General features: G+C 49.1%; 6 protein-coding genes, 2 long non-coding RNA genes and 1 other non-coding gene across 37 annotated transcripts; 4 read left to right on the top strand and 5 right to left on the bottom strand.

Annotated features, from left to right (window-relative positions):
• Window positions 1-3,784: 3,784 nt before the first annotated feature.
• Pdlim7 (PDZ and LIM domain 7) lies at window positions 3,785-19,771 on the bottom strand. 10 transcript variants are annotated; one of them, XM_006517345.3, is made up of 14 exons: window positions 19,665-19,718; window positions 18,610-18,716; window positions 15,190-15,341; window positions 15,078-15,108; window positions 14,506-14,624; window positions 14,162-14,178; window positions 13,786-13,922; window positions 13,628-13,664; window positions 12,604-12,665; window positions 12,232-12,466; window positions 10,956-11,136; window positions 5,399-5,519; window positions 5,192-5,307; window positions 4,710-5,032 (listed from the first exon to the last, which is right to left on the bottom strand). In XM_006517345.3, the coding sequence occupies exons 7-14, from the start codon at window positions 13,874-13,876 to the stop codon at window positions 4,946-4,948; spliced, it is 930 nt and encodes a 309-aa protein (XP_006517408.1). In that variant the 5' UTR covers window positions 13,877-13,922; window positions 14,162-14,178; window positions 14,506-14,624; window positions 15,078-15,108; window positions 15,190-15,341; window positions 18,610-18,716; window positions 19,665-19,718; the 3' UTR covers window positions 4,710-4,945. The 10 variants fall into 10 exon arrangements, 9 of the variants coding, with proteins under 9 accessions (NP_001107560.1, XP_006517408.1, XP_006517407.1 ...); NM_001114088.2 differs by lacking the exon at window positions 14,162-14,178 and having other exon boundaries at window positions 3,785-5,032; window positions 19,665-19,744; XM_006517344.3 differs by lacking the exon at window positions 14,506-14,624 and having other exon boundaries at window positions 19,665-19,771.
• On the bottom strand, window positions 13,923-13,990 carry Mir6945 (microRNA 6945). Its single transcript, NR_105910.1, has one exon. It is a non-coding gene; the product is annotated as a microRNA 6945 (primary transcript).
• Window positions 19,772-29,528: 9,757 nt separating the features above from the next.
• Dok3 (docking protein 3) lies at window positions 29,529-36,643 on the bottom strand. 2 transcript variants are annotated; one of them, XM_017315524.1, is made up of 6 exons: window positions 35,017-36,643; window positions 34,747-34,852; window positions 33,630-33,935; window positions 30,779-30,878; window positions 30,517-30,689; window positions 29,529-30,409 (listed from the first exon to the last, which is right to left on the bottom strand). In XM_017315524.1, the coding sequence occupies exons 2-6, from the start codon at window positions 34,810-34,812 to the stop codon at window positions 29,720-29,722; spliced, it is 1,335 nt and encodes a 444-aa protein (XP_017171013.1). In that variant the 5' UTR covers window positions 34,813-34,852; window positions 35,017-36,643; the 3' UTR covers window positions 29,529-29,719. The 2 variants fall into 2 exon arrangements, with proteins under 2 accessions (XP_017171013.1, NP_038767.1); NM_013739.2 differs by lacking the exon at window positions 35,017-36,643 and having other exon boundaries at window positions 29,533-30,409; window positions 34,747-34,836.
• A 64-nt stretch (window positions 36,644-36,707) lies between these two features.
• Window positions 36,708-42,956, bottom strand: Ddx41 (DEAD box helicase 41). 3 transcript variants are annotated; one of them, NM_134059.2, is made up of 17 exons: window positions 42,779-42,956; window positions 42,594-42,704; window positions 42,184-42,343; window positions 42,028-42,102; window positions 41,857-41,917; window positions 41,587-41,723; window positions 40,714-40,786; window positions 40,461-40,614; window positions 40,250-40,386; window positions 39,297-39,459; window positions 38,646-38,777; window positions 38,336-38,407; window positions 38,130-38,226; window positions 37,833-37,982; window positions 37,676-37,747; window positions 37,479-37,589; window positions 36,708-37,029 (listed from the first exon to the last, which is right to left on the bottom strand). In NM_134059.2, exons 1-17 carry the CDS (start codon window positions 42,803-42,805, stop codon window positions 36,893-36,895), a joined length of 1,869 nt encoding a protein of 622 aa, NP_598820.2. In that variant the 5' UTR covers window positions 42,806-42,956; the 3' UTR covers window positions 36,708-36,892. The 3 variants fall into 3 exon arrangements, 2 of the variants coding, with proteins under 2 accessions (NP_598820.2, XP_030103292.1); XM_030247432.1 differs by having other exon boundaries at window positions 36,714-37,029; window positions 41,844-41,917; window positions 42,779-42,828; XR_003950486.1 differs by having other exon boundaries at window positions 36,720-37,029; window positions 37,833-38,009; window positions 42,779-42,952.
• On the top strand, window positions 42,293-55,157 carry Gm46416. Of its 2 annotated transcripts, XR_003950651.1 has the most exons (5): window positions 42,293-42,390; window positions 42,498-43,185; window positions 52,272-52,468; window positions 53,755-53,932; window positions 54,715-55,157. It is a non-coding gene; the product is annotated as a predicted gene, 46416 (long non-coding RNA). The 2 variants fall into 2 exon arrangements; XR_001780952.2 differs by having other exon boundaries at window positions 53,755-55,157.
• On the bottom strand, window positions 45,614-77,418 carry Fam193b (family with sequence similarity 193, member B). 14 transcript variants are annotated; one of them, XR_382427.4, is made up of 11 exons: window positions 77,073-77,391; window positions 62,281-62,523; window positions 60,515-60,746; window positions 59,260-59,647; window positions 56,522-56,705; window positions 55,416-55,655; window positions 49,082-50,087; window positions 48,880-48,955; window positions 47,922-48,019; window positions 46,401-46,592; window positions 45,614-46,010 (listed from the first exon to the last, which is right to left on the bottom strand). XR_382427.4 is itself a non-coding variant. In NM_145382.4 (11 exons), the coding sequence occupies exons 3-10, from the start codon at window positions 62,392-62,394 to the stop codon at window positions 47,923-47,925; spliced, it is 2,337 nt and encodes a 778-aa protein (NP_663357.2). In that variant the 5' UTR covers window positions 62,395-62,523; window positions 70,818-70,878; window positions 76,003-77,418; the 3' UTR covers window positions 45,614-46,010; window position 47,922. The 14 variants fall into 14 exon arrangements, 12 of the variants coding, with proteins under 12 accessions (NP_663357.2, XP_011242807.1, XP_017170966.1 ...); XR_001780770.2 differs by lacking the exon at window positions 46,401-46,592 and adding an exon at window positions 56,260-56,305 and having other exon boundaries at window positions 77,073-77,390; NM_145382.4 differs by lacking the exon at window positions 46,401-46,592 and adding an exon at window positions 70,818-70,878 and having other exon boundaries at window positions 76,003-77,418.
• On the top strand, window positions 77,394-80,773 carry Gm31364. 2 transcript variants are annotated; one of them, XR_873486.2, is made up of 2 exons: window positions 77,394-77,723; window positions 80,034-80,773. It is a non-coding gene; the product is annotated as a predicted gene, 31364 (long non-coding RNA). The 2 variants fall into 2 exon arrangements; XR_382466.2 differs by lacking the exon at window positions 80,034-80,773 and adding an exon at window positions 78,126-78,816.
• An 18,659-nt stretch (window positions 80,774-99,432) lies between these two features.
• Window positions 99,433-103,995, top strand: Tmed9 (transmembrane p24 trafficking protein 9). Its single transcript, NM_026211.3, has 5 exons — window positions 99,433-99,655; window positions 99,799-99,899; window positions 101,003-101,128; window positions 101,766-101,912; window positions 103,139-103,995. Exons 1-5 carry the CDS (start codon window positions 99,472-99,474, stop codon window positions 103,286-103,288), a joined length of 708 nt encoding a protein of 235 aa, NP_080487.2. The 5' UTR covers window positions 99,433-99,471; the 3' UTR covers window positions 103,289-103,995.
• Window positions 103,996-106,193: 2,198 nt separating this feature from the next.
• Window positions 106,194-116,741, top strand: B4galt7 (xylosylprotein beta1,4-galactosyltransferase, polypeptide 7 (galactosyltransferase I)). Of its 2 annotated transcripts, NM_146045.2 has the most exons (6): window positions 106,194-106,490; window positions 110,318-110,680; window positions 113,495-113,720; window positions 114,640-114,723; window positions 114,996-115,100; window positions 115,517-116,741. In NM_146045.2, the coding sequence occupies exons 1-6, from the start codon at window positions 106,441-106,443 to the stop codon at window positions 115,670-115,672; spliced, it is 984 nt and encodes a 327-aa protein (NP_666157.1). In that variant the 5' UTR covers window positions 106,194-106,440; the 3' UTR covers window positions 115,673-116,741. The 2 variants fall into 2 exon arrangements, with proteins under 2 accessions (NP_666157.1, NP_001298066.1); NM_001311137.1 differs by lacking the exon at window positions 114,996-115,100.
• Window positions 116,742-128,553: the final 11,812 nt, after the last annotated feature.

The following is a 128,553-nucleotide window of genomic DNA, read 5'->3' on the forward strand; positions in this document are numbered from 1 at the left end:
CTCTTACACACACACACACACACACACACACACACACCAGCAGCACAGGAATTTCTTCGATTATGGACTCAACAGCCTAAACTTTGGTCACCCTTTCTGGAAGCTAGGCTGAGAGGTCTGGGCATGGAGTCCAGGAGCAGAGGCCCCACCGTGGAGGGCTGAACCACACTGGACATTTGTGCTCGATTATCCTCAGCCTTCCTGTTTGTATCTTCTGATTCTTCCTGTACCCTGTAATCCAGGCCTTGTGGGTCAAACCTGTGACATCACGGATGGACCTGTGTGTGACCCAAGTCAGTCCAATGGAGCGTCTTTTGGCCATAACAGGGTGTGCTCCTGGGATGGATCCCCATGAGGAGGCAAGGCTAAGGGAAAGAGGATACCTCTATCACCTCTATCCAGTGTTCCATGGCTGAAGCCACCTAGTACTTCTGGAAAATTATCCCCATTTCTCACTTAAAGGAGGTCTCCCAAGGTCTCCCCTGGCTCTGATCCAATAAGCATCTCTTCCCACTACAATGGCCAATGACCCTGGAATCTAGCTTAAGCCTCTTTCCTCACATTGGGAAGGGGTCCCTTCCAACATTCTCAAGGATGGCTCTGGGTCTCAGCTACCTGCTGCTCCCTGGTGGGCAGCCACCAGGGCCTTTAGCCTGCTGCCTCCACACTCCTTTCCTGTAGCAAGGCTTGGAGAGGCGGGTGTGCCTTCTGTGTGTACCCAGGCCACGTGGAGAGGTCTGAGGAGACCAGAGGAGGCAGCACAGAAGCCTCAGTTCTGGAGAAGTGGTCCCCTACCCTCCACCTCTCCCTGCTGACTACAAAGAAGTCCAAGCTGCTCAAAGCAGGAACAAGCCCCTCCCTCACCTGCTGCCCACACAGACCCCTACTAGGGACTCTGCCATGTTGGCTGGGGGCCCTGCAATCTCTCTAAGGGTGCTAATGGCCTCCCCTGCCTGGCATAAAGACATTCATTTCCAAGTGTGGGTTCCAGCCATAGAGCCTCACACTCCAGCTCCGGAACAGGGTGATCTTAGCAGCCCTAGGGGGTTGGGAGGGATTAGGCTGTGGAAGGATGGGGAGGGGCACAGCTCTGTTGGAAGTGCCTGATCCTTTCGTCCATACTTAGCGGTTTCTGGTCATTCCAGCTGGGTGGCTCTGGACAGGTCACCTTTGCTTCTCTGAGTCTAAGGTTCCTGTTTCTTTCTTTCTTTTTTCTTTTTTTCTTTTTTCTTTTCTTTTCTTTTTTTTAAAGCAGGTCTTAATGTGCAGCTCTGGCTTGCCTAGCGCTTATAGCAGTCTGCCATGAAACTCCCACCTTCCTCCTGCCTCAGCCTCCCAGAGTGTTGGGATTAGAGGCATCAGCCACCATGCCTGGCTTGAACCATCCCTCCTAACAGGTGGTAGGATAGCTAGCTCCGAGCACTTGCTCTCTAGCCGCCCTGGGATCCAGACAGGCGTGTGGTATCTCTCTCCTCCCACAGCCCTCAGTGATTTTCCTTGCCCCTATCTTGGACCCTCGAACTTCCCATTTTCAAGCCGCGCTCCGGCATGCCCCCTCCCCGCTCCCTAGCCATATCTGTGCTTAGCTGACTGTGCCCCCCCCCGCCCCGCCCCCAGCATGCCTCTCAAGGGCTGTCTGCACGCTCTTCACACATGCACCTGTTCACTCTTTAATCCTGGCAGTGGCCCAGCTCTCTGCTAAACTGATCTGGCAAATGTCACCTTGTTTTGAAATACCATGGGGACTCCTTGGCCTTATCTGCCTGGTTGACAGTGTTGGCAACTTCTGGAAATGCTCTTGGCCTGTGTGGAGAGCCCTGCCGGAGCACCCTGCAGGCTGTCTGTCATGCCGTCCCTGGCGGCTCCCTCTGCTTTCTGTGCCCAGCTCTACGGTACTGTTTCGGGTCCCGTCAGCTTTCTGTGCTGAGTCCCTAGCTATCCTCACACTGGATTTGGCCTGCATTTATTGTTTTTAAAGTGGGATTTAAAAAAAAAAAAAAAAAAGAATTGCAGCTGCCAATAAAAAAAACAAAAAAAAAACAAAAAAACAAAAACAAACCCCCAAAAAACAGCTGTCACACGAAACACATGAACCTGTACACACTGTTGCTAATCTGGCAAATCTGGCTGCACTGCCTGGGGGACATGGCAGCCTCTTAGTTCAGGACAAGGGGTGGCTACCCCCAGAAGGGCACCTGGCAGCAATTCCCACCCACCCTTCTGTTCTTGCTCTTTGGTCTCCATGGAAACCGAGGATGGACTGAGAGGGCTTCACAGTTCAACAGAAGCAGGAGAGAGTAAGTACGTTTCCCTGTGAACTAAAAGACATTGTGTTTAATACGCTCAGCAGTTCTATGTTGAAAGACAACCACATCCTACCTGCTTTTACTCCCAGTTTTACCTGCTGGGGCCTGCGCCTCAGCTCTCCCCAGGCGTTAATTACCAGCATTTATATTGAGTGTTCTGCCCCTGCCCCAAGTTCACTCCTGAACTGAAGCGAAGGTGAATCTAGACTTGAATCTTCTGCTGCTTCCTGAAACTGTCTTCTAAACACCATGAGCAATCCACTCATTCACTAAACAAACATTTACTCTTTCTATACAGCAGATGTTCTAGGTGCTGCAGGATAAAGACTGGCCCTCTGAGACCTTTTGTCACAAAAGGGATCACCCTGGAGGTACTTAAGACAGGATTCCCGAAGAACATATGGCCAGGAACATACTAGGTTGTTCTGACCCGGGGTTCTCTCTTCAGCCCCTCAGCTGTTCAGGCTTGAGACAGTTGGCAGAGCCTCTAGGGTGGTAGAGGGCACCAGTGGGGAATAGACACCCCTGGAGGAATGATGTGCCTCTCCTTAACTCACCAACCCACCAAATACAGCAGAAGGCTGCTCCTCCAGAGGACCAGGGTTTGACTTCCAGCCCCCACAGGGTGTTTGCAGCCATCTGTAACTTCAGGTCCAGGGATCCAATAATCTTTTGGCCTCCACAGGCACCAGGTATGAAAGTGGTGTGCATACATCTATGGTAGGCAAAACACCCATACACATAAACACCATAAACGGCCCTTGGTAGAAGCAGGCTTCCTGGAGGGTTACCGGCTTACAAACATAACTCAGTACCAGGCAGTCTTAGGGCAATACACCTGGCTTCGTGCCTGGCTCAGGCTGTATGACCTTGGCTACACGTCTTGACTTTTCTGAGGTTACTCATCTAGAAAACAAGCAAGCACGGCTGGAGATAGGGTGCGGTAGACAGAGTCTTGGCCTAGGAAGTAGAAAGCCCTGGGTTTGAGTCCCAGCACCCAAGAGAGAGACAAAAATTTGAAATTCAAGATTTTCCTTGGGCTACACAGTGAGTTAAGGCCAGCCTAGGATACATAAAACTTTGTTTCAAAAAAACAAAACACTCGGGAGGCAGAGGCAGGCGGATTTCTGAGTTCGAGGCCAGCCTGGTCTACAGAGTGAGTTCCAGGACAGCTGGGGCTATACAGAGAAACCCTATCTCGAACTACCCCCCCCCCAAAAAAAAAAAAAACAAAAACCCAATCCAACCAAACCAAACCAAACCAAACCCAAACCAAACCAAACCCAAACTTTCCCTAAACCACCAAACAGCCAAAGGTAAGCAAGAAGGGTTGTGAGGTCAACCCCCAACCTCAGCCCTGGGCAGACAAGACAGGAGAAAGCCCTTAAATTTGAAGCTAGACAGGTGACTGACTGAGTTCCAGGCCAGCCTGGGATACAAAATAACAACCTGTTTCAAAAACACAAACAAGACTAGGCTCGGTGTGCTGCAGGCCTTTAATCTCAGTACTCCAAAGGGAGAGGCAGGGGGGTCTCAGGGAGCTGGAGGCCATCTTAGTCTACAGACTGAGCCCTAGGACAGCCAGGACTACAGAGAGACACCCTGTCTCAAAAACAAACAACAAACAGCTGGCAAGAAGGCTCAGAGCTCAAGAGCCCTTGCCCTTGCCCTTGCAGAGGTCTGAGGTCTGGACTCCACCACGGTGGCTCACAACAATCTAGAGCTCCAGAGACTCTAATGACGACGACGATGGTCTCCTACCCTCCATGGGCACCAAGTATGCAAATGGTGTACATACATACATGCATATGGGCAAAACACTCATACATAAAAATACCTCTTAAAAAAAAAAAAAAAAGACTCGCAGCCACCTGGCGAGGTGGATGGGAACATGGCATGAGTAGGACGAGTAGGCAGCCTCTGGTTTGTAATAAGATACCTAGCAACATTGTCAAAGGATGCTGGGGCTCGTCCCTGGGTCCTCTCTCCAACACTGCCTTTCCTGGGCACCTCTCTGTGTCCACACTGTCCCAGGGACATTGCAGATCCCCATCTAGGGCTTGAGCCTAGCACTCCAGGCTCCCTCCCTCCCAGCTTGATCTTCCCTCCGTTCTAGTTCTCTAGGTGTGGATGGTGGAAGGCAGATGCCGCACAGATGATGCCGTGTCTCACCTGGCAGCCACATCCCACCTCCACCCCTAACTCCCACCAGTGGCTGCCTTCACATCTGTGGGCAGCAGTAAGCCCAGGACACAGGCTCCACACTGCACTTCATCTCAGGGATCCTGCAGCTTCCACATCCCCAGGAGGATGAAAAGGCTCGGCCCCAAGCACCATCTTAACCCTCATCCTCCTCCTGTCTCAAGTCCCACCATTCCGGATGCAAAGCGGGGAGGCACAGAGCACACAGCTAGATACAGGTTTATTGTGGCACCAGAGTGAACTGGGGCTAGGCCAGCACCAGTGAGTGAGTGATGGTGGAGGAAGTGTGGGAACGGGGACTGTGAAGAGGGAACCCCAGGACCGGGCCAGGAGCTGAGGCTGGGACAGCTACTGCCAGCCCTACCCAGGCAGGTCGAGGGTGATCTCTCTAGTTTTCCACCCTTTCGGCGGAGTAGGGTGGCAATCTCGTGAGGTACTCATACGTGAGAGAAGGCGTGGCTCTTGCAGAGGGGCTTGTCCTTCTTGGAGTAGAAGGTCTTTCCTTCCAAGTTGATCTGACATATCTGAGGGCAACAATGAAGGTCCAGTCACACAGGCCGGGCAGAATGGGAGAGACCCTTTCCCAAGCTCTCCCGCATCCCACAGGCGGCAGGAGCTGGGAGTGGGGTAGTAAGGAACAGAGGGCACTGGGGGAGGAGGGGAGAGGGGAGGGAGGTGCTTACTGCGCAAACAAAGCATGTGTCATGCCAGCTGAAGCCCAGCGCTTCCAGGAAGCGGTCTCCAGCATCAATCTTGAAGTCACAGCCTCGACATTTTGTGCCAAACATCTTCTCATAGTCTGGTAATGGGGACAGAAGAGAGGGTCTGTATCCTCACGTGACCTCCCCCCACCCCCAGCCCCTCCTTGCCTTCTCTGGGCAACCGCACACCTCGCTCGCAGTAGGGGGCCCCTTCTTCCATGTAAAAGGCTCTGTTGCGAATTGGCGTTTTGCAGGCAGCACAGGTGAAGCAATGGACGTGCCAGGTCATCTTCAGAGCATGCATGATCTCCTGGAATGGGCCAGAGTCACATCAGGCTCAGCCCATCCCCCAAAACACAGGAAGGCTGACGTGGCCCCTCCCACTGCTGTAAAATATTACATCTTCATAGGACAGCTCCCAGAGCCTCACCTGGAACTCCCAAGGTCCATCCCTAGCATCAGGTCTCAGACTTGAATGTTTCCAAGACCCCGCCCCCCCATCTCAAACGTCAAGTCCTTTGTATGCTCAGACCAAAACCTACCGCCTCCTCTTTTTTTTTTTTTTTTTTTTTTTTTTTTTTTTTTATAGGTAGCTTCTTGTAGCTCTGGCTGGCTTTGAACCCCTGAAGCTGATGCTCCTGTCTCCATTTGCTGTGTTTTTAGGTATGTGCTACCATGACTCCAAACTCCCCTTTCTCCCACACCCTTCATCAGTAAGTACTGAAGGGTCCTCCTTCAAGACACATCCAGCCGGGTGAGAGCTTACAGGCCTGCTGGGTACAGAGTTCAAACTTGGCCTATGTAACTTATGAAGAGGCGGACTTATAAACTAGCCCATGCAGGACCCAGCAGTCAGCAGACCTGTCCTGTCCCCCCCTCCCCTGGACACTCACATGTTGACTCTGTCACACCAAACACACCCGTGTTGGAGCTACAGCCCGGCTCTCTGTCAGCCCAGACAGCTCCTCTCCTCCCTGTCTTCCCAGCTGTGACTTAAGTTTCTGTGTAGCTGCCACTTTCTCCACAGGGCCCACTCTGACAGCAGTGAACACTTTAAGCCACTGCCCTCCCAGATCCCTGTCTCCCTACCCCCGCGATCCTTCCTAGATATAGAAGAGACATCAAGTGCTCTATAGATGAATCTGTTCCAATAGTGGGTCCCCAGTGGACTTGGCTCCACTGGAGGAAGCAGAGGCCCAGGAGATGAACTCTCCCTGGGGGAAAACTGGCCATTCCTGGAACAACCAAGTTCACCAGGGCCAGAGACTGTATGAGGCATGTGGCAACAGCTTTATCCTCTTGTAGAGCCTGGCTACCGATAATAGGAATTAAGTATCTGAACCCAATAGTTCAGGTTTGCAGTTAGGGACCCAGGTTCTTTTAAGTGCCAGGTGGGCTATTCAGTAGGCCCAAGTGGAGCCTGTCTCACTTGGCGATTACTTGTTCTGACAGGTTTTTTGTTTTTCTTGGTGCCAGAGACAAAAACCTAGGACCTCATAGATGCTAGGCAAGCACTGTACCACCCACCCACACCTAGGTCAGGTTTGTAAAGGATGCTAACCGACTCAGAAATACAAGCGTGGCTATGCCAAATATAATTCCAGGGGACATCTTAGCTCTAGGGATGATCCTGGCTATAGTTCCCCTCCCCCACAGCCCCAACAGCAGCTTTCTGAAGGTCATCTGACCTGCCTTCAGCTCCTAACTCCTCCGTCTTACCTCACACCTCCCTCAAGTGCTACCTGGGATGCAAACCACTCTTCTTTGGCGTTTATCCTTCTCTGAGGGAATTCCCACGTGCGTTTGCCTTCCTCTCAAGGCCACTTCCACACTTCTGTTCAAGTGTTTACTGACCACTCTCGACGCTGATGGACACAGCGCTTAAGTCAAACAGACCTGCCCTTGGCTCATGGCATCCATGCCCAGGGAAGCAAGGCAGGCCAGGGGATGAAGATACGGTGAGTGAACTGCAGTGAGGCCTGATGGGAAGGGTAGGGACTGAGAAGGTGTGGGGTGGTGGTGGTAGGGCACCGAGAGGCAGAGAGGGATCTCTGAGTTCGAGGCCAGCCTAGTCTACAGAGTGAGTTCCAGGAGAGCCAGGGCTACACAGAGAAATCCTGTCTCAACAAAAGTGAGTGATTGAATGAATGAATAGAATAGAATACAATAAAAAGGTATTGAATGAATGAATGAATGAATGAAATAGAAGGGAATTCCTGGGACTGGAAAGATGGATGTATTTTTTTGAAGGAGCTTGAAGTTCAGTATCTAGCATCCATTTTAGGCAACCTGTAACTCCAGCTCCGGGGTACCTGACACATTATCTGGCTTCCACGGATGCTTGCATTCATTCAAGTGTGCACAATTATAAAAAAAGAAAAAAAAAAGGGGGGGATGAAGAGGTTCTGAGGAGGTCCTTGAGGAAGTGACAGTTGAGTCTCAGTGGAGGCAGGGTGGTGGAAGCAATGCTAGGAGTACACAAAGTGCTGTGGTAAAGGGACCAGAGCTTACTGACAAAATGGAGCCAGAAGCAGGGCGTATTTTCAAGGGACTTCTGGGCAGAAAGGCCCCGTATGAGAACTCCTGAAAGACTGGTGAGAGCAGACTTTTATCCCTGGGGTGTGTGTTTTTTTCCTTTCAGATGAACCCCATCTCTGCGACCACCCAGAATAAAGGGGATACGTCCCAGCCTCCCTTGCAGCGAGGTGTGGCTAAAGAGTGGGTTCTGACCAGCAGGATGGAAGCAGAAGGGCTAAGTGACATCACCCTTGAAAGACGGGTGCCACCTGTCCCCTCTTCCCCTTATGACTTAGGGCTAGCTGGACTGTCGACATCTTGGCAGAGGCAACCCTGGACTACGAACACATATTGAAAATGTCTGGACAACAGATGAAGGAGCCTCAGTCTACTATCCAGTCCCAGGCCGTCCACTTCTCTATGGAGCTGTAGAAAGAGCTCTCTCTCCTTCTTACTAATCCGGGAGTCACACTGCGGACTCTGGCTACACCTAACAGCCTTGCCTCGGTAGCCAGAGAGCTCACGTTAGGAACAGACAGCGGGCCTGGGCTCGGCTGTATACTCTTGGTGTTTTGTTTTTGTTTTTTTTTTCGAGACAGGGTTTCTCTGTATAGCCCTGGCTGTCCTAGAACTTACTCTGTAGACCAGGCTGGCCTCGAAATCAGAAATCCACCTGTCTTTGCCTCCCAAGTGCTAGGATTAAAGGCGTGCGCCACCACTGCCCAGCTCAGCTTTATATTCTTAGCACGCACACACACACACATATTAGAAAGTTTCTTCCCCTTCCTGGGCCTGAGTGTCTACTGTATAGAATAGCAGCCCACTCAGGTTGTCAAACTGTTCAGTGTCCCCGTCCCTCCAAGCCTTTGACACCTGCAAAGTCTCTTTCCTACAGGGAGAGTACTTGGGAGCAGGGTCCTCTCAGGTCACAGGCTAGACCTGGCTACCAGGTTTGAACTTCCTGCTGCCTACCCAGATGCAGCCTCAAGGCCAGCTGTGCAGAGAAAATCCGGTGCTGGGCTGTGTTTAGCCTCTGAGGGAAGAGCAGTTTGCATCGGTGTTTTAGTTTGGATTTCTGCCTTTGCCACCCATGAGTCCTGTCAAGTGATCTGCAGTCTCGGCTTTGTACAGTGGAAGCAGTAGACACCGGGCCGGCTGCTTGTGGCTTTTCAGACAGCTTTCTATTTCCATGGGCAGCTGCAAGCTCAACTGTGGAGCACAAGAGGCCCTCAGAACCCTCGGGCCTGGCATCTGCGGCTTTGATCCACCATGAATCAACAAGTATTTGTGCCTGCACCAAACAGACGTAGACTTCCAGCTCTTGTCATTATTCCCTACACAATCCAGGGCACCAACTATCTATATCTGATTGGGGATTCTGAATGATCTAGAGACAGACTGAAGCACAGAGGATATGCACCGGTTACATGTGACTATAATGCCACTCTAGATACAGAACTCGAGCACCAGTATCCATGGGGCTCTGGAACCGACACCCCACCCCACCCCCGGCCAGCTAGAGTGATAAGAACACTGGGTTTTCCTGCTTCCCATATAGCCCGTGGTAAATGTATTGCAGTTTGAGACAATAATGGAAGCCAGTTTATATCTTTTGGGTTCAAATGAAAAACCTTACAATGTAAGGCCCTGCACTGGGTCCCTAGCACACATTACGCCTCTACGCTGTTTATCTCTTCCCTCCCCTGCTGGGCCTCAGTGGCCATCTGACAGGCATTACTTGCTATCGGGCACCCTGGAATACCATTCTAGCTCAGGAATTCTTTGGCCTGAAATAAATAAGCCCGTTTCTATTGGCCATGTCTCCACTGTTATGGCAGCCAAATGCAGTCCCAGTGGGCACAGCCCTCCATGACCACTTCCCTTCTTGAGGGTACTGCCATCCTGCTTTTATTTGAGGTCACCATTTGTCCATGGTCACTGGTTCAGCTGGAGCTCGAAGCTACCTGTCAATGTTTGACAGGACGGAGAGTCACCTTCCTGACAGCTACAGGGGAGGGCATACCCCAGCCCCATCCAATCAGCCACATGGTACTTCTCAGAGATGATTATGTGACTCAAGCTAAGCCAGTAAGCGTCAGTGCTGGGATCACCAGGTATGGAGTGGACTGAGGTGTTTTCGCTCCTAGGGAGCTAACCCGGTAAAACGGAACCTTGGAGGCACAGTGGTAATATTCTTGCCATTTTCCAGAGAAAAGCATGCTGGGAATGAAGGAAGTAGACAAAGGTGAAGACAGGCAAACCCAGGAGATCATGGTGCCAGGCTCAGTGGCACCTGGAGTCAGCACCTCCTGTCACTGGAGCCAGCTCAATTCCTCTACCTAAGCTTTTTTTTTAATAAGAGTTTGGTCTCGGGCAGGAGAGATGGCTCAGTGGTTAAGAAGGCCTGAGACTCACATGGTAAGTCACAACTGTCTGTGATTCCAATTCCAGGGGACACTGTCTTCTGACCTCAGAGTACCAGTTATGAGTGGGGTGCACATACATATGTGCAGGCAAGACACTCGATACACATAAACTAAATACACCCAAAGAGAGAAAGGAAGGGAGAGAGAGTGGGGGGTGGGGGTATCTTTTAAGAGTATACTGGCCAGTGGGGCAGTGGTGGTGCATGCCTTTAATCCCAGTACTTAAAAGGCAGAGGAAGGAGGATCTCTGTGAGTTCAAGTCCAGCCTGGTCTACAGAGCAAGTTCCAGGATAGCCAGGGCTACACAGAGAAACCCCATCTAGAAGAAGCAAAAAAAAAAAAAAGAGTATCCTGCCTGACTGCCTGATACAAAGTGAAGTCATTATAGAATGTTTTCGCTGGCCTGTCACTCACAATCCTCCTGCTCTCTGAGTGCTGAGATTAGAAGTCAAAGCCACCATGGCTGATGAGGCTGTTCAGAAACAGACCAGGGCCTTGTGCATGTTACACCAGTGCTCTGCCACTGAGCTAGAGTCTCCGCAGTTAGGCTGCTTAGGGTCCTGGAGATTCCTGCTGAGAGCTTCACATCTGACAGCTGCTCAACTGCTGAACACTACTGACGTTTCACTTTCTCCTATGGCCCTCTCCTCCCCCTCTGGCCAATCTGGCTCTCTTGCCCACCTGGCCGACCTGCCTCTCCTGCCCACCTGGTCCACCTGCCTATCTGGTCCACCTGCCCTCCTGCCCACCTGGTGGCCCACCTGTCCCTCCAGCCCTCCTGCCCACCTGCCAGCCCCACTCACTCCAGTGATCTTCTTCTTGCATTTGGCACAGTTGGGTGCATAGCGCACATCATAGCAGGAGGGGCAAAAGATAGCTCCCTTCTCCTCGAAGAAGCCACCCTCTTCCAGGACCTTTCCACACTGGCTGCACACAAACTCCTCGGGATGGTATGCGTGGCCCAGTGCTACCAGGTAGCGGCCGCTGCAAAGAGAGGGAATATATGCAAATGAGGCAGGGGATCCAGGAGGAAGACAGAAGTGGCATCTCCTGCCTTCGGGAGAAGACATTTGTTCTTATAAGACTTGCTTTTCATATAGCAAGATGGACCAATATGTTCTTGATGATGGAGGCACCCTGGTTTGGGTGGAAGTTGATAGCTTGAGTCTACCAAGACACCCCTGGGGGACTACTGCCCAATGTGAAAATAAAACAGCTGAAGAGACCCTGGTGAACTCTGTCCTGCTTGCCTGTTCCATTCGGCCTGAGCAGGAGTCTGTAGGTCCTAGATTAAACAGGGGTGTCAGAAGGGCATGTTCTACAAATCCTCTCTGCCTGAGAGCTGACTGGAGCCCAAAGCAGGCCAGGGCCAGGGCCAGGGCCAACAACTAGGAAGGTTCTAGAATCTGACTCTGAGGGGCTATGTGACTTGTCTGGGTTCCAGGAAGCAGTGCACAGAGGGAGGTACCTGTGGCCTATCGGCTCCGAGAGCAGAGGCTCAGCAGAGACTAGGCATGAGGAGGAAGCAGCAGAGAGGGAGGCCCTCCTTTACTCAGAGTGGCAAAGCGACAGACGCGGCGTCAGGGTGCTGCTGGCACCTTCCCGCTTTCCCTGCTATACATGGGTGTGAGTATGGTAGGCAGTGCAGGATTAAGAGCCTGAGGATGGGGGCTGCAGAGATGGCTGAGCAGCTGAGGAACACTGGCTGCTCTTCTACAGGACCCAGGTTTGATTCCTAGCACCCACATGAAGGCTCGCAGCCATCTAAATGCCATCCAACTCCAGGGGAATCCAACACCCTGTCTTGGTGTCTGTGGGCACCAGGCGTGCAAGTGGTGCAGATACACATCCAGAAGAAACACCCATGTACTATATATATATGTATATGTATTTGTATATACACACACACACACACATATATATATAAATTTAAAAAGATCTAAGGATCCAGGCTATATCCCTCCCTGCTTCAATCAAATCCTTAACTCTCAGAAAGCAGCGGAGGTAGGATAAGTATGTAAGACAGGCCAGGGCCAGGCTGCAAGGCAGGAAAGATCAGCACTAGAAGGGAACACTTACCGGATGATCTTGTGGCACTGGTGGCATACAGGAGTCTTGCCGTTGTTGCTGCCCCCTCCTGTGCCCCCTCCAGCTGCGGCCTGCACTATGGAGGTGCGGTTCTGCAGAGGCGTGGGTGTGGCTGGCTGGCTGTGCCGGGTCAGCACTGTGCTGGTTTTGTCTGGGGCATAGCGCTCAGCAAATGCAGGATCCACAGCCCAGGGTGGGCGGCTGGTGGGGCTGGGAGTGGTGGGGCCTGACAGCCAAAGAAAGTAGATCCAGAGGGGTACTCAGGGAGCCCAAAGGGTAGAGGGTAGAACCCAGGGTAGCCTTAAAAGCCCACCACCCTATGACCATGGAGGCTACCCACCCTTCTTCAGCCCCAAATCTTACCAGGCCAGGATTCCTGGGGTATAGTTGAGGCTGGGGCTGGGGCTTCTGTCCTGGGCACCTGGCTGTAAGATCTGCCATTCAAGGCCCTGCCTGGCTGAGGCTTTGGGCATGGTCCCACCCCGTAACTTCAGCTGTACTGTCCCCATGGGTGATGCGTGAGTGCACTGGGAGCTGCTGGGATGGATTCCAGGTCCCTCTGGGGTAGGGGTAGGAAGGGGTGCTTCCCCTAAGTAGGGTACAGCTATCTGGGCTGCTGTAGAGTGTAGTAGCAGAGTGTGCTCCGGCTCCTAGGGCAGACTTTGGGTCTCCTCTTATCCAAGAGAACCATGGGTAAGGCAGAGCCATCTTGGTTAGCTTCTCCCTCCCACTGAGAAACAAGCTGCGGGACCTATACCATGTCTAAACCATTTAGCATCCCAAACCCAAAACATAACCAGACCCAAAAGATGGGAGACAGAGGCAAAGGAAGCAGGGCCGAGAATGTTTATTTCCATGCTCAAAGGCAGTGCAGACCTGGCAGACAGTAGTACCACAGGGCCAAGAAGGAAGGCAGTGTCAGATGAAGCCAGGCCCTGTGCCAGGAGGGCTGCCAGGACCGGGCCGGTAGGAGGTTCAGGCCAGGGACATGAAAGTGGTAGGCAAGAGCTGGAGGCACCCGTGGGGTGCCCTGGAGTGAGTAACAGAGAAAGGAAGCAGAGGGCAGCAGGCTGGGAAGGCCAGGCTATGACTGCACGTTGAGCACGTGGGCAGAGCGCTGGTGGTGCCAGTCCCGGAGACGTGTATAGCGTGGGCTCTGTAGCTCCAGGACATACTTTTCCCTGAGGGGCAGAGAAAGAGAGAGAGGAGGAGGAGGAGGAAGTGGAAGGAAGGAGAGATGGAAGGGAGGCAGGGAGGATGGAGGGAAGGAAAGGAGGAAGGGACAGAAGAGAGCTCTGGCAGGGGATGGCCAGGAGCAGCCGAGGGCTGGTGGCTGGAAAGGAAGAAGTGGGAGGTTAGGGAGAGGGGTTAGCGCCCAAGCTTTTACCTTGACTTCTTCATGAATTCCTCATCCGGGTCTTGCACTGAGAGGACAGAGGCAGGCATTGACCAAGAGAAACAAGGGCCACCCCAGCCATGAGTCCTGGCAAAGTCAGGCCCAGGCTGAGGTCAGGAGAGTCTGCCCTGTCCTGGGCCAGCACTTACTGAACTCTGTGCCCGTGAGGTGGGCAAGGATGCGGAAGGAGCGGGACTGGCCTGTCCCCGGCCGCGGCCGCCAGTCTTCGGTATCCTCCATCAGCCGCTGCTTGCTGGCATCGGGGACCGGCTGTCTGAGCAACTGTCTATGGGAAGGGCAGAGCTCAGAACCTCTGGTTCTGTGGGCACCAGGGGCTGCCCCTCCCAGGACGTGATGTGCACGGGTTCTGGTGACAGCAGGGGGTTGGGGGGTAGGAGGGTGAGGCAAAGGGTTTGGCTGGGTAGGTGGGTAAATCAGAGGAGGTCAGGACAGGCAGGACAGGGAGGGGCCACCACCCAGAGTGCCAAAAGGGAGGAAAGTGACAGGAAGAGAGGGCTCACTAACTTGTCAGAGGTCTGCACCTGTGAAGGAAACAGACAGATAGACAGATAAAGGGACAGACACAGGAGAAGAATGACAGGGGGAATCAGAGTGGTGGAGAGGGAGGCGAGGTAGCAACGAGTTTGTGAGACTCAGCTGGCCCACAGCACAGGCTAACCCCAGGCTGCTCAGCAGGGCAGAGCCTGTGGAAGAGCAGTAGCCCCACCCGGCCGCCAGGGGTTGCTGCCACACGGTTAAGGGGCTGGGGTCCGGCACAGACTGAGCGGTAGCAGGCAGCTTGTGTGTGTGCTTGTGAAAGGACCAGACAGTGTGCAGAGGTTGGAGTGGATGGGCAGGGGCTGACATACCCATTCTGCCGCAGGGTGCTGTCAGTAGGTGGGGGTGCCCCGAAGGGCCGGGCCGTCTTGTTGAGGGAGGCGCTTGGTGCAAAAGTGTACCTCGGGGGGTCGGCGGGAGGGGTCAGGGCCTGGGCAGAGACAGAGCCGGGCAGGGTGGGTGGGTGGGTGGGAGTTGAGGCTGAGGTGGGAGCGGAGTCACCACCACCAAGAACAGTGACAGGTCCGGCCCACTCTTACACATCTGGCCAGAGGCTAGGATGAAGGGGTAGTAACTACGACTTCAAGGGGCCCATTGGGAAGTGATGAATTCAACCCGCTCTGGACCAAGGGTGACCAAGGGTGGGTAGGCACACACAGCACAGGCTTGTGGGAAGAAGCAGGCAGACAGATAGGCAGGCAGGCACGTGTGGCGCCCGGACCGTGCGGCAGCTCCTAGCTCCACTCTCATGTTCCCCAGACCCTGCCTGTTCTGGCGTCTGCCCTTAGCCAGAGAGAGGGTCCCAAGGCTGGGCCAGGGGTGGTAGGTTAGCCCAGGCTAAGCCCCTCCCTCTCTCAGCCAGGACATCTCCTGTATAACCTACCTTCTGTGGTTTGCTCTGAACAGGCTGGGCTCTGGAGAAGAAGAGAGACGCAGTCACAGCAGGTAAGAGACCAGAGGCTATCCACACCCCTTCTGCCTGTCAGCACCTGTACCTGCTAAGACCCAGGCTGAGGCGCTCCCCACAGGCGCGGATCTTGTTCTGGGCTTCGATGTGCGTGAGGCTGCCCGCGTTCTCACCGTCAATATTCAGTACCCAGTCTCCCACAGCCACACCGGCCTGTGCAGCTTTGCCTCCGGGCGTGAGCTGTAGAGAAGAATGGTCAGAGGTCCATGGGTGCATAACCAAGCTGCACACTCCCTCACAGTCCAGATGCTGTTGGTAAACAGCCACCTTCAGGTTAGAGCCCACACTCGCAGGCTAGGACCATAGCCTTTGACAGCTATGTTTTCTGAGGCCTCAATAGGCTGTTTTACCCACCAGCCTGCCCTCCCAAGACAGCCACCTACCCGTGTTGCTGAAACTGGGCTACGAATTGATCGGGGTCACCTATATCCTGTTAAATGTCTCCTATCTGAGAACCGCTACTGCCCCCCACCCCCATCAAGGCCAAGTCCTGGCTCCTCTCCCGGGCACTGAATGTCTTCACGAATGTACTCTCACTTTTATTTTTTTAGCTTTGGTGACCAAGGCTTACGGCTTACCAGGAATCAGCCAGTGCCGCTGGCTATCATTCCACCATTTGCCACACAAACCAGAAATTCCCAACTCAAAGCCAAAGGGATTGGGGGCATGGTGGTTCACCACAGGTCTGAAACCACAGGGCCACTCGACCATCTGATACCACACAAAGCATTTACACTTGACAGGTAGTAGGAAAAGCGGGGAGCAGGATGCCCAAGGTCCCAGAAGGCTCCTCAGGTGAGCTAATGCAATGTGTACTGAAGCAGACAGAGAAGATGAGGGCTTCTAGAGATGTCAGGGACAGAGGGACCTCATGCAGACACTGTCAACTCTGGTACAGAATGGGGAGCTGGACCTGACAGCTTTATTTTGTGCCTGAAAGGGAAGTTAGCAGAGGAGAGAGCTGGTGAGTCACAGCCTTCTTTACCTGATAACATACGGTAAGAATAGAATCTCACAGAACACCTAGGCTCGACACCAAATCTTCCAACACCCTTGCAGGAGTCTGGGGATACACCCTGTTCACACTCAGAAAAAAACTGAATTACAGATCACCTGAACTCGGTCTCCAGCTAGCAAGGGGTGCAGCCAGGATTTGGGCCTGACTGGAAGGCTCCACTACAATAGGGCACAAACGAGAGACCAACACACCCAGTAAAGACGCTGGGATAGCCAGATGTATGGCCTACACCCAGCACTGGGGAGGCAGAGGCAGGTGGATTTTTGTGAGTTCAAACCCAGCCTGGTCTGCGTAGTGAATTCCAGAGTGGTCAAGACTACACAGAGAGACCCTGCCTCAAAAAACTAGTAAAATTAATTAATTAGATAAAATCAGGGGAAGCAAAACAAGACTCTGGGGTGCCAGGCATGGTATACGTGTGATGCTAACACTCAGGCAGGCTAGGCAGAAGGACTGGCAGCTCAAGGCAAGATGCCCCCTCATTCCGTGGCTGTTTGGGGTCTGTATGTCCCCTCTCACCTTTGTTTCACTCCAAAGAGCCCCTAATAATGGGGACGGGGAAGTGACACTGTAAAAGGGAAATGACCTAGTCACAGGCATGGTGAGTCAGCACATGGAGACCTGGGTTAGCCACTCCTTCCTATACAGGCTGCTTCCTGAGAGGTGTGGGGCAAGACCAAGGTGGGGGGTCCTGGGAGGAGGAGCCACTGGCTCCCTGAAAAGGGGTGGAGACATGAGGGACCACTTCTCTCGTGGGGTACTCAAAATGTGAGGGCTAAGCTGGTGGTCAGAGCACCACAGGGAAAGAGAGGCTAGTGAGATTAAGGAGGGGAAAAGCCAGGGGACTGGACAGTGTTATGGGTGTGGGTGAGTCAGCCTGGGAGCTCCACTGAGCAGCCCAACCCCCAAATCCCAGACATTACCTCATCTTCCAGGCCTGGGCCCACAGCCAGCCCTAGCCCCTCCTTCCTCCCTCCACTCTGGGGTCAGGGGAGGGATAGCGGGCTGGCCCAATTTAGAAAAGACCACCCCACCCATCAGGGCCTAACTCACTCCAGGGCAGGACTCAGCGGGTGGCCCCACCCACAGGTTAAAGCTGCTGACAAAGGAGGCCAGGGGCCAGCAGGGGCCAGCAGAGTGCCCCCAAAAGGCAACATCTGCAGGGCCTTCCTTACCAATGAAGAAAACTTAAGACCTACACTACACTGGCCAGCACTTTCCCAGAGGGGAGGAAGAAACCCGTAGGATGTACGCGTGGGGGAAGGGTCTAGATAGCCCTTAGTCATCCTGCTGGTTGGAGCAGATTCCAAAGCAATTCCAGAGAAGGATTCTGGGAAGAACACAGCATGCATGCCTGCCTGCCCTGTCCACCATGTCTGGCTCCCACAGAGAGAACCAGCCTTGATACCCTACTCAGGCTGGGCAGTGCCTGGAAATTCTCAGGCCCCTTTGGGCTGGGCTTGCCCTGGGCTTCCTGCCAGCAGCTGCCTGCCTACACAGTGGCTGGGTGGGCCTCTCTAGGCAGGCGGATATCAGGGAAGGAAGTCCCTGCCCCCTTTTTGACCCCCTAGGCCAGTCAGAGATACCAAGCTGGAAGGCTGGGCACAAAGTTTGCTTTGAGTCCTACTGACACCAATGACTGAGGGCCAGGTAAGGGGCCTAGACTTAGGCCAGCCCTCTTGGGCTCTGTTGACTAGCCACTGCTGGCCATCCCAACTGGGGCCCGCATTCTTGGGCTTATAAGGTAATCCCCCTGCCTCAGGGAGGAGTCAGTTCCCAGCTCCACCCTCCTCACCAGGGTGGACTGAGGAATGGGAACAGGAATTCTACAGGCCAGCCTCACTACACCTAGGCTTGGGGTCAAAGGCCACACAGCCTGACTAGAGCCAGCTGACTGGGACTCAGTCCTCACACAGGGCGGGAAGAGTTCCCCGTTGGCCTTGACCGTACAGAGAGTACAAGCCGTTTTTGTGCCTCAGTTCAAACCCTTGCTCTGCAGTGGACTTACTGAATGGGCTCCTCCAGCCCACCAAGCTCTGTCACTTGGGGAAACAGGATGACAACTGCTATTCCTTGAATAACTGGAATTAAAGTTACATCCTGCTGGGGACCTGGCTCCACAGGCTGCTCTCCTAGCTAAGTAAGATACTTCTTGGAGACATCAGCCTCCAATACCGAAGGAACAGGCTCCCCCTTGTCACTCACAGATGGCTTGGTGGGAGAGCATCAAATACCATGTCAAAGTAGGGAAGTTGGGAGTGCCTCTCTACTCTCCACCTAGTTGGGAGTCCTGGTAGTTAAGTGTCCATTTGGACCTGGATACTCCTGCCTTATTGGTCCTGGCTTGCTCCTGCTGTTTCCTCCCATGATCCTCTGGAAACCTGAGCACCCAAGAACCCTTGGGGAGTTTGTTCCCCCACCTAGGCTCACCCGAGAGATAGAGAGGGGCACATTGAAGTCCTTGCCCCCTTGCAGACGGAAGCCCCAAGGGGCTGGCCCTTCCAGCACCACCTTGAAGGAATCCATCGTGCCTGCTCCTGTGAGGAAGAAGAGAAAGTGTCTGCAATGCAAATTGGCAGGCAGGTCCAGATCTGGGCACTAGCGTTGGCCAGGCACCAAGAAGGCACGGGCGGACGCTCAACACACACAGGCACTGGGAGGCAGGTATCTCAGCTGGCTTGGCTGGGCTCCTGGCAGGCCGACCTCTCACAGACAACAGACAAGGTGGTTCCCCACCCTGCCCCCTGCCACCGGGAGGGCCTGGAGAGGCCTCTCCGAGCTCAGGTGCTTTTCTCTTCCAGGGGTTGGCTGTGGGGCTAATTGGCACTGCTTTGCCCAAGCTAACCTGGAATCTCAGGAGGGTGGCGGGGTGAGTCAGGGGCCAGCTCCCCCTCCTTCCCCGGGTCCCGGCAGGCAGGCCGCCGCCGGAGCCTGCTCGGACTATATAAGGCGTGTAAGCTGACACTGTAGAGAGCCCGAGGAGGGAGCACGTTAGGGGCTCGGGATATGAGGGGGAGGGGTGGAGAAGGAGGACGCTGGAGCGGGTCCTAGCCATTTTGGGACAGGTCGAGGCTGCTGGTGGTCAGGGCGGGACCCCTGGTCTCTGAAAGGGGAAAAGAAAAACGGGGTACTGGTCCTGTAGAGAGCGACGGGGGCCGTGTCCCTTACGCACGGCCAGAGAGGGGATCCTTTCTGGAAGCCAGAGAAAGTGGTGCCACCCACGCACGATGCTCCCTTGCCAACATGACTCTGTTTCCCTTCGTCTCCCGCCCCAGCCCCGCGCTTGGCCGCGTCCCCACCGCACACAGTGGCGCAGGCGCCAATCAGCCCCACTTCGCCGCAGGAAGGCGGGGGCGGAGGCTGCGGCCGAAGCCAGCCGAGGGAATCTGGCACTCTTCACGACCACCCACGCCCTCCCCAGCGCCTCAGCGGGCCATAGGACCCCGTAGGGTGCAGGCCAGGAACCCCCTCGCGGACGCCGGTACCTGAGTGCCCGCCTGGGCCGCTGCCTGGCAGCCTCCGGGAGCAGCGATGGGATCCGCCGCTGCGCTCTGACCCCGCCTCCGCGGACGCCGCGCCTTTTGAGCCCGCGGAAGGGGGCGGAGCCCTAGGCCACGCCCTCCCCAGGCCAAACGAGTGGACATCCCGGGGTCGGTGGGAGGCCCCACCCAGTCAAAAAACCCTGAGTCTCCAGGAGAGGGAAGGTGAGATCGGGCACTTACCCTCGCCAGTCGGGTCGCTGCCCAGCCTGTGCCCCGCTTCAGGCTCTCGCCCAAGCCCCTTGCGCCTCCCACTGGCGGAGTGGAGGAAAGCATCCGTTTGAAACCCCAGAGTTGATTGATCTCTCACCGTATTCTCTTGTAGAGGAAAATGGCATGGTAACACTTTTCTGTTAGGGATACTGTTAGAGGTCAATATTGTCAGCATCATCAGATTTCAGATTCTCTAGGAACTGGAGAAGCGAGATAGGGTAGTTTCAAGTTAGGCTTCCTGGTGTTCGGGATGTAGCTTAGTGGTGGAGCTCAGTAGCTAAGCTCTCTGGAGGCCCTTGTTTCAGTCCTCAACACCAAACCCAACCAAAGGCTTGCAGGATATAACAAACAAGTAAATACATACATAGTAAGAGCCAACGGGGGCGGGCTTAGCGCCACTTGTTGTCTGACGGTGTAAGTAGAGTCCACAGCCATGGGACTTCCACCCAGAGCCCCCAGAACCACTATTGGAATGGATTGTTTCCCATTTAACCCCAGTCCAGAGTACACAGTTCTTCCAATGCGGTTGGGATGGAAGGGGCTGCCACGGAGTGTTCTCAGAGCCCCTGCTTTAGCCTCGGTCTTAGCCAAGGGTGGGCAGAAGGAAAAGCTGAGCTCTCCTGAATGTTTGAGTCAGTAGAGAGGTGCACAGCCTCCCCTTGCCCAGCCCCCCCATCATCACACCCCCTCTTCCCCATCATTGTCCCAAGTACATAAATTCTTATGGGAGTTGTCATCCTTGAAGAAATCCTCTTCAGGTGGGTCTCTGAGTTCAAGGCCAGACTGACTGATCTATGTAGTGAGTTCCAGGACAGCCAAGGCTACACAGAGAAACCGTGTCTCGAAAAACTGAAGAAAAAAAAAAACCAAAAAAACAAAACCACCCTCTTTAGCTATCTGCTATGCTTCTGTCTCCATCACGTTTCCCTCTTTGTCCCTCGTCCCCTATACTATTGACTCTTTCTCCAGGTCTTCTATGACCTCAATTAAGTCAGCTGCAGCCTTCAGGTTTCATCCTGTTCTGACAGGAATGCTGGTCTACACCAGGTTGATCAGGGGTTTTTTCTTTTTCCATTCCTTCATTTCTATCTTCTTCTTCCCACCCCCACCCCCCCAGATACAGCGCCTTCTTCTGACCTCTCTAGGCATCTGGTGCACACATAGCGCACATATGCATGCAGGGAAAACGCCCATACGCATAAAATAAGGTCTCCTTGGGTAGACTGGCTTGAACTTGCATGGGTTCCCAGATCTTCCAGCTCTTCCCTCCGGAGGGCTGAGATCATACCAAGCCCAGCAGCTTCCTCATCTAAAATCCCAATCTTTCTAGCTTCAAGGCTTCCTTCCCTCTATAACACTTCATCGGCCTCCAGTCTTTGGCCATTTGGTCATGAAACTCACACCTTAAGAGCCCTTACTCTCCTTTGGCTTTCAATAACACTGAAAATGGTCAGCCCGAGCTCTTTCCTCAAGAACTGCAGACACCAATAATGTATACCTTGTCTACGTGTCTGCCAGGAAGGTTTCTCAAACAATCCAAGTTTGTGCTTTCTTCTCACTCCTTCCTGGTCTCAGCCAATGACATCATTCACCTGGTTGGTTCCGCAGAACCTATGAAATTATATGTCTCTTCTCATCTACATCATCTCCCGATGTTCTCACAGCTAACCCTTGCTGCTGTTTCACCCATACACATAAAATAAGGTCTCCTTGTGTAGACTGGCTTGAACAGCAGCAGCTAACTCTTGCTGCTGTTTCACCTCCATCGAATGCTTCAACACCTACGAGCCTCCTTGCTGACCGCCCCGCTATCACCCTTGCCTCCCCCCACCCCACCCCCCAGTCTTCTTGCCGTTGCGGATGTGATATTCTTAAAACAGAGATCACACTTCATCTTTTTAGCATTCCAGTGGGCTCACACTCGATTTAAAATAAAACTAAAATCCTTAAGACCTACCCAAGACTAAGAAACTGGGTCAAGTGTTGGGCCTGGCAGCACAGGGCCTGTGTAATTCCAGCTACTGGGGAAAAGGGGGGTTACATGTTCAAGGCCAGCCTAGGCCATTTAATGAGACCCTGCTTCAAAATAAGTAAAAGGAGAAAAAAGAAAGAAAAGAAAAGAAATACAATAAAAATAAGGGAAAGGAGGAGGTTATGCTTAGCTTCTTGGGGAAGATGTTAAGTCTGACTCTCTAAGACATGAAAAAGAAATAAAACTGGCAGAGCTCTTTCACACTCGCCCACTCCACTTAGCCCACTCTGGCCCTGGTTCTACACCCCCAAGTATATTCTCGCCTTAGGGCCCCTTTGCATTTCACAATTTCTTTATCTTCAAACACTTTTTTTTTCTTTTTTAAAAAACATTTACTTGTTTATTTTCTATATATGAGTACACTGTCACTCTCTTCAGACACACCAGAGGAGGGCATCAGATTCCATTACAGATGGTTGTGAGCCATCATGGGGTTGCTGGGAGTTGAACTCAGGACCTTCAGAAGAGCAGTCAGTGCTCTTCTTCTTCTTTTTCTTCTTCTTCTTCTTCTTCTTCTTCTTCTTCTTCTTCTTCTTCTTCTTCTTCTTCTTCTTTTCTTTTTCTTCTTTTTCTTTTTCTTTTCTTTCTTTTTTCTTTTCTTTTCTTTTCTTTCTTTCTTTCTTTTTTTTTTTTTTTTGAGACACGGTTTCTCTGTGTATCCCTGGCTGTCCTGAAACTCACTCTGTAGACCAGGCTGGCCTCAAACTCAGAAATCCACCTGCCCCTGCCTCCCGAGTGCTGGGATTACAGGCATGTGCCACCACACCCCGCTGCAGTCAGTGCTCTTAACCACTGAGCCATCTCTCCAGCCCAACTATTTTTTTTTCTGTAGGGATCTAAAAGCCTTATTTTTTTTTTCTCTGTTTGAATACTGCCTCCTCCTGGGGTCTTCTCCGAGCACCCCATCTGGAACAGCAGTCCCCACTGGAGAGATGGCACAGCAGTTAAGAGCACCAGCGGATCTTTCAAAGGACCCAGGTTTGATTCTCAGAACCCACATGGTGGCTCACAACCATTTGTAATTCTAATTCCAGGGGGTTTCAGACACCCTCTGCTGGCTTCCCTGTGTACCAGGCATGTACATGGTGCGTAGATTATACATGCAGACAGACAAATAGAATAAACAAAGACATTTTAAATATTTAAAACAGCAGTTCCATGATACCATACCTGTATCATACCCTAGTCCTTTAACCTACTTTGTTTTCCCCATAGCACTTTCCACCCTGTGATATACTGTGCCCCTATTGTGCCTGCCCTCAGAACCTGCACGGAGTTGATATGATCAGATGAAGGAAGGCTTGCAAAGGTGCAATGAAGGAAAGAGAATGGCACTTCGACGGCTCCTGGCCATCTGCCGGCCGACAGGAAAGGCTTCCAAGGACCTTTCTTGCTCCACAGAAAGGCATGGGCCTGGGTGCATCTTTTTGGATCTTCTCAAGAACACACAGCCTCCAGGTTTGGAACAGGCAGGGACTAGGAAGGATACAGCGCCCTCTGGTGGCCAGGATCCCTGCAGCTCCATGGCCAGGTCTCTTAGTTCTGAAGGTCTTCTAAACTAGTTGGAAGAAGATGGAAATCCCCATGCAACTGAGACTTTGACTGTTTTTTGTTTTGTTTGTTTGTTTTTTGCTTTTTTTTTTTGAGACAGAGTCTTTTTTTAAAATATGTATTTATTTATTATATGGAAGTACACTGTAGCTGTCTTCAGACACTCCAGAAGAGGGAGTCAGATCTCCTTACAGATGGTTGTGAGCCACCATGTGGTTGCTGGCATTTGAACTCAGGACCTCTGGAAGAGCAGTCAGTGTGCTTAACCTTGTACATTCTGGAAAACTCTCTACCACTGAGTCATATCCCCAGCCCTGAAACTGGGATTTTTAATGAAGAAGAGGTTAACAGACCAAAGCCTCCAGAGTTCTGGATTCCAGTTTTGGTTATGACCAGGACTCCGGTGTGTCCTTGTTTTTGGTGAAGTAGCAAGGGCTGTGACTACCCACTGAGGGAGAAGGCCTCCATGCCGCAGCTGCTCAGGTGAGGTTTCCTGGCCTTGTGGCTCTACGATTGCTTGATTGGTTGTGGGCGATGCTGTTTTGCCAGGACTGTTTGTGCTAACCTGACTCTCAGCATCTAACATCCTTCTAGACTTTTCTTTTTGTTCTCAAACACGCCTTGGGAGAGTAATGCACTGAGTCCCAACTTCTAACTTCTCGTCCCACATTAAAGTTGGAGATATTTTTCTTTCAGCAGTATTGGTGGGCAAGGGTTTCACATCTATTAGATAAGTGTTATCACCCTTTAGCTACAGCCCTAGACCCAGGATTGTCTTTTAGATATCCAGATGTCCAGTGTGCAGTGGGATTCTTAGATCTGTAGTGAGCATGAAGTATGTGTGTGTGTGTGCATGTACAAGTGTGCCTACATGCATACGTTTGTGTGTATGTGCACATGCATGCATGTGAGTGTGTATTGCATGTGTGTTCATGCATGTGTGAGTGTGTATATCTGTGTGTAAGTGTGTATGTGTGTGCATGTTCAAAGATTTATAGCGAACAGGGGAGAGTTGTATTATTCCTAGGTATTGCAGGCATTTGTGAGCCACTTCATGTGGGTGCTGAGAAACAAACTCCTCCTCTGGTAGAACAGTAAGCACTTAACCACTAAGCCACTTCTCCATCCCCAGAAAGTCTATGTTGAAGGAAGACATGCCTTTGAAAACTACCAGTATTTAAATGGCCTTTAAAATGTAGTGATGTGTAAAGGCTGGAGAGATTTTGCAGTTAAGAACAATTTTGCTCTTGTAGAGTACCCAAGTTTGGTTCCTAGTACCCACATTGTGACTAATAATGGGTCTAAAACTCCAGAGGGTATCTAAGCACTCTGACCTCTTCTGGCTGCCATGGGCATGCCATACACTTCATGCACACAGACACACAAGTGACACACACATAAATATAAATAAATCACTGTGGTGGTGGTGGCACACACCTTTGATCCCAGAACATAGGAGGCAGAGGCAGATGGATCTCTGAGTTCGAGGCCAGCCTGGTCTATAGAGTTCCAGGATAGCCAGAGATATACAGAGAAACCCTGTCTCAGAAAAATAATAAACAAACAAACAAGCAAATCTTTTTTTTTCTTTTTTTTTTAAATGTACTGCATTATCCATGGTTGTTTTTTGTGTTTTGTTTTGTTTTTGTTTTTGTTTTTGAAACAAGTATTCATTGTATACCCTGGCTGGTATAGAACTCACTCCATAGACCAAGCTAGCCTCCAACTCACAGAGATCTACCTGCCTCTGGTTCCCAGGCACTGGGACCAAAGGCATGAGCCAAGATGCCTGGTGAGTTATCCACTTTTTTTTTTTAAAGATTTATTTATTATATGTAAGTACACTGTAGCTGTCTTCAGACACTCCAGAAGAGGGAGTCAGATCTCATTACGGATGGTTGTGAGCCACCATGTGGTTGCTGGGATTTGAACTGCGGACCTTCGGAAGAGCAGTCAGTGCTCTTACCCACTGAGCCATCTCACCAGCCCCCAAATAAGCAAATCTTAAGAAAATGAAGGCAGTGATTAGCTTACCTACACCAGTGGTGCTCAGCTCAGGACACATGTCAGAATAATCCCAGAATTTGAAAACCCAAACACCAATGCCAAAGTCCCTTGTCCCCAACTGATTTAAAAAACAAACAAACAAACAAACAAAAAACAAAAAACAAAAAAACCAGAGCTGTACGTGTGAGCCTAGCCATGGGCACTCTTCAGAGGCTTCCAGACGACTTGACAGGCTGATCTGCAAGAACTCTGAGAGGATCAGTAACAGAGAAGATAGCAGAAGAGCTGGGGCTGCTTCTGGAGGAACATTTGGCTAGCTGGACAATAGCTTTGGCTTCCATCCCTGAGCACTGGAAAAACGTGAGCCAATCTGGAGGAGACGCTGTAATTGTGCAGAAAAGACCACTGATGCTTTCAGGAAGGACAAGGAGTCCTGCCAAGGAGCAGAGGGGTCCCAGGGTCTCAATGTGTAGCTTGGTCTGGCAGGGAGTCCGTGACTTTGAAACATTATGTAATGGAAAAGTAGAAAAAGAGGAAACTGAAGTTAGGGAGAGAGGGGGCAAGAAACTGGAAATGAGAGTAATTCAATGGTTTCAAGGAGCTTCAGTGTGAGCAGAACCGAGAAGTGGGAGGAGGAGGCAGACAGGGAACGTGAGGGCCATGGAAGGTTGTTCTTCGTACTTGAAATCAGAGAGCATCTGTCATTTCTCTGGTATTGGAAATGGTGATGGTGGGCTGGAGAGATGGCTCAGTGGTGAAGAGCACTGACTGTTCTTCCAGAGGTCCTGAGTTCAATTCCCAGCAAGCACATGGTGGCTCACAACCATCTATAATTGGATCTTATGCCCTCTTCTGGTGTGCCTGAAGATAGCAACAATGTACTCATATACATAAAATAAATAAGTAAATCTTTAAAAAAATAAAGAAAGAAAGGAAGGAAGAAAATGGCAAGATGCTAATGTCAGTGAATGAATGAATGAATGAATGAATGAGGAAAAGTCCCACAAAGAAACTAACTGGACACTTCCCATGGGAGCACAATCTAGAGACAAACACTCCTTCTGTAGGGCCAGGAAGGAAAAGATGCATGAAGATGCTGGACCCTTTGTTAGTACAGCAGAGGAGGGCAGAAGTTCACGTCTGCTCACTGCTGAGTCCTGACAGCGTCTAGGAGGTGGGGGTAGGTGGAAGTGGAAGGCTTGAAGATGTCTTAGTTACTGCTCTGCTGCTGTGATAGGATGTCCTGACTAAGGCACTTTACACAAGAAAGCATTTACCTGGTGACTTGTTGACAGTTTCAGAGAATTACTGCGTGTTCATCCTGGTGGGGTGCGTGGCAGTATGAAAGTCAGGCATGGCACTGGAGCAGTAGCTGAGAGCTCACATCTGATCCACAAGCGGGAGACAGAAAGAGAGAGACTCTTCCTAGCATGGCTTTTTGAAACCTTAGAGCTTAACCCCAGTGACACACCCCCTTATCAAGGCCACACCTCCCAATCCTTCCCAAACAGTTCCACTAACTGGGGACCAAGCATTCGAACTTATGGGTCTATGGGTGTCATTCGCATTCAAACCTGCACAGCATGGCTCCTCTGGGACAGTAGCAGCGCAGGAAGCCTGCAGGACCTGCCTATGTGAGACAACAGTCAAGTCTTTGTAAGTGGATTTCTCCAGATGTGAGCAGATGTCAGTGGATTCGCCAGAGGCTGAGGGCTTGACCAGTCACATGAAGTAGGAGGGGAGGAGCAACTCCAAGTGCGAGGTGTGGGGGAAGTAGAGTGGAAGGTAAGAGGCAGCCGGAAGATGCTAGGAGCAAGGCTGATTGTCACTGTCTTGAGCACAGGGCTTGGGAGTGTCAACATGTGGGCAAGATGAACCTGGGTGTCTCTAAGCTCATTGTTGAGAGGCCAGGGCATGAGGTTAAGGCAAGTGGAAGTGCCAGAGATTCTGTCTCTAAAGGAGGTGCAGCTGAAGCAGGAAGTCCAAGGATTGAGAAGCCAGGTACTTGGTAGCCGGAGCAGCTTCTTACGCACAAGTGGAGCAGAGTCCAGAAGCAGCAGGGAGCAGAAAACAGGCACTGGTAAATTATCTCGCTCTGGAAGGCTGGCACCTGGAGAACACGGGCTGTTCCTCTCATCCCTGGAACAGCGTAGGCAACTGGTAAAACTCTCTGCATGTGCATGTGTATGGCATGTGTGCATGAGTGTGAGTTTCATATACATGTGTGTGTGTGTGTGTGTGTGTGCTGTGTTTAAGTCAAACGTTAACAATGAGCATCTTTCTTCACCGCCTTCTACTTTGCTCTGAGTCTCTGAAGCTGTGGCTCACTGATTCTAGCTAGTCCACCTAGCCAGTTTGCCATGGGGATCTTGTCTCTGCCTGCCAGGAGCTGAGGATACAGGTAGCATCTCACCATAGCTGTTTTGTGGGTTCACACATTCTTTATTTGGCAAGCTATCATCCCACCCACAATCTCAGCAGAACTTATAAAGAGAATAGTTGTTTCCTTTGTTCTTTATGTGTACAAATTTTTTTTTTCTGAGACAGGGTTTCTCTGTATAGCTCTGGCTGTCCTGGAACTCACTCTGTAGACCAGGCTGGCCTTGAACTCAGAAATCCACCTGCCTCTGCCTCCCAAGTGCTGGGATTAAAGGCATGCACCACCACTGCCCGGCTGTGTACAGATGTTTTAAGGGCACACTTGTCTGTGTACTGCATGCATGTACCCATGGAAGCCAAAAGAGGGCATTTGGTTTTGAACTCGGATCCTCTGGCAGAACAAGCAGTCAGTGCTCTTAAGTGCTGCGCCATCTCTCTAACCCCCTACCTCACCTCAGGTGAAAAATCTTAGTAGAGAATTAGGTCTAATACATAATCTAGTCTTTTTGGTGTTGTGGATGTTCTGGGGAAGGGTTTTTAAAATTTGTTTTGAGGTATGCTCTCATTTTGTATGCTCAGCTGACTTAGAACTTGCTATGAAGACCAGGCTGCCCTCAAACACAGAGTTCCATCTGCTTCTGCCTTCTGAGTAAGGCAGCCTGTGCTTTCTTCTCCATGTGTGTATGGCACTGAACACTGAACCCAGGGTCTACCTCATACCAGGTAGGTCCTATACCACTGAGTTCTGACTCCCTTCCCATATGTCTTTATCTTAGTTTTAGTTTCTTTTTTTTTTTTAAGATTTATTTATTTATTTATCTACTTATTATATATGAGTACACTGTAGCTGTCTTCAGACACACCAGAAGAGGGCGTCAGATCTCATTTCAGATGGTTGTGAACCACAATGTGGTTGCTGGGATTTGAACTGAGGACCTTTGGAAGAACAGTCAGTGCTCTTACCCACTGAGCCATCTTGCCAGCCCTTAGTTTTAGTTTCTTTCTAGTTGGTAAAACAGCCAGAGGTTCCCCAGATGTGTCTGCTGACTGCCTAAGTCCCATCAGCCATGAGTGTTTTGGATGTGAACAAGCGGTAGCCCTTCTGTCTGCCCCTCTCCCCGTTCCCCCTAGTGCTCGGCACCTTCGCCAGAGCTTGGCTGCTCGGCTATCCTGTTTCCTCAGATCCAGCCTTCCTATTGTTCTTGGCCAAGTCTAACTGGTAGCTTTTCCAAGGAGGAGAGCCAGTTTACTGCAGGACAAAAGGCCCTGACTGGTCTGTGAATGACTCTCCTGAGCCTGGAAAGGCCAGGTTCACAGTCCGCCTGGTTGGGCCATGCTCACCCTTCTGACTCAGGCCTGGAGCACTTCTCTCAACAGGCCTCACATCTCCTTCTGTTTGGCTGTCGTGCCTGCTGCACAGAGCCACACAGAGCCCAACCCACGTGCCTCGTGTTCATCTGCTCAAGTAGCTTTTAGCCCAGTGGTGGCTCAAGTCAGGCTCAGGACACTAGGCGCCTGGGGCCCAGCATCAAGCCTGGTGTTTGCTACATTGAACGCAAGGGTACCGTGTGCCAGTGGGGATCCCGGAGAAAGTGAGGCAGTGTGAATTGTGGGCCAGAGGCAGAACGGAGGGGAAGTTGATAGGCAAGCTTTATTACTGTTCAATCTGTACAGTCTGAGGGAGGAGGTAGGGCAGAGTGTGGCTCCTCCCCGGGCCACCTGGCTTGTCCCTGCAGGTCAGAGTAGACGGGTTATGTTCGAAGTTGTTCCTGGTCTTGGGTGATCACCTCTGTCCTGCAGTGGCTGGCCGCTCAGGCCTTCAGGGCCGGTCACAGGGGGCGGGGCCCTTCTTCCGTTCACGGGTCAGCAGGGTCACCAGCTTGGCCTTGATGCCTGCCTGCGCTCCAGAGCGGCCGGCGCTTCCGGCCTCATCCAGCTCCAGTTCCAGCAGCCTCCGGTACTGGGCTTCCAGATTGCTGTCCTGGGCCGAGCCCGGCCAACTCAGATCCTCAGTGTTATGGTAGATAGGGCTGCCCAGGGGGCTGCGGCCACCAGGGGGGCCCTCTTGGGCTTCAGGACCCCCATTGGTCAGCCCAGGGCTGGCCTCCAGCATGCACACGTTCTCATAGAGATGCTCCGCCGTGCCTGTGTGCTTGCTGGTCTGCTTGCACACGGACGCATAGAGACCGGATGCCGGTCCTTCTTGTGTGGGGCTGAGCAGCAGTGGTAGGCTTTGAGGCCCGGGATCAGTTAGAGGCAGCTTTCTGGGAGTGGGCAGCTCAAATCCTGGGGCCACCTCCCGAAGCTCTCCAGGGGGCTCTAGGGAGGGCAGGGAGAGGGCCCGAGGCAGGGGGCAGGGTGGGGACATGGCCAGCTCTGGAAGACGCTCCCGCTGGCGGGCAATGGCGGCAGCCACAACCCCACATATGTCTGGGGCACGCGGGCTACTGAAGGCAAAAAGGCCCTCACCTGAGTCACAGCGGCGGCCAGCCTCAAACGAGAACACACCCTGCACACAAGTGACACGGGCAGGGATCAGTGGCCACCAAGCAGCCAGGGCACTGACCACTTACCACCTTTCCAGACAGACCCCGGTCAGGGTGCCCGGCACCTCACCTTGTCAGAGCCGTACTTGCGCAGGAAACGGTAGGGCCAGCTAAAACAGGCCTGGGGCTTGGATGTCTCCCTCAGTTGGATGTCATCTTGGCCCAGCACCAGGAGGTAGGGTCCTTTCAGCTGGCAGCGGGAGGTGGCCTCTGTCCTCTGCACGATCACCGGAAACTCGGTCACTGTACTCAGGAAGAAGGGCATTTCATCAGTTCCCAGACACCACTACTGGGGTAGGGGCGAGGCTGCCCCAGGGTCTCCCCCGATTCACCTTCCTGCCAGGAGGAGTAGATAGAGTTTTCCTCCATGGGAACAAAGCCCCTTTTTGGACTCTCAGCCTGTCCTGATCCTGACGAACATTCTCCGGTACCCTGAGGAATAGATTTAAGTCGTCCGTTAGAGCCCACCCTGTTTTTTCCCCGTTCCCTTCCATGGGCTCAGCAGACAAAACTTCCACCGCCAGGTCCCACTCTGACCCACACTGCCGGGCTCTCCTGAGTCATTTCCTATCTGTACTATGGGGCAGCACTCCCCACTGGGCTCCACTGGCAGTGCTGGTCTTGGAGTAAGGCTATTCCTGGTGCCATAAGGCACTAAGCAACTGCAAGCACATGTGCTGGCTTGCATATAGCTCTGGGTGGCATGCAGCAGTATAGAGGCAGGGGTAGCACCAAGCAAATGTCCCGGCTTCTTCTATAGTCACTTACAGGTCTCCCTTGACCTCCCCTGACCTCCATCCTACATCCAGTCCTATCTGTCAGGAAATGGCCACCATGATCACCTTGACCCATGAGCACTGCCAAAGCCAAACCCCGCCTCCTCTTCCTTTACTTCGTCCTGTGCTTTTCTTTTTTCTATTTTACTCTCTCTCTCTTTCTTCTTTTGTTTTGTTTTTGTTTTTTGAGACAGGGTTTCTCTGTGTAGCCTTGGCTGTCCTGGAACTTACTCTGTAGAGCAGGCTGGCCTCAAACTCAGAAATCTGCCTGCCTCTGGCTCCCAAGTGCTAGGATTAAAGGTGTGTGCCACCACTGACCAGCTGTGCTTTTCTTTCTTTCCTTTTTTATTCTTATTTTTCAAGACAGGGTTTCTCTGTGTAGCCCTGGCTGTCCTGGAACTCACTTATTTCCTTGTACACCAGGCTGGCCTTGAACTCAGAGACTGACCAGACTCTGCCTCCCAAACACAGGGATTAAAGGAGTGTGCCACCACTGCCTGGCTCTGTGCATGTCTTAATTAAAAAAACAAAAGTGATAAACTGGGCAGTGGTATGGTAGTAGCTGTGCAAGCGGTGCATGCCTTTAATCTCAACATTTGGGAGGTAAGCAGGTGGATCAGAGCTAGCCTGGTCTACAGAGTAAGTTCTAGAAGAGCCAGGGCTACACGGAGAAACCTTTGTCTCAAAACAAACCAACAATACAAATCAATACTACTATTCTTTTTTATTTTTCCAATTTCATTTTATGAGTATTGGTGTGAGGGTGTCAGGTCCTCTGGAACTGGAGTTACAGACAGCTGTGAGCTGCCATGTGGGTGCTGGGAACTGAACTCAGCTACTCTGGGAGAGCAGTCAGTGCTCTTAACTACAGACTCATTCCCCCAGCCCTCAACATTGCTATTTTAAGGCGCCCAGTTTGGTGGATTTTGGTACATTCACAAGTTTGTACAGTTGTCAGCAGCACCTAATCCAGAACCTGTCATTGTGTCCAACGGAAGCGTGTCCCCATGAGGCAGCTGTCGGAACCCTCTCCCTGTGCACCACATGCACCTGCCGCCTGGCTATGCAGATAGCCTTATTCTGAGAGTCCTGTGAAGTTTAAACATTAGGAAATCGCACATGTTGCCCTTTGGTGTCTTATGTCATATTTCAGCATTAGCTGTTCTTTATCTTGGTTTTGAGACAGGGTCTCAAGTAGCCCAGGCTGGCCTGGGGCTGGCCACAGAACTGATCCTTCTCCCTCTGCCTTCCAAGTGCTGAGGTCATAGACTGTGGCACCTGGCCCAGCCCAAGGTCCTGTTTTTCTCTTCCTTGGGGGATGGTCACGTGATGTCTCAGTGTGGAGGATTACACAGTGCTGCCGTGAGCACTGGCCCACGTTCTGCCCACACCTTTCATTCTCTGGGCTATATGTCAAGTGGGAGAACGGCAGCCGTATAATGACGTCATGATGGATTTTTTTTTTTTTTTTTTTTTTGTTTTTGTTTTTTCGAGACAGGGTTTCTCTGTGTAGCCCTGGCTGTCCTGGAACTCACTTTGTAGAACAGGCTGGCCTTGAACTCAGAAATCCACCTGCCTCTGCCTCCGAGTGCTGGGATTAAAGGCGTGTGCCACCACGCCTGGCTGATGGATTTTTTTTTAAAGTGGTTACTACCTATTGTTATATGTAAGGATGCTGTGTCTGTGTGCCACATACGTACAGTGCCCATGGAGGTCAGAAAGGGGTGTCTGAACCCCTGGGACTTATAGTTGTGAGCTGCCATGTGAGTGCTGGGAATTGAACCCAGGCCCTCCACAGAGCAGCCAGTGCTCTTAACTACTGAGCCATCTCTCCAGCTGCTCTGCCTCCCAAGATCAACTTGCTGAGGAAGTCAGGCGTGTTTGTCTCTTCTGTCATGAACCCAGAGACTTTACCACCATTAGTCTCTGGCTTTAATACCCAAAGCCATCCCCTTTGGTCCATCAGAAAACCTCTCACCCACACGTGGCCCAAAGTGGATTCAATAGGCTCTCACTGAACATTCCAATGTCTTCACACTTGTGTGCCTAAGCCGCTGGTTGGCCTACTTCTGCTCCTTTACACACACCATGTTTTCCTGCCCCAGGGCCTTTGCTCATGATACCATTGTATTCCAGTACCTGTCCATTTGGCTCAGACACCTGTCTCAGACCACTGCCTTGGGGGCTTGCTCTTGTCATTCAGGGCTCAGGCCCACACATCCTCCTGACCTACGGTTTCATTTTCTCTATAACATGCATAGAATATAGGATCCTTCTATGGGTTTCTAAGCTGTTGCTCATATTCACAGGGTTTGGCAATGTTTACCATGTGGCAGGATCTGACTAAGCAAGGACATGGGTGAGCGGGGTGAGGTGGTCCCAGCAGGCTAGTTCATGTCATACTCACCGGGAAGGCCAGCTGACAGATGGGGTCCACCCAGGACTGGCGGTGCTGTGCAGCCAACAGGTGGCTTCGCTCAGTGGTGGTAATCAGGAAGGCACCAGTGTCCCTGGGACAGCTCTCGCCATCCGCAGGCAGGACAGATACACAGTCAGCCAAGCGTATGACCCGGCGTTCCCCTCGACGGCTGGGCCCTGTGGACCTGTCGCCTGCTGGTCCCAGGCCACCATCACGCACGTCCCAGCTTTCTAGCCGAGCTACCCCTGATGGGCCTCCCGCATACAGCAGAGCCCACACTTTGCGCCAGCATTTCTGTAAGAAAGGAGACCCTTGGGAAGAAAGCCACCCCTGCCCTTTGGCTCTGTGCAAGCTGCTTAGCAACTGGCTGGCTGACTTCTGCCTTCCTAAGACTTTGGGCTACAGAGGAAGGAGGAGGCCTTGCTGGGGCTGGGGTAGGCAAGGAGAAGTCCATACTTGGGGTTGGTCAGCCCTGAGTTCAAATCACACCTTGCCTTCATCTGGATGACCTGCACAGTTAATAGTATCTAGTGGTTGGAGCAGAGCAACTGACACTGTTGTTACACAACCCAAAAGGGCACTTGGGCCATGGGCTGGGTGGGGTGGGAAGCCGGCCTCTGCTTCATGCTGGTAAGGAAGGAAACATGCAAATGACATCTAGCGAAGGAAACAGACGGTTTATCTGCCCAGGCGCAGCTGTAGCTCAACTGTGGGTGTACAGTCTGATGCTCAAGGAGAAAAAAATAAAAAAACGAATCCTCACCCCATCTCCTCCCCAGTACCTGGAGAACCAGCCTTTGTCTGCTCCATCCTCGGAGGGCTCCTGCCATACAGGCCCTGGCCTTCTCCAGGAGCCTTGGAGCCATTATATACATAGGTTTTGATTCTTATAGTCCTCTCGTGGTCTGGGCATCTCTACCACTATATGAAGCAGTCTTACAAAGGATGCTTCATCCCTAACCTTCTTGGGCCAAGAGCCTCCACTCTCAAATTGCCGGGTTTCACCTCACCCAGACCCCGTCCCCAGTTCCCTCAGGTCTAGTTAAGCTGTGGCTAAGCAGGGGTTTCCCTCCTCTGCCCACGGCTGGCAGCCTGGGGTTCCCACCTTGCCAAACTTTACGTGCTGCTGGTAGAGGATGCCGTCTTTGACCGGGGGCTCCACAGACTCCATGGCCACCGCAGTTCTGAAGTTCCGGGGAGACTGGTACAGGCTGGACAGGAACTTCTCTTACTTCTCGTTTTTTGGCCACTTCCCCCTCCCTCTGTCCAGAGACAGCTGCAGGGCCAGGGGGAGGGGAGCCCGGGCTTCACTTAAGGGACAGTGCTCAGAACCAATCTCTCCCTTAGGGTTCTTGCTGCTCCAAGGAGACCATACCTGCCTATGGGGAGCTTGAGGCCAGTGGGGTCGGGGATGGGGTGCAGGGCAAGGACCTCCTCTTGCACATGCACCTGGATCAGCCGGATCTGAGTGTCTGACCACAGGGTGGACACCCTGAGTCATGAGCTCCGAACTCTCCCCCATTCCCAGCCAGCTGTGTACCGTGAGGAGGGGAGTGCACAGCCTTGGCCCCTTCTCTTTCCACATTGCTCAACTGGCTGCCATTCTGAGTGGCACATTTGCCTCTCTTGTAAAACTGGGATCAACCCAGGGCCTTGCGTGTGCTAAGGCAACTGCTGTTATCACTCAGAAATATTTCTAAAGCTCACTTTCTTCTCTCGATCTTCACACCGCCTGGACCCTCCCTGGCTGTGTCCACCAATTCTGTTGTTCCCTTGAGTCTAGTCTGGGCAACTCCACACCATTTGTTCTTGCTTGCCTTTAATCCCTGAAGTGCAGTTCTTCAGATGAGGCCCTTCTGGGCACCCCTTACCACTGCTCTGCCCTGCCACAGGTAGCTGCTTCCTCCTGGAGGCCTTCCCTGACTGCTCTCCAAGGCTGGAGAGTGAAGCCCCACACAACAGACATTTTAGGCAGCAGGCCACAAGGGCTCCATATCCAGTCTCACTGTTTGTCATGAGTGTAGGCGGCAGGCCCCCAGTATGCTCCCCAGGGAGGTCACATGCTTTAAAGGGTTGCTTCCTGCCCAGTGGCTTTGCCCTACCCCACCTGACCTGCCTTGTTGGAGGCCAGTATTGGGGCTTTGCATGAATACAAATTATGGAAGTATCTTGTCACCTGTGTAATGTCACCTTGGGTAAGAATGCTGTAACCCAGCTGAGGAATGCTGTTTGGGGGTGGGGGTGTCACACAGTACACATGGAAATACATCCACGAGACCTTTGGCACCTGGCTCCATGCCCACCGTGGTTGTGGCCCAGGCAGCTCTAAGCTCATACAGCCTGATTCTGCCCTCTTTTCTCATTGACAGTTCAGCGATGAGGAAATCAAGGCTGATAACTTGAGTAACTTGCCTGAGGCCACACACCGAGTGACAGCCAGCCTGAGCAACTGCTGCCTTTGCTGAGTCAGCACAAGCCTTGCAGAGTCCCCGTGCAGAAGGGCTACGAGGAGACACCTGCAACCTGCTGTACCTTTCCTTTGGCCTTCTTACTGCAAGATGACGTCCTGGTTGGTGGGCCAGCCAGTCTTGCAACATCTGCATGTACACATCTTACCTGTGGCTCCCCAGCTGTGGCAGCATCAGCCTGGCTGGTTTGTCTTTATAGCCCAGGGAAGAATGGGGCAGGACAGAGTTAGAGGGTGCCTGTGGCCAGAATGACAGTTCTGTGGCATCTGCCACTTCCTCAGCAGACAGAGCAGAGGACTTCTGGCTGGGAACTTGCACAGGCAGGGAGGGCAGCCATTACAGGAAGACTAAAGCTGATGGCAGTGTCAGACAGGAGGGAAACCAGGGACACAAACATTTCCCTGTGACCCCCTAACAGTGACTCCCAAGTTACAAGGCATTCCTGACCAGATACCCTGAGCCCAGATGGGGACACCAGCCAGCAAATCTGTTCTATAGGAGGCTGGCAACTCTGGAAGCTCCAGATGTCTTGCCTCAGGGTGGTACTGGAGGCAGAGGCTTGTGCAGGACCCAAGGGGCAGGTGGGTGAGAGAGGAAGAACTGGTCCAAGAAAAGGGATTGTGCTTTAATGCTGGGGAGGAGAACAAAAATAGTAATTCTGAGGGCACTGGGGCTGCCCAGGCCAGCTGGGCCGGGAGGCTGGCTTCTTGTCTTGAGTGCTGGTGTGCACATGGCCAGTGTCCTAGCATTGGACTCTTGGGGAGAAGAGAGAAGTCAGACGGCTCAGAAGTCCATGGAGCTGTGGGCCAGGTAGTCCTTGCGGCCAATGTTGCTGACCTGCTTGGTCTGCATAGCTTCAAGTTTGGGGCAGTCAGTGATCCGATGGCCAAGGCCTCCACAGAAGGCACAGCCCCGTTCTCCTGTGGGTGAAGAGAAGGGTCAGCAAGGTCACAGGACCAAGTTTCAGGTCCTGGGTCTTGACCAGCCAAGACTGGATTCCTGGTATTTCAATCTTTTTGCCTTACTAGCCCCAAGGAACCCAGCTGTAGACTGAAGACTAGAGCCCCTGCTCAACACTCACCTCCAATGTCCACTATGGACCACAGTCAACACTCACCTCCAATGTCCAGCACGGACCACAGTCAACACTCACCTCCAATGTCCAGCACGGACCACAGTCAACACTCACCTCCAATGTCCAGCACGGACCACAGTCAACACTCACCTCCAATGTCCAGCACGGACCACAGTCAACACTCACCTCCAATGTCCACCATGGACCACAGTCAACACTCACCTCCAATGTCCAGCATGGACCACAGTCAACACTCACCTCCAATGTCCACCATGGACCACAGTCAACACTCACCTCCAATGTCCAGCATGGACTCGTCCCCACAGTGCAGCACTTGCAGAACAGGTGGTACCTTCTGCTTGGCCTCCAGCAACAAGGCTTTGAGGTCCATGAGCACTGACTCATCTGAGGGAGAGACAATGAGCACCATTAGGGTCTATCCTGGCTTCAGAACCCAAGGTAGAGCCAGGCAGCTATGTGGAGGGCCTCACCGCAGGCCTTGTTGATGAAGGTGGTAGCGATGCCTGTGTTTCCTGAACGCCCAGTGCGGCCAATTCTGTGCACTGCAAGGAAAGGAACAGGCTCTGGTCGACTTCCCGGAGGCCTGGCCCTCCTCTTGTCCAGCCCACCAATACCCATGCGCCTTACCATAGTTTTCTATCTCTTCAGGCATGTCATAGTTGATGACATGCTGGATGGCAGGAAAGTCCAGGCCTTTAGAGGCCACATCTGTGGCCACTAAGACGTCCTTCTTGCCTTCCCGGAATGCCTCAATGGCCTTGGTCCGCTCTTCCTGGTCTGGGGTGGGTCAGGTAGGTGTCAGAACTAAAGTAGGAGTGTTGGAAGTAGCACAGGCTAGCCAGGCAGGGAAGGGGAAGGGGATAGAGAGGAAGGCAGGAAGCTGTCATGGCAGCAGGGCTATGCCAATGTGTTGACCATCCTGACCTTTGCCCCCATGAATGGCTACAGCCTCAACACCCTTGAGCAGGAGGTATTCGTGAATGGCATCCACATCTGCTTTCTTCTCTGCAAAGATGAGCACCTGCCCCGAAAAGGCCGCTCCAGTTAGAAAGTATCACACTGACTCCCACCTGGCATACATCCCTCCCATCCCATTTTATCATGGGAACTCTGGGCCCAGCTATACTCACAGGTGGGGGTGTCTTCTGCAGGCACTCAAGCAAGTACACCATCTTGGCTTCCTCCTTCACATACTCCACCTCCTGCCACCAGAAGGGCCAGGTCAGGGGACCCCAAGGTTCAGCTCACCAGTCATGGCCGACACTGGAGCTGGGCTCGCAGTCTGCACTAGGTGACCAGAAGCCCCTTGCTGTGAGGACTAGACAGCCTAAGGATGGCCTTGGCTAAAGGCCACAGGTGGACTCTTTGGTTAACTTCAAGGGAGCAAGGCAGCTTTAGCCTATACTAGTAAGACTCTGTCTATTAGGAGTGTGTGCCTACCTGGATGACATCAAGGCTGGCTGCTCCAGCACGACCCACATTGATGGTGACAGGCTTTACCAAGGCACTCTTGGCAAAGTTTTGAATCTTCTTCGGCATGGTGGCACTGAAGAGCAGAGTCTGCCGTTGGCCCTGAGAAAGGCAGTGGTTCTCAACCTGAGGGTCTCAACCCCTTTGGGGGGTCCCATATCAGAGAGCCTTCATATCAGATGTTTACAATTCATAATAGTAACAACATTACAGTTATGAAGTGGTGCTATAAATTAACTTTACGGTTGGGGTCACCGCCTCGCAAGGAGCTGTTGTGGTCTCATCATTAGGAAGGTTAAGAACCACTGAGCTATGTCGGGCATGGTGGTACACGCCTTTAATTCCAGCACTCGGGAGGCAGAGGCAGGCGGATTTCTGAGTTCGAGGCCAGCCTAGTCTACAAAGTGAATTCCAGGGCAGCCAAAGCTACACAGAGAAACCCTGTCTCAAAAAAAAAAAAAAAAAAAAAAAAAAAAAAAAAAAAAAGACCACACAGGGGATGCTGTCAGGGGATACCGAACAGCTGAGCCACAGAGCCTGAGAAGCAGAGGGCATGCAGTGCAGGGACCCTGCAGCTCAGCATGCAGTACATGAGTGTATTTACATGCAGGGGTCGGGCACCTTGAAGTAGGAGAAGATGGTACGAATGTCACCCTCAAAGCCCATGTCAATCATGCGGTCAGCTTCATCCAGGGCTAGGTAGCGGCAGATGTCTAGGCTGACCATTTTCTTCTGCAGCAAATCCATGAGGCGTCCAGGTGTGGCTACCATCATGTGCACACCACTGAGAACAAAGAAACCCTAAGTTTTGGGTTCCTGGGTATCTCTATGAGCTACCAAGAGGCTGTACACTGCCTTCTGCTTTCGCTGTCTCCTCCCCTGCCTCTCAGCACTTCCCCAGGCTATCTTCTGTATAACAAAAGCAGCTTATTAGTAAGGGCTAGACCTTTCTGGCTAGCACTTACTTTGTCATGCCTTCCCCACAAGAGCTATCCTGAGTCTCTAGAGGTTTTCTCCTGGTTCCTGCACCCCTTTACTGGCCTTGCTGGGCTCACATTTCTGATGAGCTATCTGTTATACACCTGCATCCTCCCTGAGCCTGGGAATACCTCAGACATAGGGGTGGGTTCTGGTATGACTATCATCTTGGGGCCTGGTCCAGAGTGCTAGAGATGTCTGCTAGGATTGCACTACCTGGAAAGGACCAAGCAGAGGTGCTACTGGGGTCCAGTCCACATCAGTACCTTAGTCTGGTTAACCACAGTAAATAGTTCTGATTTTTCTGGATACCCTAGACTTCAATCTCTGAGCTTTCTACCTGAACTGACCCCCAATTTCAAATGGCACCTTCCCTGCAATGCCTTTTCTGACTTCCAATATCCCAGAGAATGGGGCATTCCATCTGTTCTATTCCCACAATATCCAGCTACATCTTTCCATCCTACCCCAAACCATTTTCCCTCAAGGACTGGACTCCCAGAAGAACTGTGTGAGGCCCATGCAGTAGCCAATCTAAAGGCTTCTTCTACCTCTCTGGACACTCAGGGGATGCCACCGAGACCATCAGTACGTACTGTCGGATGGTCTCCATCTGCTCCTTCACCGACATGCCCCCGATGCAGAGGGCACAGCGCAGGAGGGGTGAGCTGTCCTCCTGCAGCAGACGGCAGTAATACTCCAGGATGCCGTGGGTCTGCCGAGCCAGCTCTCGCTACAGGCAGAGACAAGGCTGGTACCGGAAGCCAGCACAGTCCTTCTCCCGACCCCAGGATTAGCCTATCTTACCGAGGGGCAGATGATGAGCCCATAAGGCCCCTCTCGCTTGGAGAAAGGCAACCGCTTCTCCTGTTCCAGGCAGAACATGATGACTGGCAGAGTGAATACCAGTGTCTTGCCTGACCCCGTGAAGGCAATGCCGATCATGTCCCGACCGGACAGACTGTCGGGAGAGGACAGCTTCAGGACTGGCCCAGCAGGAGACAGCTGGATAAGTGGGCATGGCTTCTCTGTTGCAGTCATGCTCACAGCCCACACTTACATGGTAGGGATGCCCTGGATCTGAATGGGTGTTGGGTGGAGGATGCCCTTTTTTTTCAGGCCCCGAAGGATAGCTGTAGTAAAGAACAGGAGTTTAATTGGCATCCTGAGTCCGGTAGAATTAGTTCTTCCCTGTAAGTTGTAAATCGTGAAACAGAGGCTGGGGTGTCAGGAAACAGTAGGTCCAAGGCTCACTGGCTCACTGGGCCTAAGTTCTCATGGAAGCTCTGTTGAAGCAGAAGATAGCCGAGGCATCTGAAAATAAGTCCAAAGAAACCCTTCCTCGCCGGGCGGTGGTGGCGCACGCCTTTAATCCCAGCACTTGGGAGGCAGAGTCAGGCAGATTTCTGAGTTCGAGGTCAGCCTGGTCTACAGAGTGAGTACTAGGACAGCCAGGGCTACACAGAGAAACACTGTCTCAAACAAAACAAAACAAAACAAAAAACCCTTCCTCTAGTGAGGAGTGGTGGGACATGCCTATAAGCCCTGAACCTAGGAGGCACAGATAACTGGATCTTTGAGTGTGAGGAAAGCCTGGACATATTATGTTCGGGGACAATTGGGCCTCCAAAACGACACGTGGTTTCACAACTGCCCACAGGGTGTGGTGGTTATGCCTCCAGTGCTAGCTAGCACAAGCGTTCAGTAGGGATGCTGCAGGAGGACTGTTTTGGATTTGAGGTCAGTCTGGGCTGCCGAAAGAGATCCTGTCTCAAAAGAGCTCCTCCCCCCAAAACCAAGTACCACCAACAACCACAGAGAGACTTCCTATCTCCAACTCTCCATTCCCACGGCTGAGCGCAGTGGGTGCTGGGATACACAACCTCACAGGGGCAAGATGATAAAGCACGGTGTCTCCCTTCTCCTCGGGTACCTGCAGGAAACTTCATCTCCTTGAAGCTCTTGATGGGTGGCGGGATACCATCGCCCTCCACCAGGATGTGATACTTCTTCCGAACTCGCTCATGCCGCTCCTCAGACATGCTCAGGACATAACGCGGGGGTGTCCAACTATGGGTAGGTGGTGGGCAGGAGAGGGCAACACGGTAGAGTATGGTGGGGCAGCTCCCTCCCCAGTCCGCACAGCAGGGCGTCAGGGTACCACTGCCAGTCCCAACCTCATATACTTACTGGAAAGGCATACCTAGTTTTGATTGGATCGTCATAGGTGATGCCTTTGGCCATTTCCTTCACTGACATCAAGGCTGAGGAGACAGACATGGCTCAATGAGCAAGACCACCCAAGAGGTCTCGCCTTTGAAATCGGGAGGAGGTGGCTCAGTCCACCTCTGCTCTGAACCAACTATAATGGTACCTCGGCCTTCAGCCACACTCTCCAGAATCTTTTCTTCTTCCTTCAGTTGCTTTTCCTTGGCGGACTCCTTGCGTGCTGAGAAAAGAAGCCGAAGAGGTCAGAGAAGCAGGAGCACTGCGGCCTAGGCCCGTCCTCTCTCCTTCCTGCTAGGCCCACCTTCAGCCTTCTCTTTGAGGTGCTGGTGCTGATCCAGGAGGCTGACATTGGACTGAGGGCCCAGCGGGATGTCGTCCTCATCTCCTCGGGGCTCACTGCCACTGTCCTGCTGCTCTTCCTCCGTAGCGCCCTTGCGTCTTCGCTGCAGCAGCTTCTGGAGCTGAGGTCCCAGCAGTGTCCCTCAGAGCCAAGCCCAGGACCCAGCAGGTGAGGGGGCACAGCACCCGGGAGGGCTTTTTCCGGGAAGGGGATCGTGTGCACTGAGGCGCACGTCTGTCCGGAACTCAGGTTCACTAGTCCCTGGTCTTCCTCAGAACCACGACCCAAGGTAGGACTACAGCTCCCCAGATCCCCCCTCCCGCTGACGGCCGGGGACATGTCGCCGTTGCACCAGGGATGCGGCCCCTCACCAGTAGCTGCCGGCGCTGCCGCAACGGCACATAGGGTACGTAGTCCTCGTCGTCCTCATCCTCGTCCTCGGAGCGGCTCCCACCCGCGGTCGCCTCGTCCGCGCGTGCCCGCTGCGGAGACCCGAGTCAGCCGCGGCCCCTCCCCCTGCCCGCACCCCCTCGCGTGGACCAAACCTCAGTCCCACCTTCCGCTCCGGTTCCGAATCCTCCATCTTAGGCTGCACACATGCGCAATGCCAGGGCATCTGAGCTCCAATCAGATAGGAAAAACTGCTGTGGTCGCCTAGCAACGGCGTGAGCGCCGGATCGCGAACCGGGACAATCTTCTTCCAGCGCGTTTACGGACGCGCAGCGGAGCCAATTGGGTCTGGCGAAGCCTTGTGGGTAGCGGGAGGATTTGAAGCATGCGCAGAAGATCCAAGTCGTGGGTTAAAGGATGAATCTGTTGAACACGCCCTACCCTCCGCACGCTGTCCTTTCCCGCACGCTCCCGGGGAGCGTTGTGCCCTCTGGCGGCCAGGAGTTTCAGCCCTGCAAGCGGTGCTCGCAAAATATTATTCATTAACGTGAGATAACACCGCTGTTCCGACGGGTCAGAAGTAAAATAATGGTCAAGGTCTTTTTTAACCTTGTATGTTATGTGTGTAAATGATATACATCTCAGAGTGACCACCTGGGAAGCTAGAGATAGCACAGAAGAGATGCTGGATCTGGGTTTTCGAGTTAGTGGAGGGAGGAGTCACCATCAAGAGAGCAGGAAAGGGGCTGAGAGTGTAGAGCAAATAACCAGATTCCTTGGGGCATCTGCAGAGATCTCAGGGGCTGGTGTGAGGTAAGGAGACGGGCCCAGGTTGTTAGGAGTCCTACTTTAAGGAGGAAAGACAGAGCTAGTGCTGGCTGCTCCTTCCCAAGTCTTTATCTGTAATAGGTGCATCGATCACCATGGAGTGCCAAAGTGTTCTGAGATTGGGAGAAATAAAATGATTTTTTTTTAACCTAAGAGAGGGTCTTGCCATGTAGCCAAGGTTGGCTTCAAACTTGTGGTGATCCTCCTGCTTCAACCTCATGAGTGCTGGGATTGTGTATAATCACAATACCTAGCATGAAATCACAAAGGAAGTGCAAATCAATTTTCGTGATATTCATAGCAAGTAGCCTCTCTTGAAGAATAATTAAAATCCAAAAGCCAGGTGGTTGCATGCACCTTTAATCCCAGCACTCAGCAGGCAGATCTGAGTTTGAAGCCAGCTGGGGCTACACAGTAAGAACTCATGGTAAAGAAACAAACACCCGGAATTCATAATGGAAGAGTAATTGTGGAGGGGTGGGGAATGTGAAAGAAAGTCAGGAGTCACCTAGCTGGTGACCGTGTGCTGAAGGCCAAAGCTAGACTTTGTAGGTACTTGACCAGACTTTAACTCTTGCCACAACTGGAATTTTAAAGAGCAGTTTTAAGTGTGAAAAACAAAGCTAACCAATACAGAGAAAAGGCTACAACTGTTTTCCCTTTCCTAAAAATGAAACAGGCTGAGAAGCAGGAGCTGTGAGCCTGTGGTCTGGCTCCTGCTCCCTTGGGGGAGGAGAAGAGTATGGGTTAACTGCAGAGCCTAGCAGACGCTTGCTAAGAATGGCATTTAGCAGGGCTGGAGGGTGGCTCAGGCCAAGAGCATTGGTTCTTGCAGAGGACCCAGATTGGATTCTCAGCACCTATATGGTGCCTCACATTTCTAACTCCATTTCTGTGGAATCCAATGCTCTCTTCTGACCTTCAACACCAGGCTTACAGTGTGAGCAAAACACTCACACATAAAACAGATCTTTAAAAAGACTTAAGCCTGGACACGGCACATGTGAGACATTTTTAGTAAATCTACCACATTAAAATAGGATTTGGGAAGGTGAAGTGGATTCCTTGACTTTATAGATGTTTAGTATGTGTTTTGTTTTAAGGTTTACGAGTGTATACATAGCCCATTCCCACTGGACACGCAGATCTAATTCTAAAAGGTGTTTGTCCTTAACTGCTCCAATTGTGTTGGTATGGTGTGGGTAGCTCTCAACTGGCTAGGGCTGCAGGTGCATAGTTGTAAAGGCCTCAGGGCCTCTGGTCTCATGCATATGTAAAAGTCCATATCCAACCTAGGTCCACATGATCACATTGCAGAGGGGAAAACTAAGTGTAAAGGCTAAGCAAGGTGAACCTGTAAGGCCATTTCCGGGAAGGATTAACTAAGGGGTGAAGACACTACACTCAAATGTGCTGTACTTTTCTCAGTGGTATCCTGGACATAAGGAGATCCGAGGAAATGTTGCTTTTGCAACTACTCTGCTGACATCAGAGCTTAGCTTCTTCAGTTTTCCAATGTGGACTAAAGATTAGGGACACACACACACTCTCTCTCTCTTTTTGTTTTTTAGGTTTTTCAAGACAGGGTTTCTCTGTGTATCCCTGGCTGTCCTGGAACTCACTCTGTAGACCAGGCTGGCCTCGAACTCAGAAATCCCGAGTGCTGGGATTAAAGGCATGCATCACCATTGCCCGGTGGATTAGGGACTCTCTTGAGGGCTAGAAATGGCTTAGCAGTCAAGGGCACTGAGCTCTTCCAGAGGATCCAGGTTCAATTCCCAGCAACCCTGAAGCACTAGACTGAATCAGCCTCTCACTATGCAGAGGCGGCCATTGTCGAGCTACCCAGCCCATATAGTGTTCTAGGTTGATGTACTTGAGTCCTCCCAATAGGAGACAGGGCCTAGACAGTGACAACAGCCACAACCTTTGGGCCCAGCCAGACGGTTTAGCAGTCACTTTGTTGTCATAACCTTAGTCCCCCATCTCCATTATGTTGGGCTGTCAGCCCCACTCAGAATTGCTTGGGGACTCTAAGGGTTATATAAGAACGATGGCAGACTGCCTGAGCAGAATACTGCTGTAGATGGTGACTAAGACAGACCTCTATTTCTGAGTACATATACCTCTCTCCCACTCCCCATTCAGATCAGCAAATCACCATCATACTAACTCTGTGTCCAAATGTTGCTTTATCTCTCCCCATGAAAGATATTCACAGTATCAAAAGTAAAGAATTAAAAAAACAAAACAGAAACCAAACACAAAGAGAGCAGGTTTGGGCCAGCAGTCCCACCAGCCCTTGCTCACAGGCCAGCCCAGCAGTCCCACCAGTCCTTGGCTCACAGGCCAGCCCAGCCCCGGGCTCTGAGTGCAGGCAGCGTAGCACCAGGAAGTGGCTTTGCCGAGGTCCTCACAGGCCCCAGCACAGCATGGCGTCCATTCAGCTTTTGGTTGGTCAGGGTGGTGGGAGCAGGACAGGTCAAGACAGGTGGCAGGGCACGTCAGAACTACATCTGCAGCTTGAGCTGCGGCCTTGAGGTGACCTGGAGACGTCAACCTGGGCAGGGCTGAGAGGGAAGAAGAGGGTAGGATCACAGTGAGTACCAGGCCTTCTCTCCCCGCCCCCGCTGGCCTTGTTGGCCCTGGGTCCCTGTGAATTACATCCCCAGCTTCTGCCCAGCCCTGCTGCATCTGGGTCTGGGGAAGTGGTAATATTCAGTGTTAGCTTTGTTTCTTGGGCTAAAAACAAGCGACAGATTTCCCAAATTGAAATAGGGGAAATAGGAAAATTTTCAGTAGAAAATGAAGTTTAAAACTGTGAGGGATAGAGCCCCAGTTCTGAGGTTCTGTCAATATACGGGACAGTCCTTGAGAAAACGAAGGCCCTTCCTGCAGCACCCCTGTGCAGGTCAGGGCTGAGTAAGAGCTCGGTTGCTGGCAACCATTCTCCCACTTACAGGTGCTAGTGGAGGCTAGCCCTGGATTCAGACTCCTGCTCAGGTTCAAGGAGATAGCCTGGGCTGGGTTCCAAGGCTGTGTCAGCACTGTGGACTCCTAGAGCTTCCTGGAAAATGATGGAATGGCTCCAGGATGTATACTCGTGAGGGTGGGGAGGAGGGCAGTGGCCTTCCTGTCTTGGACGAGATTAGCTAAGATAGAAGATGGCTGGATTAGGTTTCTCAGGAGACCAGTGATTGGGTTTATGTGAGGTGTGACCCTTTATCTCTTCATAGAGGCAGCAGATGAGGTCTTTGTTATTCCTTACTCTTGTGGTGGTGGAAAAGAAAGGTCAGAGGATACCTTATCTCTAGAAGCTACCCTTGGGGTGTGGTTATCCTGAAGTGGCAAAGAATCAGTCTCCTCAAAGCACAGGAGGCCTGAGGTGGCTCTGAAGAAAGTAGCTTTAACTTGGAGGCAACATATGCACAGCACAGGGAGCCTCAACTCTGGAGGCTGCTCTGGCTTCAGGCCTCTGTACTGCCCTGGGGGAGTTATTCAGATTCCAGAAAGCTTACTGCTTCAACCCAGAGATAAATTTTTAAAGGACACAGGAACATAGTGTCAGGTGGGGACCTCAAGAGTATGTGTACACAGGTCAGATCTCCCATTGTACTAAGGGCAGCTATGCAGTTCTCAGACAAAAAAATTCCTGATGCAGATACACAGCACAAAGTTAAGACACGGAACTGTGGGGCTGGAGAGATGGTTCAGAGGTTAAGAGCACTAGCTGCTCTTCCAAAGGAATTTGTTCAATTCCCAGTACCCACATGGCAGCTTACAACTGTCTGTAACTTGGAATTGGACACCCTCTCACAGACAAACACACAGGTGAAACACCAATAACACGTAAAATAAAAATACATAGTTAAAAAAAGGGGGGTGAGGGGATGGCTTAGCAGTCAGGAGCACTACTCTTCCTGAGATCCTGATTCAATTCTCAACAACCACATGGTGGCTCTCAACTATCTGTAAAAGGATCTGTCACCCTCTTCTGGCATGCAGGTGTATGTGCCTCATCAGCACTTCTGTGATTTATCAATGGCCTGCCACTGTTCCCTTAGGGCTGGACTCTATGCTGCTTCAGGTGGAAGGGATAGCCTGCACTGAGGAAACAAGTGGGTAAGCCCACTGCCCACGCATGGGGCAGCTCCATGAAGTCTGCTGTTGCCAGGATGCTCTGGGAGACTGAGCCCCAGTTCTGACATCCCAGGAAGCTGGCCTTCAGGAGAAGCAGCAGCAAGATAAAACCAGGGAGGGCTGATGGAAGAGCAGAGGCCTTGGTGAGGGAACACACAGAAGGGGAGGGCGCGCGCGCGCGGAGCATCAGCAACTGAATCTGGAGATGTGGTTGCTATATAGGGGCAGAAAGCAGGGCCAGCAAGCCCTGAGCCCAAATCCCTAGTGTCATCATACAGAATGGTTTAGAGGGGCACAGAGCATGGAAGGAAGTGGGTGCTGATGATAGCTGGGGTCTCTACCTCACTGAGCTGTGCTAGGAGTGGTTTTCTTGAGGCTGAAGTTGGTCCAGTTCACAGCAACTTTCTGACGAGTTTGCTTTGCAGAATCCAAACAGAACCTATTGGGTTTTGGAAATATGGGCAAAACACAGTAAGAAGTTCTTTCCTGGACAAAACACATCCCATTTACTCAGAAACCAGCTGGAAGCCTAGAGTGATACACTGTATCCCAACACTCATGACTGCCTCCAGTTTGAGGCAGCCTGGGTTATTTGGCAAGGCTCTTAAAAAAAAAAAAAGAAAGAAAAGAAAGGAGCTGGCTCTAAACAGCCACTGTGGCGTCCCAGTGTCTGCCGGGGTTTGACAGGCTTGGGAAGTGCTGTCCATGAGGCCAGGGGACAACGCATGGCCATCATCTCTCCCTCACCCTCACTGTACTGAGCTGGCTGCTTCTCCCTCAGACATCTGTACATGGTGCCCACTGTTACAGACACCTTCCAGCATCCCTGCTGAGCTCAGCTCAGTCTCAGCTCCCCAGAAAAGCGCCCTCCAGCCCCCAGGCTGGTCTGAAGGCTTCCCACAGGTGGCCTCATCACACCTTTATGCTTGTAATGGCACCAATCGCTGGGCCATGTATTTCTTTTTGAATCTCGACTCTGCCTAGAGCTTGGCCCACTAGAACAGAAGTACTAGCAAAATACCAGCACTAGGGATGGATCTCCGTGAGTTTGAGGCCAGCCTAGTTTATGTAAAGAGTTCTTGAGCAACCCTGAAGCCCTGCTCCTCGGTGGTGACATGGCTCCTTCACCTTATCCTTGCACTTTCCCAGGTGATCGTCTTGCCAAGTGGCTCCCTGGGTTCAGGCTATGTGGAAGGGCAGTGAGGAACCCCGTGGATCTTCTAGGCTTAAGACACAATATGGGGCTTGGGCAGACCATAAGTACCCCTCAGCTGGGAAAAGCAGACAGCACACACCTACCTCTTGAAGTACTCCACCTCTCGGTCTGTCTCATCCATCTCCACCCCATCCAAGTCTTTGGGCAGGAACACATCGTCTAGGAAGACACAGCCAGGAGGGCTCAGTGCCTATGGCCAGGCCTCTGGGGTCATGCTGGGACTGCCCTCCACCCCATGGCTTGGTTGGAGTGGGGGTTCAGCCACTTGGTTCCTGGTGCACTCACCCAAGGAGGAGGCTGACTTCTCCTGCTTGTTTCGGCTCCGGCGGCTGCGGCCCTTGCCTTGGGACAAGCTCTGTGGCCTTGCTGGACCAGGGGTCTGCTCAGATTCCTGCTCCAGAGTCCGTGCCTTGGCCCCACCTGGCCAATTCTGCCAGGAACTACCCTTCTTGTCAGTTTTGGGGCTGTCAGCCTGAATTGGTCCTGGCCGGCTCCCCGGACTGCCCTCTCCAGGTTCTGCACCACTGCCCACTTTGGCAGGCTCTGAGCCCTTGCTGGGCTGCTTGGGGCTAGATACCTGGCTCTTGGCACCGGAAGCCTCTAGATTGGCTGGTGACCAGGGGGCTGGACTTGCCAAAGTCTTCTTTGCTTGACTTCCCTGTCTCTTGCTCTTTTTTGGCTTTCCACCTGTGGCCACAGGCTCAGATAATTCCTGTTTGCAACTGGGAACTTCCTTTGAACTTTCCTCAGAGCTTGGGTTGCCTGGCTTGGGTGTCTTGACCCAGATCACCCTGGACAGGTTGGGCACAGTGTTGAGTCTTCTCACAAGCCCATTCTCAGGGATACCAGGAGGTGGGCCCCTCACCTCTGTCCATGGTGGTGGGTGAGGGTCTCTCCTTTCTGCCCAAGGTGGGACTGGTTCACTTGGGGCTTGTAACGTGTGGCTCTGAGGGGAACCCAAGGTCAAAGGGGACAGGTCAAGGTTGATGTCAGGCCGTTTCTGAGAGGAGCCACTGAGGTCTGAAGGAGTGAGGGTCTGAGCTTCCACAGTCCCCTCCTTAAACCCACTGCTCTCCACGCTGAGCTCACACATACTCAGGCTGGCACAGAGGGAGTCCTTGACAGTGCTCTTGATCTCCTGCAAGCGGCTGCTCAAGAAGCTATTGACGCGGTCCAGTTCCTGGTCAGGCCACTCTAGGAGCCTCTCCCTGGCAGGCCTTGGCTCCTGGCTTCCAGAAACACGATTCACCTGCTTCAGAGCTTCTGTGGCCAACCGAGCCTTCTCTTTTTCCTGCAATAGAAGACACAATTTCAGCAGAGGTCTGCTATCGATCAAGTATAATGTGAAACATCCAATTGGGACCTAGCTTTGACACTTGCTGAAGACAGAGACTCACAATCTTCATATATTCCTCAACCCTGCAGGGATGAGGGGGTGATGAAAGCAGACAGGTATCAAGTCTCAGGGGTAGAAGTACAAATATGCTCCTGAGGGTAGCTTTGGACAGTTTATTCACTATGGGTTTGTGTCAGCTCTAGGGTCTAAGAGGGCTAGGATCTACTTCCTGAAGATGGGTTAGTATGAGCTTGAGTAATTTGTTTACTCCCCAGTTAGGCCCCAGTGGACTCATCTACAAAGTAGAGACAGTAACTGTGGACTAAAGAACAAAGTGAGGATGCATGGCTGTGGAGCAGTCTCTTCAACTCTGTAGGTGGCAGGGAGATGTGTTATTATGCAGTCTTAAAGGAAAAGTGCTGTAGGAGCTGAGATGCTCCGAGTAAGTGGCTGACTGTGAATGTCCTCCTGATGCTGTCTTATTGAAGAGGGGCATCTCTTGAAAGGTCTCTCACTGCTCAGCCAGCTCCACACATCGCAGCCCACATCTCAATGTGTCCTACAGCATACCATGATTAGTGACAGACAGGGCCCTCACCACAAGGTATAAAAGCAGCTCCTGAGCCCTAAAGACTGGCAGGTCCTGTAAATCCTCTTCAACAGACTTGAATCAGGAGAATAGAAATCCATCTGTGGGCTGAGCCATCCAAATTTCTGTACCTAAACCCAAGGTGCCAGGAGGCTAGCAGAGCCCAGAAGTCAGCTAGGGAGACTGTGGTGAAGTCCCACCTCATGAGTTTGCAGGTGACTTGCAGATTGAGGGAGAGACAAAGGAAACTGAGTCTGGGGAGAGAAGACTTGCCTCCACCTCTGAATCACCTTAGAGAGAATGCTCTTTTCCCCAGTGGGCAGCCATGTGACCTCTGTCTCTTCTGAACACTGACTACACACCTGAGCTCAATTCTTTAGAGCCCCTTGGACTAATCACTTTCTCTGAACCTTAATATCGAAGTTTGTAATTTACAAGAAAAGGTTGCTCAGGATGGCTGTAGGGGTCCGAGTCTCCTTCCCCATGTGCCAGAACTCTACGTACTCAGGAAAGCAGTGAGCGGTGTGGCCTGGAGCAGTGTCTGCAGACATCACAGGGCATGCACAGCCTGCCTGCTGGTTGTTCTAGATAAGGAAGTGTCTCCTCAGGAAGGTCTGAGAAGTCCTGGTGTGGAGAGCGCCTCCTTATTACTAACACTACCTGGAGAGGAGAGCAGCTACATGCACAGACCTAGCCCTGCAGCAAGTCGTCCTTTAGCCCTCACCACTGCCCTTGCTGTACCATAACACAGTTCACACAGATGGGGAACTTCAGCTTTGGTAAGAATACAAAACTGGTTCAAGATCAAGCGGCTAGTAAATCAGCAAGGCATAGTTCATGAGTTCCAGACTTAGTTCCTTTTGCTCATTGACTGTGAGACAGTGGACTAAGCTTTGGGAGGACAACTGGGCACAAGACATGGTCTGTTTCCCAGCTTCAGTCAGCCAGGGAAGAGAGACATCTAAATGGACAGCTTAATTCGAGCGGCCGTGTCAAGTGCTACAGGGCAGAAAGTCCAAGGCATGTTTAAGCCAGCCTGGGCCATCTGAGTGCTCCTGGCGGGCACTGACGGGTGAGTGTTATTACCCTGGGAAGAATAAGCACCCCATGCAGAAATACAGTTGGAGCCTAGAGCTTTGTTCTGCTTTTGGTTTTGCCTGGGAAGGTGTGGTGTGGAGGGACCTTGGAAGCCAGGAAGGTAGGTTAGGAAGTAAGACTGAGATGAAGCTAGGAAGCCAAGCTACAGCTGGCTCCTACGGCCTGTAGGCTGTGCAGAGGTCTGGGTTTGAGCCTGAGGCACCCAATATTACCAACTGAAGGCTTTAAACATAGATGCTGTGGGTAGATATCATGGATAGGGATTTTCAGAGTCCGGCAGGAAGGTAAAAATGACAGACACATATACAGGGAACATCACCGATAACTAGAGCTGCTCCCGGGCCCTCAGGACTGAGCACTCAGACGCCGGGCATGTGACCCAGCTTTCCATGTATCATGTCTTACCATCCTCCCAGTCTATGCCTGAGGTTCCTGCTGTTCTCATTTTACAGATGGAAAACCGAGGCTTAGAGATGAACTGATTTGCCCAAGGTCATACAGCAAGTGCGATCAAGCTGAGCTTCAAACTTAAGTCCAAGGCTCGCTGCTTTCAGTCACAATGCGCTTGCCCATGACAATGTCCACGGCTCAAGGTCAAACAAAAGAGTGGAGTGGTCCCCTTTACTCAACAGACAATGGAAAAGAAAAGGTAGGTCTCTTTTGTTATGCCCTAAGTTTGAGGTACCTGCAGGATGTCCCCAAAGAGGACCAGTAGTTATCAGAAATGCCAAGGTCAAGAACAGGGTAAAAATGCCACCTAGATGGCTTTTCTTCCCTAGAGAGATGGTCTACAAAGTCTAGGTGAGGGACAGGAACTCACAGGGAGGTGGAAAAGCGGTCAGAGAGGCTGGTGAGAAATATGGAGAAGATGGTGATCCTATGACTCCTGCTTGCCTGAAAGTCAAGGAGCCAAGGCTTAAAGGAGAGCACATATCAAAGGTCGACTGGTACCATCTATGATGGCATATATCCAAAACCTACCTTGGATTAAGTGATAAAGCAGAGACTGAAGGAGTGAGTGCTCAGGTGACAATGGAAACAATGAACTTGGAAGTGAGGAAAAGGAAACAAACTGAGAAGGCAGGAACTGCCTGCCTGCCTTTGAAACTCAACAGTGGGCACAGGATACAGAATGGGAGCCAGGGCAGAGGAGAGACAGCAGATCCCTGGATTTCAGTCTGAGGAAGCAAAAAAGGACTACACGGGCAGGACAACTCTTCCTTTAGATGATGAGGTATGTCCAATGACTTTTTCCTTGCTGGAAACTGAAAGAAAAAGGGAGGGCAAGTGAGAGCCTCAAAGCTGGACAATCAGAGGTCTGAAAAAAGGGCCATGTGAATGGGCAAGGAATAAAGGGACTAAGGACCTATAGGCCAGCCAGGCTACATGAGAGTTCAAGTAAGTGGGAGAGCCACCCAGCTGAGTGCCACAGACACATATAGTCACATGCTATCCTCTAAGTATAGAAGGCGAGACAGTGTAGGATGGACCAGATGTGTCAGAAAGGCAACAGGCAAGAAACTAAAGAGCACTGGTCAGAGAGTGACTAAGGGGAGCTTACTCTAGTGAGCGTGAGCTTGGCCTGGGAAGAAGAGAAAGGGTCAGAAGACAACACTCGGGAAAAGGATGGATGGATGGATCATAGATGCAGACAACACAAGCATGAGCATAGCTTCAGAGCATCAGGGATTAGTGCCTAAAGGCAAGAGCAGGAAGAATGTCTCAAAATGGGATGGGGACCAGGGAGAGCCTTGCTTTTACCTTGCTTCCAAGGTGCTAGAGAACAAGCAGTCATCACTCCATGCCTACCAAGGAAACTGGATTCTTGATGGCAGCCAAACTAGTTAAGAAGGACATCAAAGAGGGGGCTGACATCCAAATGCATAATGATAATAGTCTCTGACCTAACACTGTATGTTTGTTCCTCTCTACAAGGCTCAGGTCAAGTGGACAGTGACTCCAGGGAGCTGCAATCAGAAGGTTCAGTGCATGGCAGGCTAGAGAGAGATGCAAGGTGCATTACAAGTGTTAAAGACTTCCCTGAGGATGTCTGCAAAGGAGGGAACATCTGAACTGAGCCCTGGAGTAACAGTCTTTCAGGAAGGATACACAGGTTTATAAAATGCACACCAGACCTGGGAACTGTGGAACATGCCTTCTGGGGACTGCTCAAAGGCCAGAGACCACTACAGTGGGTGGAACACTCTGGAGGGAGGGCAACTTGGGGTGGGAGCGAAGGAAGGATGACCATTCTCTGAAGGTAGCAGCAGGACCTTTTGCTTAACTACTTGAGGTTGCAGAAGGATCTTGGTTGTCCTTGGGCTGAAAAGATGGAGAATTACTTCTGCCTTCCAGAGCTCTAGGGTTATTTGACCACCCAAGAACTGGAACTAGCTGGCTGTGAAACCACATCTCTTCAGATGGTGGTTCCTGCATATGGCACTGAGCAGATGCAGCTGGGGGTAGGCAGGTGAAGGAATGGAGCTGCAGGTGACTAGTCATCAAGCCCTGGGGCTCATCTAGCAGCAGGGCTGTCCAGGAATAGCTCCCTGGGTTTATCCTCCATGTTGAGTGAGGACTGGTTCATTGCCATGGCTTCAATTACATCTCTGCGCTGGCAACTGCTAGTCTCACACCTCCACTTGCACTTGAATGCCTCCCAGGAACCTTGTCAATGAGCCCCAACTGCACCAGAACTATCATACTGGCTCCAACCTGGGACACACCCAAGGGGGTCTCATGCTGGAGGGTCTCTCTCGTGTTGCCATTAGAGTCCCAAGCCTGTCACTTCTCTCACTCAAGTCTCTCAGCCCCAGTCTCAGTCACCTCCCCCTTGGTCTTGTCTTTTCCTACCTGGGGTATCAAACTCAAAGTTTCCTTTCCCTTGCCTTCCAGTCTGGCCCCTGGGTCACCACACTGCAATCGAGACACAGACTTGAGCGAGTCAGGCCTCTGGTAACAGCCTCTTATTTGGAGGCTAAGGTCAAGGCTAAGGCCCTGGAGCAGGGCCTCCGAGGCTCTCCTGTCCCCACTTCCCTGCCCTACTCTGCGGCTGTCAGCACTGGCTCTGACACACTGCTGTGGGCTGTGCTGTACCCACTGCCCTTGTTCCCAGGACCCAGCTGATGAGTCACCCTCCTGTAAATTCACTCCTGGGCTTTACAAGACAGGGCACTTCCCTTGACCTGGTACTTGTCACACCCTAATGTGTTTGTCCAGTTTCGTGTCAGTTTCCTTGCTGGACTCAGTTTCTCCCAGGGTAAGAACTGAACTGTTACTGTTTGGCTCCCAGTGTTTGTGGACATACTTGCTGAATGAATAAATGACCTACGACAGAAGCAGCAAATCCTCAGCTTGGAAGATACTAGCAAGCAGCCTGCGGCGGAGGCAGAGACACAGTTCCTGCTCCAATTCCTTGTCCCTGGGGTTTCCCTGACCCTGATGCCTCCCAGATTCATTCAGACCTTCCCATAGTAGTGAGGATACCAAGGTTTTTTGGCAGCCAACACCATTCATACCCCAGAGGTCTTAGGGCTTGGGGTGAGGGAGTCCTCAGGGAAGAGAGCAGTAGAGCTGAGCTTCCCCCCCACACCCACCTTCTTTTTCAGCTTGTGCCGGGCCCGCTTGGCAGCCCTGGCGCTGTTGGGGACTTTGGGCTCCGTGCTGTTGATGAATTCCAGCAGCTCATCCACATCTCGGTGGTCCACCGCAGGCTCCCCAGGGATCCCGCCCAGGGTGCCCCCCTTCATGGGCAGCTCCTCTTTCCGCCTGGTCAGCCTTGAGCGGAGCTTCTCCCGGATCTCAGTATAATTCCGGCTCGTCGGGGCAGCGAGTGGCTGGGGGAGGGGGAGGTGCTGACATTACACCCTGGGCCTGGGAGGCCCATGGCACTCCCACCCGCTGGCACCATGTATGTGGTGAGAAGCCAGATAATCATTCTCTCTAGCATCAGCCACCAAGGCCAAATGGCTTCATCCTCAGTAGACTCTGAGCTGAAGCAGTGGTAGGTATGAAGATGAGGGCAGAGCTTGGTGACCAAGGACTGGGGAGCCAGGGAAGCAGGTTTGAGCCTGGGTTTCATCACTTGGAAGCTGTATGACCTTGGGTGAGTCACTCAGTCTTTGCGAACCTCAATTTTGTCACCTCTAAAATGAAGATAACAATGCCTCACTCAAAGGTGACTAGTAATTCTAAATTACTTCCACACTTCCTATCCTAAACTGCTCGCCCTAGCCAGTAGCCTTTTCCTCTTCTCCTGTGAGACTTCTGAATTGCTCTGCTGTCTAGAGATAGCGAGTGCCCTGCCCTGAGCCTCCTTGGTGCCACCTGTGCTCATGGCCTGGCCCTCAGCTGGCTGTCACACTTGGGGATCTTTTGCTTCCACTCTGCCTTCATCATGCACAAGCGTTCACTTCTCTGGGATTACACACGTATACATACTCATCAGAATCATAGCTTTTTTCTCTGCCACTTCCTCTCCTTTTGCCTAAAGAAAAAAAGTCAATCTTAAGAGAAACCACGAGAAGAACACAGCCAATAAAACGTTAAGATATCCCGACCTCACAAATGTGCCTCCAGGCTGAAGCAAGCAGACGTTGTTGCCAGGACTCTGACTCCCAGTATGGCAATCACTGCCACGATCAAGGGGTCTCTCCTCTGCCCCTGGCTGCCCAGCCCTCTCTGCCCAGGCAGGCTCACTCACCGCATTGTGGCCGAAGAACTCACAGTAGCAGCAGTCACAGAACTTCCCATCGCGGGGGTGGGTGGAGGACGAGGTGCAAGAGCTGCGCTCAGAGCTGCTATCCTCTTCCTCGCCCAGACCCTCATCTGCCTCACAGGCCAGGCCACTGTGTGCAAATTTGTGCCCCTTGCACCCAGGGTCCCTGCTGCAAGGGAGAAGGGCCCAGAGGTAAGAGTGGGTGGTGTAGGCACAGAATATATAGCAGGAGCCTAGAAAAGTATCCCAATCCCCAGCCACCATTCCAACGACCCTCCACCTGTCACATTACCTCCTGTAAAGATCAGAGCCTGGTAAGAGTCTCCCGTACCACAAATGTAAATACTGACCCTGTGGAAGTTTCATGCATACACCTATTTGATGGTGCTGTGTGGATACCTCTCTAGCTCTCAGTTTTATCAAGCCTTGTGATAGTGGGCTGTTCATCATTTGTCTTTCAAATGTGAGCCTGCCCCTTGCATTCTGGAGTCTGATTACATACACAGCACATTCACCTTGCAGAGCAAGTTTCTCAGTGAACAGGAATATAAACTGACTCAGGGCTGGTGGCTCTTCTAGAATAGCCTCAAAAACAAGAGTTTTTCCCCTACTTGTCCAGGGTCCTTACGGCACACTTGAGTCTTGTGTCTGTGTCAGTGGGCAGAGCTTACTTACTCAAGAGCTCTGAGATGAAAAACAGCAGCTGTGTCTACTGGGGGCCACAGACTAGAAGAGCCACTAATGCTCAGACTGAAAATATATTCAGCATGACACCTAGCCATCCTATTTAGCAATTGTGGAGACTGGGACACAGAGCACTTGGCTGCTCTGCTCAACGGGGAGCAAATAACAAACTCCTGTTTCCTCGTGCACAGAGTTCATGCTTTCTCCACTTACATTCTGCCTCTGAACTCTGGCAATGAGTTGGGGCGACTTATAAACAATATTTTCCCAGAGCAAGGATGAGACAGACTGAGAGGTCCCTGAATCAAAGCCGGGGAAAAGCAGAGCCCTATGATACAGCAGCAGCAGCTGGAGTACTGCAGAAGCTGGTCTATATTTGAGGGGGAAATAAGAGTAACGTGACAGTGTAGGACAGGCCAGTGTAGCCCATGTCTGCTTCCAGAAAGGTTAGTAAACACATAGGAGAGTTAGAAAAGCAGTGGTTGTTACCAATGGTGCTTATAGGAGTTTATTTCAAGCTCACCAGTGTTCTGAAGATACAGATGGCTTGCTACTCTTTACTGGTGGTTACATGGATTCGGAGAACCCTATAAAAGCAGTTCTCCCATCTACTCTCTCTTTCCTGCTGGGGATCAAACTCAGGGCATTCTGCATCTACCACAAAGGGAATCCAGAGCACACACATGTGCTCTTCCTCCCTCCTTCCCCTTCACTCTTGGTCTTTCTAAAACATCTGAGGCTGGCCTTGAACTCTAGCTCCTCTGGCCTCTGCTTCCCAATGCTGGGATCCTAGGTATGTAGCACTCTGCATGGGAAAAAGCAGCTTGCCAACGTGTGTGAAACAATGATAAACAGTATAAAGGAGGGAAAGCTTTAGAGCAGGGCAGCTTTAGATGTCGGTTATTTTACAATAATGGAATGACCTAATGCTCTGCAGCTGGAGAGCCACAAAAAGAACTACAATTAATATTCTCCAGCCCCAGACACTGAGGGAATAGGAACACCATACTACTTAACGGAAACAGCAAGGTCCAAGTCCATACTAACATCATCGACAACATGGGAAAGATACATGAGAGTGCCTGTCAAGAGTGGTGGCAGCAGGCTGGGAGGTCTCAGACCGGGATCCATGATAGACAGCGTCAACCTACTACCACAGCTGCCTTCTATACACTCACTTTCAAATAAAGGGTAACAGAACCACAGAGCCTCTTCTAGGGCTCTAAATGGCCCAGATCTATTTAAACACAGGCTCATCACAACAGTATTTCTCTTGGTTACAAATCTGGAAATGAACCAGATTTGACAGCGCACCTTTAATCCTAGCACTCAGAAAGCAGAGGCAGGTGGACCTCTGAGTTTGAGACCAGCCTGGTCTACAGTGAGAGTTCCAGGACAGCCGGGGCCACACAGAGAAACCCTGCCTTCAAAAACAAAAACAAATTGGAAATGCTTCAATGTCCAGGGGGAAGAACATAAAATAATTATGCTATAACTGTACAGTAAGATATTACAAGGATACTTAAGCTTTGAACGCAGTTTTAATTAGGTAAATGATCATGTATTGCCACACAGGTCGGAGGTGATAAGAAACATTTGCAATCCCAGTAGTAAGAGGCTAGGCACACAAGTTAGAAGGCTAGCTTGGGCTATATGGCAAGAGCCTGTCTCAATATGAAGAAAATAAAAAATTGTCACATACAATATTTATCAAATATAGACTAAATGATGCCATTTACATACAGAAGTTTCTCCAAGAAAATAGGCCACAATGCTGAACGTGTCTCATCAGGTTGTGAAAACCCATCCCTTTCTTACATCTGAACTGTTCTAAGCTTTAAAACATTATAATTGGAAAACAAAAAACAATGAAAAAAACCCTTAATTTAGAGCTTATTTATTTTTGGTGCTAAGCAATCCGACAGAGGACCCGCTGTAGCCATTTCTTCCAGCCCAATCTACACTTTGTTGTCTGCAAGTTTTCCAAACTCTTAGGCTCCAGTGAGCAGGGAGTGGCGCCTTTCACGGCACTCGCTTACCTGTGAGTGCTAGGGAGCGGCTGAGAGCTCGGTGGTGGGAGAAGAGGACCACCACAGTGCCCGCTGCAGTGCCCGCTGCAGGGGTGGCTGCACCCCGAGAGTGGTGGAGGCATCTTCAGGAGTGGCATGCTGGTGGAGGGCGGATGAGGGCTCTGACATGGCCCCGAGGGGTGGGTGGCAGTGGCAGCAGCCATAGGGCACTCTGAAGCCTGAGCGGGGAAAGGTGCCACTGGGGTGGTGGGCAGCGGGGGTGGGTAGGACGCCGAGCTGAAGGAACCAGGGTGAGAAGGAATCAGAGATGCTGGGTGGGGGGGAGGACCAGTGGGGCTGTTAGGGGGAGCAGTAAGGTCTGAGTGCTGGTGGTGCTCCGAGACAGGGAAAGCCTCACCTGTAGGTGGAGGGGAGAAAGAGGGGTCAGACCTGGAAGGAAAGCCCATGGGCTCATTGCCACATCATCCTTCTTCCTGTGGCCAGAGGGTACCCTAAAATGTGTGGCTAGGCATTCTCAGCCGCAGTATGAACACAGAATGTCTACTGTTTCTCCGAGTCCCTTATTCTCAGGCATTTCTCAGGCCCAAGAAAGGAAGCTATAGCAACCTTGGGATCTAACTCTGGGCCACATGGACCAGAGCAGCCAAGGTATGCCTGACTCCTAGGAGGCTACAGATTTCTGAAGTATGAAAAGGCTTTGATGACTCTCTTCTGCTCATGGACTAAGATAACTGGAATGATGAACTCAATTCACATAACTTGAGGACAGTACCATTTGAACAACTCTCCTGTCCATTTAGAAGTATGGCATTAATAATCCAAAGGCTTTCCTCTGGGTCTTGAGTACTGGTATTGAGTTTAAGGAGATTCGTGTCGCCTGCCAGCCTGCCAGTCTTTCGGAGTACATAGTGCCTTCTACCTATCCCTCCAGTAGACAGAACAAATCCAAGGAGGCTGAGGAGCAGAGGCTCGGGCTGTTGATGGGAGAGAGGGCAGGTGTACATGACCTAAGTCTCACTTTCCAGGCTACTTGTTCCCCACACAGTATCAGGACCCCCAAACTTCTCGGTTGGCAGTATTTTGGAGCTTCCGAGGCTTGCAGGGTCTTCCAGAGATAGCGAAGGTCTAGGTTATCCTGCTGCCATCAGAACAGGCCCATGCTTACTTATTTAATTAACCGATTCCTCACTGACAGGGCCAAAGTAGAGAGGCAAACGGCGACCTACACAGAAGGGGCCCAGAACTTTCCAAAGCTTAGACTCACCAAGGATGGCAGGAGGACTCCCAAGCGAGCTGCCTGGCACAGCCCCGCTGGAGTGTGGGGAGTTCCAGAGGCCTGAGAGCTTATGTGCTGACAGGAACGAGCTGGGATCCCAGTCCCCTGAGTTCCCATGGCAGGAAGAGGAGGAGGAAGATGAGGATGATGAAGAGGACGAGGATGAATGAGAGTCACCCCCACAAGACTGTGATTTGCAGGATGTGTGTGACAAGGAGATCTGGAAAGGAGAAAGAAAAAGGCTCATGGTCAAACAGTGGGGCTGACCTGCTCCGTCAGGCCTTAGGTTATGGCCAAAGCACAATCAGTGTGGGCCAAGCACTGGTAAGGACTATTGTGCTCCCAGCTGTGTGACAGTGAACAGTGGGCAGAGCCTAGCTCTGAACATGGGCCATTTGATAGTGAAGAGCTGCCAACAAGATGAAAGGACTTCAAATCACGAGTGTGGCTTAGTGTTCAAGCTCCCCCGGCCCCTTTCTTTCTCCTCCATTTATTTTGTTTTAATCTTTGGGACTTTATTTTTATCTTATGTGTATGAGTGTTTATCTGAAAGCATGTCTGTGTACCATATGCCAGAAGAGGACATCAATCCCCTGTGACTGGAATTATAGTAGGTTATGAGCCACCATGTGGGCTCTGAGAACCAAACTCCAGTGCTCTGGGAAGGGCAGCTAGTGCTCTTAACCACTGAGCCATCTCTCTAGCCCCAGACTTTCAATTCTTTCTTATTTCTTTGGGTATTTTTTGAGACAAGGTTTCTCTATGGAGCCCTGGGTGTTCTGGAGCTCACTAGGTAGAGAAGGCTGGCTTCAAACTCACAGAGATCCGCCTGCCTCTGCCTCCTGAGCACTGGGACTAGAAGAGAGTGCCACCACTCCCTCCCTCCCTTCCCTTTAGGATGCACATCTCGGTGTGATGTGTGAATGTACTGTCTATAAGTGCAGATGCTTATGAGTCACAGTGTGCGAAGAGGGCCGAGGGCAGATGCAGGTTCTCCCCTTCCACCTTGTTTCAAGCAGAGTCTCCTTGTTGGTTTGCCACTGTGTAAGCAAGGCTCACCGGCCCATCAGCTCCAGGCGCTGTCCTGCCTCCACCTCCCATTTTATTGCAGGAGCCTGGGGATCACAGATATGTGCTACCCTATCTGGCTTTATCTGAATTCTGAGGACTTAAACTCGGGGCCTCAGGCTTGATGGCAGGTGCTTTTTCTCAATGAGTCACCTCCCTGGACCGACTTCCTTTCTTTCTTCTTCTCCAGCACTAAGGAACAAATCCAGAGCTTTGTACAAGACAAACATCCTACTACTGAGCTCCATTTCCAGTCCCAAAGCAAGAAGTCTTGAAAACTGAATTGATTCTCTGTAAATGGAAATCTGGGGAAATGAGGAATCTGGCTAATATGACTCAGATGCAGTCTTTCACAGCTCCTAGCCTTACTAATGTCTTCTGATCGAGGCACACCTCAGACCTCCACTGGTCTCTTTCATACTGCTGGCCTTTCAAGTGGCCACAGAGCTGAAGGCATCAGGGTCAGGTGATCAAAATTATCTACATCCACTAGTAGGCCTGTCTCGTCTTCCCTCAAACCTGAACCCAGCTCGCAAATACTAAGTTGCAGCCCGGTGGTTTCTCTGGAGCCTGGGCAGAGCCTCCTGCGGCCAGGGGAACGAGCTGAGCTTCCTAAGGGAGGAAGGCAGCTCTGCACCCAGGGTCACCTGTCATCCAGGGTCACCTGTCTGTCGGCTGTTACCTACCGCCACTGCATGGTCTCCACCTGTCTGCCTCTCCTCCTCCTCCATGCTCTTTCGGCAGCTCTGGCAGACCCACAGAGGCATCTCGCCTAGGAGATTCTTGACGAGCTTTGGCATGAAGTCAGGGGGCAGCTTCTCACCCTGCAACACCAGTCCATTTTGTGAAGGGCCTTCTTCCCAGCCTTTGCGCTCACGGTGACACAGCAGGCAACAAGTCTGTACAGACTGGCTGGAGGTAGGGGGAACCTGTCCAACACACAGACACGGGTTCCCAGGAGGGGGAAAGGCTGCCTTAGAAATGATGCTAACATTATTAATAACACCACTTATGACGTGCCAGGCACTGGGACAGGCACTTTAGAAACATAATTTAGTTTTAGTCCTTGTAACAGCTCTGCAAACCAGGTGTTCATATTCCCATTTTTTAAAGATGAAGAAACAGATTTCAAGAAGTTAAACGAGTTGCCCAAGGTTACAGAGCTAGTGAATGGTTGAATCTCAGTAATGTTACTCCAAAACTCATGCTCAGATGTCCTCAGATACGGAAGCCTACAGAGATGCTTCTTCCCTCTCTGACGAGCCTAGGACGCCACAGATCTACGCAGCCCACAGACCAGTCCTCACCTGGAAGGACGTGGACTTCCTGTCCTTGGAGAGTTAGGAAGAACATGCATGTTTTCCAGAGAGATGAACAATTAATTCCTTTAGCATTGCAGTGGGATTTTAGAGAAGGGTCTGTAGACAAACAAGGAGAAACAGACCCCGGTGCTCTTTTGGGTAAGGATGGTAGAAAAAAAATCCTGGACTCTGGGTCAGACAGACACACGCTCCATCTCAGTCTCAGCATGAGGCAGCTGTCAACCTTGAGCAAGCTATTTAACCTCCCTGAACTCTGCTTCCTACCCACCCTAACAGTGCTCCAGGTACCACAGTCCAGGCCCAGATCGTTACTCAGCCTGCTTCTGCCCCTCTACGACCAATCTGACTCAGTCATTTCCATCTGAAGGTTTCCTTTTGCACTGGGGTCCTGACTGGGAACCTATTTATATTTATAGTCCCAATTAATGATTTTCCAGCCCTAGTCTCCCTCCACTCACGCTGCACATGGCCCATCCTTTGCACCAACAGGATGTTAGCAGACAAGCTGGCAGCACCAATCTGAATAGTGTATATGCACTTCTTGTATCCTTGCATGGATGCCCTGCATGATCTTGTGCCTCTGACACACCATGAGGGAACTGGAGAAAATAGGAGTGTTCCTACCTAACCAGTCAGCTGATGAGATCTGAGTGAGCCCGGCTGAAACCAAACAGGCCTGCTTAGAGCTGCAGGAACAACCCATCAAGCAGCAGTTTCAGGGGAAATAATGAATGGAATGTTTTAAGCGACTAGGTGGCAGGTAGTTTGTTATAGCAACAGACAACTCGCATGTAACTTTCAAGTTTACACTCCACTAGGTAACATGTCTGTAAGGGTATGTTACTTCCTGTGACATCACCTCCTCACAGTGAATTGGGACCAGAGTATTCTTAAATGAGCCATTCTGTCATCCACTAACCTGGGTCCCTGGTTTCTAATAAAAGGAACCAGCAGTGACAACAGGAGTACAAGGAAAGACTCAGGGAAGTGTATGGACTGGGGAGAGTCTCCGAGATAAAGACATTCACAAGTGGAAGTTATAAAACACACTAACACTCTGCCAAGGGGCTGTCTCAGTGAGCAAGCCAGCTGTTTAACTTAAGTACGTGCAAATGGAACTCAGCCGTGTTATTTCACAAGGGTGGCAGGCTAACGAAGAATGCTTAGAGAAACGAAGGCAAAGGGGGACTTTTAAAATGTAAGCATAAGTATGTACTCCTTGTGTATGTGTGCACACAGGCAAGAGGACAAGTTGCTGGAGCTGCTCTCGCCTCTCACCATGTGGGTCCTGGGGTTGAACTCAGGTTCTCAAGTTTGATAGCAAGTTCCAGTAGCTATTAAGCCATCTCACGGCTCCAAAGGTGGAGTTTTTTAGTACAGCACTTAGGGCATTTTTCAAAGGTGTAAGGTGAGTTATAGTTAACTGCAGGTAGGCAGGGGAAGGCCCCAGCATGCAGGGCTTAGCGCCTCATGGTATACAAGAATACCATGACAACCAGGACAAGGATCCTCAGGACAGCTCTCAGCTCACTAGGACGTGATGGTCCTAAAATCCTGACATGAGGTGGTTGTTGCTAGGTATTTTCTTTGTTGTTTTTTTTTTTTTTTTTTTTTTTTTTGAGACAGGGTCTCATGAAGGTCAGGCTGGCTTTGAACTCATTATTTAGCAAAAGGTAGTCCTAAACTCCTCATCTTCCTGCATCTACTCCTCAGTGCTAGGATTATGGGCATGTGCCAGCATGTCTCACCAGGAAGAAAAGTCTGAAAATAGTAAAAATCTTTAAATCAGTCTTTTCTCCTCTCTCTCATGCAAAATCAGGACCATGTACATGTAAGATTTTTATACAGTCTATAAAGTACAATATATAGGGATTTAAAATATTTTTGTTTTATGTTTTTTGGGTTTTTTTTTGTTTGGTTGGTTTTCTTTGTTGTTATTGTTTTGAGACAGAGTCTATCTAGCCATAGGGTAGCCTGGAACTCACTATGTAGGTCAGGCTAGCCTTGAACCCAAGAGAGTTTACACACTTTTCTTTGCCTCTCTAATGCTGGGGACTAAATTCCAGAACTATGTCTGGCCAATATATGTATGATTTTGAGCAATAATTCAAGTGTATACTGTATACCCCCACAGTACAAAAAATGCCTTCTTGGAGCTGGAGTGATGGCACAACATTTAAAAGCACTGACTGTCCTTCCAGAGGACTTGGGTTCGATTCCCAACAGCTACATGGAAGCCCACAAAAGTGTCTTAACTCCATTTCCAGAGGGCCCACTCCCTTCTTCTGGCCTCTGCTTGAACTGGGCATGTACATGGTACACAGTCATACATGTAGGTAAAATATTTATATACATAAAATTTAAGAACTGCTTTCTTTACTTTCTTTCAAAAGCAAACACAGAATTGTTATAATTTTAAGTGTATGGGACTGTACTGAGTCAAAGTAACTGTGGGAAGAGTGGCAGGAAACACTGGCTTTGGTATTTACCCTGCGCAACCATCATGTATAAGCTGTATGATGCTGACCAGGTCCTACTACTCCCTCTGCTCATCTAGAACAGGATTAAGTCCTAATCTGTAGGTCAGCTTTGAGAATGCAATGTGATAGAGAACCTCCTCCAGCTCAAAGCACACAGCTGTTGGCTAAACAGAGGATACTAATTACATGACAGGAACCAAGGAAACAGTAAATGACTACCAAATCTTATTATACGACTGAGAACTTGTCATATACAACAAATACAAGATGTTAGATATCTTTTTGGGGGGTGGGGTGGGGCTTGAGAGCTGCCCTTAAACTTGTAGTAATCCTCCTGCTTCAGCTTTCTATGTGCTAGGATTACAGTTATAAAGCTCCTTGTCTGGCTTGTGTTAAACATCTTAGTCTCTGCCTTTAACCGCAGGAAGTCAAAAGCTTAAGTCCCCCAGTACCCTGCACCTCCATGTTTTTCCCTTTGCTAAAGGGAGTGTTCTACTTAAGACCTGTTCATCTCCATTTCTCAACAAAGAGTTAAGGCCTTAAAGGCCACAGTATAAATCCACACCTCTCTAGACAATCCTTGACAGGAATGGTTGTCCTGGAGCTCACTATGGAGAGCAGACTGCCCTTAAACTTACATCTGCCTTCCTTCCTGAGTGTTTGCTATCGAGTGCAGATACTCTGTGCATCGGGGCCTGCCTCAAGGCTAACTCTCAGATCTGTGAAGCATCCTTATAGCATTATAGTTGGCAGGCAGTGTGGTGAGACCATCCTTGAAATTACTGCTTCCTACAGAGCAGGTCCTCACCTCTCTAGCCTGCCCAATTGGAGCCTGCTGCATGGCTCCAGTTTCAAATCTGCAAGGAGTACAATAAGATATTGCCAGCTAAGAAAAATACTGTGACACTTTCTCAAGCTCAATTAGACCACAAAATGAATGAATGAGCCATTAATGAAAATCATTTTATAGGGCAGGCTGCCTTTCCTGATAAAGGAAGAAATAGACATGGAAGGCTAATTAAGCTTGACACCATCTACATTGCACAGTTGCCCAAAGGTCTAAGGAACAGTAGGAAAAAAAGCACTCAGTGAAAGGGGTCAAGACAGTGGGCACTGAATTCCTACAGCAGGCCTTCAGCTGTTTGTTCCTAACAAGTTCACACTAGGCATTAGCTGGTCACAATCCTCCCCTTAAGTCTACTGCCCTTACTTCCTGTTCTCAGGACCATGTAATTTGGAAGGGCCACCCCCAAAAGCCCTCAGATTCTGGTGTCTTTCTCAGGATACAAGGCGCTGTGGGGATAGGAGATTTGCCATTTCTTTGTTGTTTTGAGAAAGGGTCTCACCACCTCACCACCAGGGATGGGGCATGGTGACAATGGGAGTACCTCTAATCCCAGCACTTGGGAGGCAGAGGCAGAGGACTATCTAAAGTTTGAGGTCAGATTGATCTCCAGAGTAAGTTTCAGGACAGCCTTCAGAGGCTTTACAGAGAAACCTTGTCTCAAGGGGAAAAAGAGAGTGTGGGGTGGGGGGAGGCATTCACTATAAGCTCAGGTTACCACCGAACTCACAGTCTTCCTGCCTCAGCCTCCTAAGTGCTAGGGCTACAGGGGTGTGCCACTATATCTGACTCTCTTGACATTTTCATTTCTGCTTTTTTATTTTTCTAAGTATGTTTTTATTATTTTTAATTATGCCTATGTGTTTACAGGTACTTTTGGCAGCCAGAATTACTGGAGGTAATTTATAGGCAGTTATATGAGCCATCCTAAAATGGGTCCTGGGAATCAAACTCAGGGCCTTTGCAAGAGTAGTTCATGCTCTTAACCACTGAGCCACCTCTCCAGCTTTTCACTCTGAAACTATATTGAGTGTGTGTGTATGTGTGCGTGCACACACGTGTGTGCATAAGTGCGTACATGCAATGTGCAGGTACATGTACACAATGGCACATGGGTGACGGTCAGAGAACAACTTTCAGGAGCAATTTCTCTTTCTACTATGTGGGTCCAAGAACTCAACTAAGGTCATTAGCCTTGGCAGTATGAATCTTTCCTGCTGAACCCTCTTGCCAGCCCATATCTCTGTTTTCATTGTTAAGGGTGGTAAGACGCCCAAGACCTAAGAGATGTCACAATTCCTTTAATTAATGCCACAGCTAAGAAAGCTCTGGCTCAGGGATCCTTCTAACTGCAGTGCCCATTACTTCTCAATCCTGGCAAACATGGTCCCTATGTCTTTAGTCTGGGAGCCCAGGCTTTCAACATGCTGTTCTCCAGGCTGTATTGTTATTTCTCAACAAAAACATGGCCATCAAGCGAATGAAAACATGCAGTATTTTCTTGTTCACAAAGGCTCAGGGAACTAATTCTTAAACTCAGATTCCCTGGGCAGCAGCTAGTTGTTCCCACTCACCTCAGATTACATTTCAGAGCCTCTGGGGTACAGAGTTAGTCTACAGCAAAACATGAAGGAAAAAATTCTAGTGATTCTGTTGATTTTGTTTCTCGCCAAAAAGATTTCTAGATAACTGTTTCACTCTTCAGTGAGCCCAGAGCCTCTACAGCGAGGGATGGCTCACAGGAACCCAGCTGTAGTGTGCACATCCCAGGGCAGGAGAGCCAGGTTCAGGAAGCTGGAATCTGTGGCCACTGAGTCCAGTGTCTCTGCTCCCCACAACCCGACTGTCTCTACTTGGCATTGGAAGCATTAAGTTAAGGGAGTGTCTAGTTTTTATTCCATACAGTGCCAGTTTTACCTTGAAAGAATGTCGTTGTTATTTAGACAAGAATATCAGCAGACGTTTCCTCAAAAGAATAAACAAACAAAATAAGCCCATTACTTCAAGAAAAACCTTCAAGTATTTGTGGCCAACAATAAAAATTCAAGCTTTCAATCAAAAATTTAAATTAGAAAGTCAGGCATGGTGGCTCATCCCTCTAATGCCAGCACTTCAGGAGGCTGAGGTAGGAGGATTACCATGAGTTTGTGGCTAGAATGGGCTACAGTGTGAGAATCTAAACAAACAGGAACTTAGAATTTGGGAAAGCTTGTATCACTACCCCTCCCCCCAAGCTTTAGAGTGTCTCAGTACTGGGTTGAGGAATCAGAGTTATTAACAAAAGTTATTTTTTGGCATAATAAATAAAGTCCATTTCCTGCATGACGAAAGCTTGATTTCACAGAATTATACATTTGAGGAATCCATCTCAAGTGCTAGATGCGCATTAGATTGCATTGTTTTCACTCTTGTTTGGAGGTTGGGTGTTACTACATAGCTTTGGCTGGCCTGGGACTTGCTATGTAGACCAGGCTGGCTTGAACTTAAGAGATCTGCCTGCTTCTGGGATTAAAGGCATGTACAACCGTGCTAGTCTCAGACAATGGATTTTTAATGTAAAATAAATACAAAGACTTAACATTGAGCTCATGGCTTTGTGCAGGGTGAGCAGGGTGTGTGTAACCTGTGCATTCAGGAGCCTCTATCCAGGAGTGCATGTGGAAGCCAGAGGGCTGAGAATCTAAACCCTGATCCTCCCACCTACACAGCATGCCTCCACCCCCAACTTTATTTAAAAAATTTGCAAAATGAAAATGGGACCATTTCCCATTCTTAATATATAAAATTAAATGTCTATAATTCTTAACTTTAAAATAGCACATTTCTTCATTATTATTCTTGTGAGTATACATGCATTCATGCCCAGGAGCACACACACCATATATATGTGTAAACATCAGGACAATTTCAGGAGTCTCCTCTCCTTCTGCCACGTAGATCCCAGGGGATGAGCTCAGCTCATCAGGAGTAGCAGCAAGAGCCTTTCCCTACTGGGCCATCTCACGGGCCCCCACATAATTATTTTCCATAAAAATTGTGATTTATATTAATGTGGTAACTTAAACATTATTAAACTCCAGGCCTATTGTGTGCTAGGCAATAAATCTTTTTTTTTATTGTTGTTGTTCGTGTTGTTGTTGTTTTTCAAGACAGGGTTTCTCTGTGTAGCCCTGGCTGTCCTGGAACTCACTCTGTAGACCAGGCTGGCCACGAACTCAGAAATCCACCTGCCTCTGCACACCTCCTCCCAAGTGCTGGGATTAAAGGCGTGCGCCACCACTGCCCAGCAAGGCAATAATTCTTATCAGCAATTATATAGCTCGTGGTCTATCTGAGCAGCTTTTGAGGCATGACTTAAGACTGCTTTTTTGTCCACAGGTTGTCTAGTGTCAGAGAATAACCCTGATCAGCAGAACAGACAGGTGCCCAGATCTGTTCTGCAGCTGGACTGAATTTCAACATTCAGCCTGGTCTCCTCCCAGGAGCTCCTCTCGGTCCCAAGAGTTCACGGATGTTTGTACCAGATTTCCCAAGACACATGCTGTATCTAGCCAGCTGCTCTGCAACAGGTTCCAAATTCTATTCTGAAATAGCCCACGAGAGTACTATCCTCTCAAGATACTAAACTCCAAGAGTTTCCCTGACACCTAACATCTACAATTTCTCATGTCCGCCACCATTCCACACACTGGACAACTCTGTAGTAAATTCCTAGCATCCCATGAGATCCTAGCCAAAGGTCAATGAAACTCTCTGAACTTCCTAAGTTAAAGTTATTCTTTTAGTGTAACACCTGCCACATGGTGCCACATTCCTGGCAGAGCGTAGCTCTCTGGGGCATGGAGAGCTGATCATTTACATATGTTCAGAGACCGAGTATGATTTGTTGTCTGTCACATAGCAGGCGTTCATTTAAGAAATGAAATTTTAAAGCCTTACGGCTCAGTGTCTCAGCTACTTAACATCAGGAATAGAATTTAAACAGCAAACCCAGTCCCTCTCCTGACCTGCTGTGCTGAGGGCAAGGTTCTGGTGAGAAGGAAGTCAGAACTAAGACTCTCAGAATGCTAGAAATCAGAGCTACAGTTAGTGCTCTAGGCGCTGACCAAACTCCACCTTGGTGGTTTAGAACTTTTTCTGCAATTCTTACCCTTCTGGTAGGCAGGAAACTGCTTCCTTTTCTAAAGCCAGTCGGTAGTGACCCTTCTCTGGTCATATAAGCTGAGTAAGGGCACTGCAGTGAGGCTGGCTGATCCTAAGGACCCCACACCTAACCAGCACAAGCTGTTTCAGTCCTAGTAGCCAGAGGAAGGCCAAGCTGCTCATTTACCCAGACCCCTGGGCCAACTGCTGCTCTACTCTTTTAACTCCGTGACAGTCTCTCTCTCACTCTCACTCTCTGGGAAAGGAGCATGAACTTTGGAGACATTGTTCTAAGTTCAAATCCCTCTTCTGCCATTTCAGTATTTTGAGTATTACTCAAATTCTGAGTCTCAGGTTTCTCAATTTATGAAATGGGAATAACACCATACTTCACAGAGTTGTGAGGACAGAAGGAAATAAATTATGTAAAGTACCTGGCCTGGGTCTGGCACACAGTAGGTGCTCAATACCCGTTAGTTTCTTTCCTCTTCTGCCCTGGAAAAAATGATAGGGAAACTTACTAAGTAAGACTTGCCCAAACCAAATGTATTACTTGAAGCACAGGACAGAGAACTAAACAGTGACCTGCAAGGCATCCTTGAACCCCCACATTGTACAACATGGCCCTGGTTTCCTAATCAGAATCTTCAGTTAGCAGCTCCTCTGCCCTTTCTTCCTGCCTTAGTCTCCCCACATCCCTTTTCAGTATAAAGATACCTATTTCTTTCATTCTAATGGGGGAAAATCAGAAAGGGAGCCATGAGCTTTGGATAGAGGATAAAGGGGGAGACAGGCATATTATGAAACTGCAGCATGTTCCTCCTGCTACTCTGCTAATGGCTACCTAATTTGAAGGATGAGGATGATATAATAGGGGCAAACTTAGACCCTTCCTAGGATACAAGCTTGTCTTGGTCGTAACTGCCCATGAAGGACCATTAAATACTACTTTCCCGAGGCACAAATCCTCCAAGTTCTTAGTCAGAACGAACAGGGCTCTCTACAATAGAGTGACTGCCTAACGTAAGTGAACATAAGAAAAAAATAGGATCTTACTATGTAGCCCTGGCCAGTCTAGAATTCATGATGTAGACCTGGCTGGCTTCAAAAATCATAGAGGTCTATCTGCCTCTGCCTTGAATGCTGGAATGAATTATAGGCATGCACCACCATGCACGGCCCTATGTCCCATGCCTTACTCGTTTAAATCTGTTACCTCTACAAGACTTCCACAGACAGTGTTCCAGGAATCACTGTGTTCCAATCATTCATCAGAGATACATTGGAGGCTAATATACAACACAAGATGAGCAGTTGAATAGTTAACTCAGGAAGTGGAGGAAGGTGAGCTTTTTGGTTTTGTCTTTTTAAATTTAAGTGCATGAATACTGTGCCTGTATGCATGTCGGGTGCCTATAGAGGCCAAAAGAAGGTGTTGGATCCTTTGGAACTGGTATTACAGACAGTGTGATCCACCACGTGGGTGCTGGGAATTGAACCCAGATCCTCTGGAAGTGCTCTTAAACCTGTGCCAACTCTTCAGCCCGGTTTTCTTTTTTATGTGATACTAGGAATCAAGCCCAAGGCCTTAGACTTTATACAGGTTTTCTACCATTGAGTTTTATCCACAGACTCTAGCCCCTTAAAACAAAACGAAACACAATGCTCGACTTCAAGTTAGCAGCTCCCAGATCCAGCCATACTCAAAATCATCTACTAGAATCTAAAAATGGATCTTGGGTGGGCTCCGGTCCTAGTTGGATAGGTCACGGATGGAACTGAACCAAGGTGGTGGCCATAGTGAGGCTGGGGTGAGGAGACAAGGGCTAGAGGGAGCAATCCCAGCTGCCTCTCCCACAGATTTCCGTTCTCACACTCTATCACAGAGGGTTGACCAGACCATCCCTTGCTTCCTCAGCTGCCCAAACCACCAGGAGTGGAGGAGCATAACCTGACTGCTCTATGCTCTCCAAATGAGCCCAGGCACTGCTCATCCCTTCTTTGTAGACTAGCGGCTCTCAACCAAGTAGGTCCTGAGTCCTTGGGTAACCTTTCACAGGGTTCTTACAACAGATATCCTGCATTTCAGATATTTACATTATGACTCATAACTGAAGCAAAATGACAGTTATGAAGTAGTAGCAAAAATAATGTTATGGTTGGGGGGGACTATACATGAGGAACTGTTATATTAAAGGGTCACAACATTAGGAAGGTTGAGAATTGATGTCGTAGACACTACTTCCTTTCTCCACCTTACTTTCCAGAGATATCCAACCATTAGACTAGGCTCTGAGAAGCTTCTCTGTCCAGCATTCCCTGGGTTACCATATCCTGGGCATCCAAACAAGCAAGCATCTACAGTTATAGCTACCATTGTGCTACGTGCCTGACAAGTCTGACTTGTTGGTCCCTAACAGTAACCAAGTAAGAGCCTGGACTCACTTGCCAAATGAAGTTGGCAAGAGTGCACTGGGTATGATAGTATGTATGCCAGACCTGGCCTGAGCTAGGACCAGGGAGTCAGCACTGTGAGGTATCCAACAGCCACATACTGTGCAATAAAGATCACACACAATATATACCCTTAAAGTGATTTAATTAAAATGGTCCCTACTCTAAAAATTTCTATGTACAGTAAGTAAAAGTGTTATGATTACAATCCCCCATCTATTATTAGACATTAAGCTAGTAACTCTTAGACATCTTAAGGAAGCTAAAAACTTTAAGTGGAGTGGGCAAGTCCTTATCATCAAATGTCATTGGCATTTTTGCACTGAGATTTCTTTCTGGCTTACAAAAAGAACTAGGTGGTTCTAGGCAGGGTGGCCCCTAGATCCTTTCCTCCCACTGGCCATGACCGTGGTGCAGGCTCGAGGCGGCAGGAGAAGGTCTGAGGATAGGAACCACCTGGACCTTCTGTGTATCGAAAACAAAGGCCCTGGTTACAGAGATCATTTTGAAGCTTGCTGAGTGAATTAAACATAATGAAATGGTTTCAATAACCGTACTGACTGATCACCTCAGCCAGTTCCTCAAGGGAACAGATTTCCTCTTAGCACTGCAAGAACCAGGTCTCTGGAGGCCCTTCACACTAAACTGGACTGTCCCAGGAGATGCTGGAGAGACGGGAGGGGAAGGGCAGGATGAGCTCACCGCCAAGAAGCCCAGGCTCCTTAGCATGCCTCCTGGGTTCTAAGCACGCACACAGGCTGCGAGCTGAATGGTTAGGACCAAAATCAGCTGGTACAAGTAGTAGGTAAGGCTGGCTTTGGGCACACTACACAGGTCCTGCCACCATCCTAGGCTGCTTTCACATTCTCTTGTTGACAAGGCTCAAATAGGGAAAGAAAGCAGCTCTGAGACACAAAGCGGGAGGTGGGGAGGGGGGAGTTAAATTCAAGTCTGTCAGGCTGTTCTCACGGCCTCCTTGGACTGCTCTGAAGGTCTGTGAGCTGACCTGCCTCCGCCTTTCCACCATCCTTTGCTAATAGAACAGTACCTATTTAAGCTTTATCTCCAAGTAAAAGGGTTGGAGGATTTGGGCGATAGACCAGATTTAGTGAGCTAGAACAACTGAAAGGCCTTTTGGGATCCCAAATAATCTTAAGAGATTGTATCTGAAAGTGTCCAAGTCACACGAGTGAGCTAAGAGCTACAGAGAACCAAGCTGGAGCCAGGCTACCTAAGGAAGCACTGCCACCCAAGCACTCAGGATGACTTAGAGAGACGCGGGTTCAGCACGAGCAATGCTTCAGGATTCTAAGAGGCACAGATATGGGTATGAAACATCCTCTGCTTCACTTTTTCCTATAGTTATCAAAATGGGTGATGTAGGCTAGGCTGGCCTGTAACTTGCTATATAGTGCAGACTAGCATTGAATTCAAGGCTATCCTCCTGCCTTAGCTTCCCAGGCGCTAGAATAGAATTACAGGCACAAACTACTGCCCCCCTGCCACACAGTTGCTTCAAAACACCCACTTACGTTAAGAAAAAAAAAAAAAAAAAAAAAAAAAAAAAAAAAAACAGTGTATGGGTTTTGGATCTTAGAATAAGTCTGTGGGCTGGATGTAGTCTTATTTGCCACCCATAGACTTGGTTCAGCAGGTAACATTGAATTTTACCTTTCATATTCACTCTACATCCAGACAAAAGTGAGGGGGGTTACAAACCAAGATCCTTAAGAAAGATATGACAGTAGACAGAGCAATGTCCAGCCTCTACCCTGACAACAAGAACTTTTGACCAGAGCACAAAAAGCTGTATCTTGACTCTCATTTCTACCCTTAGCAAAAAGCGGAGTCCAATCAGAGCTGGTCTTTCAGCTCCCTTGTGTGTGTAAGAGTGAATTTTTACTTGATTGGAGTTTTTTTGCCTCTTGTTTGTAAGTGGGAGTCATTTGGGTAAATGTTTAATTGCTGTGGGTTTCTGTTTTCCCATCTGAGAACGGGGTAATTGTAGTTATATCCTCTAGTCTGTTTACTAATATCTGTTAGTCACTAGGACAGGGATCTGGTGACTAGTTGACAAAGCTCCTGCACTCTACAGTGTACATGGAAAAGCAGACAAAGAACCAGATCAGTTGGCTAATGCATCAAATCAGTGCTAGGTGCTGAGGAGAGCACAGGGGAGGTGGGAAGGGGAGGAGGAAGGTATGCGGGCTGGAGAGATAGCTCAGCGGGTAAGAGCACTGACTGCTCTTCCAGAGGTCCTGAGTTCAATTCCCAGCAACCACATGGTGGCTCACAACCACTTGTAATGGGATCCGATGCCCTCTTCTGGTGTGCCTGAAGACAGCTACAGTGTACTCATATACATAAAATAAATAAATCTTTAAAAATAACAAAATAAAAGTAAGGTATGCTAACCATCCTAGGTCTTTCTTTATAGACAAGAATCTATAAAAACCTGGATCAGAGGTACTAATGAAGGTTCAAATTTGGGACAACTGCATTTCAATGAAACTGGACAGTTAAGACACCATCCAAACTTTCTGGGCTCTCTATGTGACAGGGGCTCTAGAGCACTGTATGTCTGAATGGGAAAGAAAGAGGAAAACAGACAGCTAGCTGCATGGTTCTCTTCTAGATAACAACACTCTTTGGGGGCGGGGATGGGGGGTGGTCAAAACAGGTAAGAAGGGGAAGCAATGTCTGGTTGAAATGGAGACCCAGCAGGAGCACAGGGCAACCTGTGACAGCCTAGGCTGCAGAGCGGGATGTTGGGTATGCTTCTGACATCCAAGAAGTTGAGATACTTTCATTAATTAAAAATCCTCTCACCGTGATACGAGACACAAAGGAGACCAGCATCAAAAGTAGGTTACAATAAGTGCAGGTTCTAGCCTGATTCAACCTTCCCCTCCTTCACCTAGTTACTTCTCCATAAAGGCAAAGCCTGGGACAGGCGTGGAGGAGCCCACGAAGGGCATCCTCCCAGCCCGTGGTGTTCACTGTTCAGTGCTTGGGACAGACACATCAACAAGTTTCATCACAGAAGGAGTGGTGCCATTGAAGGGAAGCAAAGAGGGTGGTGGGCACAGAGGGGGCACTTGGTTTAACTGGGGAGGTCAGGGAAAGCGTTCCAGGAATGGTACCCCAAATGGCATCCCCACTCACATGCACAATTCCAGAGATTCTACTAGAAGGCTGTCAAGAGCCATGCCTTCAGGCTGCACCAGCCTCCCAGAGTCCCCTGCTGCCCGATGCAGTGTCTGCAGAGCCAAACGCATCTTCCGCCACGCCTCGTCCTCATCCGGGCGCTGCATCCGACCCTCCAAGACTCCTGCAGGGGCCTGCCTTCCTTGGCAGGCTCAGCCAAAAAACCAACTCAAAACTCTTTTGTCAGAGCAAGCTTAGGGTGAGCCACCCAGCCCCGGGTGCCACAACCCTCCCTGAGCAACTGTGGCCCACGCCACCCCCGCCTCTCCTGTTTGCTCCTTTTTGCTCAAAAGAAAGTGACCTTCCAGGTGGCAAGCTGGAAGCTTCCGAGAATCCTCCCAAATACTCTTAGTCTCGCAGGATTCACCAAACTAGTGGACTGGCGGGGGTTGGAGGTGGGAGTGGGGGCTCCTTATGGGACAGGAGATAGGAGGAGAACAAGGGTTTCCTCTTTAGTGGAGTTATTCTAACAGTCTTTGGGGCCGCCAACTGTTCTGCTGGGTAGGGAAAGGAGAGAGGTCCCGGAAGGCAGATGCAGAGAGGTACAGCTGTTGAGGGTAGCGGCTGCAGACCGTGCAGGGGAAGGGATGAAGCTGCTGGGGGCGGGGGTGGAGGGGCGCACAGAGGCTGCAGCCTTGCAGGTTCCAGCGCCCTGAGATGATGGTCTTTTAGGGGCTAGGGGATAGGGGGGAATCAGGTGGCTCCAAAGGGAAGTGGAGGGCAGAGAACTAAGCGGTGGTCTCGGGACCTGAGCGAGTCCCAGAGAGCATAAATGGTCAGAAGATTTAGCTCCGGAGCAGGGCCTGAACGGGTAGCTTTACAAGGGTCGCAAGAGGGTTGGCTGAGCTTTGGCTTTGGAGAGGGGTCCAGCTTCCACTCCCGGCAAGCGGGTTGAAAGCATCTGCCCCGGACTTGGGATTTGGTCCCAGACCCACAGTATGGTCCATGCCCACTCCCGCCCCACTCCCGCTCCCGCTCTGGGGAGGTGTAAGCAGCCCGGCAGTCGGAGTCGTTTTGCTCGATCCTACCTGAGGGCCTGGAGCCAGCTTGGGCTCTTCTTCCTCTCGGGGACCGTCGCAATCCAGCTCGGCGGGCACCTCCGGGGGCCCTGCACCGGCTCCCGCTTCCAGGCTCGGCGGCGGCGGCTGCGGCTCGGGCGCCTGGGGCTTCTGCAGCCCCGCGGCCCGCGCCCGCTCCCGCCGGCCCGCGCCGCCGCTTGGCCTGCTCCGCCTCCGAGTCATGCTGCCTCTTGCGCCGCTCCCCCGCTCGCTGGCTCCTCTCGCGCCTCCGCCGCCGCCGCCGCCGCCGCCGCCGCCGCCGCCGCCGCCGCTCCCCTCACAGGACAACAGCCAATATGGCGGCGCCCGGCGCCCCTCCCCGCCTGCTGCCAACAGGTCAGAGGGCACACTCAGTCCGCGCCGCCGCAGTCGCCACGGAAGCCGCCAGCGCCATTTTTAATAAGGCCACCTCGCTGGGCTTCGCAGGAGACCAGCCCCGGGCGAGATCCTGTCCTAAGCACTAGTCCGAAAGGCTGCGATCGGCTGGAGAAACACATTGGGCTCTGTAATAGCGGGCCTAGGAGCTTAATTATCCATTAAATAATGAGTGAGTTACTAATCTTTTTGCTGCGAACTTTTCACGCTCATCTCTTGGCTCCTCCCTAAATCACTTGGAAACAGGTACGAATTATTCCCATTTTGCAATGGACAAGCACTGGCTGCAAAATGCCTACCATAGATTCCTAGATATCATCCCACCACACCTGTGGTCAGCCTGAGGCGAAAGAATAGGCAGGTCTTTACTTGTCGTTTACTGGGAGCCCCACGTTCTGTGCTCAGAACTGCAGGACCCAGACTCAGGTCGTTCTTGAGGCTGATGGGGAAGGGGGTCACTTAAATAGATAATAGGATCGGCGTGACAAGGATGAAATGATTAAAGCACATACTCTGGCAATGTTTTTTTTTTTTTTTAAGTGGTATGTGCGAGAGAGGTCTTTAACCCACAAAGCAAAATTAGAAATGTTTTAATAGCTCAGCATTTTAGTTGTTAATATGTCATCTCCACCCATTTTCTTCCCACAGGGGGAGAAAAATTCAGGCACATGGAACAAAAAAATATATGTATTTTTTTTTTAAGTTTCCAATGCTGTCTTATGCCTTGTCGAGTGAAACTGGAACTTTTTAGTAGTTACACGTGGAATTTATATTGATAACATCAATCAGAACAAAATCTGAAACTTTGACTACCAAGAAGTAAATCAATTTTTAAAAATTGCTCTATTTATCTTATTGTTTTAATAGGTATGTGTGTGTATGTGTGTGTGTCGGTGGGACTGGGTTAAACTTCTTTGGCCTAACTTGCTCCATCTTGAAGTCTGTCCTCCGTTTTGCATGGCCCCAATTCCAAGAAAAACCACAAATGTTCTAGAGTCTACCACTCAGGGAAGGGGAGGAACATCTGGCCTTTTCTCCAAGATCCTGAAACAGTTGCCACCCTTCTTTCCCTGGAATACCTAGGGGCCACCACAGACCAATCAGGAACCAGGACCTCTGGAAAGCCCCCTAACCACAACCAACCATGGTAAAGGTTGCCTAGACCCTCACCCTAATCTTCCACTTCATACCTGGTTGTGGTTTTCTGCTTTAAAAGGCCTGTGAGCCCACTTCTTGGGCTCATTGCTTCAGCTCCCGAGCCTAACTGCATCTCTAGTCCAGCTAGATCTCTTGGTGAGAGTTTCCCTTGGTGAATAAAAGCTGCTTTTGTTTGACTTTGGATTGTGGCGGCCTGTGCCTCATTATTTGTGTGACCTCAGGCCCAACATTTCTGTGTGTGTGTGTGTGTGTGTGTGTGTGTGTGTGTGTGTGTGTACGCGCGCGCGCGCATACGTGTACTTGTGTGTCAACTTGACACAAGCTGGAGTTATCACAGAGAAAGGAGCTTCAGGTGAGGAAATGCCTCCATGAGATCCAGCTGTAAGACATTTTCTCAATTAGTGATCTAGGGTGAAAGGGCCCACTGTGGGTGGTGCCATGCCAGGCCTGGTAGTTTTGGGTTCTATAAAAGAGCAAGCCAGTAAGCAGCACCCCTCCATGGCCTCTGCATCAGTTCCTGCTTCCTGACCTGCTTGAGTTCCAGTCCTGACATCCTTTGGTGAAAAACAGCAATGTGGAAGTATAAGTTGAATAAACCCTTTCCTCCCCAACTTGCTTCTTGGTCATGATGTTTTGTGTAGAAATAGAAACCCTGACTTTAATTTATTTTTAGGATTTATTTTATGTATATGAGTACATTGTAGCTGTCTTCAGACACACCAGAAGAGGGCATCGGATCCCATTACAGATGGTTATGAGCCATCATGTGGTTGCTGGGAATTGAACTCAGGACTTCTGGAAGAGCAGTCAGTGCTCTTAACTGCTGAGCCATCTCTCCAGCCAATGATTAATTTTTATTTTTTGGGTTTTGTTTTTGTTTTTTTTTTTTTGGTTTTTTGTTTTGATTTTTTTCAAGACAGGGTTTCTCTGTATAACCCTAGCTGTCCTGGAACTCACTTTGTAGACCAGGCTGGTCTTGAACTCAGAAATCTGCCTGCCTCTGCCTCCCGAGTGCTGGGATTAAAGGCGTGTGCCACCACGCCCAGCACGGCAATTCTTGATCAAAGCCAGCTATGGACCCTCAGTGTCTGGAAACAATGCTTGTGAGAGTCTAAATAAGACAAAGCATTAGAAACAGTTAGCAACAGTAATTTTACCTGATAGCTTCCATAACTGTTCTTATTATATATACCTTACTAATCTAAGAGAAAGTCCTTTTCTAGACTAAAAAGGGGCAATATTGAGGATGTTTTTGAGCACTGTGTATTTAAGTGATGAATTCTGTACCCAGAGATCCAAATGTAGTCCAGAATTGGTATTGGCATTATTATGAAGCATTTCCTGATTTGGTATTTTGTAAAACACTGCCCTCCATTATTTTCTGATTGGTCATTAAAGAACTGGACAGAAGAGAATAAGGCGGGACTTCCGTACCCTAAAAGAGGGAAGGTCTCAGTTGACCACATGAGGACTCAACATGAGGAATCAGATGGAGGAGGTGTCAGAGTCAGACCAACATGGTAGGTAATGCCATGTAGTGGGGAAGTTGTAGGGATAAGGTCATTGTGCACTGTGTATAAATATTCACCTGTCAATAGAAAAGCCTTTTGCCAGTTAGCTGAGGCAGAATTCAAAGGTAACACACCTGCATGGGAGAGAAAGAATTCTGGAAATGAATCAGGTACATGAGAGATTCACCCAAATTCTGAGGAGACAGACACATAAATCTGAGAAGCAGGTAAACAACCATGTGGCTCTAGAATAGAATAAACTGGACTATTGAGATATGAGCAAGTCAGGGAACCAAGTGAAAGTTATTGATCTATATAAAAGAAGTTTCAGAGTCATCGTTTCTGGGAACAAAGCTTGGGAAAAAACAAAAACAAAAACTCTTAAGGGTATATGGCGCCCAACATGGGGCATGGAATGCAAGCTTAGAAAAGTCCCAGGTGAGAGGCAGTGCAGTTATATTTGGCACTGGATGTCGGGAAAGTACTTACAAAAAATCTGAGACAGAAATCCAAACTTAAAGTTTGGATGAGAAGAGAAACGAGTGTGCTCAGGATACAGAGCAGTTTCTTAGTTCTGTTCCTTTAAGAGAGAAAAAAGTCGTAAGAGCAGCTGGTAAAAAAAAAAAAGAAAGAAAAAAACAACCAAAAAAACGGTTGCTTAGCAACACAGTTTCTCAGGAGGTCAGGTGTGGCTAGCTGCAGAGAGAAAAAAAAAAGACAGCGGAGGAAAAAACACAGAGAGGCTCATTTAAGAAGCCCCACTGGGGTTGGAGGGATGACTCAGCCAGTAAAAGCACAGACTGCTCTTCCAGAGGTCCTGAGTTCAATTCCCAGCAACCACATGGCCCACAACCATCTGTAATGGTATTTGAGTCCCTATAAAGACAGCTACAGTGTATATATATATATATATATATATATATATATAATCAATTAATTAAATGCTTGGGGGGAAAAACAGTTCTTCAACCCACAGATGGAGAGTGGGGTGGTCAAAGGGGTTGGGAGACAGCAACAGAGTCCTGAAATGTGAGCATGTGCTGGCCCTTTTCATGCCCACCTGACATATGCTGGGCTGAGGAGATGTCAAGATCAACTTCCCAGAGAGGGGAGCAGGGGTCAGGATCTAAGAAGACTCATATCCTGGTTACACATGGAAGTCATAAACGAGACAGAGACCAAGCCAATGACAGTGCAAGGTCTGAGCTAAAAGCGGAAGCCATAACACAGCCACAGAAGACATATGAACACAGCCAAACTTTGGGTCAAGTAAAATTGTGATTAAATGCTAAAAGCTCAGAATTACAGGAGGTGATTGAGAAGTCCAGGGAAGCATATTTGGGTTAGAATAAATCAGTATCTGCCCAGCTATAGTGCTCAGAAGTATATAATAAGTATACCAGGTCTCTGTGTCATTGTTTTGGGCAAAGGAGGGCATAGAAAAGTCCCTAACCCATTACACAGTACTTGCCTATTATCCTATGCAGGAAGCCCTTTGTGCTTTGTACCATGGAGGGAAGTGACAGAGCTTTTTGATAATTTGGTCCTGAGAAGAACTCCAGTTTCGTGTTGTTGAAACAGATTAGCAGGTCTTCTAGAACAGTGTGGTCCATGTAGACATCCTTTGCTGTCCCAAATGTTTCTGCTCTGCTGGAAGGTAAAACACAGAGAGCCCAAGAACCACATGGCTCTGAGATGGGACAGAGTCCCAAAGGAAAGGTATCATGAGACACAGGAGCTCAGGAACCATACTCTGAGAGTAAGCCTCCGCAGCAGAGGCATTGAAGCTCTCAAGAGAGGGGATCCCCAGCTGAGCTCAGGAGCCTCAGCCATCCTCCTCCTCTTCCTTGCTGCTTGCTTCTTCTCTTCATTGCTTCTTGGCTTCTTGCAATAAGAGAGTCACACCAGGCAGCAAATCTCATGAAAGAGATTTGTTGGGAGGGTCCAAGGTATGGAGGGTCAAATCCAAGGGTGGTTGCCCTTTGTTCCCGGGAACAAACAGCAGAAAATTAAACAAAGGGCGGGGCTTATATAGTACTTCTTAGGGGGCAGAGCTACTCAGAGTAGAGATTTCCAGGTTGAAGATTGGTGGGACTTCAAGTCCTGAGCTTGCGAAGCTCAGGGACTGGTGGGAATTCCTGTTCAGGGATTGGTGGACTCTCCTGCTCAAGGATTGATGGATTTTTGTGCAACGCTCTGTGGGGCTGCTTGGGGAGACTGGAGAGGAGGCGCTGATGCCATTGAGGACAGCTCCTATGTTGTAGGTTGAGACAGGAAAGAAGGTGTCACCACCATGGACAGCTCCTCACGACTACAGTAAGCTGAGGAGGGAAGGGTTCTGCTAACATAAATAGCTCTTGAGGGCAGCTTCAGCTGAAGGGAGAAAGGTGATGAACCACCGTGGACAGCTCAAACAATGGCTACAGACTAAGGGTCTGTCCTGGTGCTGTCATTTTGACAAGAGCCACCATATTTGTTTGTTTGTTTGTTTGTTTGTTTATTGTTTTTTTCGAGACAGGGTGTCCCTGTATATACCGGGCTGTCCTGGAACTCACTCTGTAGACCAGGCTGGTTTCGAACTCAGAAATCCATCTGCCCCTGCCTCCCAAGTTCTGGGATTAAAGGCATGTGCCACCACTGCCTGACTAGCCTTTTTATTTTAATTCTGATAGCCTTTTATTTTCCATCATAGCAAAACTGATACCAACCAACCAACAAAGGTTTATATATGCTCAGCCCAAGAAATGGCACTATTAGAAGGTGTGATCCTGTTCAAGTAGGTGTAGCCTTTTTGGAGTGGGTGTGCCACTGTGGGTATGGGATTTAAGACCCTGATTCTAGCTGCCTGGAAGCCAGTCTTCTTCAAGAAGCCTTTAGATGAAGATGTAGAACTCTCAGCTCCCACTGTACCATACCTGCATGGATGCTGCCATGTTCCCACCTTGGTGATAATGGACTGAACCTCTGAACCTGTAAGCCAGCCCCAACTAAATATTGTCCTTTATAAGAGTTTCCGTGGTCAAGCCGGGTGTGGTGGCACACGCCTTTAATCCCAGCACTCGGGAGGCAGAGGCAGGCAGATTTCTGAGTTCAAGGCCAGCCTGGTCTACAAAGTGAGTTCAGAACAGCCAGAGTTATACAGAGAAACCCTGTCTCGAAAAACCAAAAAAAAAAAAAAAAAAAAAAAAAAAAAAAAAAGTTTCCGTGGTCATGATGTCTGTTCTCAGCAGTAAAATCCTAACTAAGACAGAAATCCCCTTCTCGTCTCTATAAATATTTACCTGAAACTGGGCTCGAGGCCCTTTCCCATTCTCCTGTGTCAGAAACAGTAGTGTGGTCCAAGCTTGAGCTTGGATATAGAGACCCTAATGTGATTGTATTGGAATGGGCTCCTCAGTGGTCTCTTGGGGGTTCACAAATGTTTCATGGCACAACACTTCTTTCTTTCTCCTCTTTCTCCTTCTCCTTGTGGTGCCTAGCTGAGACCCCCCTACTCAATCTCAAGTCCTGCCTTCCTCTCTCCTGCCCAGAGTCTCCAGCCTTTTATTATCCAATCAGAGATTATTGGGGAACATTCTTTATAGCACACTGGTCAATACAATGCCAATGTTCAGACTGCAACCTGATTTTGGGGGGTGGGAGCAGAACTCAGCATCTGAATACGTGGCACACAAGACCATTTGCAACCCACACATGCATCTTGTAGTCTCTGTTCTACCAGAGTTAACTCTGTCTCTCTGCTTCAGCTGTTAATCATCTTGGAATCTCATTGTATCGTTTGAAACAAATTACTTAATTCTTTGAGTAGTTAATTCAATGGTAAGCCATAGCCAATTAACTTCTCCCCTTAATCCTTGAGAATCATTAAAAGTTTGCAATTGATCTCTTCTAATCTGTACCTTTTGTGGCTGATTTCTTTTGTTGTTGTTGTTGCTCACTTATTGTAGAACCAAAGAGTTAATAAAAATCTCTTCCCTGAAGATTTTTCTTTTCAGGAACAACTTGTAACCCTCATCATGACACAATTCTTTGTGTTTCCTTAAACATTTTCTCTAAAGTAACTGTGTCAGAATCAGTCAACAAAATATCATCCATGTAGTGATAACTAACATATTGAGGAAATTGCTTACAAAGTATTTCTAGTAGTTGTTGCAGACTGTCACATGCAGTGTGACTACTGGTCAAGCTGTTAGTGATCTTGTAACCCTGAGCTGCCCCTTCTTCCACCCTGGTGACACCCTTGGTTTGAGATTAACCCTCAAAACAAGCTGTTTCATCAGATCATCCTCCCAGCTCTTCAGCTTTCTCTGGCCTCACCGCCCTCTGGTACAGTTCATTTCCCTCTTCCTGCATCTGAGAAACTCCCTGACTCTTTCTCAGTCACTGGGGCTGAGTGTTTTTGTTCTCCCTTTTCTGGTGCTTCTTGCCTGCCTCCCAAGTGCTTCCACATGTTCCCACAATTTTTCCAGTTGCACAACTAATTCTGCAACCCGTTCAGAAATAAGAGCAAAGTGGTCCCTTCTGTTTTCCCATTTCAGCCGTTTTTGTTTGTTTGTTTGTTTCTCGGGCTTCTTCATTTCCACCTGCAATTTTTTCCATTGTGAAACCATTCTCCCCCAAAACAAAACAAAAACAAACAAACAAAAAGACCAAAACAGAATACAGAAAAAAAAATCTGGAAATGTCATCTGGGGGATATCCCAGCAGCAGCAGCCACAGGTATTTTTTGGCTGATGTCTTGACCAGAGCCCTTCATTCCCCACCATATTCTCTGTGGCGTGCCAAATCAAATTTCCCATGTTGCCTAGCCCCACATCTGGGTGTCACTTGTAGCTACTCTGTGGGTTCGTTTTTCTTCTACACTTCTCCACCCTTTCAACCTCCCTAACACCAGATAAGAGGAGAAAGGATGGAGAGGAAAGGAGAGAGCATGAGGCAAATCAGAGTTAACTGCTGTGGACAATGTACCCCATAACGGGTAACACCTGGGATTAAAACAAAAACATTCAGGGTTTTTTGCTCTAAACTCAGAGGTTAAGAGCATTGATTGCTCTGCTAAATGTCCTGAGATCAATTCCCAGCAACCGTGTGCTGGCTCACAACTATCTGTAATGAGATCTGGTGCCCTCTTCTGGCCCCCAGTCATATATGCAGGCAGAATGGTGTATATATAGTAAATAAATAAATCTTACACACACACAGAGAGTTTCTGTGTGTGTATGTGTGTGTGTGTGTGTGTGTGTGTGTGTGTGTGTGTGTGTGTGTTTAAAGAAACTAAAATTCCAAACTTGTCATCACAGGTTCTCACTATATAGCCCTGGCTGAACCTCACAATGAGACCATGCTGGCCCCAGACACACAGAGAACTGCCTGCCTCTGCCTCTAGTGCTCTGGCATTACAGGTGTGAGCCACCATGCCCAACGCAAAAGAAACCATGCCCGGCCCTACAGAGTTCCAGGACAGCCAGAGCTACACAGAGAAACCCTGTCTCGAAAACAAACAAACAAACAAACAAACAAAAAACCAAAACAACAAAAAAGAAACACTTAAAGGACTGGTTGGCAACCAGGCATGGTGGTGCACACCTTTAATCCCAGCACTTGGGAGGCAGAGGCAGGCGGATTTCTGAGTTCGAGGCCAGCCTGGGCTACAAAGTGAGTTTCAGGACAGCCAGGGCTATACAGAGAAACCCTGTCTCGAAAAACCAAAAGGACTGATTGGCATATGACTCTTTTTGTAGCCATTAAACTGTCTGACACCCCAAACACCAACCATTTCACTGACACAACTGCCCCAGAAACATGGGATGTCTCCCAAGCTAACTGGTCTACTGCTGCTGAGCACGATATGAGTCTCTAGGAATCAACCTAAGCCTGTGTGAACTTTATTTTGAGGAGATCAGCCAGTTAACTTCTTTGCAGGGGGGGGGGGATAATGATAATTGTCTATGTATTTGTCAGTGTTTGTTAACTGCTGTACCAAATAGGACTCAAATGTCAAAGGTTTAGCCCCTTGGATTTTTGGTCATGCCACAGTCATTGATTGAATGAGAGTTTGTTCATGAGGTCATTTAAGTCTCTGCCTCTTCTGGGTTCTCAAAGTCCTCCTCAGTCAACTATAAGATGGGAAGGAAGAATTGGGGAGGGTTGCTATGATGGTTTGTACATATTCGGCCCAGGGAGGAGCACTAGTAGAAGGTGTGGCCCTGTTGGAGTAGGTATGGCCTTGTTGGAAGAATTGGGGAGGGTTGCTATGATGGTTTGTACATATTCTGCCCAGGGAGGAGCACTAGTAGAAGGTGTGGCCCTGTTGGAGTAGGTATGGCCTTGTTGGAATGAGAGTATCACTGTGGGTGTTGCCTTAAGACCCTCATCCTAGCTGCCTGGAAGCCAGTATTCTACTAGCAGCTTTCAGATGAAGATGTAGAACTCTCAGCTCTGCCTACCTGGACACTGCCATGTTCCTTTCTTGATGATAGTGACTGAACATCTGAACCTGTAAGCCAGCCCCAATTAAATGTTGTCCTTTATAAGACTTGCCTTGGTCATGGTGTCTGTTCACTGCAGTGAAAACCTATGACAGTTGCATAGGTCACTGTCGTGATCTACACAGAGGAATGACTAGATACTATTTTTAATCACATGCTATTGATGAGAATTCAGCTACATGAAGCCGCCTACTGAAATCCCAGTCTCCACTGCCTTCTTTCTTCGAAGGCAATGGCTCATCTGCTTTCAGTCTCTACAGAACATTTTGTGATTTGTACACAATATGCAGTATAGTTAACACAGTACCTGGTGGCGGCGGCATATGCCTTTAATCCCAGCATTTAGAAGACAGAGGCAGGTGGATCTCTGAGTTCAAGGCCAGTCTGTTTCAAGCTGTCTTGGAACAAAGTAAGTTTCAGGATGTCTAAATCTATAAAGAGAAACTCTTGAAAAAAATAAAGAGGTCCCCATGGATTCGTTTACACAGTACATACTCTGCTTTATCTGGCTTACTTCCCTGGGCACAATAATTTTGAAATCATCCTGGTTGGCTTTGGTATTAATAGTTCATTATCCAGTAGCACTCCATTGTCTGGAAGTACCACAGTGTGTTATGTGTTAGCTGTGAACGAGCAGTCATGACAGACATTTCCTCCATATTATATTGGCATCTTATAATGCTCTGAGAGCTTAGAAGAAAATATATTTAATGTGTGTGCATATATATATATATATACACATATATATGCAAACATATATGACAATTACATCTTTTGTAACTGTTTAAAGTGATATGTGTGTGTGTGCGCAAGAATGTGTGTGTGTGTGTATTTACATGTTAACCTAGAAGTGAAGGTGGGAAGACAGCCAAGGCTGTTACACCGGAAAAACTCTGTCTCACAAACAACAACAATAAAACCCAAAACAAACAAACAAACAAAACAAAAAAGTGAAGGTGTGTCTGTCTTAGAGCTTCTTTTTTTGTTGTTGTTGGGTTTTTTGGGGGAGTTTGTTTGTTTGTTTGTTTGTTTGTTTTTTCAAGACAGGGTTTCTCTGTGTAGCCCTGGCTCTCCTAGAACTCACTCTGTAGACCAGACTGGCCTCAAACTTAGAAATCTACCTGCCTCTGCCTTCCAAGTGCTGGGATTAAAGGCATGCACCACCACTGCCTGGTTGTCTTAGAGTTTCATTGCTGTGAATACACATCATGACAATGGCAACTCTTCTAAGGACAACATTTAATTGAGGCTGGCTTACAGGTTCAGAGGTTCAGTCCATTATCATCAAGGTGGGAGCATGGCAGCATCCAGGCAGGCATGTTGCAGGAGGAGCTGAGAGTTCTACATCTTCATCTGAAGGCTGTTACCAGAAGACTGACTTCCAGGCAGCTAGGATGAGGGTCTTAAAGCCCATGCAGCCAATCACTGGACTGAACTCGGGGTCCCCAATGGAGGAGTTAGAAAAAGGACTGAAGGAGCTGAAGAGGTTTGCAACCCCATAGAAAGAACAACAATAATAGCCAACCAGAACCCCCAGAGCTCCTAGAGACTAAGCCATCAACCACGGAGTACACATGGCTACAGCTGCATATGGAGCAGAGGATGGCCTTGTCAGGCATCAATGGAAGGAGAGATCCTTGGTCCTATGAAGGCTCAATAGATGCCCCAGTGTAAAGGAATGGAGGGTGGGAAGGTGGGAGTGTGGGTGGGTGGAGGAACACCCTTATAGAAGCAGGGGTAGGGGTAGGGAGTTTCTAGGAGGGGGGGAAAACTGGGAAAGGGGATAACACTTGAAATGCAAATAAAGAAAATATCCAATAAAAAAAGCCCAAAACCACAGTGACACACCACAAGGCCACACCTACTTCAACAAGGCCACACCTCTTAATAGTTCCACTCCCTGGGCCAAGCATATTGAAACCACCACAGTGTCATTCCCCCTTGCTGCCCCAGTCTCTAAATGGTGTGACCACCTTCAATCTCCCCAATGGTGTGACAACCCTCAATCTTCCTAATGGTGTGACCACACTCAGTCTCCATAATGGTGTGATCATCTGTAATCACCCATAGGCAGTCAGAGAGAGAAAGTGAGGCTGGGGGATTCTGACACCTCAGGAGTTGAGTGAGCTGAAGAGAACAGACTCTTGGGAGGCAGGCTTCATTGAGAAGCTCATTTAATTGGGGGAGAGGGGATAAGGGCCATTTAAACCTTTGTGAGGTACATAAGATCTATGGGGCTAGGGCCAGGGTGCTAAGGATGCCTCATTTGCATGAGGAATTCTAGGTGCTGGCAGAAATGACCCTATGAGGGGAAAGCAAATTTAACCTGGCCAATGGCTACGTGTCCTCCTCGGGTGAGGCAAAGGTGGGCAGGGGCACAGGGTTATGAGTATCCGTGGCAAGAGGGGCATGGTCCTACTCCTGCTGATCTTGGGATGAGATTTCTAGGGGATATGCCTTGACCCCACTCTAGCTCCAGACCAGCTTCTCCCAGTCACACCACTCCACAGCTCCCCCAGCCCCACAAAAGTGGGCACAATAGCTTCCATTTAGTATCTGGTTATCGGAGTTTTTAAGGCAAAAGCCTAAGTTCTAACTCGTTGGGCTTGGCCGTTTGTCTCCAATACATCAATTGCAGAGGTAATTAATATTGAAAATGGGGGAAGGAGGATTTTTATCAATGTGCCTACATGGAGAGCAGGAGTAGAGTAAAGGGTTGTGGTGGTTAATTTGGAACCAACAAAAAGACACACCCAAGAAAGATTGACTGAAAGGAGAAGACGCTCCCTGGGTGGCTATAACCATACAGTCTCTTGCCCACCAGCTGCTCAGGTAATGGCTCAGATGCTTTCATTAGTTCTGAAAGCTTGGCCTTAGTTTAGGCTTGTTCTCAACTAGCCCTTATACTTAAGTTGTCCCTTTATACTAATCTACATTCTGCCATGTGGCTCATTACTTCCTGAATTCCTGCATCTGCTTCTTCCTCCACATCTGACTGGTGAAGCTCCCAACTCAGACTCTTTCCCAGAATTCCTATCTTTTCCCGGAAGTCCCACCTTTCCTTTCCTGCTTTGCTACAGGCCATTCAGCTCTTTATAAAACCAATCAGAAGGTGATGGAGAACATGTTTACAAAACACTGAGTCAGGGCTGGACAGATGGCTCAGCTGGTAAGAGCACTGACTGCTCTTCCGAAGGTCTTGTACTCAAATCACTGCAGGTCCAGGAACCAGGATTTGAATAATACACAGACAATCTTTACACATTTCACAAAAGATTACCCCAAGAAGTGGCAGTTTTAATTCAGGGGTTCTCAACCTGTGGGTCACAACCCCTTTGGGGTTGCCTAAGCCTGTCAGGAAACAGATATTTACATTACGATTTACAACCGCAGCAAAATCATAGCCATGACGTGAAGTGGAAACTTAAGGGTTCTTTGGAAAGTCCGTTGTGTTGGATGGCGTTTTGCTAAGGCAGACTTGTGAAGGAACGTTTTTTGCTGAAGCAGACATAGGGGGGAGGATGTTCTGCTAAAGCATGCACGTGAAAGGACACGTGATGAAGGAGTCTTCACTAACAGCACACATGTATTGGTTTGCCTTATGTTGTGTTGTTGAGATGCATTTGTTGGGACCCCGTTAGAGAAAAACCACACCAAAAACTGCTGGCGGCGTGCTGCAGTTTCTTACTGCTTTAGGGGACTCAGACTGATTGGCAGAGTGATGTCAGCTGAGGAGGATGCACTTGCTGAGGCAAGGCATGTGGAAGACACATGATGTTTGGAGATTATAAATAGGACTCTGAGTGTCAGAGGCTTATAGAGCTAGCTGTGCAATGCCTGTGGGTCTGGCATCTTCGCTGATTTTTACTTTACTGAGAGAGGCCTAGCCAAGAACTTTTCCTGGTGTTCCTGTTGGTCTTTGTCCCTCCTGCTGACTTGAGCTGAGGCTAAGGCCTGGCTGTCTCTGCTAGGTAGTGCCACAGCTGCTGATTCATGCTTGCTATCCCGACTCTACTGAACTGGACTGCTGGTGTATCTGTGAAGTATATATGAGTGCTGCTGTTGACCTGTGTGACTTTAATTTTTTTTTTCAAAACCTATTTTTAACAATGGTTCTTGCCTGGTGTGGTGGCGTACGCCTTTAATCCCAGCACTCAGGAGGCAGAGGCAGGTGGATTTCTGAGTTCGAGGAGGCCAGCCTGGTCTACAGAGTGAGTTCCAGGACAGCCAGGGCTACACAGAGAAACCCTGTCTCGAAAAACAAAAAACAAAAACAAACAAACAAGCAAACAAAAAACAATGGTTCTTAAATCATCTCACCTCTCTTGTAGCCCACCACCAACCAAGGGTAGTGGGAAAGAAAGGATGATACAGGGAAAGTGGACCTGTTTAGAAACATTCTTTGGAACAACACCTGTCTGTGTTGTCTGGAAATTGGCAGTTCATTCACAGGTTAGCAATGGCAGCTTGATCCACTCACAAACACATCACAGACACACCAGCAGTCCAGGTCAGTCAGCAGTGTGACTGGTTGGCTTTTCTGCAGCTCCTATCCTTCTCCCCTCACCACCCAAGTCATGACAATTCTCTCTCCTTTTTCTCAGTTCCTGCAAATCTAAAGGTATCGCCCTGTCTTTGCCCAGCCATTGACCGCTGGCATCTTTATTGATATATCAAAAACCAATTGGGGACAAGGACCTTCAGCATTTGGACACCCAGACTCCTGCATGTCCAACCAATCGCCAACACACAAGGAAGGTCCTTTACTGCAGTTTGTAGAGTAAGGATCATTATTCAGGACTGTGGATAGCACCCCTAACTTACTTCTCAAGCCTGTCTGTCATTGTGTGTGTCTCTGTGACTAGATCCAGGGGAGAACTTCCCTAGGAACTTCTACATTAGAAACTCCGAGCCCCTGGATGCTCTTCAGCTTTTGTCTACACTACTTTAAAGCGCATGCTGACCTCAAACTCAAAGCTTCGTGCCTCAGTGATCGAGTGCCAGAATTCCAGGAACACACTAGGGCTAGCCCTGGTCTAAAGTTCTTTTAACTTTTGTTTAAATCTGGATTTATCTTTTTTTTTTTCTTAAAAAAATCATTTTTCGGGCTGGTGAGATGGCTCAGTGGGTAAGAGCACCCGACTGCTCTTCCAAAGGTCCAGAGTTCAAATCCCAGCAACCACATGGTGGCTCACAACCATCTGTAACAAGATCTGATGCCCTCTTCTGGAGTGTCTGAAGACAGCTACAGTGTACTTACATATAATAAATAAATAAATCTTAAAAAAAAAATCATTTTCAGTATAGGAATCTAATAATGTCCCCAACAATTATCAAAACTGTACTACTGGAATGTAAGGATTTAGTAGCTGAGTGGTTTTTTTGTTTGGTTGTTTGGTTGGTTTTCTTTTATTGTTGTTGTTTTGAGACAGGGTTTCTCTGTGTCGCCCTGGCTGTCCTGGAACTCACTCTGTAGACCAGGTTGGCCTCCACCTTGCAGAAATCCGCCTGCCTCTGCCTCTTGAGTGCTGAGATTAAAAGCATTCACAACAATGCCCAGCTTTGCATTCTCAGTCTTAGAACACCACACTAACATTGCTTGCTATCTTCAGCAAGTAAGATAGATATTTTTATGATTTCCTGTGTCCAACATGTACTGACATCCCTGACTCAGGTGCTGTAGAGATGAGCAGTGGCTAAGATCACTTGCTGCTCTTGCAGAAGCCACAGCGTCAGTTCTTAACACCCACATGAAGATTCACAGTTATTGGTAACCCCAGTTCCAGAAGATCCAATGCCCTCTTCCGGACTTTGTGGGTACCAGGGACTCATGTGGTGTCCAGACATAGATGCAGGCAAAACACTTATACACAGAAAATGAACAAACCTTTAAAAAAAAGACCTGATCCAGAGTAAGAAATTAAATGACTCAGGGGATGACCTGTGGAAACAGGATCTTACTATGCTGCCCGATTGGCCTTGAACTCCGAACTCAAATCATCTTCCTGCCTCAACCTCTTGAGTAGCTGGGACTACAGGTGCTTACCAAACTCTTTGCAGGGAGTTTGACCCTGCTTCCCTAGCTGTAAGATCGGACTCCTACTGATGTACTTCATAGCAGTATGCCTAGGATTGAGTCAGATAGCAAATTTAAACTGGCAGGATGTTTCAGCAGGTGAGGGGGCTTGCTCCCAAGACTGACAGCCTTAGTTCAATCCCCAGGGCCCACATGGTAGGAAAAGAGAATGACTGCAAAAAGTTGCCCTCTGACTTACACATGAGCAGTACAGCATGTGTGCCCTTTCCCCCAAATAAATAAGAAAATGTCTTTTAAATAAGAGAAGTGCTAAGAACACGCCCAGGGGAGTAAAGTCTCACCACCAAGTGTAGCTTAAGAAGCTTTACCAAGGGCCTGGAGAGATGGCTCAGAGGTTAAGAGCACTGACTGCTCTTCCAGAGGTCCTGAGTTCAATTCCCAGCAGCCCCATGGTGGCTCACAACCATCTATAATGGGATCCGATGCCCTCTTCTGGTGTGTCTGAAGAAACTTTACCGTCACTTACACACGAGGGTGTGGACATCTTTATCCCCAGCTGTCAGGCTATGACTTTCTGTTGACTTTTGAGTCTATAATGTGAATTCAAGTCTATACTGAGAGACTGAGTCTATTGCTCTCCTCAAGGCACTGTGAGCTTCAAGGTTTTGAGGTTGTCTTTTTCCCAAGTGTTCATTCTGTTGTAATAGCCAGCCTGCCTGTGTTTCTTTTTTTCTTTTTCCCTTTCTTCCTCTTTTTTTTTTTTATTTTTTTTTTATTTTTTTTAAAGATTTATTTATTTATTATATGTAAGTACACTGTAGCTGTCTTCAGACACTCCAGAAGAGGGCATCAGATCTCATTACGGGTGGTTGTGAGCCACCATGTGGTTGCTGGGATTTGAACTTTGGACCTTTGGAAGAGCAGTCGGGTGCTCTTACCCACTGAGCCATCTCACCAGCCCCCCCTTTCTTCCTCTTAAGGCTTTTTAAAAAATGTCTGGTAAAATAGACAAACCATTTGCTATGTTAATCTTACAGTCAATAGTTCAGTGGTGTCGGGTAGTGGTGGTGCACGCCTTTAATCCCAGCACTTGGGAGGCAGAGGCAGGCGGATTTCTGAGTTCGAGGCCAGTCTGGTCTACAAAGTGAGTTCCAAGACAGCCAGGGCTACACAGAGAAACCCTGTCTCAAAAAAAAACCAAAAAAAAAAATAGTTCAGTGGTATTAAAAACAGCCACATCTGTGCAACAGATCTTCAGAACTTTTGTTATTTCACACTTAAACTCTGGGAAACATCTTCCCACTTCCCCCAGCCCTGTCAGTCACTATGTTTCTATCTTTTTTGATAAACTTGACTGCTCCAGATATGTTGCATAGAGTATAAGTCTATGCATATGCACACAGTATATGTCTATGTATTTGCATACTATATATATATCTATGCATTTGCATAGTCTATGTCTATGCACATAGTATGTCTTTGTCCATGCCTATCCATATGGTATGTCTGTGCATATGCATATGGAATGTCTATGTCAATGAATGTGCATGTAGTATGTCTATGTATATGGTATGTCTATGTCTATGCATCTAGTATGTCTGAGCCTATGCCTATGGTATGCCTATGCATATGAATATGGTATGTCTATGTCTATGTATGTAGTATGTTTATGCATATGCCTATGCATATACCCATGCATATGAATATAGTATGTCTATGTCTATGCATGTAGTATGTCTATGCATACAGTATATGTCCATGTCTATGCATGTGCATGTAGTATATGTCTTTTTATATTGTTTTCTTTTACTCAACATTGTCCTCAAGGTTCATCCACACTGCAGCATGTGCCAAAAATCTTTCTTCCATTTAAAAGCTGAATACTATTTCATTGTATGTAGAACCCACCTTATGTTTAGGTATTCACTTTAAAATTTTTTTCTTTGAGGGGCTGGAGAGATGTCTCAGATGTTAAGAGCACTGGCTGCTCTTCTAGAGGTCCTGAGTTCAATTCCAAGGAACCACATGGTGGCTCACAACCATCTGAAATGGGATCTAATGCCCTCCTCTGGTATGTCTGAAGACAGCTATGGTGTACTCATATAAATAAAAATTTTTTAAAAATGTTCATTGGACTTATCTTCGGTGTTTAGGTATTTTTCTTGCATGTGTGTATGTGTGCCACATACATGCCTGGTGACTGAAGAGGTCAGAAGAAGACACTAGATCTCCTGGAACTGAATTTACAGTTGGTTGGGAACCACCATGTAGTTGCTTGGAATTGAACTTGGGTCCTCTGTAAGAGCAACAAATGCTCTTAACCACTGAGCCATCTCTTCAGCCCCTTTAGCCATTCCTTTGATGGACGCTTAATGACTTTTACATCTCTGTGGCCAAATGCCTAACAAATACCTAGTAACTTAAGGGAAGAGAGGTTTGCACTGGATCACAGTCCATAGAACATGGTTCATCAGGACAAGGACGTTACAGCAACTGGGGCCGCTGTAAGTAAAGACACAGGAGTATGAGCAGATCAGGGAGCATGGAAATTGGGCTGTGACCAAGAGCAAGGACTACAAGCATCACCATCAAGGCCTGCCCTTGAGATCCACTTCTGTTAGGCCACTGTGCTCAAAGTGCTACAACTTTTACAGGTTGTGCCACCAAGTGGAGGCTAAGGGTTCAAACAAATAAGCTTATGAACAACATTTCCAATGTCAACTACAGGGAGCACTTAGATTGCTTAACTTTGGGGCGATTTTAAAGCTGCTATGACGATGGTACACTTATTTTGTTTAGTTAGTTTTGTTGTAACTAAAGTTTTGTGTAGTTTGTTCTCTGTGTCACCCTAGTTATCCTGGAACTTACTCTGTAGACTAGGCTAGCTTCAAACTCAGAGACCCACTTGTCTCTGCCTGCTGAGTGCACTTCCACTACTTAGCATTAATTAATTATTAATGATTAATTAATAATATTTATAATATTAATGATTAACAATAATAAAATTTTTTTGGTTTTTTGAGACAGGGTTTCTCTGTGTAACCCTGGCTGTCCTAGAACTCACTCTGTAGACCAGGCTGGCACAAGCCATTGCTGTTCTATTCAGGATTTTTTCCCCTGTGCCCATATCTTCAAGACTTTTCCCCACTTTCTCCTCTACAAGTTTCAGTGTCTCTGGTTTTATGTGGAGTTCCTTGATCCACTTAGATTTGACCTTAGTACAAGGAGATAGGAATGGATTGATTCACATTCTTCCACATGAAAACCACCAGTTGTGCCAGCACCATTTGTTGAAAATGCTGTCTTTCTTCCACTGGATGGTTTTAGCTCCCTTGTCGAAGATCAAGTGACCACAGGTGTGTGGGTTCATTTTTGGGTCTTCAATTCTATTCCATTGGTCTACTTGTCTGTCACTATACCAGTACCATGCAGTTTTTAATCACAATTGCTCTGTAGTAAAGCTTTAGGTCAGGCATGGTGATTCCACCAGAGGTTCTTTTATCCTTGAGAAGAGTTTTTGCTATCCTAGGTTTTTTGTTATTCCAGATGAATTTGCAGATTGCTCTTTCTAGTTCGTTGAAGAATTGAGTTGGAATTTTGATGGGGATTGCATTGAATCTGTAGATTGCTTTTGGCAAGATAGCCATTTTTACAATGTTGATCCTGCCAATCCATGAGCATGGGAGATCTTTCCATCTTCTGAGGTCTTCTTTAATTTCTTTCTTCAGAGACTTGAAGTTCTTATCATACAGATCTTTCATTTCCTTAGAGTCACTCCAAAATATTTTATATTATTTGTGACTATTGAGAAGGGTGTTGTTTCCCTAATTTCTTTCTCAGCCTGTTTAATCTTTGTGTAGAGATAGGTCATTGACTTGTTTGTTACTCTGATACCTAAACCACAGAAAGATCCAACAAAGATAGAGAACTTCAGACCAATTTCCCTTATGAATATTCATGCAAAAATACTCAATAAAATTCTCACTAACTGAATCCAAGAACACGTTAAAACAATCATCCATCCTGACCAAGTAGGTTTTATTCCAGGGATGCAGGGATGGTTTAATATACAGAAATCCATCAACGTAATCCATTATATAAACAAACTCAAAGACAAAAACCACATAATCATCTCGCTAGATGCGGAAAAAGCATTCGACAAGATCCAACACCCATTCATGATAAAAGTCTTGGAAAGATCAGGAATTCAAGGCCCATACCTAAACATGATAAAAGCAATCTACCGCAAACCAGTAGCCAACATCAAAGTAAATGGTGAGAAGCTGGAAGCAATCCTACTAAAATCAGGGACTAGACAAGGCTGCCCACTTTCTCCCTACCTATTCAACATTGTACTTGAAGTCCTTGCCAGAGCAATTTGACAACAAAAGGAGATCAAGGGGATACAAATTGGAAAAGATGAAGTCAAAATAACACTTTTTGCAGATGATATGATAGTATATATAAGTGACCCTAAAAATTCCACCAGAGAACGTCTAAACCTGATAAACAGCTTCGGTGAAGTAGCTGGATATAAAATTAACTCCTTTCTTTCTTTCTTTCTTTCTTTCTTTCTTTCTTTCTTTCTTTCTTTCTTTCTTTTTTAAATGAGTGCTCTATCTGCATGCACACCTGCGTGCCAAAAGAGGGCATCCCATTACAGATGGATGTGAGCTACCATGTAGTTTCTGGGAATTGAACTCAGGCCCTCTGGAAGAGCAGCCAGTGCTGACCCATCTCTCCAGCCCTGTTTCTACAGTTCTTTAGCACAAGCCCTTTCCCCCACTCCAAAGCTAGAGCCCTCCATGTTCAGACCACAAACTTGTTCCTGTTCCTACCATTTTAATTCCTGTTTGGGAGTTGCCACACAGACTCTATAGGACAACTTCTTCCCTGCTGAAGCATTTACCACATTAGCAAGAAACCTGAACAACTTTTGCTTTACTCTGTTTTTGGTTGCTTGTTTAGTTTGTTGTTGTTGTTGTTATATAAGGTGAGGCTGAGAAAGCATCTCTGAAGTGCAATGAGAAGCAGTACTAACACTGCTGCCCCTAAAGAGGCAGCTGATATGGATGGGACCACAGGGCAGGAAGCATAGGGGATGACGTTGGCAGATCAGACTGGCCACTTCTGCCACTGTAGCTGCTGGTTCTCATGGATTATAGAGGAAATTGTTTGAGCTCTACAATCTGTACAAGTGCTTCATTGAGACCTCCTATACCCCAGAGGCCTGGAAGGGAGATGAGATCTAGCTATTCTGCAATTTCTCCTCATCAGCATTTCTGTGCTGCCCTCTGGATCTCCTGATCTCTGGAATCTCTCTGCACTATGAGCCTGTTCAGTAAAAGTTCCATGCATTCTTGTCTCAGCTACAATGTGGGACTCCCTCTTCTTGCCTGTGTGGGCTTTCCTTATCTCTATCAATCCAAAGCCTAGAGAGGAATGTGTATCCTTTATCAACCCTACAAGCATGAAGAGATTAATTTAATCCCAGCACTAGGGAGGCAGAGGTAGACAGAGCTCTATAAGATCAAGAAGGACAGCCTGGTCTGTTGTGATCATAAAAAGAGAGCGAGCTATAAGAATATGTTCTGGCGGGGTGTGGGGGAAGAGGTTGCCTTAGTGGGCCCATGCCAAGGCATCCCTTCCCCCTGAGGGACCAGACCACACTGGTATAGTATAGAATAGTTTATTTAGGGCATGGGGAAGGCAGTTAAGAGAGTAGCAGAGGCAGAGAGAAGGAGAGAGTAAAGAAGTAGGGGCTGGCCATGGCGACGTGAAGAGAGAGGGGAAGGGAATAAAGAGCAAAGGGAAAGAGGCAAGAGAGTAAGAGAGTAAGAGAGAGAGGAGGGGCCAAGCAGCCCCTTTTATAGAGCCAGGACTACCTGACTGTTGCCAGGTAACTGTGGGGCGGAGCATACTTGGCTTCTGCCAGGAACTGTGGGGGTGGAGTTTAGAGAGATACCAACATGGTCTACCTATCAAGGTCAGAGCCAGGCAGGGCTACATAGTTAGACTGTCTCAAGAAAAAAAAAAAAAAAGATGCCACAATGTATCTACTTAGTACAGACAAAGGTATTGGTGAACAACAAACACAAGACATACATAAACAACACAATGATAGTTATAAATCTTATTAATGATTAAATTAAATGTAAGTGGCATAAACCCTACAATTAAAAGGTAGAACTTGGCAAGATGGCGTTCAAAAGGCATGATCTAATTGCATGTTGCCCCTAAGAGGTTCATTTTGGAATATAAAGTAATGATATGAGTGGGAAAGAATAGACAGTGCAAATAGTAACCGAGAGTAGGATGGCTGAACATAGTGTTGTGTGCACCTTATATCCCAACCTTAAGAGTCAGAAAGATCCCTACAAATTTCAGGCCGGGGGGAGTTTGCATTGTAAATTCCAGTGAGGCAAAGCAACATAGCAAGACCCTGTGTCAAATCAAATAAAAGTAAAGAGGGATGGGGAGAGGATGGGCAAGAGGGAGAGTTGTATTACTATTGGGTGAAACAGGTTCGAACCTTGCCTCCGCTTATATGTTGCGCAGGCTGACAACTATTATCAGTCATCTCGCTATTTGGCTAAACCGAAGAAAATCCTTCCATTTTGGAGACCCCAGTCCTCAGCTTGCAGAAACCAGCCCCAATCAGGTACTGCCGCGCGGAGGCGTGGTGTATCTAGGGACTTGTAGTCCATGCGGCGGAACTCGCAGTCCCGGCAGGCACTGCGGTGGCCTCCGCTGGGCTACGTGGCTCGGCAGTCTGCGCCTGCGCAGGCAGGTGGGGCAAGATGGCTGCGGTGCGAGGCGTGCGGGTTGTCGGAAGCTCACCGGGTCTCTTGCTGGGGAGAGGGATGCGGGCCTTCCTGCTACTGCTGTGGCTTGCAGCCCGCGGAAGCGCGCTGTATTTCCACATCGGAGAAACAGAAAAGAAGTGCTTCATTGAGGAGATTCCGGACGAGACCATGGTCATCGGTGCGGGGGCGCAGGGAAGCGTTTGGGACAAGTCAGTGGTCCTGGGGCGGAGGGGGATGCGACCTGTTCCGGGTAGCTAGCCTGGCCGCGAACCCCGCACCTCTTCGAGCTTATTTCATCTTCCTTTTTCCGCCTGTCTCCAGGAAATTACCGGACGCAGCTGTATGACAAACAGCGGGAGGAGTACCAGCCAGCCACCCCTGGGCTTGGCATGTTCGTAGAGGTAAAAGACCCCGAGGACAAGGTAAGCTGGCCCTTACCCGCTCCGGTACTTCTTTGTTAGTTTCCTTATCTGTTCGATCGAGAATTTTAGTTGGTGTTGTGGGAAGATACCGGATCTTCTCTAGGAACTTGGGCCGCGGTTTCTGGACAGGTTCAGTTCACAACTTCTCAGTGACCTCTGAGTGACTCCCCCAATTCGGCTGCTTTCCCTAGCCTGTGAAATGGAAGCTCACTTACTCTAGCGATAAGTGTATTAATTGCAGTCAGTGATGGATACCAAAAAGTTGCTAATGCTAAAGTTGTTGTTTAGGCCTTAATTTCACAAAACAGAACACCTTTCAGTTTTGACAAATAATGTTTTAAAGACAAAAGGCAAAATAGTTTTGTTGTCACTAACCATCAGAATAGTTGTGGAAGTTATTTTTGACATCACCATTCATCCAAGCGCCTGGAGAGATGGCTGAGCATCAAGGAAGAGCATTTGCAGCCAGGCAAATGCTCTTAAAGCTGGCCCATGCCTTTAATCCCAGCACTTGGAGGGCAGAGACAGTTGGATCTCTCTGAGTTCCAGGCCAGCCTGGTCAACAGAGTGAGTTTCAGGACACCCAATGCTAACATTCACACAAATAAAGAAAAAAAAATACTTAAAAAAATTAACAGGCATAAAAACAAACAAACAGCCGGGCGGTGGTGGCCTTTAATCCCAGCACTTGGGAGGCAGAGACAGGTGGATTTCTGAGTTCGAGGCCAGCCTGGTCTACAAAGTGAGTTCCAGGACAGCCAGGACTACACAGAGAAACCCTGTCTCGAAAAACCAAAAAAAAACCCCAAAAACTAAAAACAAAACAAAACAGCAACATGGTGGTCATGCTGCCCCTGGAAGGTAGAGGCAGGCCAGCTCCGCCTGGGGAGCAGTTACTCGCCAGCCTGATGTCAGACCCTTCAACCCTGCCCCAGATTGTTGCGATCATTTTATGCCTGTGGCTGAGTACCCTTGGGTCCTTTAGTGCTGTGACGTGCCCAAGGCTCTCCTTGCAGACTCTTGTGGTACTCAGAGCTTTTATCCCCATTTTTTCCTAGTCTCCTGGCAGCATCACTGACTGAAATCCTCCCTGTTATCTATAGGTCATCCTGGCCCGGCAGTATGGCTCTGAGGGCAGGTTCACCTTCACCTCCCACACCCCTGGTGAGCACCAGATCTGTCTTCACTCAAATTCCACCAAGTTCTCCCTCTTTGCCGGAGGGATGCTGGTAAGTAGGTCCATGGGTGACCAAAGGCTTTCAGGCAGTATACCCTGCTTAGGACTGGGCATTTGTACCGTGAGTGTGGCAGGTACTGGATTTTGTGCCTTTTAAAGCATTGGATTGCCAGAGGGCATACAGGGCATAGTGACTGATCAGTTTGTATAGCCATTTCTTACGACCGTAATAGTGTGCTTTTATTTTTATACAAGGCATACATATCCTGCTGTATACTTTATCATCTCTAGGTTACGTATAACCCCTAATGCAGTGTTAGTGATATATGTGGCATATGAATTGATCTAAAGAATGACCAAAAAGGCTTCATTCTCAGTACAAATATGTTTTTTGAATCTGTGTCTTTGCTCTTTGAAGTTTTTCTGTTCTTGGGAAGCCACAGCTACAAAGAACAAATGGTGTGAACATGGGTATTAACAAACAGTGTGAACATAGGTCAGAGTGTGAGCCCCAAGCTTATTATTTTCACTCGTATACCCGGAGCCCCATAGCATTGAGGGTGTCTCAGTGTGTGATCTGAATTTAACAAAAAGAAAGAGAAAAAAGGGAAGGTAGACAGATCAGCTGCCAGTCCGGCAGTCAGAGGCAGCAGGCCCGCCTCACTCTCTTCTCACTCTTCCCTCCCCAGAGGGTTCACCTTGACATCCAAGTGGGCGAACATGCAAACGACTATGCAGAAATTGCTGCCAAGGACAAGCTGAGCGAGCTGCAGCTGAGGGTGCGACAGCTGGTGGAGCAAGTGGAGCAGATCCAAAAGGAGCAGAACTACCAGCGGGTGAGTGCTGGGTGAGTGCCGGCTCGGCCGGCCGCCCGGTGGGTGGCAAGCTCTGCTGCTAGGAGTTGCAGGAAAGACTCTTTATGGAAGCCCAGGGGACTTACCTATGCCAGAGTGCAGGTCTAAAAGGTGACTGTGTGTTACAGAGTCCATTTGTAATCGAGCCGCAGCCTCGTAAGAGCCTGGCTTCACAGGAAATCACAGTGACAAACAGGAGAAGAGCATGATAATACCAGCACCTTAGCAGCCGTTTTAAAGGTTCTAGGTGTCCCCAGAATCTAAAGCCTCTGAATTTTTCCTGACCAGGAACCAGGCAGGTATCATGAATGAATTGTAGTTGATGGGCAGTGACCCATCTAAACAGGAAAAATTATACAGTGTCTGCTACGGCCTCCCAGTAGTAAAGGTAGTTCTGAGATTTTAGCTTCCCACTTACCGCCCCCCACCCCCTTTATTTTAATTATTTTTTATTTTTTTGGTTTTTGGAGACAGGGTTTCTCTGTATAGCCCTGGCTATCCTGGGACTCACTTTATGGACTAGACTGGCCTCGAACTCAGAAATCTACGTGCCTCTGCCTCCCGAATGCTGGGATTAAAGGCATGCACCACCAGGCCCGGCTATTTTAATTTTTAAATATTTATTTATTTATTTATTTTTGTTGAGAGGAGGTTTCTCTGTGTCCTGGAACTTGCTTTGTAGGCCAGGCTGGCCTTGAATTCACAGATATTTACCTGCCTCTGCCCCCATCCCCACCCCCCCAGTGCTAGGACTAAAGGCGTGTACCACCACTGCCTGACAGGAGACTGAATCATAAAGAAGGAAAACAAATGCAAACAGAAAAACTGTGAACTAACCATGTCCAGCCCACCAGTTTGCATTCTGAATGTATGACACATGTGATCTTTAAGGAGCAGATTGAAAGACCCGAACAGAAGTCCACACTAAGTGCTCCAGGACACCTCTGTCGCTTGCCACCACCTTTCCTCTCCTCTCTAGGTATCAGGAAGGGTTAAGTGAGGACTGTATCTGACAAATGGACAGACAGACTTAGGAGAAATGCCTTAGTCTGCCAGCAGTCATTCGACTGCTACTGATGAAGATAGTCCCCACAGGCATCTGGCCACACTTTGGGCAGAGTGGGTGGCCCTGGGGATCTTTGCAAGCTGGGAACACAGCGGTTCCAGCAGTCTTAGACTACTAAGCCTTGCCGCTTATTTCCCAACAGTGGCGAGAAGAGCGCTTCAGACAAACCAGCGAAAGCACCAACCAGCGAGTGCTATGGTGGTCCATCCTGCAGACTCTCATCCTCGTGGCCATTGGCGTCTGGCAGATGCGGCACCTCAAGAGCTTTTTTGAAGCCAAGAAGTTGGTGTAGCAGCTGTCCCAAGCCTCACAGGCGATCTTTCTTCCAGGCTGTGGGAAGTAGGAGGAGGACTGGTTTTCAGCCGCAGATGTTCTGGAGGAGAGAGGGACTGTAAGCGTGTCCCCGTTCCTCAGGCTCAGGTGGAGGACAGCAGCCTGGCTGGCTAATGCTGAGCCAGTAGTGGGACAAGCCCTCCCACCTCCACTCCTGGACCTTTTGCAGTAATCACTCAGGGGCTGGCGATGCCCTTGGTGTCTCAGAATCTCAGTGTTACTGATCAGGGATATGAGGTTGCTGTCTGGGGTAGGTTTTGGGAGGGAAGTGGGTGGGGCAGCAAGCTGATTTTCCTTCTGTCTTCCTTTGTTAATGTGGGATTTTGAGCAGGTCAGGGTGTATCAGTGACTCCTTGCTATTCCAGAAACTTTGCTTTTCTTGCCTTTGGCTTAGAACCAGCCTGCTTATATAGGGTGTGTTTGCTGCGTGTCAGTTTAAGGGTGTGGAGGGGTTGCAGTGCACAAAAGGGGCCCAGAGGTTGATTTTAGTTTGTTACAATTGTCCTTTCTGGGGCTTGAACAACTGGTATCAAACCAAGCAGAGACTTTGGTGCTGGTTGGAAACAGAGCCTACAGAGTCTTAGTTACTGAGTTTATTTTCAATGAATGTGGGTTTGTTACATTGGTTTCCCAATAAAAAAGAAAAAAGAAAAAAAGGAAGAAAAACTGTTCGTGGTTACTCTTTTTTTTTTTTAAAGATTTATTTATTTATTATATATAAGTATACTGTAGCTGTCCTCAGGCACACCAGAAAAGGGCATCAGATATCATTACAGATGGTTGTGAGCCACCATGCGGCTGCTGGGATTTGAACTCAGGACCTTCAGAATAGCAGTCAGTGCTCCTAACTGCTGAGCCATCTCTCCAGCCCTGTAGTTACTCTTGGTGGGTGTGATGATACTTGGACTTAAGAGAATGGAACAAGGCCAGACGTGATGGTGCACAACTTTAATAGCAGCACTCAGGAGGCAGAGGCAGGTAGATCTCTGTGAGTTCAAGGCCAGCCTGGTCTATGTAGTGAATCCAGGACAGCCAAGGCTATTACACAGAGAAGCCATGTCTGGAAAAAACAAAAAGAGGGTGGGTGGGAGTAGTAACTTCCAGAGGGCACAAGGCCTCACACTCCAGGGTAGTCTCCACCTGTGAACATCACGATCTCCATCCTTGCTATGGTTTCTTGTAGCGGGCAGGTGCTGACGGGTTTGTCAAAACCATCTGACATTGCTCACCAAGAGTGCCAAGTGTCAACATGACAAATAACGGAACACTGATTTAAAAGCAGTTCATTTGGGTTTGTTTTGTTTTTTTCGAGACAGGGTTTCTCTGTACAGCCTTGGCTGTCCTGGAACTCACTTTGTAAACCAGGCTGGCCTCAAACTCAGAAATCTGCCTGCCTCTGCCTTCCGAGTGCTGGGATTAAAGGCGTGTGCCACCACCGCCTGGCTAATTTGGGTTTTTATGTAAAATTTAGTTTCTTGAGTTTGAGGTCTAACACTAGAGCAACAGGTCACCTGACTGTCTTATCGCCTGATGGCCCTGCCTAACTGGTCTCTGCAGGAGGTCAATCCTGCCTTTAAGATCTGCCACATCAGGCTGGAGAGATGACTCAGTGGTTAAGAGCACTGACTGATCTTCCAGAGGTCCTGAGTTCAATTCCCAGCAACCACATGGTGTCTCACAACCGTCTGTAATGGGCATCCGATGCCTTCTGATGTGTCTGAAGAGAGTGACAGTGTACTCACATATATAAAATAAATCTTAAAAGAAAATTAAAAAAAAAAAAAAGGTCTGCCCCATCTATGGTTGACTTGGTAAGTTTCTGGTGTGGGATGCAGAGCCCTAGGTGAGCCACAGAGCAAATCATTGAGTTGTGTTTGTTAGGGTTTAAGAGGGGAAAGAAAGTTAAGAACAATTAACTTAACCAATAGTGAAGATCTACCTTGAAACAATGCACTTGAAATTGGAGATCATGGATTGTGGCTGGAAAGATTGTGCACACAAACCAATGACCTGCCTGTGCCTTGGTCCTTTCATCTTCACAATGGAAATAATACCTATTCATAAAGACTGAATAAAAGCACAGCCATAAAGAACTTAGAACAGGAGCTGGAGAGATGGCTCGATGCTCTTCCAGAGGTCCTGAGTTCAAATCTCAGCAACCACATGGTGGCTCACGGGCTGACAACCATCCGTAATGAGATCTGATGCCCTCTCCTGGACTGTCTGAAGTCAGCTACAGTGTACTTACATATAATAACTAAATCTTAAAAAAAAATGAGTAGCACAAAGTAAAACTTAATAAATGTTAGGTACTTATTAGAATATTAAATTTTGCCTGAAAGAACAGACATGAAGTCTAGTAACTGCCTCTCTTTTCCCAGGTGGGGAAGAGGGGAAGAGAGTAGATAAATTCACACAGGCAAAGAGGCGGCTCAGTCTCCTATTCATTCCTTAGGTTCTCAAATCGGACGACAGCATTTATATAGTGTGACTGTGCCAAGCACTGCACCAAATGGGTTTTCGTTTCCTACAATGACCACACAGAATACGAACAATTTATATAACCCAAGTGATGAAACCGTCACAGAGAAATCGACTCGCCTCAGCGTTGTTAAATTATCAGAGCAGTGTTTGAAGCACAATCAGTCTTCCGAGATCAGCTCCGAATTCTGAACTGGATCTTATGCTCCAAGAGTACGTGCTTTCTCTGCTGGGCTGACCGTAGGAATGCTGCGATGATACCAGCCTTCACTTGGGGGAAAAAGGAGGAAGATGTACCTTATCCCAGACGTTCTGTTATGCAGTACACGTCTAGTTCCAGCTAGTCTCTAGCTTGTTTGGTCGCCTTTGACTTGGGTGATGGGAGGGAACTCCCTTTCTTGTGACATCCAGTGGGCCCTTGTATGTAGTGAGAACCTAGCTAGGTCCCGCCATCGGTTCTCCAGACAGCAGAACCTTATAAGCTGTGGCTCTGAGGTGCAGCCGGCCCAACCGGAGGGACGGACTCGGCGGACCGGGGGGCGGGGCGGGGGCGGAGACGCCGCGTAGGCTGGGCAGGCCGGGCAGCGGGGCTTTGAGCCAGAGCCCCATGTCCTGCTGTGTCCCGCCACGATGTTGCCCTCCCGGAGGAAAGCGGCGCAGCTGCCCTGGGAGGATGGCAGGTGAGCGGCCGCAACGGGCAGGAGCCGCGTCCCCCTGGGTGCCATTCCTTTTCTCGACCTCCTGCAAATCTTAGCAGCCCTACGCTGTCGCATCTGGGTTTCTGGGGGTCACCCTGAGTGTTTGTGGTTCTCTGGGGGTGGGGGGAACGTCATTGGTATTGTCTGCACGGCTCTCTTTTCCTACTAGCTTCTATTCTGCGCGTCCCTGTGTCTGGGTCTCTGCCTTGCTCTCTCCATTGATCTTTTTGTTTGGACCGCGAACTAGTCCAGTGGCTCTCAACCTGTGGGTCGCGGCCCCCTTGGGTTGCATATATCAGACATTTATGTTACGATTCATAACAATAACAAAACCACAAATGTGGAATAACGACGACATTTATGGTTGGGGACCACCACAACCGTGAGGAGTTGTATAAAAGGGCTGCAGCAGTAGGAAGGCTGAGAACCACTCTTTCTCCTGTGCCTTTGTGTGTTTGTCTGTCTGTTTTCATGTAGCAGATGATTCTGTTCGTTTCTTACAGCGGATCTCTCTGTGTTGTGGCGCTGAAGGTCTTTATTTATTTATTTATTTATTTTCTGTCTGCCCCGTCATATCCATGTGACTTCAAATCCTATCCTTCGCCTTCATGCCCTCTCATACTTTGCGGTTGGCCGGGAAGATCACACCAGACAGAGCTTCCTGTGTTCTCTTCCTGGTTGGTTAGCCATTGCCTGTCTTATACTAGACACACCCAGTAGTTCATTTCCTGTGCTGCTGTACTTGTGTGGGGGTCTGCTTTAAGTGTTAGGTGTGAGTCTGGCTCATACCCGAGTTTAAGATATTTCTCACTGAAACAGAATGGCGGAGGTGATTTTCCTGCCTAGATTTATGGGGCATTACACTTTTAGGCTTGAAGCATCTTTTTGTTTGGACCTTGGGCTAGTCCAGTGGTTCTCAACCTGTGGGTCGCGCCCCCCCATGGGTTGCATACATCAGATATTTATATTATGATCCATAACAATAACAAAGTCACAGGTATGGAGGAACAATGTAATTTATGGTTGGGGGCCCCCATTTTCTTTCCCCCAACACGTTAGTGTATATTCACTTAATGAATGACACATTTGTTAGATATTGTAAGGCTCTAGAATTTAGTGGACACACTTTTGGGGTGTTTGTTTCTTTTTCTTTTTCTTTTCTTTTTTTTTTTCAGATTTGGTGTTAAAAGGTGACAGTAATATAGTAGAAGCATGGTCCATGGTGGCCAGAAATAGACCACTTAATTTTTCTGACCTCGGTTTTCCATCTCTGAAATGAATATCATAATATCTACTTGTAAGGGCTCATTGAAGAATGGTGAAGATAGTTTATAGAGGAGAATTGCCATCTTCTGATCATTTTCTGTTATTGTGTTCTCAGAAAAATAGATTGATGTCCATTCAGTGCTTTTGACACAGTGGCAAAGATTCATGGGACATATATAAAATAGTGTAGTAACTGGGTGGTAGCTCTAGTGCGAGCTTACTTGGGTTTGAAGCACCCCTAACTAGCTTTAGGTAAAGGAGACCATCCCTTTTCTAAATCATCCCTGAGAACCTGAGTGTGGGAGCAGCCAGTACTGCAGTTCTGAAGATGACCACCAGGTGGCACCAGCAGCCTCTGTTGTCTGTGTTCAGTATCATCACTTTTACTGATAAAATTGGGACCCTCAGTGGTTTTGGCTTTTAGAGCAAAGAGTGAGAGTGTCCTTGGGCACACGTTCTTTTTGTTTGTTTGTTTTTTGTTTTTCGAGACAGGGTTTCTCTGTGTAGCCCTGGCTGTCCTGGAACTCAGTCTGTAGACCAGGCTGGCCTTGAACTCAGAAATCCGCCTGCCTCTGCCTCCCGAGTGCTGGGATTAAAGGTGTGCACCACCACACCGGGCTTGGGCACACGTTCTTTATAGAAAGGGGAGGTTGAATTGAAGAAACAGCACGAGAAAGCACATGGACTGTCCGATCCATGCCTTGCTCCTGGATAATGGTCATTGTTTATTCCCCCAAAGGCGGTCTATTACCCATTGCTCATCATATAAATCTCAGTCCTGCTCCCAGAAGGAGCCCAGAGTGCAAGAAAGAATCTATAAAGGTCCCAGGCCTGTCAGGCCATTTGCAGGTCTGGGCTCTACTGCTCCACAGTGGAAACCATCACCACAGGACAATGGGGGGTAAGTCAGAAGTCCTGTGAGGGGAGTCCTACCGGGCAACCTCTCAGCTGCACGAGGGACCTGGGCCTGGCTTCAGGGCTGCTGGCTTCCAGGTTTGCAGCTGTGTCTTTAGAGAAAGGTAGGCATGGATGTGGCTCCAGTGTGTACCTTGCAGCATGCTTGGCCTGCGTTGACCCTTCTCCTAACACGATTGACAAGTTCTTTGCTGTTTGACTGGGCCTGAGGCCACAGATAAAAATATGACATGTTCTGCAAGTAGGATCATGCAGGCCGTCTCAAGTGAGCGATGTAAGGACCGAAGTGCAGGGTACCCTGGGAACACAGCAGGGAGCTTGGTGGGGGCAGTGATGGGTGTGACATGATGTGGGTTTTTGGCCTTGAAAGATTGGGAGAAAACTCCTAAGTAGATAAAATAAGAGGATATCACTTAGGAGAAAAGGAGGGTGGGGTAGGAGTGGGTTGGAGCAGAAGTGTAGCCAGTAGAAAGGCCTTTTGTTACCCCGGATGAGAGGGAACGGTTGTGAGAAACTGCAGAGTTTCTCCAACATCACAGAGCGCCTGGACAGAGGGTTCTGACTGTTAGACTAAGGGTTTGGGCATTAACCTTGTGAGCAGAGTCAGAACAGCCATAGGAGTGAAAGTGAAGGACAGCTCGAAGACCAGCAGGCAAGATCATTGCAGGCGATCTCAGGAGGTAGCGTCTGCAAGACCTGAGAGCTGGTTCCCAACCCTTGGAGGTTATAGTCTAGGTTCCTTTGCTGGTCACTTGGGCAGAGGCAGGGGGAGCTGGAGAGGAAGCCTCCTTAGATTCTTACAAGCATTCCTAGTATCCTCAGAAACTTCCAGAAAGGCAAAGGTGAATTCCACTCTTTCTTTTTTGCTTCTTTGTTTTTGAGATAGTCTCACTATCTAACCCAGATTGGCCTTGAACTCAAAATCCATCCTGGCCACCTTGTCAGGCTTTTCACCTGGGCTTTTATTTTTGGAATTGTTAAAGGGCAGTTTCCCAGACACCCAGTGACAGATATTCAGTGTTTGTCCAGGTTCTTACATTAGAATATGGTGCTGAACCCTCCCTGTCCTTCCCACCTTCCTTCTGCTCGCCCGCCCTATGGGCTCTCCTGTGATCTCCCACTCTCCCTGTGGACCTTACAGTGGCGGTTTCAACCATTTAGCCTGGGGCTTATGTCAGCACACACCCGTTCTTGGGGAGCTTTCTGGGCACCTCAGCAGCACAACAAAGTAACTTATCCCTTTCTAAGCTGGAACCCCTCCCACTGGCTCAGGACTTCCAGACACTGTTCTAGGGAGAAACAGATTTGAAACAATGAGCTGACTCCTTCCTCCGAGTGCTCTGACCCAGAGTGCTCTGACCCAGACTCCATCCCGATGCAAGAAGTCATTGAATGACTGAGGCAATCCTGACTGCTCTGAACCGTCTGAGAGGGAGGGTCCCAGCGGGGAGCCCAGGCTGGGCCTAGGCAGGCGAATGAACTGATCCTGTGTGGAAGCAGCATGAGCAAAAACATTCACCCCTGCTTCTGCACTGACTCCCCCGTCCTCCCTCGGGGAGGCCAGAGAGGGTCCTGAGAGGATCTCGGCCAGCCCTGTCCTCCTGACCTCCTTCCCGCTCTCACCTCAGGGCCAGGTTGCTTCCTGGAGGCCTCCGCCGGAAATGCTCCATCTTCCACCTCTTCATTGCCTTTCTCCTGTTGGTCTTCTTCTCCCTGCTCTGGCTGCAGCTCAGCTGTTCTGGAGATATGGCCCAGGTGACCAGGGGACAAGGGCAAGAGACCTCGGGTCCACCCCGGGCTTGCCCTCCAGAGCCGCCCCCTGAGCACTGGGAAGAAGATGAGTCCTGGGGGCCCCACCGCTTGGCAGTGCTGGTGCCCTTTCGTGAGCGCTTTGAGGAGCTGCTGGTCTTTGTGCCCCACATGCACCGCTTCCTAAGCAGGAAGAGGATCCAGCACCACATCTATGTGCTCAACCAGGTGGACCATTTCAGGTGAGGAGCAGCTCCCGAGCCACCCCTCACTTCCCAGTGCCTCTCCCCTCGCCCCTGGCTGCCAGTGCCTGTTCCTCTCGCTCAGGGCTCAGGCCTGTGATAGGCTACTTCGAGCAAGGGCCACATGGTGGGAGGAGGTAGGCCACTCTCACTGGGTATAGCAGGAGTCTCTGGGGTGGGCTGTGGTGTAAAGTCTGCTTTAGAGAGATCACTGGATGTGGAATGTTGCTTAAGGACACTGAGAAGCCATGATGCAGGGTCCCTGGAGGAGCGCTGCCTCAGGTCCTGCTGTCTCCACTCACCTCCCAGCAGTCACTGCCCCAGGCTCCCTGGGACTCTCTCCCACTGTAGCCTTGGACTCCTCTCCTTCTCAGGGCCAGTGCTACAACCACAGGGGCCTCTTCAGCATAGTCTGCTCCTCCTCTCGGTGATTCACACCAGCATGCACAAAGACACTCCAGGATAGCACTCCTCTAAACAGACAGCCTGTGAGTGTGAGGCAAGGTGACTCAGTAGGTAAGGGTGTTTGCCACCAAGTCAGGTGACCACATGTGGTGGAAGGAGAGGGATGACTCTTACAACTTGTTCTTTGATGTCCACCACTCTGTAACTTACGGATATTCTAAGTTAATGTCTTAAAAGAGGGAGCCAGGAGCCGGGCATGGTGGCACACACCTTTAATCCCAGCACTTGGGAGGCAGAGGCAGGTGGATTTCTGAGTTTGAGGCCAGCCTGGTCTACAGAGTGAGCTCCAGGACAGCCAGGGCTACACAGAGAAACCCTGTCTCGAAACCCCCCGCCCCCTCCCAAAAAAAAGAGGGAGCCAGGGATGGTGGTATATCTTTAATCCCAGCACTGGGGAGGCAGAGGCAGGTGGATCTCAGCCTGGTCTACAGAGGGAGTTCCAGGTTAGCCAAGGCTATACAGAGAAACCCTGTCCTACAAAACAAAACACAAAAACAAAGAAAAAAGAAAGAGAAAAGACCTCTCTCTCTGATCTCTCTGTCTGAGATGTCCGTTGCTGTTGCCCTGCTCCTTCCTTCCTTCACTTTCCTTTCTTCAAGGCACCTTCCACCACAGCCACTCCCTCTGCCTCTCTGTCTGTCTGTCTCTGTCTTCTCTCTGTCTCTCTTTCTCCTCCTTCTCCTCCCCCTCCTACTTCTCCTCCTCTTCTTCCTCCTCTTTTTTCTTCTATTTTTGATTTTTTTTAAAAGATTTATTTATTTATTTATTATATGTAAATACACTGTAGCTGTCTTCAGACACTCCAGAATGGGGCATCAGATTTCGTTACGGATGGTTGTGAGCCACCGTGTGGTTGCTGGGATTTGAACTCAGGACCTTTGGAAGAGCAGTCGGCGCTCTTAACCACTGAGCTATCTCGCCAGCCCTGATTTTTTTTTTTTTCTAGACAAGGTTTATTTGTGTAGCCCTGGCTATCCTGGAACCCAATCTGTAGTCGTAGCTGGCCTCCTACTCACAGGCAATCCGCCTGCCTCTGCCTCCTAAATGCTCTAATTAAAGGCATGCGGCACCGCCACCGCCACCGCCACCACCACCACCACCACCACGACCATCCAGCTATTTTCAAGATTATTTCAGGCGGGTGTGGTGGCACACGCCTTTAATCCCGGCACTCGGGAGGCAGAGGCAGGCGGATTTCTGAGTTCGAGGCCAAACTGGTCTATAAAGTGAGTTCTAGGACAGCCAGGGCTACACAGAGAAACCCTGTCTCAAAAAACCAAAAATAAAAATTTCAACAGACATCTCTTATGCCCTGCGGGATCCCTCACTGAGGTCACAGGCTCTCGTCTTCTCCATCGGTGGCTTCTGCTAAGCAGATTCTTTCCCGTCTGAAGCCTCCGCTTAACTTCCGGTTTCCCTCGTTTCAGCAGCCACCCCCCACCCCTGCACCACCCCCCCTCCAGTCCATTTTCAATGTCCCTGTCCCTCTGACAAACTAATTGTTATTCCCTAGAGCTCAGCACCCCTCTCTCCTCCGTCTCTCCCTGGGGAATCCCATTCCATCCGATCCTGGAAACGCCATTCCTTCTTTCCCCGAGTGCTCTGTCTCCGTTGTGATGCTCTGTCCCAGAGGCAACCCGAACCTAATAGGATCATGGCTGAATCCCTGAGTGCTGGCCCCTCAGACCTGATTTCTTTCCTTTTTTGGAAGTGGAAACTACACACTTGAGTTATGCAGGCCAAAAAGACTCGCCCTCCCTCACCTTCACCTGTCTTTGTCTGTCATGGTGTCCAGCTCATTAGCAAAGCACATCTAGAATCTGCCCACTTCTCACCATTTCCACTCCCGACCCCTTAAGCCAGGCCACCATCACCTCTTGCCTCTCAGCTTCTACCCAGTCCCCTGGTCTGTTCTCAGTGTGCTGACTGGAGCCACACGGTTCCTGCTCTTTCAGACCTTGGCAGTTACTCTCCTCTGTGTGGAGCCCGATCTCCCAGCTTCCATAGGATCACTCACTCAGGCTGTCAAGTTCCACCTTGGATGTTGCCTGCCATTCTGGCCCTCCTGGCAGCCCTGTCTAGGAGAATAGCTGCCCACCTGCCCTGCCAGTTTCCATTTCAATACCTGGCTTGACTTGCTAGAGAACATGGATTTGTTTCTCGCTCTTTCTTCCATGTATTTTGAACAGTTTCTGGCATAAACCTTCGTGCAGCAAGCAGAGGGGGCGGTGTTCCACAGTGACATTAGTGCTGGGTGGTGGCAGCAAAGAGACTCATGCATAGCCAGAGTCTGAGCTAGGTTGATAAACAAGCTTGCTTCCTCTCCCTAGCATCGTTTATCTTGTATAGGTTCAATCGGGCAGCACTCATCAATGTGGGCTTCCTGGAGAGCAGCAACAGCACAGACTACATCGCCATGCACGATGTGGACCTGCTCCCTCTCAATGAGGAGCTGGACTATGGCTTCCCGGAGGCTGGGCCCTTCCATGTGGCCTCCCCAGAGCTCCACCCTCTCTACCACTACAAGACCTATGTGGGCGGCATTCTGCTGCTGTCCAAACAGCACTACCAGCTGGTGAGGCCCAGCCCCACATGCTCTGCTCATTTGCTGGGGATCTTCCCCATCGTGGGTCTAGGCAGTTGGGAGGGTAGAGCAGCCTTCCTGGGGCCCAGCAGATGGAGCAGTGCCAGAGCCTGAGCAGCAGCCAGAGACTGTGAGGGAACCAGGAGGGAGCACTTAGCCAGGGAGAGCTCTGCTGGGACCACAGAAGCCCCAGTGTCAGCTGGTCACAGGGACCTAGAGGTGGGAAGGCCTGCAGAACCTCCCCCTCCCTGCAAGGGTACCAAGTCTTCCTTTCTCTTCCCAGGCCTCAGCGCCTGCCCCTCCTGTGAGAAGGCTGTGTAGCTACAGCCTGTAAAGCGGGGCCTGGTTGGGGAGTGGGGGATGGAGCTCCTCCCTCCCCAGAAGTTTAGACAGGAGTCCCAAACTAAAACACACTGGCTCTTGATGGGACCCAGGGGCACAGGTGGGTGAGAGGATCAGAATGGCTTTTCTCTGTCCTCCATGGCTGAAGCCAGTTTTGTAAATGAAGCCCCTGAGCAGATGCCAATTAAGAGTTAAAGAGCCCATTGTCCCTCAAACACAGGAAGAGACCTGGGCAGAGCCACCCCAGGAAAAATGCAATTAAGAGAAAATCAAATAGTAGCAACTGGCATTTTGGCCCTCTGAAGAGAGTTGACACTTGAGACACTAATCATATACCTGTTCCCCGCCCTGTTAGAAGCAGGGCGGGACTAAGATGTGCTGAGCCTTCCCTTGGTCCCGGCATTTGCACTACAGAAGTGAAGGGACCTTGCAGCACCCTGTATTCACTCAGAACAGTCAGGGCAGGAAGCTGGCTGTGCTCAGACTTGGTTCTCCCAAGAAGTAGGAGACCAAAGTGCACCCCTGGGAGGAGGGAGCATGTGACAGACACTGCCTGTCTTTGTGTCAGTGCAACGGAATGTCCAACCGCTTTTGGGGCTGGGGCCGAGAGGATGATGAATTCTACCGGCGCATCAAAGGAGCTGGCCTCCAGGTAAGGCTCCTCGCATGGCTTTGCCTGGTCCTAGCTTACATGGCTGTCCCAAGGCTCCATTTATTGCTGCATCAAAATTCTTGGGGTCCCCTTGGTTCTGATCCCTGCCTTTACCCTGACTCCTGGGCCTCATTTGACCGGATGTATGCTCTCTGCTAGAGCCTCCTCTCTGACAAGATGGCTCCTAAGAGCCTCTGCCTATGGCGGCCAGTAGGACCCGAGAGGAGTGACAAGAGAGGCAGCCTGACACCTGCATCCTTTGTTCTCCTCAGCTTTTCCGCCCCTCGGGAATCACAACTGGGTACCAGACATTTCGCCACTTGCATGACCCTGCCTGGCGGAAGAGGGACCAAAAACGCATTGCGGCTCAAAAACAGGTGCTGGCTGGTCTCCTCAGTGGAGTGGTGAGGGATAGGCAAGGACCAATAGGCCTGGTCATTTCACCAAGTTCCCCTTTGGCCCAAATGGTGCTATCCCCCCTGCTGGGCCCAGGTCACTCAGCAGGTCTTCTCCATAGCACCTTGCCCTGTTTGGTGGCTGCCATGTGGAACTGGGCACTGTGGGTCAGCTCAGACCTCAGAGTCCATGCAGGTTGGGGTGGGAAGGCTTAGCCTGGGCTCCAGAACTCCTGTCTTGTAGCTGTATTATCCCACATAGAAGCTGTGTTCTCCTTCTTGAGGGGGTACAGGCCTGGGCAGCATGTCAGCCTCTGCCTCCTCTCTCTTAATGGAGACACATGAACAGCAGGCACCATGAAGCGTGGGTTCACATTCTTCCCTTCTCTTCTGTCCAGGAACAGTTCAAGGTGGACCGGGAGGGAGGCCTGAACACTGTGAAGTACCGGGTGGATTCCCGCACGGCACTGTCTATAGGAGGGGCCCCGTGCACTGTCCTCAATGTCATGCTGGACTGCGATAAAACAGCCACCCCATGGTGCATATTTGGCTGACAGCTAAACTGTAAGGAAGCTTCCAGACCTCAGTGCTGCTCAGGCTCAGGAAACCTCAGGCCTTTGGCCCAGCTCAGGAGGATGCAGAGAGGCCTGAAGGAGTTGCCAGCCCATCGGCGTCTTCAGCAACCTGGCCCCCAGAGCCAGGCCCAAGACAGAACACAGGTAGACCCTGGGATGCTGCTGAAGGTATGGCTCTTGACTGACCTTCTCCTCCTGGCCTCCTGCCTGCCCTGCTCTGCCTGCCCTGCTGTGTGTGCTGAGGCCTGAGGCAGTGAGAAGGTGGCCAGGACGGCCTCAGCAGGGACATACTGCTCCGCTGCTCCTCTGGAAGAACAGACTCACAAAGATGTAGTCAGAAGTCATGTGACCAGTGTGTACAGCCGCTGCTACTAGGAGGCTTAGGACATCAGAAGGCAGAACACAAGCCCGGGTGAAGGAGCGGCTGATATAGCTGTAATTGGTGCCACCACAGCAAAACCGGAGGAACCAGGGCACAAGATCTCAATTTTCAAAAGAAACTAGAATGCTGGATTCTTTTCTTTTTTTTTTTTTTTTAAAGATTTATTATTATGTATGAGTACGCTGTAGCTGTCTTCAGACACACCAGAAGAGGGCATCAGATCTCATTGCAGATGGTTGTGAGCCACCATGTGGTTGCTGGGATTTGAACTCGGGACCCTTGGAAGAGCAGTCAGTGCTCTTAACCGCTGAGCCATCTCTCCAGCCCTGAATGCTGGATTCTTAAGCAGAATTTTTTCTTTTGTTTTTTTAAATGGCAGCAGTTAACTAAAGCTTTGAAAATCTGTGGCAGGCCAAACAAAATATGTTTTTTTGTTTGTTTGTTTTTTGAGACAGGGTTTCTCTGATAGCTCTGGCTGTCTTGGAACTCACTTTGTAGATCAGGCTGGCCTCGAACTCAGAAATTCGCCTGCCTCTGCCTCCCAAGTGCTGGGATTAAAGGCGTGTGCCACCACCTCCTAGCTCAAACAAAATGTTTTATGGTTCACTGGTTTGTCACCTTTGGTTGACCAAAGGGGGATGAAATAAAAGACGATGCTCTCAGTTATACACTGGCAAGGAACTGGACTGGGGTTGGGGGAAGGTGGCAGGTGTGGATGGGCAGAAAAGCCCAAGGTGGGGTTCCTGCACATCACTGATCCCCTGGGATCATGGACAGTCCCCTTGCTACCCCTGGGAAGCCCAGTGATTCTGGCTTTGTCTGGCTGAGCTCTGTCTCTGACGTGGTGCTCCATCCGGCCTTACTAGGAAATAGGCAGAAGGAAGGTTTGAAGACAAACCACAGGACCTGACGGACGGGTGGGGACAGGACAGAAGGGAGCCGTGTTCCTGAGTGGGAGAAACTGAAGATTCCCTAGAGCACTCTCGCAGCTGGAAGGGTGGGTGCTGAGGCAGACAGAACACGGGACTGGGGAGGGCTGTGGAAGCCTAGTGTTCATCCCACTCCACTGCCCGAGGAGAATAAGACCACCACCACAATTTTTGAGCCAAATTTGAAGCAACCTTTATTAAATATTGGCAAGGTATCAGATGTTCTGGTCAAGCGGGACTTGCAGGTTAGAGGCACTTGTCTTACAAGAGCTTTTTTTTTTTTTTTTTTTTTTTTTTTTTTTGAGACAGGGTTTCTCTGTATAGCCCTGGCTGTCCTGAACTCACTCTGTAGACCAGGCTGGTCTTGAACTCAGAAATCTGCCTGCCTCTGCCTCCCTAGTGCTGGGATTAAAGGCATGCGCCAGTATGCCTGGCATCTTATAGATCTCTTAAGTACAGAAGTTTAGACTGAAAACATAGGGTTAGCTCACACCTAGCACCAACAAGAGTAGGTAAATGAGTGGCTGTGCGGACGGGTCCGAGCAAGGCCTGCCTCACACTGGGGACAGCATCAGAGGGGCAGTCTGTGCAGTTGAGGTGACTGGTTTACCACTGGGACACCCAGAGCAGCACAGAAGGAACGGCTGCATTCCAGAGTTGGGAGGGTAGAATTCACAGCCTGCTTCAGGACTCAGAGAATGGCTTCAGCCCTGCTATGTGTGGCTGGGCAGACTGTGGAATGTAGGTTCAGAGAGAGGCTGAGATGGACGGGGCAAGACTTCAGGTTCCACAGGGACAGAGCCTCATCCACAGCAGTGAGAGACAAAGCTGAGGAGATGGAGAGAGCCTGTGAGCTCTAGTCTTCTCGTCTTGGATTTATGTGTCTCCTTGGGAAATAACTCATATGGTCACAGATGTGACAGCAAAGCCCCCAGCTCTGCACTGACCTGGCATGTAGAAAAACCTGAAAAGGTGAGGATCGTATCTACTGGTTCTGGGGCTGTGGGACCAGAGAAGGAAGGCCAAGAAGACACTCTCCAGACCTTCCTTCCCCTGTGGCTCCTCCATCACACTATCAGTGTGCTGGTGGGCACCCTGGCAGGAGCTGCTGGGCTCTCCTGGCAGGAGCTGGTGCAGCCCACATTGCAGTCTCCCTTCCTTGCTCACTCCTGGAGAAAGGGAGGGCTAAACCTGGTGAGCCAGGGGCGAGGCAGATGATAGTCTGCCTCTGTGTTTTCCTTACCCATGTTATGCAGTAGTGATCAACAAATATCCCTGATCTGCTACTGGGGATGTGGATAGGATGTGCCAGGACTAGCACACCTAGCCATTGTGGGTGTGGGAGAAATGATCGTCATTCGAGGGCAATCGCCACTTCTGTTCCTGTATTCGGGTTCTCTGGAGAGACAGAGGTGATTGAATGAATGAACACATATGGGACTTATTAGAGTGGCTTACAGGCTGTGCTTGGCTAGTCCAAAGACGGCTGGCTGCCAAGAATCTAATAGTCGCTCAGTACACAAAACTGGGTATCTCAGCTGGCCTTCAGTCATGTTGGAATCCCAAAATAGGTTCTAATATCAGCGAAGGGATAACTCAGCAGTAGGATAGACTTACCAGCAAGAATGAGGGCAAACAGGCAAAAAGTTTCCTTCTTTTATGTAGGCTGCCACCAGAAGGTGTGGCTGAAGTTTATGGGGGAGGGGTGGGGTGACTTCCTAGCTCAAATGATCCAATCAAGAAAATTCCTGCTGAGTGGTGGTGGCCCACACCTGTAATCCCAGTACTGGGGATACAGAGGCAGGAAGATCTCTGAGTTCAAGGCCGGCCTGGTCTACAGAGTGAGTTCCAGGACAGCCAGGGATACACAGAGAAACCCTGTCCAAAACAAAAGAAAAAGAAAAGAAGAGAAAAATCCCTTACAGGTGTACCCAGTAGCTTAGATTTTAGTTAATTCCAGATGTAGTCAAGTTTGCAGCCAAGAATAAGGGCTAGGTACTGCTGATTTTTGTATAGATGATTAAGTGCGGGCACAATGAGGCTTGCCTGACTCAGATGCCGTGGCTTGGGATCAGCCTCCCTGGTACCCACCCCCAGAGCCCAAGTGACAGGTGCTCCAGCCTCCTCCCTTGCACACCTCCTGCCTTCTCAGTGGGAGGAGGCATGCAGGGAGGGCTGCCACTGTGCCCACTTCTGGGAAGAAAGCTGGCCTCGGGAGGTGCACAGGATTGGGCCCCGTGGCTCTTCTGCCTCAAAGATGATTGTTCTGACTGCTGGGGAGGCCTCTTGGACTAAGAAGGGACACAGGGTGCCCCAGAGTGTTGCACAGTGACAGGCTACACAAACCTGGGGAAGGCATGCTGCTGGAGCAGGACTTTGTCAGAATGAGAAAAGCTTCCAAAGGAGTGAATCTACACGGACAAAGGGGCTGCAGAGAACACTGGGCTCAGGAGCCTGGGAGTGGCAGCCCCTAGGCCCTCCAGAGTTGGGGAGCTGGGCAGAGGGAAGGCTGGACTGAGTTGTGATCTGTGATGGCTACACTAAGCAATTTGCTTTTTATTTCAGGAGTGCAGGGTTTTCACACAGAATCTGGGCAGATTTCAGTCCATGTTCTAGACAGATCATTTGAGGTTTAATAATCCAGTGTAAGAGCTGGGCATGGTGGCACATACCTTTGACCCCAGCAGGGACAGACAGATCTCTGAGTTCAAGGCCAGCCTGGTCCACAGAGTGAGTTTCAGGAGAGCCAAGACTTCACAGAGAAACCCTGACCCATAAATCAACAAGAAAAAGGACCCAGGCTGGACTGCAGGACGGGTTTTAGAAGCAATGACGCCAGAGAGGACACTGTGAAGTGGCACGGAGAGATATGCTAGGTCCCCAGTCATTAGCAGCTGCTGCTCCTGGCCCTCACAGGGTTAACTCTACAGGACAGGGCCCCCTTGACAGTGTGCGCTCCTCTATGGGCTGCCACAGCAGTGGATGCACACAGCCTCTGTGTCCTCCCTCCCCCTACTGAATAATTGAAGTAATTAATAATTGACTTTGCTCATGGCTCTGCGGGCTCAGAAGTTCAGGAGTGTAGTGCTTGCACCTGAGGGCCTTTTTAAACAAACAAACAAACAAATGATTTCTTCAGCCAAGTAATGGTACAAGACTTTAGTCCCACCACTAGAAAGGCTGAGGCAAGTGGATGTGTGTGAGTTCAAGGCCAGCTTGCTTTATGTAGTAAGTTCCAGGACAGCCAGAGGCACATAGTGAGACCCTGTCTTGAATGCCCCTCAATTTAAAACATTTTTTTCTATAATATGTTTTTTTATTCTTTGACAATTTCATGCATGCATACAATGAAATATATATTCCCCCACCTAACTTCATGTCTTTTTCTCTTTTTTTTTTTTTTGAGACAGGGTTTCTCTGTATAGCCCTGGCTGTCCTGGAACTCACTTTGTAGACCAGGCTGGCCTTGAACTCAGAAATCTGCCAGCCTCTGCCTTCAGAGTGCTGGGATTAAAGGTGTGCGCCTCCATCGCCTGGCTATGTCTTTCTTCTTTTTCTAACCTGATAACTCACTAAATCCAATTGGTGTTGCTCATATGTGCTTGTGGGGGTTGGGACAGCATTTGCTGGAAACCTCCCATTGTCCATACCCTCAGCGTGAGGTAAGACTTGGAGATCACCCACCCTGTCTGCAGGTGAGTTTTAGTTGGCTTGATCTTGCATGGGTCTTGTTCTATGCCGTACCCGGAAGACAGCATTACACTTCACAGCACTCCAGCTCTTGCAATCTTTCCTCTGCCTGTTCCTCTAAGTTCCCTGAGCCTTAGCAGGGGTGAGGAGGACCAAGGGCTATAAAGATGGCCCATATAGAGCTGAGTGCTCCATCTGTTCATCTCAGCACTTTGACCAGTTAATATGTTTTGTTTTGTTTTGTTTTTTGGATTTTTGAGACAGGGTTTCTCTGTGTAGCCCTGGCTGTCCTGGAACTCACTTTGTAGACCAGGCTGGCCTGGAACTCAGAAATTCGCCTGCCTCTGCCTCCTGAATGCTGGGATCAAAGGCGTGCGCCACCATCCCTGGAGACCAGTTAATACGTTTCTACATTGACTGCTGTGTGATTCTCTGACCCAGGTTGAGAGTGGCCCAGGTCTATCGATGTAAGCATAAATATAAGGCAATTCCACAGTGTGGCCATTCTGCAAAAATAACAACAGCAGGTTTTATGGTAGGGCTTATAACTTCTCCAGGTATAGCGTTTTCCTAGAGTTGGAGTACCAGACATGAAATCCCTTCCTTTAAATCAGGCCTCAAGTCCAATCAGAGAGTGGCTAGTTGCTCCACAACACTCAATGCCAGCGTTGCACCTATGGGTGACTCTTAGTGGTAGGTCAGTATTGTGGCATGCATTGTCCAGCACTCATGTTGCAACCCGCATAGCACCTCTGGCACTATGGACACTAGCAAGTGGGGAGCAAGTTCCCCAGTCACTTTGAGCCAAAGTGTGCGATGACTTCAGCAATAAGGGCTTATCGTGTAGCTATGGCGGGTAGCCAGGAGCAATGGCAATAATCATTGTCTCAGAGACCTGTGGAGCCTCCCTGACCAGCAACTGGTAAGGAGGAATCTCATGTTCTGCACTCCAACTGTTGTTCAATAATCCGTGCCTTCTGGCACTGGCACTGTCCACCTATGTGGGCTACCTGTTTAAGCTCCTTAATTAAAGTTACACTTTGAAATTAGCTTACTATGAAGTGGGTTTCCATAGCATCTTTTCACACATCCTTAATTTAGATTAGCACACCCACTCCCTCTTATCTCCCATCCCCACTTAACCCTTTAATCTCTACTCTCTCCGCATTTCTGTCATATTGCATTAAATCTACTATCCCTCCAGTTATATAGTTGTGAGACAGTAGGCTTCTATATTGGCTTTTGTTTGTTTTTGTCTCTGTTTTTTTGAGATAGAGTTTCTCTGTGTGCCTTGGCTATCCTGGAACTCACTCTGTAGACCAGACTGGCCTTGATCTCACAGAAATCTGCCTGCCTCTGCCTCTCAAGAGCTATAATTAAAGGGATGAAACACCATAGTTGACTCCCATATAGCCTTTTATACACCCTTCCTTTCGGTTAACCCTGCTTCTACCTGATTTTCCTATACTTCTATACCCTTCTTTGCTTAAGCCTTTTCACCCACACTATTTGTCTTAGTATTTTTTTTTTCTTTTGCGGTGATGAAACACCCATGGCCAAAAATCAAGTTGGGGAGGAAAGAGTTTATTTGACTTACATTTCCACATTGCTGTTCATCATTGAAGGAAGTTGTGACAGAAATTCATCCAGGGCTGGAACCTAGAGGCAGAGCTGATGCAGAGGCCAAGGAGAAGTGCAGTTGCTGACTCCCCCCAACCCCCATGGCTTGCTCCTTGTGGCTTTTTCAGTCTTCTCTCTTATAGAACCCAGGACCATCAACCCAGGGATGTTCCCATGCACAATGGGCTGGGTCCTCCACCATCAATCACATCAATAACTGATTAAGAAAATGCTTTACAGCTGGATCTTATGGAGGCATTTTCTTAAGTGAGGTTCCCTCCTTTCAAATAAATCCAATTTGCAAGTCAAGTTGATACAAGACTAGCCAGCCCAGTATTCTACCTTTCTACTTTCCTTTGACCTACCTAATCTGCCATGCCCACTTCCCTAACAATCCCTACCCACCAGTAGGGCCTTTTTGGGTTCCTGGCTTCCACCTGTCCTCCAAACAAGACAGAGAAAATGTGCCATTTCTCTTCCTGGGCTTGAGTTACCTTAGTAACTGTTTCTAGTACTGTGGTGGTTTGAATGAGAATGGCCCCATAGACTCATATATTTGAATGCTTGGCTCCCAGTTGGAATTGTTTGGAAGGATTAGGAGGTGTGGCCTTCTTGGAGGAGCTGTGTCACTGGAGGTGAGCTTTGAAATTTCAATGGTCCATGCCATACTCTGCTTGCTCTTGCTAGCGCTCTCTCTCTCTCTCTGTCTCTGTGTGTGTGTGTGTGTCTCTCTCTCATTGTCACATTGACACTTTGGATTGTGCTTATGGATCTGACATAAACTCTTAGCTACTACATCTCTGCCATCTCAGCCTCTCAGCCTCTTCTCCATGTTTCCTGATGTGATGGTCATGTATTCTAATTGTCTGGACCTATGCTCTCCCAAATTTTTATATATATATATTTTACTATAATGTGTTTAAATTAAGTATATATAGTATATACTTAATATATATACACACACATAAATTAAGTATAGTATATACTTAATACATATACATATGTATTACACACACACACATATATATATACATATACATGTATATATATACATATATATGCGCCTTGGTCATGGTGTTGAGTCACAGCAATAAAAAAATGTAACTAGAACAAATTCTATCTATTTACCTCTAACTTTCATGACTTCATTTTCCTTTACAGTTGAGTAATATCCCATTGTGTATGTGTACCATGTTTTTTTCTTATCTACTCGTGTGTTGATGGACATCTATGTGAAATCCTCCTTGCATTGTCAGTTCTACTGTCTTTATTTATTTTATGTGTATGGGTGTTTTTGGCTGCATATATGTCTATGCGCCATGTACATGCCTGGTGCCAAAGGGGGCCAGAAGAGGGCACCAGATCCCCTGGAACTGGAATTTCAGATGGTTGTGACCTACCATGTAGGTGCTAGGAATCAAAAACAGGTCATCTGGAAGAGCAGCCAGTGCTCTTAACTCCTGAGCCATCTCTCCAATTCCAACTTACTGTCTTTGAAACTGGTTACTCTACTGGAAAGATGGCACAGTGGTTGAGAGCACTGGCTGCTCTTGGAAAGGTTCAATTCCCACCACCCACATGGCAGCTCACAACTGTCTGTAACTCCAGTTCCAGGGGACCCAATACCCTCATGCAGACATATATGCAGAGGAAGAACTGTGTATTGTCTAGACCCTGGACATGGCAGAGGGGACAGTGTGGCATTGGATGTCTCTAGGAAATTGGGTCTGACCAAGTATTTCAAGTCAGTCCCTGTATGGGAGGTGATTTTCTATTGACAAAAGGAAGTTAGGAGTAAGATTTAAACTCTAGAAAAATCAAACTGTGTTAAGAAAATGAACCAGGATGCTGGAAAGCTAGTTGAGTGGTTAAGTGTACTGGTTGCTCTTCTAGAAGACTTGGCTTCAATTCCTGTTGATGACAGTTCATTTCCAGGGATCTTACCCCCCATTTCTAGCCTTCGAGGGCACTAATTCAGGCAGGCTAAACACCCATACACTTATATAATTTTAAGTAAAAAGAAAAGGAATTATGTCCAACAAGAACAAATTTGAATACAATTTAAGATCTACTGGTGTGCCTCAGTGGTTCTTAGCAGGTGCTTGAAGTCCAGAAGAAACTCAGGACAAGAGGCTGTGATGCGAGCCGGGCGTGGTGGCACACGCCTTTAATCCCAGCACTCAGGAGGCAGAGGCAGGCAAATTTCTGAGTTTGAGGCCAGCCTGGTCTAAAGAGTGAGTTCCAGGGCAGCCAGGGCTACACAGAGAAACCCTGTCTCAAAAACAAAACAAAACAAAACAAAACAAACAAACAAACAAAAAAAAACAAAGAAAAAAAAAAGGAAAAAGAGGCTGTGCTGCTTATTAGCATGCGGAAGTGCTGGCCTCCAGACCCGCTCAGTACCACCACTACCTGTAGCTCTTCTCACCACCTACCCAAAACTTCAGCTCTCAGGTTCCCTCCCTCAGAGCTCCGCGTTAAGACCATGCTCCCTTTCCTTTGTCTTCCTCTCTTGGCCTCCTCTCCTGCCTCTCACTTTCCTTGTCTTCCTTTCTTGCCCAACCTACCCCTTTCTGCTCATGGCCTGGTCCAGTCTGCTGGCCATATTCAATTGACTACGTCATCTCTCTGTTCTGGGATCCACCAGATGTCTCTGGCTGTTCTCTCCCTCATATCCCAACCACACCTTTGGTAGATGGAAATGGGTGCCAGCATTTGGGGGGACTGGGGTTCCTGTAAACCTGATAGGTAAAGACTTGCACAGCAAAGTAGCTAGAGTAGAACTAACATCTCTAGGTTGCCATTGTGTCCTTTGTTGAGTCTTAGACAACATCCTGGACAGGGCGGGCTCTAGGGAGAAAGGCATAAGGGCTGTATTTTGACTGTTGGGGTCTTCATGTTTTGTAGCTATTTCTTTCCAATTGGAGCTTTCCTTGAAGATGAGAAAAGCTCTGGAAACTCACAGGCCCAGGAAGCTCAAGAGTGTGATAAGAGTCACAAGGACCCTTTCCAAGGTTGTAGAAGCAGTAAGAGCTACTGGGGACAGGAGACTCCCTCTCATAGTGCACACTGCATCCAAAAACGGGGCTTCCATGAGTTGATATCATGCCGCAGGGCTTAGGCGGCTGATGATGTCACCCATGCTCTGTGTGTGACCACAACGGGTTCACTGGCTCACTAGGCTAGAATTGGGTACAGTCATTTCTTTGGTCAATTATTGGTGCTTTATCTGACTAAATAGGTGTCTGCTCACATCTCCCCAGGGAAATTCATACATTCACTTCCCTTAGCCTTCATCTCAATATGTAGCACAAGCCGACTTTGAACTTGAGGTTCACGTGTCTTGTTTCAGCCTCATAATTCTGGGATTAAAGATGTGCACCATCATGCCAGGCTATCTGTTGAATTATTTTTTCCAGCCTTTTGGCAGTGATGTGAAGTAAGGCCATTACTTCCCCCCCCCCCCAAAGTGAGATAAGGAAGAGACAGAGGCAAAAGCCATGAAAGCTGGCAGGGACTGCTTCTCTAAGTACTCAAAGGCCAGGCAGGAAGGGAGCATTTATCTCCTGAGAGGAAGTGTCTGCAGGACTTGCAAACCCTGTGAGAAAATCATCACAGGAGCTGGACTCAAACACCGCCCCTAGTACACTCAGCACAAAAGTTGCGAGTTGAAACCAGAGAGTGAGACTTTTTTTTAAATTATTATTATTTTATTACTGGGTATTTATTTCATTTACATTTCCAATGCTATCCCAAAAGTCCCCCACACCCTCCCACAACCACCCCCCCCACCCACTCCCACCTCTTGGCCCTGGTGATCCCCTGTGAGAGTGAGACTTTTAAGACAGTGACGGTCAAGATAACCACTTCCATTGTGTTGTTTCCTCTCTGACCTTGAAACTTGGCATGTGTTTCTCAGAAAGAGTTCCCTAGTTTTTGTTTTGTTTTGTTTTAAGATTTATTTAATATATGTGAGTACATTGTTGCTATCTTCAGACACACCAGAAAGAGGGCACCGGATCTCATTACAGTTGGTTGTGAGCCACCATGTGGTTGCTGGAAATTGAATTCAGGACCTCTGGAAGAGCAATCAGTGCTCTTAACCACTGAGCCATCTCTCCAGCCCCTTGTTTTGTTTTTTGAAAGAGGGTTTCTCTTATATAGTCCTGGCTGTCCTGGAACCTGCTCTGTAGATCAGGCTAGTCTCGAACTCAGAGATCTGCTTGCCTCTCTGCCTTCTAAGTGCTGGGATTAAATGCATGCTCCACCATTGCCAGATGGCTCAGTATTTTTTAATACAGACAGAATTGGGGGCTGGAGAGATGGATCAGTGTTTCAGAGCACTTGCTGTTCTTACAGAGGATCCAGGGCCTGTTCTTAGCACCCACATGGTGGCTCACTGTCTATAACCACAGTTCCGGGTGATCTGACTCCCTCTTCTGGCCTCCACACATACCAGGCACTCAGCACAGGAACAGGAAGATGCCTCTGAGTTTGAAGCCAGTCTGGTACATAGTGAGTCCCATGCCAGCCAAAGCTGCTGAGTGAGATTCTGTCTTAACCCCTGACAAGTGACACCTCCAAACTCCGATAAAACAAAAAAAAATTCTCTAATTAAACAAGGCATAGAAGGGGTTTTATGTTGGCTTTTTTTGTTGGGGGGGGGTGTATTTTTCTGTTGTTGAGAAGAAAATAATTTGCTTGGTCTACATAGTTCCAGGACAGCCATGGTTATTTAGAGAGGAACAGTCAAGAGAAGAGAGAGAGAGAGAGAGAGAGAGAGAGAGAGAGAGAGAGAGAGAACTGAATGAGGAGACTGTATGAAGAGGGATGACTTGGTGGTAAAGAGCATTTGTTGCTCTTTCAGGGGACTGGAGGTCAGTCCCAAACACCCACATCATGTTAGCTCAAAACCATTTATAATTATGTATGTATGTATGTATGTATGTATGTATGCATGTGTAAACTCATATTTAAGGAATGGTATTGAGAAGGATAAAGAGTGTAGCCTTGTTGGGAGTGTGTCACTCAGAGATGGGGTTTGAAATTTCAATAACTCACAGCAGGCTGAGTCTCTTTCTCTTTCTCATGGCTTGCAGATCAGGATATAAGGTCAGTTACTGTTTCAGAACCTTGTGTTATACTGTACTTTCCAACATGATGATCACGGACTGATAACCCTCCAAAACTCCAAGCAAGCCCTAAGTAAAAGCTTTCTTTTATAAGAGTTGCCTTGGTCATGGTGTCTCTTCACAGCAATAGAAAAGTGACTAAGACAGCAACATTGGCCATTTAGGTGTTTGTAAAGCTGGTGGACATACCCATGCACCAGTTACTCTCTGTCCAAACAGAAGGAATGACGTAAGAGGAGAGACAGCTGTGCACCGGAAGTCAGGATAAAGTGAGGCAGACAGCAGTTTTTTGTTTCCTTCCTTCCTTCCTTCCTTCCTTCCTTCCTTCCTTCCTTCCTTCCTTCCTTCCTCCCTCCCTCCCTCCCTCCCTCCCTTCTTTCTTTCTTTCTTTCTTTCTTTCTTTCTTTCTTCTTTCTTGAGACAGGGTCTCAGTGTGTAGCTCTGGCTGTACTGATTGTGTAGACGAAGCTATCATCAAACCCACAGAGAATCACCTGCCTCTTTCTCCTCATTGCTTAGATTAAAGGCATGCACCATCATACCAGGCTAATTACCACTAGTTGATAATCTGTTGGTGTAGAACAAAATTCTGGAGCCACTTGTCTACTGATGGAATGCATCAATTGCATCTTGAGCTTCCATTTCGTACTGGGTGGGTGTGTTTCATTGCTTGGTTGCCCATCAAATGGGAACCTGATCTGCCTTGCTGACAAACACTGCCGCATATGATGGCTTTCATTAGTTTATTGCCTCTAACCTTAATATGATCACTGTGCTCAGGCCTGACCCCTTCCTTGGGTTTTTCATGGGCTATGGTGAGCTCTGGGGTGTCTCCTCAGCTGCTGCTTCACCAAAGACGTACCAGGTCTGATCTGAAAAGCCCAACAGCTGGCACACGCCATGTCAAATGGGCGGCTTCGCAGGGAATGAAACAGTTAATTTTAACTGCTCAAGCTTGCACTTCCCGAAATACTAAATCTGGCTAGTATTGAACGGTTTTAACTCTTCGCATTCCTTCAGCACGCCACCACTTGAGCTGGGGAGAGAACTCAGAATGAACAAGCTGGTTCAGACTGCAGGATCCTTTGTAATATATAATAATACCGC

The sequence above is a fragment of the Mus musculus genome, chromosome 13, assembly GCF_000001635.26.
Source record: "Mus musculus strain C57BL/6J chromosome 13, GRCm38.p6 C57BL/6J".
NCBI lineage: Eukaryota > Metazoa > Chordata > Mammalia > Rodentia > Muridae > Mus > Mus musculus.

Coding starts and splice junctions, on each gene's coding strand:
- Pdlim7 (NM_001114088.2), bottom strand. CDS start 18,705: ATGGATTCCTTCAAGGTGGTGCTGGAAGGGCCAGCCCCTTGGGGCTTC. Junction 15,342..18,609: donor TGCCCCTCTCTATCTCTCGG/GTGAGCCTAGGT, acceptor TCTTCTCTACAG/CTCACGCCCGGAGGCAAAGC. Junction 12,666..13,627: donor GAATTCATGAAGAAGTCAAG/GTAAAAGCTTGG, acceptor CAGATCTTACAG/CCAGGTGCCCAGGACAGAAG.
- Dok3 (XM_017315524.1), bottom strand. CDS start 34,812: ATGGAGTCTGTGGAGCCCCCGGTCAAAGACGGCATCCTCTACCAGCAG. Junction 30,879..33,629: donor TCTGTCAGCTGGCCTTCCCG/GTGAGTATGACA, acceptor TCTATTCCTCAG/GGTACCGGAGAATGTTCGTC. Junction 30,410..30,516: donor GCAAGTACGGCTCTGACAAG/GTGAGGTGCCGG, acceptor ACTTGTGTGCAG/GGTGTGTTCTCGTTTGAGGC.
- Ddx41 (NM_134059.2), bottom strand. CDS start 42,805: ATGGAGGATTCGGAACCGGAGCGGAAG. Junction 37,748..37,832: donor TGAAGAGATAGAAAACTATG/GTAAGGCGCATG, acceptor CTTTCCTTGCAG/TGCACAGAATTGGCCGCACT. Junction 37,030..37,478: donor GTCCATGCTGGACATTGGAG/GTGAGTGTTGAC, acceptor CTTCACCCACAG/GAGAACGGGGCTGTGCCTTC.
- Fam193b (XM_006517194.4), bottom strand. CDS start 77,285: ATGACTCGGAGGCGGAGCAGGCCAAGCGGCGGCGCGGGCCGGCGGGAG. Junction 55,656..56,521: donor AGTTCTTCGGCCACAATGCG/GTGAGTGAGCCT, acceptor CCCCTCCCCCAG/CCACTCGCTGCCCCGACGAG. Junction 50,088..55,415: donor GGCACAAGCTGAAAAAGAAG/GTGGGTGTGGGG, acceptor CTTCTATTGCAG/GAAAAAGAGAAGGCTCGGTT.
- Tmed9 (NM_026211.3), top strand. CDS start 99,472: ATGGCTGCGGTGCGAGGCGTGCGGGTTGTCGGAAGCTCACCGGGTCTC. Junction 99,900..101,002: donor TAAAAGACCCCGAGGACAAG/GTAAGCTGGCCC, acceptor TGTTATCTATAG/GTCATCCTGGCCCGGCAGTA. Junction 101,913..103,138: donor AGGAGCAGAACTACCAGCGG/GTGAGTGCTGGG, acceptor ATTTCCCAACAG/TGGCGAGAAGAGCGCTTCAG.
- B4galt7 (NM_146045.2), top strand. CDS start 106,441: ATGTTGCCCTCCCGGAGGAAAGCGGCGCAGCTGCCCTGGGAGGATGGC. Junction 110,681..113,494: donor AACCAGGTGGACCATTTCAG/GTGAGGAGCAGC, acceptor TATCTTGTATAG/GTTCAATCGGGCAGCACTCA. Junction 113,721..114,639: donor CCAAACAGCACTACCAGCTG/GTGAGGCCCAGC, acceptor TCTTTGTGTCAG/TGCAACGGAATGTCCAACCG.